At 45.4% G+C, this 144,179-nt stretch overlaps 1 protein-coding gene across 1 annotated transcript; it reads left to right on the top strand.

Moving 5' to 3' along the window:
- The first annotated feature begins 63,115 nt into the window (after positions 1–63,115).
- LOC309555430 (GSK-3-binding protein-like) lies at positions 63,116–63,809 on the top strand. The gene has a single exon (XM_082257452.1). The coding sequence runs from the start codon at positions 63,183–63,185 to the stop codon at positions 63,789–63,791; it is 609 nt and encodes a 202-aa protein (XP_082113578.1). The 5' UTR covers positions 63,116–63,182; the 3' UTR covers positions 63,792–63,809.
- Positions 63,810–144,179: the final 80,370 nt, after the last annotated feature.

Genomic DNA, 144,179 nt, shown 5'->3' with positions numbered 1-144,179 from the left:
GTACATCCTGTGCTGGGTGAGCTGTCAGTCATCGGAAGGAAAGCACAGCATTAACAACTGTCAGTTAGAGAAGAATAGACATAAATAAATCTGTTTTTTTGTTCGTTTTTTCACATATACCAAGAGCAAACAGTTTGGATGAGAAACACATTATCCTTTCAATTTATCGTTCGGTCGGCAGAAAATTTTCAAACTTGGCTTTCATTTTTTTTTTGGCTCAAAAATGTCACAACCGATTACCGATTTTTACCCATTGCCTGGCCAAAAAATGGACAAACTGTCCAAATGACCGAATTTCAGCCGATCTTTAGTGTAAGGCCACAATAAATACACCATTTTTGTTAGTTGAGTTCATGACAAGCATAATTCCATAAATAAATAAAATCCCCCATAAATAAAAGAATAAGACGTACTGTATATGGAGACCATAGCAGAAATCGATTTTTATTTTACTATATTTTCCACAATGCTCTCAAATGAGGTCTAACAAAGAAAGAACACAGCACATGTAAAACCCCAGAACATTACAGTCACAAACTATTGACTGATAAGGTGGTTTGCTTCACAAAACATCTTAAAATAAACCAAGTCTGACCACGGAAAAACCTTTGCAGACGAGGAAAGTGGGGATTTTGATGTGCTAAAAAATCTAAAAAAAAGAATTTATAAAGAACAATTTATAAAAAACATACATCAATTTTATTGAAAACAGAATAGTAAAAACATCACATGAACCTACAGCATATAAAGGGTGTATCACATAACAAAACATATCCTACAGTGCAGTGGATTGACACGTTTCGCCCGTGATCTGGGCTTCCTCAGGATCCGGATGTGTAATAAATGGTTCAAGAAATATATATATATATATATATATATATATATATATATATAAATATATATACAGTGTAAATAAATAAATAAATATATATATATATATATATATATATATATATATATATATATATATATATATATATATATACACACAAAACAAATAAGATCACCATAAATAATTAATTAATCCAACAATATATGTGCGCATGTTCCCTTATCTACACAATCAAATAATGTACATATCACATTTTCAAATATACTAGCAGAAAGGGGAGCAATCCGGGAGCAAATACGAACCAATGCATAAGAGAGAGAAAAAAAATTGAAATTATACTATATAAATGTACATATGTATACTGTAAAAGTGTGGGGGACCAAGGATTGGAAACGACCATTAAGGGCTCTCATGTGTTTGTTGTCACTTTTTTGTGTTCTTCAGTTGATGTTTTTGCATATTGGATTCAGGGTGGGATAAGCACAGGATTTTTTGGATTATATTTTATTACAATACAATACTACTTAATAATTACTTCCGAAGTTGTATTCTGTCATACAATATTTTCATTATGTGTATGAGGCTTTACATGTTTGGAGATATTCACATTTATACAAGCTGGTGACGTCACCAGCACGCTGCACTCTGAATGGGCGGGAGAGATATCATCACGGCTCGGCCATTCAAACAGCCAGAGCCCGTGAACCTGGAATGCAGACCAGGTGAAGATGGTCAGTGGTGACAGCGAGCTGTTGCAGGGCTTTGTTTAACTGCCGGTTCACACTGTTCCGACTTGTCAGGCGACTTGGTCGCCTGACAAGTAGCGGTCCATGCTGTGCAATGGTTCCTGTTCTAATAGGACGACTCAATTCGCTCTGACTTAGAAAAAGGTTCCTGCACCTTTTTTTTGCAAAGTCGGAGCGACTTGCATTGACTTCCATTATGTGAAGTCGTTGCAAGCCACGCCGAAGTCGCGGTGCACGGGGGACAGCATTAGTCACCTGAAGTCGGGTCGGATCAGTGTGAACCGACACTTAGGGTAATGTTGGCCATGCACTATACAAAAAATCGGGCGAAATTTGGTCTTTGGTCAGTTTTTAGTTTTTTCGCCAGGTAATGGGCATGAATCGGTAATCGGTTGTGACGTTTTTGAGCCGAAAAAATGAAGGACAAGTTTGGAAATTTTCTGCCGAACGAACGACAAATTGAAAGGTTATTGTGTTTCTCATCCAAACTGTTTGCACTAGGTATATGTGAACAAACCAACAAAAAGTTGGTTATGTCCATTGAACGATTTATCGGTCATTATATGGTGGTACGATCATTTGCTCTCACGGCCGAGTGTTTGTTTTTCGAAAATGAGTTTGAACGATTTTTCGTATAGTGTATGGCCAGTGTCAGTCAGCCAATCAGGAGAGGGGGGGGCGGGCCGAACGGCAGCTCCTTGTCTGAAAAGACAGACAGAGCTGCAGCTCAGTTCAGGTGCCCCCATAGCAAGCTGCTTGCTGTGGGGGCACTCGACAGGAGGGAGGGGCCAGGAGCAGCAACAAGGGACCCGTGAAGAGGAGGATCCGGGCTGCTCTGTGCAAATCAATTGCAACAGAGTAGGTAAGTATAACATGTTGTTTGAAAAAAAAAAACAAGACTTTACAATCACTTTAAGACTCTGTTCACACTATGTCGGATCCGACTTAGGGGCGACCTGTGAAGTCGCGTGCAGCGCGACTTCGGCACGACTTGCACGGACTTCATAAAATGAATGTCTATGCAAGTCGCTCCAGGTCGCCCCGAAGTAGTACAGGACCCTTTTTCTAAGTCTGAGCGACTTGTGTCGCTCCTATTAGAGCCGTTCCTGTACTACACTATGGGACGCGACGGACGGCGACTTGTCAGGCTGACCAAGTCGCAGTCCAAGTCGGGTCAGTGTGAATGGGCTGTAACTTGCAGGGGGGAAGTATTTTTTTTTTTTTATAGACTTCACTTCTGCTTTAAGAACTGGTAAACTGAAAAATATTACATTTTTGTTTTTAAAAAAGAAATACATTGCATCTTTTTAGATCTGCTTGGAGTTTGTCTGGGATGCACCTGTAAGATTATCTTGTTTGGTTACACTCTATAAGCATTAGAACTGTGCGCTATGATTGATGTTGTTGTTCTCTGCACATGGTAATGGAAAAACACAGAGTAATAGTGGAGTGTGAGAGCAATCCTTCTCCCAGGTGGCAGTTATGGTGGTGAGTAATCTCAAGAGGAAACCTGAGTGCTGTTTACTTATCCCTATCCTTCTTCTGACTCATCAGAGGGTTCCAGTAACCGTGTTCCACGTCTCCCCGTCAGTTTCATTTCTATATGTATGACAAAGTTCATGTTACATTATTAAAGTGTAGATCCGCCTTTCTCAGAAACAGGATACAGTAAGACAGAGCACGGAAATAATCACTACGCCAAATAGTAATATGTTACCTAGGTCAGATAGGTTTAGAGGAGGCGCTTAGAGGAGTTTAGAGGCAGGAAAAAAAAAGCTCACAGCCAGCGTGTCCAGGAGCGGCGGCGTTTAGACAGAAAAAACGCTTGACGTGTTTAACTACTTAAAGACCGCCCGACGTACATTTACTGCATCAGGGTGGTCCTTAGGCGCAAAATCGCGTACCTGTACGTGACATTTTAGAGAACTCACCCCCCCTCCCCCCCCCCCCCCCCCCCGGAGCTGCGCTCCTGCTGTGATCAGGGCCAGAGTGGGACTCATTTTCAGCCCTGGAGTTTCATGCCTTAGACCGGCCCACTTTAGTTTACGACTGACTATAGTAAAATAATGTATTAAAACCTCAGAATATAAGTTTGCAATGGTGCACTGTTTATGCTTATTGCGATTTTTTTATTTACAAAAATATGTAACAGAAAACAAATTGGCCTAAAATGTTAAAAAATTTAGATTTTTAAATTTTTATTTGGGAATGTCATATAGGAGAATGTGAAAAATATTTTTCAAAATTGTCGTATTTTTTTTGTATATAGCACAAAAAATATAAATCGCACAGGTGATCAAATACCATCAAAAGAAAGCTCTGTTTGTGGGAAAAAAAGGACATCGATTTTATTTGGGTACAGCATCGCACGACCGCACAATTGTCCATTAAAGTAACACAGTGCCGAATCGCAAAATATGGCCTGGTCATTAAGGGGGGAAATCTTCTGATCCAGAATTGGTTAACTGATGTAGTTTTACTAAAATGGGTCTTATTACACTTATATTCTTATAAGCCATGCTGCGCCTGTTTTTATATAAATGTATGGCTCAACGACAATCGACAAAGCCTCTATTTGAAATCCAGCTCCAGTCAATAGTTTCTCCTCTGAGGAATAATGTGTACATTTGCATTATCCCACAAAATTTTTCGAAAAATATATGAATCATATATTTTTCATATATTTTTATTAAAATTTTGCGGGATAATGCAAATGTACACATTATTCCTCAGAGGAGAGATCATTGAGTATTTAAATAGAGGGCGAGGCTATATGAATATAACACACAAAAACTACTCACAAGAAACAGGGCATCTGAAGAGTGGAGAAGGGAACAAGCAGGAACTTGTCTCCGTTGCGGTGAGGTGAGGACCGTCCATTACGGTTACCCGCGGCGTATGGAGGCGGGGCACTTCGACGTCACGTCAGTATGCAATGCCGACACGCTCCCGCTCACAGGACACCATAGCCATAGAAAGAAACCCAGCACTGAGCCCCTCCTCGCACCTAAGCATCCCTGCCACTAATCGCCGGCCACCCGGGACTCACTCCCCTCCTCCCACCTACGCATCACCGGCCGCCGGGCCCTGCTCCCCTCCTCCCACCTACGTATCCCTGGCCCAGACAGCATCCATATTTCAACCCAGTGCCATGACAACGGCCCTCGCGGCCACCAGCCCACCGGGAATTCTCCCGGTGTTCCCGATTAGCCAATCCGGGGCCTGGCTGTGATTGGACACAACGGGAGCAAATCAGCTGGCCACCCGCAATCGTTCAGGAGAAAGTAAGGCCCTGAGTAAGGAAAAGAAACCTAGATGGAGGGCCGACATGACAGGGTTAAAAGGGGGTTTGGAGTAGTAGTTTCAGGAGGGTTTAAAGTAAATAGTAAGGGGACACTTACTGGATTGGTGGAGTGGAGGGAACAGGTGGGGCTTTAGGGGTCGACCTGTAGGAGGATCCTGGTGAGGTCTTCAATCAGGAGAGAGTTGATGTCGGAACAACTTCCCACCCTCCCCCTTTTTGGTGGTTATGTTCTTGTGTAATTTTGGGCTATTTCCCTTGGTGGCATGTCATGGCAGCTGGCGGGGTACAAGGTCCTTGTATGTGCTTTATTTGATAAATGTAAATTTGTAGGGACCCGTCTTGGGTACGGCTCCCTTTGGTCTGGGTTGTATCTGCTAATAGTGGTGTTGTCTCCAAGTCAGTGTTTTGTGGCTGGAGGCCTAAGTTTGGTTAAGCAGGTACGTGAAGTAGTGGTGCTTACAAGGACCTTGGGGCTCCAAATTTCAGAATGTACTGACTGTTGCTTGTATAACTTATATATGTTATTTATACAATTTGGTTTAATAAAAGGCTGCTTTGGCCATTAAACTCCAGTTATGGTGTCTGGTATTTTACTTGGGTAAAGAAATAAGTGTTGGTCAAGCAGTTACAGAGACAAAATCATCTTTAAAGCAAAAGTATTGTCGCTTTTTTACCTACAGGTAAGCCTATAATAAGGCTTACCTGTAGGTAAAAGTAATATCTCCTAAACCTGCACTACCCTGCATGCAGCCGCTGAAACCAGCGGCGCATGCGCTCTGAAGGTCCGGCGGACCTTCAGAGCTATTTGCCGGCTCCTAGCCGGAAAGTGACTCCCGCGCGCATGCGGGTGCATTCGGAGCCGCTGAACCCGGAAGAGACGCAGAGGGAACATGACAGCTCCCTCAGCTGTGTCTGAGCGACCGTGTTGGAGCTTCATTTTAAGGTAAGTATTTCATAATGAGCTAGTATGGGATGCATACTAGCTCATTTTGCCTTTGTCCTGCAGGGTTTTTTTTTTTTTTCGGTGAGGATACAACCGCTTTAATACCCTAGTCATGACAGAAAGGTCTTGGGCAGCCGAGAAACTTCTGCAACATCGCTGGATTGAGATGGGCTCAGGTATTGAGGGGGCTGAGGGGGGCTGCTGCACAGAAGGTTTTTTTAGAATGGATTAAGATAAAAAAAAACCTTCTGACTTTACAATCACTTTAAAAACCAATGCACATCCCATGAATCAGGAATATACCCTGAATCTGTGTCTAATATATGGAGTCAAATGATTTTTAATATTTTTTAATTCTGCTGTTACTCAAAGATTTTCCTTTTTCTTGATTTTCCTATTAGATTGGTTGGGGCAGAGTTCCTAGGCCAGGCAATCCAGGTGTAAAGCTGGTCATACACAAAGGAAATTTCGGATGGTTCCTGATTAACCACTTTACCACTGAGTACTGGAATAGTACTGCGGCAAAGTGGCACGATCCCGTCTGACGACGTAGACCTACGTCGCCAGACTTCTCCCCTGTAGGCGGCACTCGCGCGCCGCCGGAGGCGCGCTCCCGCTGTTTTCATTCACAGCGGGAGTCGGGCCAGGGGAGGAGCAGCGGCGATTACTCGTTAAAAAAAAAAAACACCAAAAATGGTGGGAAATTAGGGAAAAAGAAAAACAGGCTCCGGATGGTGCAGTACCATTAAAAATATTTATTTATTTATTTAAAAACTATAATATTTTTAATGGTACTGCACCATCCGGAGCCTGTTTTTCTTTTTCCCTAATCCGAATTGGAGGACCTCGAGGACCCTATCCATTTAACGTGGGGGATTCCAGTCTAGGGGGATCAGAGCCCAGCAGTCACCATTTCTCTGACCTGGAGGGTCATAAAGCACTATTGGTCTCTTTGTCATATGGCATTTGAGACCCACCATATCTGGTGAGTTTACACCTTATCTTTCTTCTGAAAGTCACCTTTGTGATTGGATTTCCTGGAACATTGGAGGATCCTGCACCAAGCACTTGCACCTTTTCTGGCACTTTTTTTGGGCTATTTATCACAGAGTCACTTATGAACTATTTTGGACTTCACTTGGCATTATTACTACACCTATTTATTTATATTGTCATTTATTTATATATACTGTCTCCCTGTGCATTTTTAAGGGCTTAGATTTAGTTATTTATGATATTAGCTTTTTAATTGATATTTTATCCTTATTTGCACCTGTTCTTACTAGCAAGCGCTATATTATCCCATCTAGTTTGGGGTTTTTTTATTCAAAGGTACAACAGTGCTGCAGTACAAAGAATAGTGTGCAGTCTGGAAAAGGTAGAAACCTAGAGTTTTTTTTTCCTAAAATACAGCTAAAAAAAATCCTGTTTGTTTGAGGCCTAGTGATCAGAGCCGACCCTACCATGGGTCCCGCTGGGTCCATTGGACCCAGGCGGCACTTTGAGAGGGGCAGCAAATTGACACCCAAGAGTTTTTTCCAGCAGTTTTGTGTATCATTTTGCCGCGCATTACGGGCAGCATTTCCCAATCTCATACAGCCGCCCGTAGTGCAAACTGATGAGTATGAGGAGGTGGAGCATCTCCTTCAGAGAACGCCCCTCACGTTATTGTGATGTGCACAATGACGTCAGACATCAGCGCACTCCATCTCACGCAGGACAGCCTGGATCTTCAAGGGCAGCGGACACAGGAGTGATAGGACAGACAGTGGGTGTTTGGTGGACCGGTCCGGTGGTGAGGTATGGAAGAGGATAACAGTATATTTAATATTTTTTACATTTTATATTTATTAAAGTTATCACTGTATTTTTTTGTTTGTTTTTTTGTCCCTATACCCCACAAAGCAGCCCCTTACCCCCCCCCCCCCCCCCACCACCACCACCACAATGCAGCCCCTAAAAAATTCTGCATATAGACAGGGTGCCGTTGCATGTAAATCTGACTTCCTGATATATTTTATTTTTCTTTTAATTACAATGATATTAAATAGTGGATGTGGGGGCCTTTCATTCTTGGACCCAGGCAGCACAATGTCTTGGGTCAGCCCTGCTAGTGATAACCACAGACGTAGGTTGAACAAAATTAAAATGATTGGGAATCTATATCTTTAGGACACTCCTGTGCAGATACTGTAATTTCAACCGATCAAAGGGGAAGGACAGTTTGCTAATCTTCCTGTAAGATAAGACCAGTGCTGGCTGCCTCTATGCAATGACTGTACATTGCATAACTTTGCTTGCTCAGCATGGTGCCAGCATGTTGTGTTCCTCCATTACCATCTCTCCTTCCAATCTGCCACCGTCTGTCCATCTCCTGGTCTCTTTCTGTCTGGTTCATCTGTTCCTGTGACCCCTGACCTTGCTTTAAACCTAAATATTTAACCTGCTGCTGGGAAATATACATCATGTCTCCAGCATGTTTTCCTTGTCCAGTACTTAGTTAAGTTTAGTAACCCCACCAGGACAAACAACTGCAATCACACTATTTATTCCTACAATGGTAGCAAACCCAGTACTATACAGATTCGGAATAACCAGCGTTAGCAAGCCAGATACAGGTAAATCCAAAGATGCTGACAGCATGGAACAGAGGTATGGAAAATAGGGTACAAATTCAGTATAAAAAGAAATTTCACTTTTCCAGCATGCAGGCATCCAGATCTGAAACATAGTTGGTCATTCATGGTAAAGTCCATATTTGACCCATGATGGATGCTAAACACTAATATTGTGTGGAAAAAGCAGACATGAACTTACAAGAACCATTTACAATCAAATCATTAATGAGACCCTCATACAACCATTTTTTCCAACCTGGCCATGCAATATATAAGCCATTTGCTTCCACTACTATTATTATATTTTTTTAAATGATATATTATTTTAGATAATCCAGGGAAGGCCTAAAAAAACCTTACTTGTCTAGTTAACAGCCTGATTATGCATGGATGCCAACTTTCAAGGATTTGTTGGAACAGTCCCGCATTGATGTGTTTGATAATGCTATGTCCCAGGCTGCATCCCGAGACCACAGCATTGCCATTTTTTGAGTTATTGAACATGCACAGCAATTCAAGAAAGGGAATCACTATGGGGATCACTGGCACAAAAGGGCAATTCCTGCATAATTAGGGCAGGACCACCCAGAAAACAGGCATGATCTGGTTGAGACCACCCAAACAATAGCATGATTTGGGCAGGGCTGCCAGGAAGGAGAGCAATACATGTGCCTGCATTGACACTATTGATCAGCCGATTTAGTTTTTTTCTAAATATACCAATATTTTGGTCATCGGATATCGGTATCGGCCAGTATTGGCCGATATTTTCGGACATTAAAAAAAAAAATTATTTTATTTTTTTAATGTCTACAGGTACTGTACTGTGGTGGAGGGATCTGGGGGTCTAAAAGACCCCAAAAACCTCCTCTGCACTTAAAGGCATTCAAAACGCCAAGTTTGGCTGTTTTGAATGCTGTACGTTTTTGGAATTCGGCGCCGCCAGTACCCGGAAGTGATGTCATGTCATGACATCACTTCCGGGTACTCAGCCGTGCCAAATTCAAAGAAATGGAGACCCGGTCAGACGGCGGCGGTGCAGATGGAGACCCGGTCAGACAGCAGCGGTTAAAGTAGGATGCCCAGGTTTCCCTTTGGGACAGGAGGCCCGGGCGAGCCGCGGAAGGCGGCAGGAGGGGGGGGCGTCCCCTCTCTCTCCTTGGAATGACAGCCAAGCGGCTTCTCAGCCGAATCGGTTTTCATTACAAGACAGCTGACCGTCGGCTATGGACACCGGTACCGGGGTGATGCCTCTAGCTGCCGGTACAAGCACTTTCCCGAAATATCGGCAATATCGGTAAATCAAAAGGCGGATTCCGATATATCGGGCAAAGTGCATATCGGCCTTCGATATATCACTAATTGACACCTGAAGAATGTAAGCAGAGCATATTCCTGGTCATTTTGAAATGGTTTGTTCAGGTGTTATACAGATGTTTTTGCTTTTGCATCAAGCTTCAGGCATTTGTTTTGAGGACTGATCAAGGAGAGGGGAGAAGTTCTAGAGGGGACAAGTTCTAGAGATGCTCTTCCTGCAAAAAATATGCACACAAAAATTTGCAAAAACACGCATTTATGGGTGCTCCCATTGAAGTCTAAAAGGCCAAAAACATCTGAATCTACTAATAAAAAAAAATAACAATAAAAACCCTCAAAAGCTCATACATGTGAACAGGCACAATTAGAATAGGATTCTGCATGTTGAGCATGGTCAGGCCAAGGGAAACAAAATGAGGCTCCAGAGGTAGAAATACAGGGTGCTGGGTGTTCCAAACGCACATGGCCAGGGCTGGATCTCCATCACTCTTGCCTGTGGGCTCATAATCCTTGCCTGCCCCCCAGCTAAGAGGTAGTTTTTGAAAAGTGTTAATACTTTTCTTAACTTGGCTTACTAAAATGTAACAATGTGTAAATAAATTTATAGGAGATGGCATTAATTCTATAACTATTGGGGAAAAAAGGTGCAGCCATTATACAGGAAAAAGCAGACTTTTCCTGTCACCTATAGCTACATCAATGCAGAGTGACCAGTGCCCCCATCAATGCAGTGACCAGTGCCCCCATCAATGCAGAATGGCCAGTGCCCCCATCAATGTAGAGTGACCAGTGTCCCCATCAATGCAGAGTGACCAGTGCCCCCATCAATGCAGAGTGACCAGTGCCCCCATCAACGCAGAGTGACCAGTGCCCCCATCAATGCAGAGTGATTGGTGCCCCCATAAAATGCAGAGTGACCAGTGCCCCCAACAATGCAGAGTGACCAGTGCCCCAATCAATGCAGAGTGACCAATGCCCCCATCAATGTAGAGTGACCAGTGCCCCCATCAATGCAGAGTGACCAGTGTCCCCATCAATATAGAGTGCCCAGTGCCCCCATCAATGCAGAGTGACCAGTGCCCCCATCAATATAGAGTGTGCAGTGCCCCCATCAATGTAGAGTGACCAGTGCCCCCATCAATGCAGAGTGACCAGTGCCCCCATCAATATAGAGTGCCCAGTGCCCCCATCCAATGCAGAGTGACCAGTGCCCCCCAACAATGCAGAGTGACCAGTGCCCCCATGAATGCAGAGTGACCAGTGCATGGGGATTAAAGCGCTGCCTGATAACACAAAAAGCAGGGTTCTTCTGCTTACCCAATGCTGTTAAACTAAGTCCCACCTCCTGGACTGGCTCCTATGATAGACGTCATCAATGTGCTGTCTATCATAAGTAGGAGCCGATCCAGGAGGCGGGACTTCGTATGACGGCGCCTGCGCCGGGTAGGCAGAAGAACCCAGCTTTTTGTGTTATCAGGCGGCGCTCCAATTCCCCCTTCCCCTCCGGAGGCAGAAATATTGGTCATATCGGCCAAGTCTGTGGCCAATACCGATACTTGCAAAAAAGTGAATATCGGCCAAACCGATAATCTGTCGATCCCTACTATACATACACTTAAAGGTGATATATTCTTGTAGGAAAAGTTGGCATAGTTTTCACATTCGCTGACACGAGTCAATTACTCACCAGAACTGGCTCACCATAAACAGATGGATTACAGTGTTACTAAAACCAGGAGCCTGCATTCACTATATCTAGTCTCCCACAGTACACAGAACATGGAAATGCAATTATTTTAGTAAATATAAACTACTAAATACCTTTTTTTTATCAGCAGTTAGAGCAGTCTTGTGACTTCTATCAGTGTCTGGTTAAAGCTTGTAGGAGGAGTTTTCATTCTACTTTGACTGTCCTATGAGGCTGCAGGACCCCTGACCCCCTGTCTGGACAGTGCTGATTGGCCCTGTGCTGATTACATGCACTCTCCCAAGAAAAAAAAAAAACAACTCTTTAGCAATACACACAAAACTGAGCATGTGCAGCTTGTCCCCTAGCCTCTGTTCTATCAGGAGATGGTTTGGAGACAGTGGAAGAAGGGGAGGAACAGAGAAGACAGGATCAAACAACCTTTTTACACAACGCCGAGAATTAACCCCTTAGGTTCCACAGTGAGTATAACAAGCTTGCTTTACTGCATATACACACTGATTTTACTGTTGTGGGTTTAGTAAAACTTTAAATCAACTGATGCTCCTGAAATCAAGCATTGATTGTCAAGACGTCTTTATGCTTAAGGACAATAATAAGCACACATTATGAATTAGGAAGATGCTTAAACCTTTTTTTCTAGCACAACCCCCCCCCCCCCACACCTAAAAAAAAAAAAATGAGCACACATTATGAATTAAGAAGATGCTTAAACCTTTTTTTCTAGCAGAAATCCCCCTCCCCAATCCTCTATTCTACAACCCCCCCCCCCACCTGAAAAAAAAAATTCCCTCCTAGCACAAATGTCCCCCCAACATCTCTGCTAGCACAACCCCCCCCCCACCCCCCTCCACCATTTTACCTTTTCTAGCACAAACCCTCCAAATCCCCCCTTCTAGCACAAATCCTCTTCCCCCATCTCTCCTCTCAACACAAAACCCCCCAAATCATCACTCTAAGCACACCTACACAAATTTCCCCTCCTAGAATAATTCTTACCTCCTGCTGCTCCCCCCCCCCCCCAAATTCCCCCTCTCAACACAAATTCCCTCCCCCTAGTCCTGCCCCCGTACCTCACATGATACCGCAGTGCCCAGGGCAGCCGTCCCTCCTGCCCACCCCTTGTCTTGGCCCTGTACGTATGTATCAAGGATATGATACTCTCCATGAGGGTAGGATTTCTTGGAATCCGTATCTATAATCATTGTAGCATACTGTATCTCACAGCACACTCTGTATCTATAGTGAGTTACTAGGAATCTCTTTATTCATACTGAAACAAGCAGAAAACCAGTAAATGTCAAACCTCAGAAGAAATTCAGTTTATTTCCATCATTCATTCCTGGAACACACACTAAAAAACAACAACAATATCCAATCCCCAGTGCGCAATATATTGTTTGCGTAGAGTCAGGAGAGCTGATATGATCTCATCTACTTGTATCAGACACAACACACAGCTGTGGTTGGAGTCATGTCATGTCCTGTGAGATAACATCTCTTTCCTGTTGTCCAGCATGTGATAGGTGGCAGTGGCAGTGGCAGGCCTAAAGGGATTATACAGAAAGTGCTGATACTATCTGAGAACACACAGTGTTATACAAACCTGCAAAACAACGTAACAGCAATAAACAAGTATCCATGCTCAAGGGTGTAATCCTATTTTTAAGAAAATAAGATTGATGCAGCGGATGTAGTTATGATGGACAGATATTAATATTAACCAATTCTGGACCAGAAGATTTTCCCCCTTAACCACTTAAGCCCCGGAGGATTTGGCTGCTAAAGGACCAGGGGTTTTTTTTGCGATTTTTTACTGCGTGACTTTAACGGACAATTGCGCGGTCGTGCGACGCTGTACCTAAACGAATTTGACGTCCTTTGTTTCCCACAAACAGAGCTTTCTTTTGGTGGTATTTGATCACCTGTGCGATTTTTTGATCACGCGCTATAAACAAAAAAAGAGCGTAAATTTTGCAAAAATAACAATATTTTTCACATTTTTTTATATGAAATTCCCCAAAAAAAAAAGTAAAAATCAAAATTTTTTAATATTTTTCGGCCAATTTGTTTTATGCTACCTATGTTTGGTAAAAAAAATCGCAAAAAGCATATTTTGATTGGTTTGCGCAAAAGTTATCGCGTTTACTAACAAAGAGAAAGATTTTTGTCATTTTTGGTGTTTTTTTTTTTAACGCGTAATGGCGGAGATCTGCGATTTTTTTTTCGGTACTGTGACATTGCGGCGGACAGATCGGACCCTTGACTGACATTTTTGACACTTTTGGGGTTACCAGTGACATTACTGCAGTAATCAGTGCTATACATATGCACTGTTACTGCAAAAATGACACTGGCAGGGAAGGGGTTAACTTTATTGGACAGGGAGGGGTTAAGTGTGTCCTAGGGGCGTGCTTTCTACTGTGTAGGGACATTCCTATTGGTGTAAAAGCAAAGATCAACCGTTCTACGTAGTAGAACGGACAGATCTTCACTTTTACACAGGGAGAACTGACAGGCAGCTTGTTTACACAAGCTGCTCTGTCTTTCTCCCTTCACAGGAGCGATCGCAGTGTGACTGGCGGACATCGAGTCCGCCGGTCACACGCACTGACTTGCCTGTGAACGAGCCGTGGCGGGCGCGCGCCTCGGCGGGCGCGCGCCCGCCCGCGATAGGCTCGCAAGTCAGTGACAGGCGAGTGACGTACCGATACGTCACTCTGCCTGGCCGGGGCTGACCGCCGCAGTATATAGTCGTGCGGCGGTCGGCAACCGGTTAATGACCAGGCCATTTTTGGTGATTCAACGCTGCGTTATTTTAACTGACAATTGCGCGGTCGTGCGACGCTGTACCCAAATAAAATTGATGCCTTTTTTCCCCGCAAATAGTACTTTCTTTTGGTGGTATTTGATCACCTCTGTGATTCTTAATTGTTGCGCTATAAACAAAAAAAGAACAATTGAACAATTCTGAAAAAAAAAAAATATATATATATATATATATATATATATATATATATATATATATTTTTTTTTTTTTTTTTTTTTTTTCACTTTCTGCTATATAACATTCCCAATAAAAAAAAAATATAAAAATCACATTTTTTTCATTATTTTAGGCCCATTTGTATTCTGCCACATATTTTTGGTAAAAAAAAAATCCCAATAAGTGTATTTCGATTTGTTTGCGCAAAAGTCATCGCGTCTAAAAATTAGGGGAAAGATTTATGTCATTTTATTTATTTATTTATTTGCTAGTAATGGTGGCAATCAGCGATTTTTAGCGGGACTGTGACATTGCGGCGGACAGATCGAACCCCTAACTGACATTTTTGACACTTTTGGGGGGACCAGTGACATTACTACAGTAATCAGTGCTAAAAATATGCACTGTTACTGTAATAATGACACTGGCAGGGAGGGGGTTAACACCAGGGGCGATGAAAGGGTTAAATGTATGCCTAGGGGGTGTTTTCTAATTGTGGGGGGGATGGGCTTATGGAATCAACACAAGGACCTGTGTTCCTAAATAGGAGTAACACAGGAGCCCTTTGGTGATTGAATACAGAACAATGGTCTGCTGTGTTTACAACAGCAGAACGCCGTTCTGTCTCCACGGGGAGTGATCGCGGGTGCCCACCGACCCCGCAGATTAGCTTCCCCGCACACACACCCCTACGATCACTCCCGCGAAGCGACGTACAGATACGCCATTTCGCAGGAACCTGCCGACGTATATCTGCGGCAGCTGGTCAGCAAATGGTTAAAGGCGTGCATAGTATAAAGAAAAAACAAAAGCATTTTATATTAAAGCTAACCATACACTCGTAGAAATTTGCTAAAAAAATTTAATTTTAAGAACACTTCTTTAATTTTTTTAAATTGTTAGTGGGGTCACATTGACTTTTGCTTTCAGTTGCAGTAACAAACGAACAAATTTCCAACTATTTATTTCAAAATTGAAAATCTAAAGTGGTTGTAAAGTCGAAGGTTTTTTTTTTTTTTTGCCTCCATGCATTCTATGATAAAAAACCTGGGTACAGCCCTCCCCCACAGCCCCCTAAGGCCACTTTCACACATGGTAGTCCATCGGCGGACTCAGTTTTTCTCAGTGGGGGATCGATCCGCCGATCCCCCGCTGAGCAGGAGGATGGCAGCTCCGTCTCCACGCTGTGTGCAGAGACAGAGCTGTCAGGTCCCCATTCTTCTCTATGGGGGAAATGGATGGGAATGGACCGTCTGTCCGTTCTCATTTGATCCGATCCACCAGACGGATGGAAAATAGGGTTTCCATCCATCCGGATTTGACGGATCGGATGTCAGCGGACATGTCTCCGCTGATATCCGATGCCCCATAGAGATGCATGGGGCATCCGTTCAGATCCGCCTGAAAAACGGACAGGTGGATCTGAACCGTCCACTTGTGTGAAAGGGGCCTAATACTCACCTGAGCCCCCTGCTGTCAATCACAGCCAGTGAGCCAATAAGGAGAGAGTGGGGTGGGGGGGACGCCAAGTCGCGGCTCTATGTGTCTTATGGATGCATAGAGCAGGGGCTTGGGAGTGAGCACACACCAGGACCAGTGCCTCCATAGCATGCGGCTTGATATTGGGGGCATTGGTCAAGGTGGAGGAGCCAGGAGTGCTGGTGGGGGGGCTCAAGAAGAAGAGGAATGGGGCTGCTCTGTGCAAAACCACTGCACAGAGCAGGTGAGTATAACATACATGGGATTGTATGGTTGTTTGTTTTTCTTTTTTTTTTGTTTTTGTTTTTGTTTTTATTGGTTGACATCATCTGTGACATAAGGGGCGTGGTCTCCTGATGACGTCACCAGGAGACCACACCCCCGATGGCTATATGATAAGCTGCATACACCGGAGCCGGCATAATCACCGGAGACAGCATCGGAGGAGGACCGGAGGAAGAAGAATAGTGGAGGAGAGAAGAGCAGAAGGCAAAAGAGCAGAAGAGCGGAAGGCAAAAGAGCAGAAGAGCGGAAGGCAAAAGAGCAGAAGAGCAGAGGGGAGAAGACCAGAGTGGAGGGGAGAAGACCAGAGCGGAGGGGAGAAGACCAGAGTGAAGGGGAGAAGACCAGAGCGGAGGGGAGAAGACCAGAGGGAAGGGGAGAAGACCAGAGCGGAGGGGAGAAGACCAGAGTGAAGGGGAGAAGACCAGAGCAGAGGGGAGAAGACCAGAGCGGAGGGGAGAAGACCAGAGCGGAGGAGAGAAGACCAGAGCAGAGGAGAGAAGACCAGAGCAGAGGGGAGAAGACCAGAGCGGAGGGGAGAAGACCAGAGCGAAGGGGAGAAGACCAGAGCGGAGGGGAGAAGACCAGAGCGGAGGGGAGAAGACCAGAGTGAAGGGGAGAAGACCAGAGCGGAGGGGAGAAGACCAGAGTGAAGGGGAGAAGACCAGAGCGGATGGGAGAAGACCAGAGGGAAGGGGAGAAGACCAGAGCGGAGGGGAGAAGACCAGAGTGAAGGGGAGAAGACCAGAGCAGAGGGGAGAAGACCAGAGCGGAGGGGAGAAGACCAGAGCGGAGGAGAGAAGACCAGAGCAGAGGAGAGAAGACCAGAGCAGAGGGGAGAAGACCAGAGCGGAGGGGAGAAGACCAGAGCGAAGGGGAGAAGACCAGAGCGGAGGGGAGAAGACCAGAGCGGAGGGGAGAAGACCAGAGTGAAGGGGAGAAGACCAGAGCGGAGGGGAGAAGACCAGAGTGAAGGGGAGAAGACCAGAGCGGATGGGAGAAGACCAGAGCGGAGGGGAGAAGACCAGAGTGAAGGGGAGAAGACCAGAGCGGAGGGGAGAAGACCAGAGCGGAGGGGAGAAGACCAGAGCGGATAAAGATTTTAAATAAACTTTTCAAAACGTCTCCTGTCATTATTTACATACACTGCCTTTTATGGGGTGAATGGGTAGGGGTACAATGTACCCTATACCCATTCACACAGGGAGGGGGTCCGGGATCTGGGGGGCCCCCTCCACATATTCTATGACCTGCCTTAGGAACCTTAGATTGTAAGCTCCTTTAGGCAGGGACTGATGTGAATGTACAATGTATGTGTAAAGCGCTGCATACATTTACAGTGCTAGATAAGTACCTGTAATAAATAATAATCATTTATTGTAAGGCAAAAACTTCTAAACATTATTCATTCTGCTAAGTAAAGTTTATTTCTTGAAGTTTGAATTTTTTTTTAAAAATCAATGCCTTTCACTTTAGTAATTACAACAAAATCCCTTTTCAAAAAATGCACAGACGTCTGATTCACTAACAATGAAAACAGCTCTAATCCTATGAGAACAGCTTTGTATTCAACATCTGAAACTGAATTCTCATGGTGACACAGGCATGCGGCGTGTAAAAACCGTTGGCTGCCACACCTCTGATACACGTGACCATAGTAAATGTGCACACAGCCTTTGACTTGTTTACCTGTGAAATGGAGATAAGGATATGCTGGCCTTCTACTTTCAGGAAATGGTTCTAGGTAGAAATAGCTTTCCTGGAACTCGTGCTATGCGTTCAGTGTACTGGACTGAAATACACACAACTGCTTTCATCAGATCGCCATGTAATGACTGGATACATTTAAATAACCAGGGCTCTAGTTAGCCACAGAGGTTTTTTTGTTGTTTTTTTGCTGGCTTTTGTCTAAATTTAATTGCTCTTGTATAAGGTTAGAGGTTCACACTTGTGCATCTGAATTTTCATGCTTTTTTAATGCATTTTCTCTGCAATTTTTTATGCATTTTTCCTATGTTTTTCATTTAATTATTATGTTTATCATGCGTTTTTTTATGTGTTTTTTTATGCATTTTTCATGTACTCCCATTAAGTCTATGGGGCAAAATGCACCTTCTTCCAAGTTGCATGGTAGCGCATTGCATAGGTGTAAATGGACCCCAGAGACCAGTGATGGAGAACCTTGGCACCCCAGATGCTCAGCTACACTGCAGAGTGCATGAGCATCATAGGAAATGTAGTTCCAAAACAGCTGGGGTGCCAAGGTTCCCCATCACTGCCATAGACAATAATGGGATATGTGTTGTGGTCCATTGTCGCAGGGCGACTGAAGCATGACAAATCGCAGAAGTATGAATGAGGACTTAAAGTGTAAAGCTGAGCATACCAGCAGGGCTGCTGTTAGAAGTCACAAGGCCCCATACAGCCTACCTGACAGCCCCCCCAACCATAAATGACTGAGGACATTGGTTTATCAGTCCCTTTCTCTGCAGCCTTAGCTGCACAAATGAATGAATGAGAAACGCTCTCATTCACAAACTGAATCATAGTAAACACAGTGCTTCAGTGATGAATGGGCACAGGAGTGATTGGTACCAATTGCTCACTGTGTTCATTCAGGAAAGGAAGGGCCTAGTTAATGACATATTTGCCGACCCCTTCCCCCTGCTTTCCATCCTGAAAACATCCCCCTGTGTGCCTGTAGCAGCTACGGGATAGGAGGGTAACCAGCAGTGCTGTGGGGGAAAGGGGCACATGAAGGCCCGGGACAGCAGATGGAAGGGGTACATGTGCTAGGACCAAACCCCCTGCAGTGTAGCCAGTGGGAGATAGAGGAGGAGAAGCTGGCCACGCTGCAGGGGGAAGCAGACGAGGATTGGTGTCTGCAATAGGACAGTACAGCCGGTTCTCCTGCTCAGCAGGTACCCAGGCCCCCCATTTCAACTAATAGGGCCCGGGCTTGGTACAGGAGGGCTGGCTGTACTGCCCTATCAGCGGCCCTGCATACACATGTTGAAATGCAGCTGGCTCAGTAGGAACTGGTCAAATTTCGGTCTGTGTGTAGCCCTCTCTGTAGGTAGGTTGAAATATGTCTAGATTGTCCAGCAGCCAGCCCAGGCTCAGAAAGGGGTTAAACACGCAGTTAAGTTCCCGGGCTTTTGGCGGGCCCACCTGTTATATGAAGAGGGGGACCGCTAAGACTGAAGCAGAGAATTGGAGTGTAGTACATAGAGCCGAGGGTATGGAGACACGCTAAGATGGCGCTGAAGATACCGGGAGTCACAGACAGCATCTAAGTCATGGACAATGCCTATATGGGCTCTCACCTCTGAAGGTTAAGTGCAAGCATGGAGTCTGTGCTAGGTTCACGGTGGTAACCCATACCATTACTGTGAGTGAGGTAGCCGGTGACACCCTGGACAGGTGGAGAGGGCAAAAGCTCTGTGTGTCCCTTCTAAATGCATAAGTGACCGTAGTGATGTACAGTAACATCAAGGGAGTTTATTAGAGATCAGTCGGTTGTTCCAGTAAAAGTACCCCCCCCCCCCCGTGTATGGCAGTGCCCCTATTCAAAGTACCTGGGGTAGCCCAGAAGAGCCCACCCCAGGTTCTCATGTCACCCTTGCTTGGCACCCAACGAGGAGGGAAACATGGAGGACGTGATGACCAACTACACCCCACCTACCCTACAAGCTTGTACATTGTAGGCATATTTTGTAATATCTGTCAGTCTTGCATTGTTTTCCTATGATTGTAATAGTTTGTATGTGCAGCATTATCATTTAGTACAAGCACATTATTACAGTACAGAGGTTTTAATTGCTTCCTTGCTTAGGCTCCATGCACACTACCTTAATAAACGCTCCTAGCAGCAGCTTTTGAACGTTTTTTTTTTTTTATGCTCTTAGAAGCAAATAGTGTTACCCTATGTATCCATGCACAGTATTTTAGTCTAGAGGGGTTTTAAGCTTCAGCTTTTAGAAGCAGAAAAAATCCTCTTTTTGGGAGCGATTTGCCAGCAGAAAACAAACCTGGCATCCTTAACAATCAGTGTATAGCGGGTTAAGGAGCTGGCTGGCAAGCCAGCCGCCACGTCCTTAACAATGGATGACTTATCAGCTGTCAGTAGGGTTCCCCGCTGACAGCTTAATGTAAACAAAACAATTGTTGGAAACAAAAACTGAGAAAAAATTTGTCTTTCACTGCAGTGATGAGAAAATTTGAAGGAGCAGGATGGAAAATCTTTCACAAATGATTTTCCAACAGTGGATGTAGTTTTCATTCAGGAAGGTCTATTCATTCCAAAACCCAAAGTTTAAAGCAAACATTTTTTTCAAAGTATTTTTAAACATGTTCCGCCATGTCATTGAATACACTGATGTTCGTTCAAATGTCATTGAATACACTGATGTTCGTTCAAATGTTTAGAAATCTACTGGTATATGGCCAGCTTTAGCTGACACCTGTGTTGCGATGGATCGCTTTTCAGAGAGCTTTACATATGTGACTGACAGGCTTTTGGGAGACGATCCTATTGCCTGTTTTTCTTTGTGACAGCTGACTGGGGGGTTTTCAATAGGAATACGCCACAACCTTGAGTCTAATGTTTGGCTCACAACCCCACTAAATTAGAGGAGGTATACCGTATATACTCGAGTATAAGCCGAGTTTTTCAGCACATTTTTTTGTGCTGAAAACGTCCCCCTCGGCTTATACTCGAGTCAAGGAAAAAAAAAAAATTTCCTGTCCGCTCCGACGGGTTTAAGGTTTAAAAATGGCGCCGCCCGTCGCATACATGTCACCGCGCACGCGCCGCCGCCGCTCGTGTAATTTCGGCTATTCCTGGCGCTGCTCGGGAGAGGCCGGGAATAGCCGAAAGTATACGAGCGGCGGCGGCGCGTGCGCAATGACGTGTCGGCGCCGGGCGGCGCCATTTTTAAAATGAAGGCGCCTCTGGAACAGATAAGTGAAACAGCTTCACTACCTGCCATTATGCAGGGCTGCGGGCACACTCCACATGTACCAGGCCCACAGCACTGCATCTCCTGTAGTATGCCCACAGCACTGCATCTCCTGTAGTATGCCCACAACCCCGGATCCTCTTGTACCATGCCAGTACCCTGCATTCTCCTGCACCATGCCAGTACCCTGCATTCTCCTGTACCATGCCAGTACCCTGCATTCTCCTGTACCATGCCAGTACCCTGCATTCTCCTGCACCATGCCAGTACCCTGCATTCTCCTGCACCATGCCAGTACCCTGCATTCTCCTGCACCATGCCAGTACCCTGCATTCTCCTGTACCATGCCATTACCCTGCATTCTCCTGCACCATGCCAGTCACCCTGCATTCTCCTGTACCATGCCAGTACCTTGCATTCTCCTGTACCATGCCAGTACCCTGCATTCTCCTGTACCATGCCAGTACCCTGCATTCTCCTGCACCATGCCAGTACCCTGCATTCTCCTGCACCATGCCAGTCACCCTGCATTCTCCTGTACCATGCCCGCCGCCCTGCATTCTCACCCTAGGCTTATACTCAAGTCAATGATTTTTCCCATCTTTTTGTGGTAAAAGTAGGGGTCTCGGCTTATACTCGGGTCGGCTTATACTCGAGTATATACGGTAAATATTGCCGTGCTGTGAAGCAAAGCATCACCCCCCAAGCATGTGCACAACTCCGTCCGGCTAAATTGCAGCTTGAGGGGCAATTGGGGAGCTGTAAAATCGGAGGCCAACTGCTTACCTTTACCATCCCCCCACCACAAGTGTAGATAGGAGTATATGGAGAGGTTGCTTGTGCAGGAATATGGGCTTTCTGGGTGCTGATTAGCCCATATGCTCCCTTATACCAAAATTTCTGGGTATTTTTTTCAGGTCCTGGCACTGATGAGTAAACAAAGGTTAAACTGATTGTAAACCTCATACATGTAATATGAACAAATCCTTCTATAGTATGTACTTGCCTCAAATAAGAGCACTAAAAGGTGGATTTACTAGAGGCAAATAGACTGTGCACCTTGCAAATGCAGTTGCTCCAGAGCTCAGTAAATGAGGGAGAGCGCTTCTGACTTCCATCATCCAATCATGTGCAAGCAAAAATGCTTTTTCATTTTTTTCCTTGCACGTGATTGGGCATTCTTTGCGAAGTGAAGCTTTACCTCATTTACAAAGCTTTGGAGCAACTGCATTTATAGAGTGCAACTGCACTTTGCAAAGTGCATCGTCTATGTACCTTTAGTAAGTGTAATTTCTGGCTGATTCTGTGCAGAGTGGCCGCCCTGTAGCAGTAAAGCTATATGGACCGGCCGGGAAGAGCATACTGTGGGGGTGTATGGAGGAATAAGAGAAACCTGTTTATTTGCCTTGAATGAGCATGGCATGGGTTTGTTTTGAGGTTTAAATGAAACCAAGCAAAAGTTTTTTCCAGGTGTTTATATTGTTTCTCTCTCTCTTATCTCCCACATTATCTAGGACATAAATTACTCCTGACTCTTTTAGTACTAGGAGCCCCTAATATTACCCTCAGGGTGTTACCAGACTTGAATGTAAGTGGGTAGGCAAGATTTTCCTGTAGCACATCTTTTCTGCAATGAAAACCAAAACAACGTTGTGCCGGACTTTCGTTTCCAGCTTCTAGCAACACCGGAGCTGAGTAGCTGTGACAGTCTCACTTAACAAAACCTAAACGGGAGAATAGAGTGTGTGCTGTGTGTCACTGCTTCTCTTCTGCTGCCACTGATGATTTGTAGGTCACACAGAAATGAAAAGCCATTGGTTTATTCCATAAATGTTTTATTGTATTTTCACAAGCACAACAGATTAAATCTTGTAAAGAACAATTTATAAAAGGGTATTCAGCTGGGATAAACAGGTCGAGATGTCATCCCTGGACCCTGGTAATGTGTTTGAGAGGAAGGTATGTGTTCATCTAAGAAGATGGAGGGCATAATGGAAAGGAATAAGTTCAATCAATATGCATGCATTGGCCCCATTTGCCTTCAGTAGGTTGGCGAGGTGCATACCATATTGATAGCTTATGCTAGTTGAGGTACAGTATTTGAGTAGAAGGTCTTGTGTAGGTGTTTGGGGACTTCATCTGTGGCCTCTAGTGGGGTTGGGTTGGACAGGGAATGATAAGTGTTATAAAGGAGAGGGGGGGTATAAAGGGTGGATGGTAGGAACCTACTGGTTGATTACCACATTTACTCCAAGTTCACATCTGTGCAGGTGGTTCACATCTGTGTGTTCCCACAGCTGCAGCCACCCACACCTACTGGGCACATCTCCCCAGGGATTAGCTGAGGTTCCATAAATATTTAGACAGAGACAATGTGGGCTATGTGGGACTTTAAGTGAGACACCGGCAGGTATGCCCAGCGTCTCCATCCCTATATCGGAAAAAACAAATTGAAAAGGATTAAAAGAGGTGCATGGAAGCCAGCCAGCCCCAGTCTGATGTACTCACCCTCCAGTCTGCCACCAACCAAGTAGACCTGTCTCGATATAAATAAAGAACAGGGGTTTAGTTGACACGCATTTGCAAACGCATGTGTAAGCTGCAGAGCCAGGACACGGCACCCTGTTTTATCTGCAGTCCCTAACACTTTTAAATTTGAGTGTCTCCACTCTGGGAGCACATGGCTGCTATTGGGTGGATAGGAGGCAGGTGGGAGGGAGCAGCCCAAACCTCCCCCCAACCCACCTCCATCCACGACTGGCATAGTATCTCAATGCTCTAATAGCAATGTTCTTAAGATGGTACAAACATTGTCTACATAAAGGAGATTTTACCCCACTTCCTGTTTTGAACAGAGTGAGAAATGGTAAATCTCTCTCATAGGGATGCAAAACTCAATACAGTCCTGATAGACAGTCTATCCCTTCCTCAATCTGCTAGCAGACATTTTGTTATGGATCTCCCTTCACTTCCTGGATTGTCTGACCTGTCAAATATTCTCTCTATACAGAGAGCTTAGAGAATTAATTTTACTGTACTGGTAAGTAAAAGGTTGTTTTAAATCTTTTTAAATCCGCAACTTTTTTTAAATAAAGAATCCTGATTCAAGTACTTCCTCTGATGGGGAGACAACTTGTAGGTAGGTTGCCTACTGTGTCATGTTAGCCAGATTAGTGTGACTTCTCAGGTTATGGGGAAAGCAGTTAACTCTGCTTTGCTTTCCTACTCACATTCACAGGCCTTTTGGGTCCAGCCTCCTGTCCTGTGAGATATAAAAAGGCAGGGCAGCCATCAGGGGGGGACAGCCCATACACATGTAAGGGGCCCAGGCGTTCCGAGGGGCCCGGCCACCCAGGCCCCAACCAAGGAGACGAGTAGTTGCAGCTGCAGCAACTAGCAATTGCTAAAGCATAGTGGCTGCAGAGTAAGCCGATGCAGCTGAAGGGATGTCTCTTTGCTGGATTGCGTTGTCTCTTTGCTGAAAATATGAGGCTGTCTCTTTGCTGGATTGGGATATCTCTTTGCTGAATATATGAAGCAGTCACTTTACTTGATTGGGATGTCTCTTTGCTGAATATATGAGGCTGTCTCTTTGTTGGATTGGGATATCTCTTTGCTAAATATATGGGGATGTCTCTTTGATGGACTGGATTCATTTTCATTTATTAAGTTTTAAGAGTGTTAAATAGAAGTGGGTGCACTGAAGGACTCGGTGGGATGGCCAGTGGGCGGATTCGGTGGGACGGCCAGAGGGCAGGCCCTACGGAATGTTGGTGGTCAGGCCGGTTGGGCCCAGGCCTTAAGCTGTGTAAGGGGCCCCAAAATTTCTGATGGCTGCCCTGTAAAAAGGCATAGGTTCGGGTCTCAAAAAAGTGCGTGTCAGCAGGCTAAAGAACAGGAACCTGACAGGACATGCTAAGACTAGTAGTTCATCTACGGCAGAGAACCAGCCTTCAGAATACACCCAAGTCATGAACTTCTCTCATCGAGTCATACCAGTTATGGACTTCACCCACAAGGACTCGGGGGCAGCCACTGTTAGCATTAGTTAGGGAAAGGATGTTCTGCCATGTTGTGTTTATGATGCTAAGCTTTTAGTAAAAGTTGTTAACTGCACAAAGCCTGGTCTGAAGTTACTGCATATAGGGTCCTGGTGCACACACAAGTGTCATACACAAGAGTCTACTACAGCACATACAAGGTTCTAGTAACATCATAGCAACAAAAGGATAACTGCAACCAGTCATTGGCGTGGTACCTGGCAGGGCTGGCCCAAGACGTTGTGCTGCCTGGGTTTGAGAATGAAATGCTGCCCACCTCCTCAAAAAAAAAAAGAAATCACGCCCACCAAAAGGCCCCCACATCCGTTTTTTTATATAAATATAAAATTTTGAAAATATGATATACAGTATACTGTTATCTTCTTCCATAACTCACCACCAAACATCCGCTGTCTGTCCTCAGTCCTCCTGGCACTCCTGTGTCTGCTGCGGCCACCACCCTAGAAGATCCGGCCTGTCCTGCATATGATGGAGTGCGCTGGTGTTTGACGTCATTGCGCACACCACAATCACGTGAGGGACGTTCCTCAGAGGAGACTCTCCGCCTCCTCATACTGATCAGTTTGCACTACAGACAGCAGTATGAGACGGGGAAATGCCGCCCGTAAAATAATGGCACACAAAACTGTTTGGAAAAAAAATCTTGAGCGTCATTTTGTTGCCCCTCTCAAAGTGCTGCCTGGCTCCAATGGACCCAGCGAGACCCATGGTAGGGCCAGCCCTGGTACCTGGTTAGGTGACATGTTCTCCTGTAGCAGGGGGGTCTGGTGTTACAGCTCCCTCTATAGCTGTCTGTCTCTGTGAGCTGATTAGCATGGCAGAGAGATATGGCCTGACCACTGGGTACGGAGAAACAAGAGTTAAGTGGGCATGTATAAAGTCTACGCTATGTGCTCGGCGAGACCCCATTCTGTTACCAGGAGAGAAGTAGCAGAGGTATGCGAAGTGGTGGAGTGAGCGGGCCTAGGCTCTGCGTGTTCATCCTAATGTGACACAAGCACCTGTTCAAATATGTAGAATATGAAACTTAGGAAGAACTTTACATCACACTACACACAAGTTTCTTATCTCTGAGTTTAAGGACTGCCTTAATGTTTGACTTTCACATGACCGCAGTCCCGGCACTGATGAGCATGCCTTTCGGGCAAGGTGTAATCCTTGAGATATAACAACTGACCCTTCTTACCCTCTGGCATAGCCCAGAAGAACCCACCCCGGGGTAGGTCTCCTGTGTGGGTTAACGAGTTAATGGGGAACATATGGAGCAGATGTCATCTGTCTACCATCACACACACCCTACCCTTACAAACTGTCTCCCAATTGTACTGCTGCATTGCCACTTTGATATGTTTGGTTCTGGTGGAGGCTACAAGTGGCCATTGTGGAGACATGATCCATCATTGTCACCAACAGGAAGCGATTTCAGAGCAAAGATGTGCAGCCAATGCTGGAGTTAGTGCATGTAGATAGAAAGTGGAAGAAAAAGATCGGAGGGGTTTAGAAACTCGAGACACAAAAAAGGATGAAAAAAGGCAAAAATTGTTTTTTTATTACAAAAAATGGCAGCTGTTTATGATATGCCGTGCTTTTACAAACTAAGGCAAGGTTTACACTGGAAAAAGCTTTGAAAAGGGAGACATGGTGGATCGCTTTTCAGAGCTGGGCTGACTGTCCTTTATTTCATTCCTTCCGAACAGCAGTTTATAATGCAGCTAGCCAAGGATTTGGCTCGCAGTTGAGGTGTGGCCCTATTGACTTAATGGGCGAGTTTTATAGTCCGTGTTGCCTGTCAACTCAGCACGTCACATTAAAATTGCTGTGACGCAAAGAAATACGACCACAGCATGTGAACAGCCTCCTCCAGCTGCCGTTTAGCCTTTAGGTGGGCGGACAGGGAGCAGTAAAACCACAGCTGGACCACCTGTTATATAACCACAGCTGCCAGTGTTAATGAGGCCTAGGTGTCATCCAGTTGGGGGATACATTTACTTTAATTGTATGATGTATTCTAAGGCCAGCCATAGACAGAGCGAATTTCTTTTCTGCAACAACAGGTTGCAGTAAAGAAATTTGCTTGATTTTCCCATCAACACAGTCAGTGTTGACAGGCGAATCCCTCCCATTGAGCCACTGTGTTCTCCCAGTGGAAAGCTGTCCCCGCCGGGAAAACGTGATTATTGCTAAAGGCTATAACAGCCTCTAGCAATAATCGCATGTAAAATCCGGCAAGTTAATTGTACCCAAGTTGACTGATCAATTGATCAGCTTGGGTACATTCAGCCTGCCCATACGGGATTCGAATCTCGGCCGGTTCCTGCTCAACCTGCCGAGATTCGAACCATCTATGGCTGGTTTAAATGTATGTAAACCTCATACAACCTCTCCGCTCTTTCTAATACAGGCAATGCATTTTTCATAAGCGCACGTACTGCACAGTTTAAAATGATGTGATGATCTGTTTATATCAGAGATGTTCTGTGTACTCACTTAGCTATGAAGAGTTGGATTTCAACATTAGCGGCAGGATCTGTATCCCATAATTCACAAGCCCCACCGCAGTGTGCCAGCATGCTGCTACAGCTGTGCATTTATAGTTTATATTTTGTTTTGTAGCTTGAAATAGCTTTTATAGGATACAGCCTGGCCTGAGCAAAGCATATGTGTTTGGATTTCAGTTTTAAGAAAACCTTTGAAATTCTTTTTAAACATAATGCCTGTATTTACTGCCGTAACCCTTTTTGTGTTTTTTGCACATGTTTACAAAATCATTTTAGGCCTGAAGATTACTTAAAACCCCCAAAACATTATATATTTTCTGAGAGCAGACACCTTGGAGAATAAACTGTTGGTAGTACTAATTTTATAAGTCACATGACATTAGCGCAATGGTTTATCAAGTGCAGAATATTAGAAAAAAATACACTATAGGTATTATTAGGCAGCACAAATGCAATATAAAAGATAAGGTTGTGTAGAGTAAATAGATACTAAACACGCCAAACCTTAAATTTGAATGCACCTGTGAAACGGTGGCAAACATTGGAACCCTATGCTTTAAAAGCCATCAGTTTAGAGTTAAAGTAGAAGTTCACCATAATACTAAAATCTGTAAATCTACAGGCATCCACAATCTAAGACTAACCTATCTAGCCCTGTAAAGAAGAAATCGCTATACTTACCTTTTCTGAAGCTGCTCCGGTCCCACGCTGAGCTGTCAGCGGCACCTTCGCTGTGGAGGCGGGTGCAGAGGAGGCAGCCGAAAACAGAAGCCTCATAGTAACTCTATGGGTGACATCACTTCCCATTCATTTCACAGCCGTTGTCAATTCTCTTCTGCAGAGCTTCTGCCGCTGGAGACCGGACCAGATCGGCCTCAGAAAAGGTATGTATAGCAATTTCTTCTTTACAGGGCTAAATAGGTTAGTCTTAGATTGTGAATGCAAGTAAATTTAGAGTCTTTAGTACTAGGGTGAACTTCCACTTTAACCTTAAATAATGGGCCCAAAATGATTGCTCAAATTTCAGAGTGTGCAGCGCCATAGAACATGAGTAGCGCAAGCAATGTTTTTATATGTAGGAGTCCCCCTTTAGTTATCAGAGCATTCCTATCTCTTCAGAATTGTATTTCCCGGCAGCCTCCGGGTGACAGGCATGGACCACCTTGACGGTGACAATGCACTGGTACAGGAGCCATCTCCCGATAGCCCTGGTGTATAGTAGGGTCAGCAAATTATATTGCAGATATGTATTAATCTCTTCTGCTTCAGCTACCAAACGCTGTCCCCCATCCCACTAAATACATTTCACCAATCCTCAAGATAGAGTAGCCTACGAAATGTTTCCATCAGGGTACTTGGTGACACATTTACCCGTATATGTAGCTATTCCTGCCTACCCTTATTTACACCTACTTATACTCACATCCTTACTCATATACATACATGCCAACACATAAACATTACCCCCCCCTCCATAGTGAGTCTATTCTCCTTCATAGGTAGAGGAGCAAGGGGAGTAGAAAGGAGAGGGAGGAAGGATACAAAGGGAGATACCCCCTTGGAGAATAGCTAATGAATGCGATGCAGGAAACATTGCGATTCAGTGTTGGCTCCCGCACTGAACCTGAATCTCACACTGGTTCACGCCAACATCCTTGAAACCCTGGAGGCGCCAATGTAAAGTTAATGACACCCTCAGATCAGCTGGCAGCCTGCAGTCTTGTAAATTGGTTAAGGAACTGGACTGCAAAGGTGTGAACACTCATGTGATCTGACTCCAGTGCTACGAATGTGATGCGACTTCTGCCACACAATTTGCATGACCGAACTCGCATTGCACAGACATTGCATACGGTCTGCACAGCAATGTGGTGCGAGCCAGAATTGTATTCCAAAACAGTGGCGGCTGGTACTCTATTTTTTACTGGGGGGCCCCAAACAAACCCCCCTGCCCCCCCCCCCCCCAACCACTACTTACCCTTTTCCCAGCTTCTCCTCATGGCTAATCCGGTTAAAAGACCCTCTTCCTTTCCTGATTGGCCAGGAGGAGAAGCAGGAGAAGACAATAGGGAATGTTGATTCGCTAATGTCACAAGTGGGTGGGCTCTGAATCTAATCATGTGCTAGAAAAAAAAAAATAGCGGGGGCCGCTTATGGACTAGCCGCCGCTGATTCCAAAAGGTTTTGTTACTTTATATTGACTAGGCCTGGCAATTAAGTAATTTCCAAGGCTTGCATGTTCCATCTATCTGCTTCCTTCTAAGCATGATACATGGTAAATTCTATGATTACACACATATTAAAATGACAGAACCACATATCAACCAAGAGATAATATTTGCACATGGTAAGCAAAAGCATACTGAATTCCTTGCAGGGTAATTTGGAAGATTTTTGATATCATAAGGATTCAATTGGGATTGGCCATACAGTTAAAACCTGTGCACAGTGCACAGTAATGGCATCTAGAGAATGTGTCATCAATGTGAGGGATTAAGTCATTTGGAATTTTTCATCCAAGGTTATATTCATACCTACTGATAAAGTTAGGATGAATAGATGTAGCACCCTCCTAGGTAGGTGCTAGGGAAACCATAAGGGAGGCCCTTTCTGCTTTTCAGGGGGGGGGGGTGATTGTTTAGCTAGGCTGTCATGTGTTCCCAGGTGTGCCTGTTGAGCTTGGGGAGTCCCCCCACTGTGTCCAATGAGGGCTCTCATTGGACAGTGGAGGAAACCTGGCCAATAGCACACCAGGGTTTGTATCTTCCCCAGAGGGCAGAATTTGCCGCAGTGCATCCTGGGAGGGGATATAAGTCTGAGGGGAGCACATGACAGGGTGTCTTTGACGGGAAGCAGAGTCCCAGGAGGAGGGTGACGGCTGTCTCTCCTCCTGTCAGCATCAGGAAAGGTGTCCTTGGTGGTCGGCCTAGAGGACAGAAGGTTGAGCTGAGCTGCAGAGAGGGATCCAGTGTGCTGTGGACCGAGTGGAGCTGCTGGGGCAGAAGTTTCCAGGAAAGCAGTGTCGTGAGTACTGTAAACTGCCCAGCGGTCTGCCTAGGATAGGGGACCACTCCAGAAGGTCAGAGGGATCCAGGAGCCAGCTAACCAGGAGGAAGCTTAGAAAGGGGGTGCCAGAGTCTAAGCCCTGAAGAGAAATGTATGTGTAAAGAGGGAGCCGGTGTGGGCCCTGAAGTGTTAAGCGTTGCAGCAGATGTACCAGTAGCTAACTCACAGGAAAGCGTTAAGGGAGGTTCTACAAGGACTTTGTGCCACAAGAAAGTGACAGGAGTCAGTTCAGTGCTAACAGACCGCAAGTCAGCGTTCATTAGTGCCAACCGGCGTTGACCGGCATTCAGCCAGCGTCAAGTCAGCGTTAGCAGGCATTTTTCCAGTTATCCCCCTAATATTGTGCATAGTTGAACCAGAAGATTCTGAAACTGATTCTTGTCTCAGTGCTCACACTTTGAGAATATACCCAACTGTGCTGCTGTTGCTAGCGGGAACTCTCGCGGACCCATATCCAGCAAAACGGCTGGGAATCCTGCTACATAGAGATATCTCTGGAATCTTCTGATTTCTTATAGGCAATATTTATGGACTGTCTTCAGATTTGGTAGTAAATTCTTTTGCATTTGCGCGCTATTCTTTTTTAATATACATGTCTTTTGGTTCATAGCTGCAGCAGCTTTGGAAATACATGGGTATGCTCCCCCAAATTTTTTGCCTGTTTATTATGTATTCGGTCTGACCAGACCACCGAGGTTGAGCAACCCTCCCCACCCCCCACACACACCTGTACTCAACCAGTGTCCACCATCAAGTGGATATAGGAGGAGTCCCCTGTAGTGCATTTGCACATCTTTCCCAGCAAGGAGTATTATCTCCAAGGGTTAGAAAGGCTGGATTCATCTCTTTTTTATGGATAGCGTAGGACCCACTGATAATGGGGTACTTTGACGCAGTAGTGGGCTTGAGCACGATATGGCCATATGGTGGGACCAAACCCCCATTTTTATTTATGGACTCTCTTCAGATTTGGTAGTAATTTCTTTTGCATTTGCGCGCTATTCTTTTTTAATAACAATGGGGAGGGATCCCTACAATTATTGAATAATAACAGTTGAGAATTTTGAGGGAATGGCGGGTCACTGGAGGTTCTGATTTTGAGGTTATTTCCAAATAATCAGACTTGTCTGTGTAGGACCAGCTACTGAAATTGTTAACTAGGGTATCTAAAAAAAATGAAGATTTGGTAAAATAAATAATAATTGTTTTTGTATTATTTATTTGCAAAGTAGGGGTATGACCTTACCAAGGCCATTTTGCTACTTAAGAAAACAAGTGTGCTTAGTGTTTCTTTGGTTCAGGGTCCCCCGAAACAAGCAAACTCTCGTTTATTTTCATGAATAGAAGAAACAAAATGCTGGAAGGAGGCCATGACCTCTCAAAGTCATTTGACCAGTATGAATTACACAAAAATGTTGCAATGGCTTTAAAGAGTAAGTTCTCCTTTATATATTTTACTAAAAAGGCCCTCATGCACCACAGTGTTCCCATATATTATTGTGCTCTGCTCCATTCCGCAAACAAATGCTCACCTCTTCAGTGGATGACACCATTGTCCTCCCTAATCCATCCTGCAGATGGCTGGACACATTTGCGCTGGATGAACAGCCCCGGAAATCTACAAATGAGCACTTCTGGCCTCCCTTCCCACCAACGCATGCGCAGCCCAGGATCCCTTACAGCTCATCATTTTGGTAGCATGCTTAAATTGCATTGAAGTTTTTTTGTTTTGTTTTTTTGCATTGAATTTTACAGAAAATTAAAAAAACTTCAGTTTGAAAAGATAATCCTTAAAGTGTATGTATCCCTAAAAAAAATGATCCTGCTTATTTAAAGCAGGATATACAGCAAAGTGTTTGTGCTGTGTAATTTGTCCCCTTCCTATGCTGTAAAATACCTGGTTGATCCTGCCTGTTCCTCTGTTAGTGTGCTGGCCACGGTAATTATGGCTGCTGAACCATGATACCTGCCTGTCAGCTCAGGAGTCTGTGTGTGAGAGCCATCTCCTCCCTGCCCCTTCCCTCCTGCCACTATTTCAATGTGACTGTAAAAAAATATCCCTAATCACAAATCCTGGAATCCCCCTCGTTTGCATTGTCTGTTTTTTTTTTTTTTTTTAATTATGCAGCAAAATACTTTATTTCAGAGCGCCGCTGTGCACTCATGTGACCTCCTGCCACTCTCCTCCCGGCTGACGTCATAGGGGAATCTCAGCCCCTCCCACTGTAGTCCTCGAATCGGGGAAGGAGAGCACTTGGCGGTCACGTGACAACACAGCGGTGCTCTTAAATAGGTATTTAGCTGAATAATTTTTAAAAAACACGTACACTGCACAGTAACAGAGGGGATTCCAGGATTTGTGATTGGTGATTTTACAACCACTTTATTTACAAGCAATTGTAACATGGTTTGTGTAGCAATTATGTATGCTATATGATTTTTTTTATTTGATATATTTCTTTTCAACTAAGGTGGAATTACCCTTTAATTAATTACTTTAGATGATATAAGTGCTGAGATATAATATGACAGGACATTCCTTGAAAAAAAAGAAATCACTGACGCAATGATTCTTATAAAACAGTCCGGAGCTGTATAATAGCCAGAATGTAATCCAAACCCTTGCAGGAGATTGATGTTTGTCATCTGCTCCTCGGCAACAGAATTCAATCAAGTAAGTACCATGAAGTTTACAGGTTGTGACTAATAAATCTCTGACTTGTCTGGAGCTGAGGATAGCTTTTCCAAGAAAACATTACTGAGCGTGTTCTACTGTATATGCAGAACATTCAACGCAGCACATGTTTACACACATGTAAGAGAATTATATCACACCGGAGAATGTTCCAAGACTTATACAATGACTTTGGATAGCATGTATTTGTTTCAATGAACCCCTTCTGGACCGGAAGGATTTTCCCCCTTAATGACCAGGCCATTTTTTGCGATTTGGCACTGCATTACTTTAACATACAATTGCGTGGTTGTAATTTTTATTTTTTGCGCTATAAACAAAAAAAAAACAATATATTTCACTTTCTGCTATATAACATTCCCCCCAAAAAAATAAAAAATTTAATTTTTTCATCATTTTAGGCCAATTTGTATTCTGCTGCATATTTTTGGTAAAAAAAATCCCAATATGCGTATTTTGATTGGTTTGCACAAAAGTTATCGCGTCTACAAACTAGGGGAAATATTTATGTAATTTTTATTTATTTTTAGTTTTTTACTAGTAATGGTGGCAATCAGCGATTTTTAGCGGGACTTCGACATTGCGGCGGACAGATCTGACCCCTAACTGACATTTGAAATCAGTGCTAAAAATATGCATTGTTACTGTAATAATGACACTGGCAGGGAAGGGGCTAACCCAGGGGCGCTCAAAGGATTAAATGTATGCCTAGAGGGTGTTTTCTAACTATGAGGGGGATGGGCTTGTGGAATCAACACAGAGACCTGTGTTCCTAAATAAGAGGTATTGATTCCAGAGAGAACAATGGTCTGCTGTTCTCTCTCCACGGGGAGCGATCGCGGGTGCCCGGTGGCAATCGCGGCCACGGGCCTCGTGAATTTAACTTCCCTGCTTGCTAATGGGCGCACGCCCCCAGGATCGCTGTACGGCGATTCACGCAGCTGAGCCAGCCTACCGCAGTATATATGCAGCTGGCGGTCGGTAAGCGGTTAAAGCGCAAAGAAAAAAGGATGAAAAAAGGATGAAAAAAGTCTGTACAGTATTCTGCAAGGGATATAAGTTGCCAGTTTCTCTTTTAAAACCTATATATGGTATTAAAATTTACAATATATTAGGGAAAAGCTTCCAGAGCATAATTTAAATAAAGACCTGCCCAGGGTTATTAGGAACAGGGATTGTAGTCAGGGCCATGTTGGGGACAGATGCAAGCAGCCATTTTTGCTGCCCCCCGGGCCCCTGGGCTGCACAGTGGCATTGGTTGCTAGGAAGCAAGTGACCAGGCTGCCAATCAAAAGCGGCCAAAGCAGTGTAAATGTGCTGCTGTTTGGGGGGGGGGGGGGGGGATGCCTCAGCTGCTTTTGATTGGCACAGTGCAGATGAATGCATCCTGTTGGGGTCACTCAGGTGGCTTCAGACTATTCAAACACACCTAAGCTCATCCCTAATGGTGACATGGGGGGCACTATCACAGCACCAAGCAGGGGGCAAGTTATTGTAATCCAGTGTTTCTTAACCTTTTTGTAGTCAAGGCACCCTTTAAATATTATGGACAGTCTCAAGGCGCCTCTTAAAAATTATGGACAGTCTCAGGGCAGCCCATTCTAAAATGTAAAAGCTATTCTAATAGATGTACATAATGCAGCAACATTCACACGTCCAAGTAGGCCACCCAACGTTGGAGGTGATTTAGTATTCCAAAGAAAATACACTTTTGCACACTGGTACTGACTAGTATTCCAATGTTTCTTTTCTGCCTCAGTTTTTCTCCATCACTCAGCTAATGTGACCCCAAAACTGATGGAGAGGGGCAGGGGAAAAACAAACAAGGATGCTGTGCAGGTGACTGACATCCTCCTTATCAACTGATGATGTCATTGGTTGTTAGGATACCAGCAGCTTGAAGGTTGTAATGGTGCACAGTGAAAACCTGTGGCTCAGTGTAACTAAAAGGCAGGTTTCATCCACACATCGGCTTGTATGCAATTATTGGGCAATTATTGGGCATTTTGCCAAGGCACCCCTGAAGAAACCTCAAGACACCCCAGAGTGCCTGGGCACCCTGGTTGAAAAAGGCTGTTCTAATCAACCAGGAGTGTCATAGCAGCAGTGTTCAGAGCTCATCGAAATAATAAAAAAAAATTGCCTACCAAAAGATAAGCAGAAAACTTTTTTTATGGGGTGCCTTTGTTTAATTTTATTTCTGTTGCAAAAGGGGTGCTTTAAAGCGGAACGCCTGGAATGAGATTAATAACTGGAGGGTTACTGGAGATGCTGTAGTAGGCTATGTGTAGACAGGTGCCTACTTGGGATGAATGCTGGCTATGCTCTAACTCATTTAGCTATTGCTGTATGGTCTTTTACTGGTTAAATATGTTTTATTAAGTATTTTGCTGCCAGGCTGCCCAAAAGTTAGAAAAGGGTTAATGCTGTCGGCTCCTGGATATTCACAGCAGTGCCCCCGTATGGCGGGCAATAAATACAAGGAGAGGAAACTTGGCTGGGTCCTTAGAGGATTCCTGCAAAATGTAAAGCTGCTTTTTCTGTTGGCCTCCACCTTGGTGGGTACCCAGTTGCGGTACCGAAGTCGGACTTTCCAGAGATGGACTTTATTCTATGGGTATGCACTATTTATAAGGTATGATCTGGGGCAGCCTTAGAATAAACTAGAGCAAAGTATGGAGGAAATATGTGGAAGACTGTTTTGTATTAAAACTGAATTTTACTCAAAAGGGGACATTCCACTCCCCCCACCTCCTCCCCCTCCAATATTTGGGATGTTTTTCTTCTATAAGGGGGGAAGCAGGTATCTGATTTTGACAGGAGGTACCCGATCCAACTTCTGGTCAGATCGCCATGGCAATCTGAGCGGAAGTTTGAACCCCCCTTCTTCCCCCTGCAGCCTCTTGGGACATGTCACAAGTCCCAAGAGACTGCAGGACCAACCACAGCGTGCAGTGTGGCTCATGCATGTGCAGTGGGCACCCAGCTGGGAAGCCACAAGGAGCCACAGGCTGCCCACAGTTAGAATGCTGGCGCCTGCACCTGAAGACCATCAAAGACCCGGGTTGGGTGAAGACAACGTTGGATCCTGGGACGGCTAAGGGTGTTTTTTAAGTAAGCAGCTACAGTATTTGTAGCTGCTGACTTTTACATTACAAGTCTTTTACAAACCTCTTTACCATGTGATTGAATGTTTTCAAGTAAATGTTCCGAAGTTCTAAAATGTGCCTGGTCTGAGGTCACTTAAAAAGGGGCGCATGCATGGCGTATTAAGGAACAGAGCTTAGAAGGGGGATAAAGAGAAGTCAGTGTGGATACATTACAATGGTCTAACCTGCAGTTGATAGAGAAAGGGCTTTATTGTATTGCCATTGCTAGGGGCAACCGGAGTAATGTTGGTTGCTTAAACGGCCAGCCAGCGGAGATCAGATGACCTGGCATGGGCGACGGAAGGACCTGGTAGTAAGTAGGCTTGCGAGCTTGGACCCCTCCCTAGCGACCAGTGCCCCATGAACGGGGACCGATATAGCAGCATTGGGCTTACCATTGTAAGATTCTGGTACCTTCGGTACCCTTATAGGTCATTTCCTTCTTCATATTGCGTCCCACCTTTTCAGCTAGGTGGAACGCATATACCTTTAAGCCGCATGACATCATCACTAAGCGCCGCTCTGAGCGGCTATTTCAATCGCCGGCTTCTCTCTCACAAATTGTTCGTTCAAACCGCATGGTATACAGCCTTGTCTTACGCTGCCGGAGCCTCCAGCTATTGCCATACCTGGATAGACCGGAACCTCGCTATTGATCCCGTATCTCGCTACCCGATCATTCACTCATTACCGGACCCTTCAGCTTACTAATCTAACTAGTGATAAGTACCCCACGGGGGATTCCTTCCTATCAAACTTACAATATCTACTTCTGCATACTAAGGACTGTTACTATCTATGCATTACTATTTCTATCATCTGCACTGTTACATAGATTGCTAGCTCTTGAGTGTACTACCATCTATATCCTTGCACTAAGTTAGCCTCTCTTGTACACTCCATCTGCTGTCTCCTACCACCTGTTATTGCACATGATTGCTAACCTATCTACCATCATCTACTACTCTCCTGAACATTACTATTGAGTACTCATCATTGCTATCACAACTCACGCCTGTCCTTTCAGCATATCACCTCTATACTATCATATACAACCTATCACTCCAGGAACATCTTATTGAGTGTTTGTATATTGTATGCTGAAGCAGGCTGGCCACAATGATGAGTCTGGAGAGTTGGACATGGTGATTCAACACATCTCTACATGACTACTGAGTGGAGATTCTGCAGCTGCAAATCCAACTCTCTAAACAAACGCTAGAGCGTTACAGATTGAACGAACCTTTAAAAAATGGATTCAGCAGAATTAGCCACTCAAGTGATACAATTAACACAAAAGGTAGATGCAATAATCCTTGCTCTTGCTGAAGTAAAAAATGAAAATCAGACTTTAAGACAGCAGATAGCCCGTGTTTCACAACTCACTGCTGCTCAACCTTGTGAGCCTAAAATAAACCCTCCTCTAGTGTTTACAGGTGATCGGAAAAAATTTTGTGAATTTAAAAACGCATGTCAATTGCTTTTTAATTTAAAACCTGGTACTTATACTACAGACCAAACTAAAGTCTGTACTACTATTTCATATTTATCGGGTGATCCACGGGCTTGGGCAGACTCTCTCTTTGAGAAAGAGGACCCTCTTCTCAACTCCTATCCTTTGTTCATAGCGGAACTCGCTAGCTTATATGAAGACCCCAATAGGCAGAGTACTGCTGATAGCCAATTGAGGGCTTTAAAACAAGGAAGGAGACCTGTTGAAGACTTCATAGCAGAGTTCAAAAGATGGACCCTTGATTCTGGGTGGAATGATGCATCTCTGCGAACTCAGTTCAGACTCGGGTTATCAGAAGCCGTTAAAGACGAGCTCGCCCGAGCGGATTTACCTGGCACTTTGGATGCCTTAATACAGCTCAACATCAATATTGACAGGCGACTGCGAGAAAGAAAGACTGAGAAGATGGGAATGCCATTGTCCAGTCCTTCTCGGGTTTCGCCCGTTGACCCTACTCCTATGGAGGTAGGAACGATACACCCACCTTTATCGACTACTGAACGAGCCAGGAGAAGATCCGAAAACCTCTGCATGTACTGCGCCTCCTCGGATCATTTGATAAGCATCTGTCCCCTTGTCCGCAAAAAAGACGGTGAGGGTTCACATGTCTTGCTGGGGGGTTTAACGACTTCCTTTTCTAATCCCTATCTCTTTATTCATTTGACACTACAGTGGGACCAAATTAGGATCACCACCAAGGCTATGATCGACACAGGATCTTGTGGGAACTACATCGATACTCGTTTTGTTACCTTAAATAAAATACCTATTATTTTTTTTTTTTTAAATATTAGCCCGTGGTGTGTGAAACACACTCCAAAAACTTAACACCCAGTGCATAAAAAAGTGCACACACGCAAACGTGGACACACAAAAAGTGCACAAGGCGTACACATGGCCCTCCTCCGAAGAGGAAGGGCCCTGACCCTGATCCCCCGAGGCGCGAAGCTCCTGACAGGGACTGAGGTACTCACTTTGGTCCACCCAGCCGAAGCCGGGCAGACCCCATTCTTCAGGGGGACTGCCGAAACAGCCCACCCTGAGTACTAGGTGGGACTCCCCCGAAGGGAGACCCCATGGGAGAGGGCGAACTAAGCCAAAAGGCCATATCCACCCCCTCCCAAGACTTACAGGGCAGGCCCGAGGACCTACGCCATCAAAGTCGTGCAAAAGTGCTCAACCAAAAGGGACAAACGTGACACACAACAAAGAAAAACAGAGTGAGGAAAAGGGAAGTGAAGAAGTGCAGGGTAGTGCCAAAGTGCAAGACCTTGGCAGGCCCCCCCGGCCAGGAAAATACCTATTATTTCAAAACCTAAACCTATCTCTGTTAGTTTCATTAACGGTATCCCGTTATCTTCTGGTCCAATCACCAATCAGACACAAGCACTACTTGTTACTGCTAACGAGTCTCATGCGGAGACAACCACTTTTGATGTATTACCTTCACCACATTTTCCCATTATTTTGGGACTTCCCTGGTTACACATACATCAACCAACCATTGATTGGAAGACACGGACTTTAACCTTCCCTTCTCACTATTGCGAGATCACGTGTAACCTCCAATCATATAAAAAAATCCTGTCTATGGTGTCAGATGAAATTACACCACCACCATGCTACCAGGATCTGTCAGAAGTCTTCCTTGAGAAAAACGCTCAAGTGTTGCCTCCCCATAGGGACTATGATTGTTCTATTGATCTACTCCCTAATAGCAAATTACCTTTCGGTCATGTTTATCCTCTTTCTCAGGATGAACTTTCTCATCTGAAGGAATACTTGGATGAGAATTTAGCGAAAGGGTTCATCAGACCCTCTACTTCTTCCACAGCTGCAGGACTTTTCTTTGTCCGCAATAAGGATTCAAGTCTTAGGCCTATTATTGACTATAGGCAATTAAATACCATTACGATAAAGGATCGCTATCCTTTACCTCTCATTCCTGAACTCATTGAAAAAGTGCGCGGAGCTACCTACTTCTCTAAATTGGACCTAAAAGGGGCATACAACCTAATCCGAATCCGTGACGGGATGAGTGGAAAACAGCATTCAGAACCAGATACGGATTATTCGAATATCTTGTGATGCCTTTCGGGTTGTGTAATGCTCCCGCAGCTTTTCAGTGATTCATAAATGACATCTTCAGAGACTTACTTGATGTTTGTGTTGTGGTATATCTGGATGATATACTCATTTATTCTCAATCTTTGTCTGAACATATAAAACATGTAAGACTTGTGTTGTCCAGATTACTCGCACACAATTTATACGTAAAATTAAAAAAATGCCTATTTCATAAAGAAGAAGTACTATTCCTAGGATACATCATATCTAAGAACGGAATCAAAATGGATATGAGCAAGATATCGTGTATTCTGGATTGGCCTGTACCAATAACTCATAAGGCATTACAACGATTCCTTGGATTCTCAAACTTCTATAGGAAGTTCATCAAGAACTTCTCTGCTATTGTGAGACCTCTCACACAACTTACAAGTGTAAAGAAACCATTTAAATGGTCTGAAGAAGCCAATGGAGCTTTCCGCTTGTTAAAATCAAGCTTCACTTCCGCTCCCATACTACGCCATCCAGACCCATCCCTCCAATATATACTGGAGGTAGATGCGTCAAATATGGCAGTAGGAGCAGTTCTCTCCCAACGACCAACAAATACTTCACCACTTCACCCAGTTGCTTTCTTCTCTAAATCATTAAGCAACCCAGAGATGAATTACCCAGTGGGTGAAAAAGAGATGCTTGCCATAAAACTGGCACTAGAGAATTGGCGACATCTACTTGAAGGTACTCGATTGCCAATACTCAAATATACAGATCATAAAAATCTCCAATACCTTCAGACTAACAAGACCCTTTCCCACCGGCAGGTACGTTGGTCCCTATTCTTCCTAAGATTCAACTTCCTAGTGACCTACACGCCTGCAGACAAAAACAAAAAAGCGGATGCGCTATCACGATTAACCGAAGATAACTGCGCCGAAATCCCTTCATTTTCTATAATACCCTATGATCGTATTGTTGGTGTTGTTCGCTCCCTGAAGGAAGAGATTCTGCACAGTATAGGACTGGATTCACCTCCACCACAACTAACTGCTGATGCAGAAGGCTTCCTCTACTTTAACGACAAACTCTACATACCTTCTAGTATGCGTACCAAGATCTTGGAATTATCACATGACGTACCTATGGCAGGACATATGGGTATGACTAAGACATTTAATTTGCTCACCAGGCAGTTTTGGTGGCCTGATATGAAAACGTCTGTACAAAAGTTTGTTTCCTCATGTGACATCTGTGCAAGGTCCAAAATTGACACTACAAAACCATCTGGTCTACTTTGCAGTCTACCAATACCCCAGGTTCCATGGGAAGTTGTATCCTTGGACTTTATAGTAGAATTACCACCTTCCAGGGGATTTAATACCATTCTAGTGTCAGTGGACCATCTGACAAAGATGGCACATTTCATTTCTATTCGCAGACTACCTTCATCTAAACAAACAGCGGAATTACTAGTGAAACATGTGTTCAAGCTACATGGAATTCCAAAGACTCTTCTATCTGACCGAGGTTCACAGTTCATCTCCAAGTTCTGGCAAGCTCTATGTCATATACTACGTATTGAGCGAAAACTCACTTCTCCTTACCATCCTCAGACCAACGGACAAACTGAAAGAGTCAACCAGTGCATTGAACAATACCTACGTTGCTACACCTCATACCTACAGGATGATTGGGTGGACCTCCTCCCTCTGGCAGAATTTGCTTATAACAATGCAACCCACAGTACTACTAAGCAGAGTCCGTTCTACTTAAACTATGGGTTTCATCCAACAATTCTTCCACCACGCATCCTTCCATCAAGTAACCCAGTAGCCTCAGATTATCTTACCCAAATAAAAGACTCTCTGGGTTTACTTAACACCACCATCTCACATGCTCATAGCCAACAGAAAAGGTATTACGACCTTCGAAGAAAACCTTCTCCTCAATACGCTATTGGGGATCTCGTTTGGCTATCTACAAAAAATTTGAGGTTAAAGATACCCAGTAAAAAGCTTGGACCTCTATTTCTCGGACCTTTTCCAATTAAAAAGCTCATTGGAAGAGCTGCAGTGCAACTCACTTTACCGGCAGATCTTAGAATACATCCCATCTTTCATGTGTCGTTACTGAAACCACATGTTCCCAACCAAGGAATAAGGCCTACCATCTTGCCTCCACCTCCAGTACAAGTTGAAGGCGGAGAGGAATTTGAGATTAGGGAGATTTTGGATTCTCGTATCCACAGAGGAAAACTCCAATATCTCATAAGATGGAAGAACTATGGACCCCAAGACGACACCTGGTTGGATACTTCTGACGTTCACGCACCCAGGCTTATACGAAGGTTTCACTCCAAATACCCGGAGAGACCAGTGCTATAGGCCTTCCGGAGCCGGCCTTAAGGGGGGGGTACTGTAAGATTCTGGTACCTTCGGTACCCTTATAGGTCATTTCCTTCTTCATATTGCGTCCCACCTTTTCAGCTAGGTGGAACGCATATACCTTTAAGCCGTATGACGTCATCACTAAGCGCCGCTCTGAGCGGCTATTTCAATCGCCGGCTTCTCTCTCACAAATTGTTCGTTCAAACCGCATGGTATACAGCCTTGTCTTACGCTGCCGGAGCCTCCAGCTATTGCCATACCTGGATAGACCAGAACCTCGCTATTGATCCCGTATCTCGCTACCCGATCATTCACTCATTACCGGACCCTTCAGCTTACTAATCTAACTAGTGATAAGTACCCCACAGGGGATTCCTTCCTATCAAACTTACACTATCTACTTCTGCATACTAAGGACTGTTACTATCTATGCATTACTATTTCTATCATCTGCACTGTTACATAGATTGCTAGCTCTTGAGTGTACTACCATCTATATCCTTGCACTAAGTTAGCCTCTCTTGTACACTCCATCTGCTGTCCCCTACCACCTGTTATTGCACGTGATTGCTAACCTATGTACCATCATCTACTACTCTCCTGAACATTACTATTGAGTACTCATCATTGCTATCACAACTCACGCCTGTCCTTTCAGCACATCACCTCTATACTATCATATACAACCTATCACTCCAGGAACATCTTATTGAGTGTTTGTATATTGTATGCTGAAGCAGGCTGGCCACAATGATGAGTCTGGAGAGTTGGACATGGTGATTCAACACATCTCTACATGACTACTGAGTGGAGATTCTGCAGCTGCAAATCCAACTCTCTAAACAAACGCTAGAGCGTTACAACCATGTACCTAGCCTGAGGTGTCACGGAAGTGGAGTAGAGAGAGTGAGAGGCCTCGGGGTGAAGAAACTGGGGAGGAAGAGACTTCTTTGTGTCCAGGAGAAGTCTTGTGATGTCACTGGGAGTGAAGTGATATGTCAGGCTGTGCTAGTGGAGTGTGTTACAGGCTCCGTGGTACCCACTTGAAATTGCTGCATCCACTGGTGGAAGTTAAAGAGAAACCGAATATGAGGAGTGCACAATGAAAAAGGGAACATACAGAAAGGGTTAACTTTGTAAGTGGAACATGCTCGCTTCTAAGATGGAGTGCTGCTTTAATGATGAATTCACATGATGGCAGCCTCTGCCTGTAAGTCCAGACATTAGCAAGCGCGCTACTTGCGAGTCCCCACCGGGGCACATTAAGCTCCGCCCACATGCGCTACATATGAGAACCATGATCTTCTAGGTTCTGTGCAAGTGGCTTCCCCTCTTCACACTGACCACAGGAGATTGCTCACTCGACAATGCCGCCATCTATAGAACAGCTTGTATTTTTTCAATGAATACAAAGCATCCTCTTATTGGATAAAGGGGTGATCATGACATCACGGTTCCCTTTCCTCCACATTATCCAAACAGAGATTACCTTGCATTCATAAAAAAAAAAAAAAAACACAAACTGCTCTATGAATGGTGGAGGTGCCAAGAGGGCTTTTATCCGGCCCTTGGGACATTATTCCCCCTCTGTCAGCAAACAATGATAGGATACTATTCCTCCTACTGACACCAACGATGGGATACTGTTACTGACACCAACAATGGAGCACTATTACTACAACTGACACCAACAATGGGGCACTATTCCTCCCATTGATACCAACAATGGGGCACTATTCCTCCCATTGATACCAACAATGGGGCACTATTACTATCACTGACACTAATGATGGGGCACTATTCCTCCCATTGATACCAACAATGGGGCACTATTACTATCACTGACACTAATGATGGGGCACTATTCCTCCCATTGATACCAACAATGGAGCACTATTCCTCCCATTGATACCAACAATGGGGCACTATTACTACCACTGACACTAATGATGGGGCACTATTCCTGCCATTGATACCAACAATGGGGCACTATTCCTCCCACTGACACCAATGATGGGACACTATTACTACCACTGATACCAATAATAGGGCTCTATTCCTTCCATTGATACCAATAATGGGGCACTATGACTCCCCCTAATATTACTTGTGGGGCATTGTTTACTCCTACTGACTCCAGGACATTTTCTACTCCCACTGTCCACAGTCCGGCCCTCCTAAAGTTTGAAGGACAGAAAACTGGCTTTTTGTTTAGAACGTTTGGAGACCCCTGCTTTACAGCACCCCCCTAGGGATATCAGATATGCATACTTACAACTCCAGCCAAGGTAGACCAATGTAAGTGTGGGAAAACATAAAATTCCTGGAGCTCAGCTTTAACCATATATATTTAAATATTTTATTTTTGCAATATATTTCTGATTTAGACTATTGCAGGTATCTGTAAATATATGAAAATATATGTTTTAATAGATCTTAACTGTGTGTTTCATGGAACTGAAATAGAGGGAAATATATGTGAGGGTGTGCCGAGGGTGTGTTTTTCTACCCAAATAATTCACGGATAAACAATGCTACAATTTCCCTTTTGAGGAGTTTGGGAAGTACGGAAAAAAACAATCTTCTTGGCATGAGAAAAGCATTTCGTTGGCAATAACTTGTTCTAAGCTCTGTGCATACATTTATAGGTGCATTACAGGTACATTTTCTTGTGTAATCAATATGCTAAGTGGGTTTACAATAGACGGAGTCCAATTCTCCAGAACAAAGAAGATCACATTACAAACACTCACATGGTTATTAGGTCAGTCGAACATCTTGACCCAATGTGTGTATTTGTACCCAGGATTTCATTGCCCACATGATCACCCAGTAGTTATACAGTTCTGCACAGAGTGTATCTAACAAATAGGTCTATGGATTATGTCATGAAAAAGAAGTCTCCTTCCACTCCAAAACTTAGACTGGGTTGTACATGACCCTTGCACCGATTAAGGCCTGTTCATAAACCCACCTCTTTAGGCATGTAAAACAACAAATTAAAAATGCACATTATTGTCCAATGTCACCAGAATCAAATGTTTGTTTTTTTAAATCCCACCAGACCCAAGCTTAGCCTTGTCACTATCAGTATTAATTTCAGGTTCCCATGTTTGTTTCCCTTTTCTTCTGCTTCAAGACATTGCGCTGTAATGGTTCCTGTTGATGGAACTTTGATACAAAGACCATAGTCATCATACATCTTTGTATTCTGTCCAGTTCTGGTTGGCAATCCTCAGAAGGGATGTGCTGGAACTGGAGAGAGTCAAAAGAAGGGAAACTAAACTAATAAAGGGATTGGAGAGCCTTAATTATGAGGAGTGATTACAAGCGCTTAATTTATTCTCCCTGGAGAGGAGACGCCTGAAAGGGGACATGATAGCGATTTGCAAATACCTCAATGGTGATCCCAGCAAAGGAAAAAAACTATTTGGAGTGTAAGAGTACACATGGCCACACAATAAGATTAGAGCAGAGGTGGTTTAACCTTAAGGGCTCTTTCACACAGGCGGACCGTTCAAATCCGCCTGTCCATTTTTTTGGCGGATCTGAACGGTTCCCCCATACATCCCTATGGGGCATCGGATGTCAGCGGAGACATGTCCGCTGACATCCGATCCGTCAAATCTGGACGGATGGAAACCCTATTTTCCATCCGTCCAGCGGATCGGATCGGATGAGAACGGACCGACGGTCCGTTCCCATCTAATTCCCCCATAGAGATGTATGGGGAACTGACAGCTGTGTCTCCGCACACAGCGCTGAAACACAGCTGTCATCCGCCCGCTCAGTGGGGGATCGGCGGATCGATGCCCCGCTGAGATAAACGGAGTCCGTCCGACGGACGGACAGTGTGAAAGGGGCCTAAGCTGTTAAGAGGTTTTTCACTGTAAGGGCGGTGAGATTGTGGAACTCTCTTCCACAATTGGTGGTAACTGTGGGGAGTATGGCTACTTTTAAAAGACTCTTGGACGTGCATCTCACAGATCACAACATTCAGGGTTATGGGAAATGATCACGTCACTGACACACACACAGGTTGAACCGGATGGACTGTTGTCTTTATTCAACCTCAGCTACTATATGTAACTATGTAACATTGTGGGCAATTTTAAGCACGCAGTGGGCAAAGGACAGATTCCTGCTATGGGCCTTATTACACAGACCACAAAGGTCTGATATGCAAAATAAAAATAGGCTAAACCAGACAAGTGCTCTTTTTTAACCTCAATGTTTCCTATATATTAGCTTTTGAAAATAACACATAGTAATAGAGAGGTAAGATAAAAGGTTTAGGCTCCATTCACATATATGCGAATTGGATGCGGGTTTCCTGGCATCCAATTCACTTGACAGGAGAGTGTGACCAGCTCTCAATGGAGCCAGTTCACACAGCATTGGGGAGGCCGCGGTCCGCATTGAAAAAGGGTCCTGGGCGTGTTCTGGTCCAGTTCAGGTGAAAACCTGGAACTGATTCGCACCTGAATCTGTGAACGGGGACGTACTGGGTCCCATGCTGTGAGCTGTGGCCGTAGCATGTGTGAATGGAGCCTTAGTGCAGCGTAACACTTTTATTAGTACATTTTGTATAGAGATGTATATATCAGACCAAAAAGAGGGACAACTGAGGCTGCATGAGGGGCAGAAGGATTTGGTCTCAAAAGAGGGACAGTCCCTCCAAATGAGAGGATTTTGGGAAATTGTATTTCTTTTTTACTTAGGTAGATATGAAATATTGTGTATCATATACATGGCCGTTTTATGTCAGCAGGAGGAGATTTGGTATTTTTTTAGGATGTCCTCCACTTTCTACTTACCCCTTGTTAATGAAGTTTGTTGTGTACAGAGTTGAATAGCTTAAGTTGAGATTTTCACATACAAGTGAATGAGTGAGACCCTTTCCTTTGTAGAACTCTGCAGGTTTTACTAAGAGACACAACATGCCCGAATGGAGACAACTACTGCTGTGCACTTCACATCTGCTACCGGATCTACTGACCTGGATCTTGTATAGACACCCATGCCACTCTGTGCCCTGTCATACTCTGTCATCATTCCCAGGGAAAACAGGACCAGAGGTGTAAGGGCAGCCCTCTCGTCAACTAAGCCTCAATCAGGTACGTGAGAGCAGAAGAGTGGGTTTAATAATAAAATGGTCAGTGCCTGCACCTAGGACAGAACCTCTGTGAACAGAAGGGATTCAGTTCCGGGAAATATGCTAGTAATCTATTAAAAGTAATCAGGAGCAGAGGAACTACTGTAACCAGCATGCCAGAATATAACATTAACCATGAGTATATAGAAACACAACAGTATGGAAATAAAGCAAGCTTTATATAAGAGAGGAATACATACATCCAATGTACAAACAGGTATTATCAGCAAAGGGCCTGCTAGAAGTCCTGGTGGAATTGTGCACATATATCTGGGTGTATATAGTTATTAACAAAGATACACCTCCAGATGAATGTTGCAGCAAAAGTTGCAGGGGCCCCTTAGGATGGTGTGGCATCTGTCTTTGTGTTGGAGACCTGAAGACATGATCAGCAGTAAAGGGGGATTCCTTCAACTGTTGTCCAATGTTCCTGGAACAGATCTTCTCACTGGCAGGAACTGTGGTGTGGCACTGGAACTAAAGAGGAATTGATCTTTCCATATTCCTCCTGCGCCCACTGAATGCCTGATTCTCCTCCTCTCCCTCCTGCAGGCATTCAGCGGGCGCAGGAGGAATATGGAAAGATCAATTCCTCTTTATGCAGCTGCCCTACCGCCCCTCCTATCCAACTTCTTTTGCTGGCCCCCCAGTGCTTTCCAGCCCCCCCTTTCCAGCACCCCGTGCACTTCAGCCCCCCCTCTCCAGCCCCCCCCCCCCAGTGCTCCTTAGCCCCCTCTCCTCCCAGTTCTCTTCAGCTCTCCACAGTGCTTTTCAGCTCCCCCCATGCTTTCTGGCTCCCCCAGTGCTCTCCACCCTCCTGTGCACCCTGGCTCCCCCCCCTCAGGGATCTCCAGTCCCCACCCCCCCCAATGCTCTCCAGTTCCCCCCCCCCCCCATGCTCTCCAGTTCCCTCTCCAGTCTCTGACCATGCCCTGTATCATGTCCGCAGTCTCTGACCATCTCTTGCATCATGTCCACAGTCTCTGACCATGCCCTGTATCATGTCTGCAATCTCTGACCAAGCCCTATATCATGTCTGCAGTATTTGGCCATCTTTTGTATCACGTCCGCAGTCTCTAACTATCTCCTGTATCATGTCTGTAGTCTCTGACTATCTCCTGTATTATGTCTGCAGTCTCTTGCCATCTCTTGTATCATGTTTGCAGTCTCTGACCATCTCTTGTATCATGTCTGCATTCTCTGACCATCTCGTGTATCATGTCCTCAGTCTCTGACCATCTCCTGTATCATGTCCTCAGTCTTTGACCATCTCCTGTATCATGTTTCCAGTCTCTGACCATCTCCTGTATCATGTCCTCATTCTCTGACCATCTCTTGTATCATGTCTGCAGTCTCTGACTATCTCTTGTATCATGTCTGCATTCTCTGACCATCTCTTGTATCATGTCCTCAGTCTCTGACCATCTCTTGTATCATGTCCTCAGGCTCTGACCATCTCCTGTATCATGTCCTCAGTCTTTGACCATCTCCTGTATCATGTTTACAATCACTGACCATCTCTTGTATCATGTCCTCAGTCTCTGACCATCTCCTTTATCATGTCCTCAGTCTCTGACCATCTCTTGTATCATGTCTGCAGTCTCTGACTATCTCTTGTATCATGTCTGCATTCTCTGACCATCTCTTGTATCATGTCCTCAGTCTCTGTCCATCTCTTGTATCATGTCCTCAGGCTCTGACCATCTCCTGTATCATGTCTGCAGTCTCTGGCCATCTCTTGTATTATGTCTGCGGTCTTTGACCATCTCTTGTCTCATGTCTGCAGTCTCTGACCATCTCTTGTATCATGTCTGCAGTCTGACCATCTCTTGTATCATGTCTGCAGTCTCTGACCATCTCTTGTATCATGTCTGCAGTCTCTGACCATCTCTTGTATTATGTCTGCAGAGGCTCTAATAGGGCGATGCAAAGGGTGGACCCGGGGCTCAGAGCAGTGCATCCCGAGCCCACCCATTGTGTGACAATAGCAAATGAAAATTCGCTATTGTCACACCGATCCTCCTCCTGGCCAATCAGGAAGCACGTCCGATACGCACTTCCTGATTGCCCACAAGGCAAACCCCATGCCATTGGCCGAGGAGGAGGCGGGACCGGAAGGACTGGAGGAGACGCGCTTGGACCGAGGAGAAGAAGCTGTTCGGGGGACTGAGGAGAAGCCAATTGACGCCGCTGCTGCTGCAGGTAAGTAAGGGGGCACGCACGCTGATCTCTGCATTGGGGGAACGCACGCTGATCTCTGCATTGGGGGCATGTACTCTGCATTGGGGGCATGTACTCTGCATTGGGGCATGTATGCTGGTCACTACATTGGGGGCACGCACGCTGATCTCTGCATTGGGGGCATGTATGCTGGTCACTACATTGGGGGCATGTATGCTGGTCACTACATTGGGGGCAAGTATGCTGGTCACTACATTGGGGGCACGTATGCTGGTCACTGCATTGGGGACATGTATGCTGGTCACTACATTGGGGGCATGTACGCTGGTCACCACATTGGGGGCATATACGCTGGTCACTACATTGGGGGCAAGTATGCTGGTCACTACATTGAGGGCATGTATGCTGGTCACTACATTGGGGGCATGTATGCTGGTCATTACATTGGGGGCATGTATGCTGGTCACTGCATTGAAGGGGGCACGCACGCTGATCACTGCATTGGGGGCATGTATGCTGGTCACTGCATTGGGGGCATGTATGCTGGTCACTGCATTGGGGGCATGTATGCTGGTCATTGCATTGGGGGCATGTACGCTGGTCACTGCATTGGGGGCATGTACGCTGATCTCTGCATTGGGGGAATGGTATGCTGGTCACTGCATTGAAGGGGGCATTTATGCTGGTCTCTGCATTGGGGGCATGTACACTGATCTCTGCATTGAAGGGGGCATGTACGCTGGTCACTGCATTGAAGGGGGCATGTACGCTGGTCATTGCATTGAAGGGGGCATGTACACTGGTCACTGCATTGAAAGGGGGCACGCTGGTCACTGTGCATTAATAGGGGGCACGCTGGTCACTGTGCATTGAAAGGGGGCACGCTGGTCTCTCTGCATTGAAAGGGGGCACGCTGGTCACTGTGCATTAATAGGGGGCACGCTGGTCACTGTGCATTGAAAGGGGGCACGCTGGTCTCTCTGCATTGAAAGGGGGCACACTATACCTTAATTACTGAAGGCCCCTTTCACACTTTTGCGACCTCAAAGTCACACAATTTTTTTACAGCGTTTTTTGCCACAAAGCAATGCCTAGTACATTTTTCTGTTTGTGCCCCCCCAAAAATGTTGAGCACCAGCCGCCACTGAATCTGACCATCTCTTGCATCATGTCTGCAGTCTGCAGTGGGGGGAGACTGCAAGGGGCACTGTGATGGGGGGCTGTGAAATATGTGCTATAAATATTCTTGAAAGCATTACAAATTTTTGTGGGTGTTTTTACCTTTTGAATTTTTTTTTCGGGGGGGGGGGGGGTGCCAGATATAGGATCCGCCCCGGTTGCCAACTGCTGTAGTGCAGGCCTAGTTATCTGGCAGTGTGCTTGTGAAATAATAACAATAGGACAGAGATACTCTGTCGGTCATAAGGCTTCAGATGTCCACTTAGGAAGCTATGGGGAGCTTTTGGAACATAGGAATTTTGCATAATAGTCACAACTTCAGGTCTGGGTAAAAATACAACAGCAGCAGCTCCCCTGGACATGACATGTAGCTGAGCCTTTATCCCTCTCACTTCTGGGGTTTTCAAAGCCCTTCCTGAGACAGGACGTGGTAATACTAGGGTTGCACCAATATTGTTTTTTTACTGGCAAATACAAGTACCGATACTTTTGAGTACAAATCGAATGGGCTCAAATTGCACTGCAAAGAATCACCCGCAATTTAAACAGAAATATGGTGCGATTCCTGTTCAAATTGCAAAATGAAATGGACTTTAATACAAAATATACAAAATTAATGTGCTTAAATAGCACTGCAAAGAATCGCATGGGATTTGAACAGGAATGCGGTGCGATTCCTGTCCAAATCACATGCGGTTTCCTGCACTGCTTTTGTGTGAACCTGAGATTGTCATGGTGACTTAATCCTGAGTTCACACAGGACTGGTGCCGGAAACCGCATGTGATTTGGACAGGAATCACACCGCATTCCTGTTCAAATCCCATGCGATTCTTTGCAGTGCTATTCATTCATTTTGTATGGGCTCAAATCACACCTCAAAGTTACCCGTTTCAGGTATCTGAGCATTTTTACGAATACTCGCGCAAATACTCGGTGTCGGCACCGATATCGGTATTGGTGCAACCCTAGGTAATAAATGATTATAAAGAACGCTGTGATTTTTGCAACTAACAATAGAGCGCTACATAAATATGCACGATTCATACCTGTGGAATCTAAAAATAGAGCCTTCTCTGAATGGACAAGGCGGAAATCGTACCTTCATTGCCCTGCCTTTCTCCCCATCCAATCAGAGGATGCTTTGTATGTATTAAGAAAATGCAAAGTGTTCTCAGCAATGAGACCGGTGCTGAGTGACCGATCTCCTGTGATCACATTGTAGAGGGGCAGCTGCTCAACACGGGCCCCAGAAGCTTGTGGACATCATGGCATGGCTAGTTTGACAGCTGGTGGGTCCAGCTGTAAAAATAAAATAAGCACATAATAAACCTTAGAAAAAGGCTCAAAGGGGTTGGGGTAACCATTAAAAGGGCATGACTGGGTAGTCCTGGCTTCAGTATGACCACATCTGCAGTAGGTTGGGCAGATTGGAGGTATGTCCTTTTCTGTCCCATAATTCAGTCTAGGCCCGTCTTGAGAGCGCAGTGCATTCCTGGCATACATTGGTACAGGACTTATATCTTCTTTAGAGTCTTCCCTTGGAAGGCCTCATTTCTGGGAACCCTAGGAACATTGTACTGATCACCACAGCACAATGTTCTTAAACGTCTTTCCCAGAGGCTGCAATGATCTGTCTAGCTGATTTTCTGCAAATCCCCCAGAACATACCTCGATTGCAAGTGTTTTTCTCAGCTTAGCAGACATGAGTACTTGTAGTATACTGTAGGTGCTCCTAAAGATACAGTATATGTATTCCATTTCAGCTAATAGGCCTTGCTTTTCCTTGTCACTATCAGGCAGTTGCATCAGAAAGCCGGATTATTGCACAGAGCAGCCAGCATGCTCTGATAAACATTGAGCAACTGCTATTTACCTAAATATACTTCCCCTGTGCCACACATCCTGCTCTCAGATTTCTGGAGATAAGCAACTCCCAGCCTCCCAACTGATTGAGATGGCAAAGAAGGACATAGCATGGTGATGTAAGCGCAGTACATACCCCTGCCATGTGGACAGCTGGGCTCATTCAGAGTGGGTGCACAGGTCTGAATGCAGATACTGTGTGTACCTATCTGTGCACCTACTCCTGCCCGCATGTCAAAATGCATCCGCTTCTATGGTCTACCTGCATGCAACTCCGAGGTGGATGCAGGTGCAGAAAAAGGGCTCAGCACGAAGGACGGGTATCAGCGCACCTCTGAATGAGCCCTTTAACCACTTGCCTACAGTGCACTTTCACCCCCTTCCTGCCCAGACCGATTTTCAGCTTTCAGCGCTCTCACACTTTGAATGACAATTACTCAGTCATGCAACACTGTACCCATAAAAAAATTGTGTCCCTTTTTCACACAAATAGAGCTTTCTTTTGATGGTATTTAATCACTACTGGGTTTTTTATTTTTTGTGCTATAAATAAAAAAAGACTGAAAATATTGTGAAAAAACGCATTTTTCTTTGTTTCTGTCATAAAATTTAGCAAATTAGTCATTTTTCTTCACAAATTTTGGCCAAAATTTATACTGCTACTTATCTTTGGTAAAAATACCCCCAAATAAGTGTATATTATTTGGTCTTTGTGAAAGTTCTAGAGTCCACAAGTTATGGCGCTATTCATTAAAAATTGATCACACTTGATCACACCTGATGTACTGAAGGCCTATCTCATTTCTTGAGACACTAAAAAGTCAGGAAAGTACAAATACCCCCCAAATGACCCCTTTTTGGAAAGTAGACATTCCAATGTATATAATAAGGGGCATGGTGAGTTTTTTGAAGTTGTAATTTTTTCCCCCAATTCTTTGCAAAATGAATATTTTTTTTTTTTTTTTTTACAAATTGACGTATTAACAGGTTATTTCTCTCACACAGCATATATATATTTGCAACTACACCCCAAAACACATTCTACTACTCCTCCTGAGTATGGCGATACCACATGTGTGAGACTTTTTCACAGCCTGGCCACATACAGAGGCCTAACATCCAAGTAGCACCGTCCGGCATTCTAGGAGCATAAATTACACATATAATTTCCTGACAACCTATTGCACTTTTGAAGGCCCTGGAGCACCAGGACAATGGAAACCCCCATAAAATGACCCCATTTTGGAAAGCAAACACCCCAATGTATAATTTTTTTAGGCATGAGTCTTTTGAACGTGTCATTTTTTTCCACAAGTTTCTGGAAACTGTGGAAAGAAAATGAAAATGCATTTTTTTTACACAAAGTTGTCCATTTATGAAATATTTCCAGCACATAGCATGTACATAGCAAAAATTGCACCCCAAAATACATTCTGCTATTCCTCCTGAGTATGGCAATACCACATGTGTAACACTTTTACACAGCCTAGCCACATACAGAGACCTAACATCCAAGTAGCACTTTACACAAAGTTGTCCATTTATCCACTTTAAGACTGGGCCTATTTTTGACACTTGGTGTTTACAAGCTAAAATCATTTTTTTTTCTAGAAAACTACTTAGAACCCCAAACATTATATATTTTTTTTTAGCAGAGACCCTAGAGAATAAAATGGAGATCTTTGCAATATTTTTTTATCACACCATATCTGTGCAGCAGTCTTCCAAATGCAATTTTTTTTTTTAAAAAATCACTTTTTTTAATTAAAAAATAAGAAAACAGTAAATTTAGCCCAATTGTTTTCCATAATGTGAAAGATAATGTTACGCCGAGTAATTAGATACCCAACATGTCATGCCTCAAAATTGCGCACGCTCACAGAATGGCGCCAAACATTGGTACTTAAAAATCCCCATAGGCAACATTTTAAAAATTTCTACAGGTTACCAGCTTAGAGTTACAGAGGAGGTCTAGGGCTCAAATTATTGCTCTCGCTCTAACGATCGCGGCGATACCTCATATGTGTGGTTTGAACACTGTTTACATATGTGGGCGGGACTTGCGTATGCGTTCGCTTCTGCGCGCGAGCTAACGGGGACAGGGCACTTTAATTTTTTTTTTTCCTATTTATTTTATTTATTCTTTTTTTATTTTTACACAGTTTTAAAAGAAAAAATGTTTTGATCATTTTTATTCCTATTACAAGGAATGTAAACATCCCTTGTAATAGAAATAGGCATGACAGGTCCTCTTTATTGTGAGATCTGGGGTCAAAAAGACCTCAGACCTCACAACTACACTAAAAAATAAAAAAATAAAAAAAAATTGTTGAAAAAAAAAAATAAAAATAAATAAAAAGCGGCCCTTTAAACCGGTTGCTAGGCAACAACTTTTGACGTAGCTCCGGTCCTTCAAGACCATAGAGCCGAGTGAGGGCCATCTTGCCCTCACTCGACTTCCTGTCTCTGAGGATCCGGGACCGGATAGTTTTCCCCGCTGCCGGCGGGTTCGGTAAGCTGGGAAAACGTCTGGGACGCGGCGGGAGGGGCACCTCTTCATCTGCACCGTAAGGGTAATTCCGCGGCGAATCCGCCACTGGGACCACCCTTATCTGAAAGCCGACCGCTCACCGTTTAAAAAAATACTGGGGTTATGGGGGCTATCTGCTGCCATAACCCCAGTATTTAGCTTTTAATGGCCGACGTATATAGTCGTTAGGCGGTCGGTAAGTTGTTGCATGTATATAGCAAAAATTGCACCCCAAAACACATTGTATAAAGGAAAGTGTACAGGAATAGTCCGAGTCCATCTCCGATCCGCTACTGTTAGCGATTTCAAATTCCGAATCGGATTCGGTATTTGATTCGGATACTGATGAGAGCTCCCCAGTGCTCTCATCAGTCATGGAGAGGACCTGAAGGGCCTCCTTGTTGCTGTACATCCTTTTTGACATGCTGGCTGTGATGGGCTGTGCGACGGATGACGGTTGACTGCGGATGATCACTGATGGGTGGCAGGTGACTGATAGGTGGCAGGTGACGGTCACTGATGGGGTGACAGATGACGATGACTGATGGGTTGACAGATGACGATGAGTGGTGGGGTGACAGGTGACGATGATTGATGGGGTGACAGATGACAATGACTGATGGGGTAACGATGACTGATGGGGTGACAGATGACAATGACTGATGGGGTGACAGGTGACGATGATTGATGGGGTGACAGGTGACGATGATTGATGGGGTGACAGATGACTATGATTGATGGGGTGACAGATGACGATCACTGATGGGTGACAGCCAGGTGACGATGATTGATGGGGTGACAGATGACGATCACTGATGGGGTGACAAGTGACAATGATTGATGGGGTGACAAGTGACGATCACTGATGGGGTGACAGGTGACGATGATTGATTGGGTGACAGGTGACGATGACTGATGGGGTGACAGGTGACGGTGATTGATGTGGTGACAGGTGACGGGCGATGGTCACCGATGGGTGACAGGTGATGGGCGATGGTGCACGGCGGTACTGATGGCAATGTCTGGTGACAGGTGCACTTTAGGCTACGTTCACATGTGGGCGGCTGTGCGTTGCCCGTGATTTGCAATAGCACCCCAAACGCTGTGCGATGTTGCCGCGATTTCCGCCTGCCGAATCGCGGTAACATGGCGCAAACAACGCATGACGCCCCAAAGTACCTTTTTTGGGCGTCATGCGTTGTTTGCGCGATGTTACTGCGATTCGGCAGGCGGAAATTGCGGCAACATCGCACAGCGTTTGGGGTGCTATTGCAAATCATGGGCAACGCACAGGAGTCCCGCGATTTGCAATGATTTCCAGATCGCGGGCAGAATTGCGGTGATTCTGCCCGCGATCGCTACGCTCACATGTGAACGTTATGGGTGTCAATTTCTGGGCACTGATGAGGTGACTGTTGGGTGACAGGTGACATTGGGGGGGGCTGAGGACTGTGTGGGGACCTTTATTGCTGTGCTTTTACATTGTGACAGGTGTACAGAGCAGTAACTCACTGTTTCTGGCTCTGCTCTCCTCACACTGGAAACTGTGTGAGGAGAGCAGAGCAGTAACAGTGAGTTACTGCTCTGTGTTTACATTTTGTGATCGGCTGTGAATGGATTCACAGACGATCACATAGTAAACAGTCACTGTCGGTGACTGTTTACTACTGCCGGTGACTAGCTGTGTTCCTAGGGAACACAGAGCCACCGACATGACCGCGCTGCGCGCTCCCGATCGCGCATGCGCGGTCATCTTCTGGGCTTTCCTATTGTGATCGGCTGTGTCTTTGGAACACAGCCGATCACGTGGGAAACAGCCACGCCCATTGGCTGTTTCCCCCCTGCCGGTGACGGGCTATGTCCCGGGGACACGCCGACACCGGCAGTGCAGGGCGGCGCGCACACGATCGCGCGCCTGCCCTGCTGAATGGGATCACATCATATGACGTCCGCCCAGAACAATGGCGGGCGGCAAGTGGTTAAGGATAGGTTCACTTTTAGTAACATATTACATGTTAAACCCATATTATGGTATAACATGTTACTAAATCACCTGCCACCAGTGCGCAGGGGATCCTTTCCCTCCACCTGCTGTCACAATTTGAAAAATACCAAAGCCAGGCAGGGCTCTGCCCACAGGGCCACGTCATTCATTCAGAGTTCTGTGAATGAATGAACTACAGCTGCTCTCCTAAATTGCAGCTGACAGCTTGTAGTTCTCAGTGACCTCTGAGGGCGCTGTTGAGCACTCTAGTAGTTCATTGACATTCCTGCAATGCAGTATATGCCTGCCCGTATCAGAGGTATGAACAGACAGCTCCACTGACAGCCTGCAGGAGCCTGACACTGCACACGCAATCTGCTGATCACATGTCCAATGCTTTACAGTCTCCTAAGAAAAAACATTTTACCTGCAAAAAAATGTGCATTTATTTCCTTTTTAACCACTTGGTGTCAGTGCCTTCCAGCCCTTGGAGCGGTTTATGATTTCCGGAAGGTGGGGGAGATAATCACAGCAGTCACATAATCTGAAAGCTCCCGAACGTAAGTAGTGATCAGGAAATTTTGGTTAGCCACCGGTAACTGTCCTGAGAGCGCGTAGGGGGCGCGCTCTCGGCATAGCTGTATTTACACCAATTTATGCAAATATGCGGCCATTCGGTGCCAAGTCCACTCCCCTAGAGGTCGCATATTTGCGTGCGGCCAACGCCAAAGGGTTAAAGGTGCAACTATCCTTTCAAATGGAGTATGGCAGAAATGACCAATTAAACCTACTAGCACTATTCTTCACCAATGCTCTTCCTAGACATTGACTCTTCAAAAAAACAAATGAAATAATTTAGAGGTTAGATAAATGGCTTAGGCAGGCTAAACACAGAGCGAATTTCTTTCCTGCAACCACAGTGTTGATGGGGGAATCCCTCCTGCGGAGTCATTGTATTCTCCCACCAGGGGGGCAGGGGAAACCATCCTCACTGGGAGAGGACAGTGATTATTGCTATACCAGCCGATAGCGATAATTGCATGTAAAATCTGTCAGGCTGATTGATCGATCGATCAATTTGGGTACAATTAGCCTGCCGATACATGGTTCCTGCTGAACTGGCCAAGATTTGAACCATCTTGGTGTAGTGAAGAGAAACTCCACTCTCTGCAACTACATTTTAATTTCTAACCCCCAGTTCCTGTATGTAGACTAAAGATGATGTACTTTCTATTCCACAGAGTCCAGCATAGTCCTTATAGCTCAAAGTTCATCTTTGCTCCCACGCCGCCATCTTGAAAGAATGTCCCGGCAGAGAACTTGGTACTTCTGTATGGGCACTAAATCCTCTGAATCCCCCATGCATGTCCAGAAAGCAGCAGGTTTCTTCCAGTCATTGGGATTGGGAGAGACACTATGGTCTGCCTGTGCATACGCAGGGGGGTGATGGCATTTAGCACATGTGCAAACATGTGGAGGGTCTCTGCCAGGTCCTGTAGACTCTTGGAGTATCTGTGCATGCCTGGGATATGTTGAGACATCAGAATGGATCTTTCCCGTGATTTCTAAAGGTCTGGAGTCAAGGAGTGAAAACATTTTTTTTAAGACAAAATGCTATTGTTTAAGAGGGAGGAGACAAAGGCAAGGATGTCTTGTTTATGGATGAAGGTCCACATTAAATAATATGTTTTAGGTCCATTCACATTTGGTGATTTGGAATCTTAGGCAGAATAGGGATAAATCTGCCTACATTTCCAAACCATGCTAAAATCATGGCAAAAGGTGCAACGGCACTTTGAGTGCCCTTCATTCCTATTAGGGCCAAATTTGGTCCTTGAGCTTCTTTTCCTCGACAAACATGCAAGTGAATAGGTTGCTTTATGTGTGACAAACACAGGAAATTTGTTAAAATTGCGCTAAAAAAATCGCGAGCAGGAACATGCTATATGGTACGTGAATGAGGCCTTATATGCTGGGCCCTGTCTGTGCACCAGATTAAAAATAGGGACAACTGAGGAGGAACAAGAGACAGGAGAATATCTGACTCCTTTGTCACCCCCTCTCATGTTTGCCTCCAGGACTTCTCTGGATCCTCCTCTATCCTCTGGAACTCCCTAACCCATTGGGTGTAATGCATGCAGTTGTGGTATTGTGTTGTGGGCTTTCAAGGGTTAAAACAGTTGTTCAGGGGGCAAAATGTCATCAACTGCCTCATGGATGTAATCCGCTGTGGATTGCTTTTCCGAGGAGGGCAATGACAGCAGCAGATGTAAACCAGATGGAGGAATCTCCAGATTTCCCTTATACAGCCCATAGAATGAGCAAGAGAAATCTCTGTTTATGGGCAGCTTTACAATCGCTGACAGTAGTGGATGAAAGCCTTCCTCTCTCATGTCTGCTCCCCTCTATTATCAGTGCTGCTCCCCTCTATTATCAGTCCGCTCCCCTCTATTATCAGTCCCCTCCCCTCTATTATCAGTGCTGCTCCCCTCTATTATCAGTCTGCTCCCCTCTATTATCAGTCTTCTCCTCTCTATTACCAGTGCTGCTCCCCTCTATCAAGCTCTATTATCAGTCCCCTCCCCTCTATTATCAGTCTGCTCCTCTCTTTTATCAGTCTGCTCCCCTCTATTATCAGTCTGCTCCCCTCTATTATCAGTTCTGCTCCCTCTATTATCAGTCTGCTCCCCTCTATTATCAGTCTGCTCCCCTCTATTATCAGTGCTGCTCCCCTCTATTATCAGTCTGCTCCCCTCTATTATCAGTGCTGCCCCCTCTATTATCAGTCTGCTCCCCTCTATTATCAGTCTGCTCCCCTCTATTATCAGTGCTGCCCCCTCTATTATCAGTCTGCTCCCCTCTATTATCAGTGCTGCTCCCCTCTATTATCAGTCTGCTCCCCTCTATTATCAGTCTGCTCCCCTCTATTATCAGAGCTGCCCCCTCTATTATCAGTCTGCTCCCCTCTATTACCAGTGCTGCTCCCCTCTATCAGGCTCTATTATCAGTCCACTCCCTTCTATTATCAGTCTGCTCCTCTCTATCAGGCTCTATTATCAGTGCTGCCCCCTCTATTATCAGTCTGCTCCCCTCTATTATCAGTGCTTCCCCCTCTATTATCAGTGCTTCCCCCTCTATTATCAGTCTGCTCCCCTCTATTATCAGTCTGCCCCCCTCTATTATCAGTGCTGCCCCCTCTATTATCAGTCTGCTCCCCTCTATTATCAGTCTGCCCCCCTCTATTATCAGTCTGCTCCCCTCTATTATCAGTCTGCTCCCCTCTATTATCAGTCTGCTCCTCTCTATTATCAGTCTGCCCCCCTCTATTATCAGTCTGCTCCCCTCTATCAGAGCTGCCCCCTCTATTATCAGTGCTGCCCCCTCTATTATCAGCGCTGCCCCCTCTATTATCAGTCTGCTCCCCTCTATTTTCAGTCTGCTCCCCTCTATTATCAGTCTGCCCCCCTCTATTATCAGTCTGCTCCCCTCTATTATCAGTCTGCTCCCCTCTATTATCAGTGCTGCCCCCTCTATTATCAGTCTGCTCCCCTCTTTTATCAGTCTGCTCCCCTCTATTATCAGTCTGCTCCTCTCTATTATCAGTCTGCCCCCCTCTATTATCAGTCTGCTCCCCTCTATTATCAGAGCTTCCCCCTCTATTATCAGTGCTTCCCCCTCTATTATCAGCGCTGCCCCCTCTATTTTCAGTCTGCTCCCCTCTATTATCAGTCTGCCCCCCTCTATTATCAGTCTGCTCCCCTCTATTATCAGTCTGCTCCCCTCTATTATCAGTGCTGCCCCCTCTATTATCAGTCTGCTCCCCTTTTTTATCAGTCTGCTCCCCTCTATTATCAGTCTGCCCCCCCTCTATTATCAGTCTGCCCCCCCTCTATTATCAGTCTGCCCCCCTCTATTATCAGTGCTGCCCCCTCTATTATCAGTCTGCTCCTCTCTATTATCAGCGCTGCCCCCTCTATTATCAGTCTGCTCCCCTCTATTATCAGTCTGTCCCCCTCTATTATCAGTGCTGCTCCCCTCTATTATCAGTCTGTCCCCCTCTATTAGCAGTGCTGCCCCCTCTATTATCAGTCTGCTCCCCTCTATTATCAGTCTGCTCCCCTCTATTAGCAGTGCTGCCCCCTCTATTATCAGTCTGCTCCCCTCTATTATCAGTCTGCTCCCCTCTATTATCAGTGCTGCTCCCCTCTATTAGCAGTGCTGCCCCCTCTATTATCAGTCTGCTCCCCTCTATTATCAGTCTGCTCCTCTCTATTATCAGTCTGCTCCCCTCTATTATCAGTGCTGCCCCCTCTATTATCAGTCTGCTCCTCTCTATTATCAGTGCTGCTCCCCTCTATTATCAGTCTGTCCCCCTCTATTATCAGTGCTGTCCCCCTCTATTATCAGTGCTGCTCTCCTCTATTATCAGTCTGTCCCCCTCTATTATCAGTGCTGTCCCCCTCTATTATCAGTCTGCTCCCCTCTATTATCAGTCTGCTCCTCTCTATTATCAGTCTGCTCCCCTCTATTATCAGTGCTGCCCCCTCTATTATCAGTCTGCTCCTCTCTATTATCAGTGCTGCTCCCCTCTATTATCAGTCTGTCCCCCTCTATTATCAGTGCTGTCCCCCTCTATTATCAGTGCTGCTCCCCTCTATTATCAGTGCTGCCCCCTCTATTATCAGTCTGCTCCCCTTTTTTATCAGTCTGCTCCCCTCTATTATCAGTCTGCCCCCCCTCTATTATCAGTCTGCCCCCCCTCTATTATCAGTCTGCCCCCCTCTATTATCAGTGCTGCCCCCTCTATTATCAGTCTGCTCCTCTCTATTATCAGCGCTGCCCCCTCTATTATCAGTCTGCTCCCCTCTATTATCAGTCTGTCCCCCTCTATTATCAGTGCTGCTCCCCTCTATTATCAGTCTGTCCCCCTCTATTAGCAGTGCTGCCCCCTCTATTATCAGTCTGCTCCCCTCTATTATCAGTCTGCTCCCCTCTATTATCAGTGCTGCTCCCCTCTATTAGCAGTGCTGCCCCCTCTATTATCAGTCTGCTCCCCTCTATTATCAGTCTGCTCCTCTCTATTATCAGTCTGCTCCCCTCTATTATCAGTGCTGCCCCCTCTATTATCAGTCTGCTCCTCTCTATTATCAGTGCTGCTCCCCTCTATTATCAGTCTGTCCCCCTCTATTATCAGTGCTGTCCCCCTCTATTATCAGTGCTGCTCTCCTCTATTATTAGTCTTCTCCCCTCTCTATCGGGCTCTATCATTAGTGCTCCCCCCCCTGGCTGTACACAATCTATCCCCAGGTTACAGGCAGGTCACACACAGCCCCTCCCCTCCTCCCATGCACTCCGCTTTGTGTCTCCAATCCGAGCCCCGCCCCCTCTCCAGGCTCACGCTGACTGACAGACACACCACAACAAGGTGACGTCACCAACGTACGAGCCGCTTCAAAAAACCGAAGGGGCGGGGACAAATCCTGAGAAAGACAAAGGGGGGGGACCGGGAATGGTACGGTCTGCTTGTTTTAGTAATTCCATCTTCCATTATATGAGACATTGAACGTTTAAACAGACGGTGTATGATATATGGAGTGTATTATACATGCAGAGTGTGTTACAGCAGAGGAGGAGAGGAATTAGCGGTGTGTCGGAAATTCTTCCCCCCCGCGATATTAGAATGGCACGGTCGGAGCACTCTCTACGTCACCCATTGTTTACAAACCAGCAGCAGCAGCGGTTTGGTCGGGTCCGGTGTACGCCGGGCGGAGTGTGTCACACGGTGCTGCCTCTGCTTGGTGTGAACATGCCGTGCCGGAAGGAAAGTTTCCTGCTGCTGGAGCAGTCGGTGACGGTGGGATCCCAGGAGGTGGACTCCCTGGTGGCTCGGATCGGGGAAGCCCTGCAGCTGAACGCCCACAGAGCTCCGAGCTCATGCGGCATCAAACCCGCCGCCCTCCCCCGGCCCCCCTCCATGTGCTCGTGTGTCAGGGGAAGGACTACGCCGTACCCGGTGTGCACCCCCAGAGCGGCGGCACGATGTCATCACCACCAGCCGGCTGGGGCCAGGCACTGTCCGGGGGGAAGCAAGCAGCTGTGTGGCCGGGGATGGGTGAGGAGGAGACAGGAGGAGGAGGACGATGAGGACCCCCATCAGCTGCTACAGGAGCTCCTCCTGTCCGGGAACCTCATCAAGGAGGCTGTCAGGAGGCTACACCTGGCCGGGGAGGCTGATGTCCCTACGGGGGGCTGCAATGTCACCGAGCCTAGAGAGACCACCGTACAGTGATTGGAGGACTCCACCAATCAATGATTGCGATCAGAGGACTCCACCAATCAATGATTGCGATCAGAGGACTCCACCAATCAATGATTGCGATCAGAGGACTCCATCAATCAATGATTGCGATCATAGGACTCCACCAATGAACGATTGCGATCAGAGGACTCCACCAATGAACGATTGCGATCAGAGGACTCCACCAATCAATGATTGCGATCGCTGTGCAATGATCAGAGGACTCCACCAATGAATGATTGTGATCAGAGGACTCCACCAATGAATGATTGTGATCAGAGGACTCCACCAATCAATGATTGCGATCAGAGGACTCCACCAATCAATGATTGCGATCGCTGTGCAATGATCAGAGGACTCCACCAATGAATGATTGTGATCAGAGGACTCCACCAATCAATGATTGCGATCAAAGGACTCCACCAATCAATGACCGCACAGCGATCGCCCTGCAATTATCAGAGGACTCCACCAATGAATGATTGCGATCAGAGGACTCCACCAATGAATGATTGCGATCAGAGGACTCCACCAATGAATGATTGCGATCAGAGGACTCCACCAATCAATGATTGCTATCAAAGGACTCCACCAATGAATGACCGCACAGCGATCGCCCTGCAATGGTCAGAGGACTCCACCAATGAATGACCGCACAGCGATCGCCCTGCAATGATCAGAGGATTCCACCAATGAATGACCGCACAGCGATCGCCTTGAAATGATCAGAGGATTCCACCAATGAATGACCGCACAGAGATCGCTGCACAATGTTCAGAGGACTCCACCAATGAATGACCACTGTGCAATGATCAGAGGACTCCACCAATGAATGACCACTGTGCAATGATCAGAGGACTCCACCAATGAATGACCGCACAGACATCGCTGCTCAATGATCAGACGACTCCACCTTTAAATGACCGCACAGCAACTGCCGTGCAGTGATCAGATGAATGAGACTCCTGTACCGTGAATAGAGGGGACAATCATACAATGACTGCCAGGAACCCCACCATTGAATGATCACACAGAGACCACTGTGCAATGACCAGTGATTGGAGGAACCCACCATTCATCCACAGTGGAGGGCTGTACTGTTCAATGAATAATGGACTCCAGCATTCATTGATCAGAGAACTCTGCCATTCACTGATAGCGTTCATCAGACATCACTGTGCAGAGAGAGCCATCATCATGGGGCTTCACCATTTACTAGCAGCCTCCAGCAGATATAATCAGTGATATAACCATGATCACCCTTGCCTGACACCATTTCAGCAGATCTCCCTGTCGCAGTGGATCCCAGTGCAGTAATCTGGTGTATCAAGGGGTCCCAGTGCAGCTGCAGTATTTGAGCTCTGCTGTGATATGACAGCCTGCACCAGCCCCCCTCCCCCCCCCCCACAATACTGTGCAGTGGAAGGGACCACCATACAGTCTATCAGCAGAGCCTGTTACTGGACTGAGAATCTCAATCAGTGACAACCCTGTGTGCCATCACTACTGAAAACAAAGAAGGTGACACTAACCGTCCTTAGTTTACATCCCACATGCAGCTTTGCCTTTGTTCAAGCAATAATGGGGTGTTGGTTAAAGCTTATGAGCATTACATGGCGTTCCTGTGCGCTCAGGAAAGAGCACATGATACATGATCTACACACATGATACATGATCTACACACATGATACATGATCTACACACATGATACATGATCTACACACATGATACATGATCTACACGGTGGATGAACCCGGTGGTGGTGACTCCTCTCCTGTCAGCACTCATATTGTGAGCTGACCTCCCTTCCTCTCTTGTTTTGTAATGAACTGCCAGTGATCATTCATTGAGTGGCCAGGTCCAGCCATGCACTTGGTTCTGATGACTGCAGAGAGGAGCCTTGTATGGTGACTGCTTATTAAAGAGACTTTGTCATATATCTTCAACCAAAATAACTCCACATACAGACCCTAATGATTTTGAGCCAAGAGGATCATGTTTTGTTTTGGCGTCCATCAACCTCATGAAATGGATGATCATTTAAAGCTAGTGATCGCTTTTCACTTTTCCCTGCCAGCCACAAAGAAATGTTTTCTATCTAATCTGTGTTCTGGACCACCCTACCCCCAACAGTGCGCATTGTCCACTCACTCTTCTCATCCAGCTTTTGGAGGTGACAAGGCTGTGAAACCTCAGGGACAAATCATGGCAAATCTACAACTAACCAGATACAATTCTTATTTTTTATTGTACTTGAAGAGGGACATTTAGCTCAAACCTTCTAGGGCCTCCAGTTTGAACAACGGGCATGCACTGTTTTCTAATCCTTTTTATTTTTTTACATATTTTTTTTTTTTTTTTTTTTTTGTAATATTGAAAGACACCAAGTTTGTTGCATTTCATTTTGCAGTACGCACAGACTACATGCACCACTGAACAATTGTGTTGAATGATCCCAAAGGATTCTGGGTAGGGGCATGTAAATGAGCACCTGATGGGGTTTTTTTTTTCCTTATTTGGTATTACGTAATTGTTCTCGGCTTCTTGTTTACATGGTGCAAGAGGAGACCGACTTGTGGTGTTATTGTTTTGCTTGGCACAGCTTGCCAGCTTTACTCACTGAAGGTCAAGCCTTGCTGGTTCAGTTGCACAGCCCAGGAAACCCATTTCTCATATTATTATTATTTTTTATTTAGTAGCTAATGTGAAACGCACCACACATTTTTGTGTGCTGCAGCCAAATAGGATCATTTAGTATTTAATTAGATTTTTTTTTTTGTTAGAAATTTACGATAAAATGATTTATGGAATTCCTACATTAATGGGGCTTTTGGGTTCTTTACACTACCTTGCATCCAGAAGGAGCCATGTCTGGTTTATATTTTGCAGTATGTGGATGATCAGTAATATGAAAAGCTTCACTCCGTGGTAAACTACAGAAATCGCTGTGGGGGCGATTTACTAAAACCGGAGAGTGCAAAATCTGGTGCAGCACTGCATAGCAACCAATCAGCTTCCAGGTTTTTTTTTGTTATATATATTTTAAAAAAAAAAATATATATATATATATATATATATATATATATATATATATATATTATTTTTTTTTTTTTTTTTTTTTGTGCAGTCAAAGCTTAATTGAACAAGCTGATTGGCTTGATCATGCACAGCTGCACCAGATTTTGCACTCTCCAGTTTTGGTAATGTATAAATATGTTTAAACAGGGCATGTGGCAGATTTAGGACTACAAATTATTTTAATGCCAGAGCAATGCAGTCTGCAGGGCAAATACCCTGATAGGGTTTTTTTTTTTTTTTTAATGCATTTTCAACTCTGTTTATAATGTTTGCTATTCTGATTCAGTTTATGTGCCGGGTCACACTTGTGCGATGCGGGAAGGCTGCGAATTCGCAGCCTGTTCCCGCATCGCAAACGCACCCCTGGCAGTTCACACTGCCATATGCGATACGCAGGGGGTGTCAATTAAATGTTAACGACACCCCCAGTTTGATCGCATATCGCAGTGCGATCTGACAGTTCGCACAGGATCGGATCGCACAAGTGTGAACCACTGTGCGATCCGATCCTGATGCAGCTGAAACAAAGGGTCATGTGCGTCTTTTGTGCGGGTGCAGTGCGAATTTCAGCCATACAAAGTGTATGGCTGAATTCGCACTGCACATCCGATCGCATGTAATGAAGGAGCAGTGCGCTCAGATATTACATGCGATCGCCGCACATGCTATAGTGTGAACCGGCACTTAGGGTAGTAAAGCTGGCCATATGCAGAGTGAATTCTGTCCGGTTCCCAATGAACCAAACAGAATTTGATCCATGGGTGGTCCTTTTGTCATCCTCCTGTCTGATATCCTGCAATCTGAAAATCAAAGGAGCTGGGCAGAAAATGGTGTTGCAGCCACTGATGGGGTATTTTGACAGCTGCAGGCGCTGGCTTTCAGAATATAATAGCTGGCATTGCAGAATTGTCTATCCATGCTGTTTTAAGCTAGACATGCATGGATCGAAATGCGACGGTTCAGCAGGGACTGTCTGATTTTCGATACGTGTATTGGCAGGCTGATTGTACCCAAGTCTAGCATGCGATTGATATAGCCGCTAGCAGTAATCCTTGTGTTCTGCCGGCCAGGAAGGCCCCCCGTGCCTCATTGACAGCAGAACACAATAGCAAAGCTTTCCCCCATAAGCCTCAAATGTGTTGATGGGGGAATTGAGCAATTTTCTTTTTTTTTTTTTTTCCACGTGTGCTGGAAGGAAAAAGAATAAAACTTATCTATGCGCAGTGTTTCTCAACTCCTGTCCTCAGGGCACACTAACAGGCCAGGTTTGCAAGAAAACTGAAATACATCACAGGTGAGATCATCTGCTGCTCAGTGATTGCAGTACTCTAGTCTGCATCCCCCCAAGGTAATACTTAAAATCTGGCCTGTTAGTGTGCCCTGAGGACCGGAGTTGAGAAACGCTCATCTATGGGCTGTGTGGATGGAGGAAACAAATGGTTTCTTTCTTTCAGCTTGCAGGGCTAAATGAGAGAAATCTTCCGGTGTATGACCAGCTTTAGATGGGTTTCAATGCAAAAATCTCCCCATTCCTACCACAGTTTACATTATGCAACACAAGACTGGTTCTATATTTTAGGGCTTGTTTACACTAGTAGAAAGGACTGCCGCTCTTCTGAAAAGCAATCCACACTCAGAATGTGTTTCAGAGGCATTTAGCGGATGGCGAGGATGCATTAAGTCTCCTCTTCACTGTCTGGTTTAACCCCTTAAATGCAGCACTACTGCACCACAACAGCATGTGTCTGCAGCACAGGCCCTGTTCACTTGAATGGGTCGCGTTCAACGGATAGTAGTCCTTTGCAGCTAAAGGGGGAGTGGCAGTAAAAACATGGCTCAACCATGTAATTTTACCACCTCCCCCACCCGACTCTAGTGTAAACAAGCCCTTAAAGGATTAACTGGCCTAAGAATTTTTAACTTCACCTATTGCACAGATCACAGGCTGTTCAACCCCCGGTGCCAGATTTCTTTGAAAGGAATGCAACTAGAGCCATCCGGTGACAGCGTTTAAATGTGCTGGCAATCATCAATGCAGAGTGCTGAGGCTGTTACTGCAGAAGAGCTGTGTACTTTCACACAATAGGATCCATGACTGTGAAAAAAGTGGATTACTTTTTCTCTGTATTGATTTCTAAAGTAAGAGGTCTAATGTACATGTGAGCGACTGTACTCCTAAATATTGGTGCTGTACTCCTGGTCCTTAAATGATGGGTCAAGGCTATTCATACATGGCTTATTTTATGCTGGAGAGTGTTTCTGATTTAGACTTGGTGAGGCAGATTTATCGAGATCTGTGCAAGGTTGGGAGCTTTTCCTTATAGCAACCAGACTCCTTTTAGTCACCGATCAATTAGGAAATCTGGTTGTCATGGCAAACTATTCTTACTTTTTTTTTTTTTTTTTTTTTGTCCCTTTGCTCCCTTTTTGATAAATCTGCCTTATTTAGATTGATTTCCGAAAAATTACATATAGGTGGAGTTGTTGCATATAGCAACTAATGGGATCTAGAAGATTGTTTACTAAAGAAGTTAAGAATCTGCACTCAGTAAATTGTGTGAATATTCACTTCAATTATCTAATATATGAAAAGCTAATTCCTGTTCACTTTAAACACCCAATCATGTGCAAGATGAGATGAGTAAACAGAAGTTTTGTATTTCACAATTGGATAATTGAAGCAATTATTCACCCAATTTATTTTGTTTATTTATTAACTTCTTTAGTAAATCATACTCTATCTTCTTAGATTGCTATGGGCAGCAAACCCCCCACTCACGCTGCTTCTGAAGAGCAGTTTTTTTTCTCTGGTCATTTAACATGAATAATTTTTTTTGATTGTTCTGTACAGTTATGGGCCATGCAGTTAAGCTAAAAAAGTAAAAAAACTTGAACCAATGGTCAGTTTGTTAGTGTTGGCCATTGGAAAGTGTACCCTTCGTACCGAAGTGATAATGACTTGTGTTCCTGGAGTTTCAGGATTTATAAATGTGTACAATAAATCTTTTTTTTCTTAATACTTTTATGGTTTATTGAGACTTTTTTTTTTCCATCAAGACTTTAGCAAAGACCCTTTTACCACTTCTGTTCCAGTCTGGAATATCCCTACATTAACAGACCATTTTTCAGTGCTGTGATAGTTTGATGGACAATTAGTCATACAACACTGTAGCTAGATGACTTTTTTTTTTTTTGTTTCAGGCCCCGTTCACACTGGGGCGATCCGACTTAGGGGGGCGACCTCCGAGGTCGCGGTGCGAGAAGCGCGCCGTGACCTCGGAGTGGCCGGCACGAACTTCATAACATTGAAGTCTATGACGGTCGCTCCTGGTCGCCCCAAAGAAGCTCCGGACCCTTTTTCTAAGTCGGAGCGACTTGTGTCGCTCCTATTAGAACGGGTCCGCAGCTTCCCTATGGAAGGCGACCTGTCAGGTGACCAGGTCGCCTCACAGGTCGCCCCAGTGTGAACGGGGACTCAATGTTTTTATTAAATAAGGTTCATAAAAATACATAAACAGTTGCAGCAACATTGGTTTATCATTACATTCACTGTTCGCATGCAAATCGAAACCTGAGTCTAAATGCGAATGGTAAACAGGTAACGAAATAGGGCCAGCTGCCGATTGCTATAATTCTAGCCACAGTCGTGCGACTAATTTATTTTGGTTGCCGTACGTCCTGGTTCACACTTGTGCGATGCGGGAAGGCTCCGAATTCGCAGCCTGTTCCCGCATCGCAAACGCACATCTGGCAGTTCACACTGCCATATGCAATATGCAGGGGGTGTCAATTAAATTTTAATGACACCCCCAGTTTGATCGCATATCGCAGTGCGATCTGACAGTTCGCACAGGATCGGATCGCACAAGTGTGAACCACTGTGCGATCCGATCCTGATGCGGCTGGAAAAAAGGGTCCTGTGCGTCTTTTGTGCGGGTGCAGTGCGAATTTCAGCCATACAAAGTGTATGGCTGAATTCGCACCGCACATCCGGTCGCATGTAATGAAGGAGTAGTGTGCTCCGATATTACATGCGATCGCCGCACTCGCAAGAGTGTGAACCGGCCCTACATCCTATATGTATGGAGAAAAAGAATATAACAAAAAAGAAAACAAGCGTACTATTATATAAATAAATGGGCATATTGCCCCATTATGAAGCAAGAGGTGACTACGACTACTCAAGATATATCCAGACGTGCTCAACCTGTGGCCCTCCAGCTGTTGCAAAACTACAAGTCCCATGAGGCATTGCAAGGCTCACAGTTACAAGCATGACTCCTAAAGGCAGAGGCATGATGGGACTTGGAAGTTCCACAGCAGCTGGAGGACCACAGGTTGAGCACCCATATATTACACCTTTCCAAGGGTAAAGGTGATTCATCAATTGCAAACATTCAGTGTAATCAGTTAAACCTGCAGGGGTGCAACACAAAAAAAGTGTAGCAAAGGGGAGGGGGAGAGCGACAGAGAGAAACAAGTAAAGAAAGTGTATCCACTCAACCCAACTACCACACATATTACAAAGAGGAGCCACAGGAGAAGGAGGGGAAAGTCTGCATGCCATGTCCCAGAGACGAAGAGAGTGCCATAATGTGGGGCTTAAAATGGCCCAACGGTCTTTAGGAGTAAGCCATAAAAGATTGATCGGCTGTGAGGTGCCTGGTGATCCAGTCAGGTTGGTAAATGTTAGGAAAGATTTGGGTGAGCTGAGTCAGTTGGGCAGCCTTATAGTATCTTTGGAGGTGAGAAACTCCCAGGCCTCCCTGTAACATAGAAGTGTACATGGCCGAGCGGGCAACCCTACCCCCTCTGGAACCCCAGATACATTTAAAGATCATTGAAGTTTCTTCATATAGGGATCATGGTAGGTATTGGAATTGGTAGTAAACGAAAACCGTATAATATTCTCGAGAGAACATTTTTATTGCAGCTATCCTACCCATCCAGGAAAGGGTGGTAAGCCTAGTACACACTACTAGTTTTTTTGGTAAGGAGATGAGCGAGTAGGTGGGTCAGCTCAGGTTGGAGCCGCTGTACTAACAATCCAATGTTAGTACAGCAATCTCCCCTGCTGAGCTATTGTATTCTGACCGGGGCGGCCCCTCCCTACCAGTACACTCTGGGGCAGTGCTCTCAGCCACTGGGAGCTGGTTGGCAGACCTTTTACGGTCATGAGCCTTCGACAGAAGCCTGCCAAACGGCCAGCTCCTGTCAGACCAGCTGCAGTACAGACGGGCCGAATGTCGGACGGTTTCTATTGAACTGATCAATGTCGGCCATCATTCAGCCTGTGTGTACTAGGCCTAAGTGTGCCAAGTTTTCAGTTTCTATAGAGGAGTAGAGGGGGATATAGTTTGCCCAATGGAGCAGTGGTATGTCTGGGGTAAGGGAATATGTAAACCAAAAGGAAGGAAGGAGTTCTTGATAGACTCCACAGTCTGAGTGGGGAGATTAATATCTAAGACCTCTCATTTAGTCTGATTCACCTTCAGGCCTGAGATGGCTCCAAAGTCAAGGTCGTAACCGCTTGCCGACCGCCGCACTACTATTTACTGCGGCGGTCATCCCCTCACAGGGAAAGCGACGTAGGGCTACGTCGCTAGCCTGTGAGGCTCTAGGGAGCAAGCGCGCGCGCCGCCGGCGGCGCGCCCCCGCTCGGTCACGGACGATGTCTGCCGGGCACTCGCGATCGTCCGTTACACCGGAAGAAAGGCAGGCAGCTAATGTAAACAAAGCCGCCTGTCATTCTCCCCTGTGTAAGAATGGAGATCACACGGTTCTGCTATGTAGGACCGTTGATCTCTGTTCTTACACATCAAGCCACATCCAATCACAGTTAGAAACACGCCCCTAGGGACAAGCTTAACCCCTCCCTCTCAAATAAAGTTAACCCCTTCACTGCCAGTGTCATTTTTACAGTAACAGTGCATATGTATAGCACTGATTACTGTAGTAATGTCACTGGTAACCCCAAAAATGTCAGTCAAGGGTTCGATCTGTCCGCCGCAATGTCGCAGTCCCGCAAAAAAAAATCGCAGATCACCGCCATTACTCGTTAAAAAAAAAAAAACAACAAAAATGACAAAAATCTTTCCCTTGGTTAGTAAACGCAATAACTTTTGCGCAAACCAATCAAAATACGCTTTTTGCAATTTTTTTTTACCAAACATATGTAGCATAAAACAAATTGGCCGAAAATGTTAAAAAATTTGGTAGCTGCTGAGTTTTAATAAACAGACACTCATCCAAGCCGTTTTCCCCCACCTGTCTTTAGTCCCCGGCATCTTAACTGTGGGCACCCGGCTTCACAGCCAGGTGCCCATTGCACATGCATGAGCTGTGCTACGCATTGTGAATGGTCCCACAGTCTTCTGGGACCTGTGATTAGTCCGAGAAGACAGCAGGGAAGTAGGGGTGAAGGAGGACTTCCGCTCGGATCGCCTTTCAAGACCAGGTACCCATCCCCCACCCCCAAAAAAGTGACATTTTCCAAAGAGGAGCGGGGAAGGAAGTCCTAAAGTGGAACTTACCCTATTGGGTGAAGCTCTGCTTTAAGTAAGTTAGGCTCCATCAGTTCTGTGATAAACTGTAACCAATCATTGGCACCTAAATGCATTTTATATAATTTTTCAGACAGAGACTTCTTTTGGTGGTATTTAATAACCACCCGCCTTTTTTATTTTTAACTATGTGAAGGAAACAATACCAAAAATTTTGAAATAAAAACAGTATCCCTTTCTTTCTCAAATGACCCCTTTTAGGAAAGTATACTACACCCCAAAATACTTTAAAGAGATTGTAAACCCCTTTTGTTTACATATGCCTATAGGTAAACCTACATTAACCACTTAAGCCCCGGAGGATTTTCCTGCTAAACGACCAGAGGGTATTTTGCGATTCGGCACTGCGTGACTTTAACAGACAATTGCGCGGTCATGCGACGCTGTATCTAAACAAATTTGGCGTCCTTTTTTTCCCACAAACAGAGCTTTCTTTTGGTGGTATTTGATCACCCGTGCGATTTTTACTTTTTGCGCTATAAACAAAAAAAGAGCGTACATTTTGCAAAAATAACAATATTTTTCACATTTTTTTATATGAAATTCCCCCCAAAAAAAATGTAAAAATCAAAATTTTTTTAAATTTTCGGCCAATTTGTTTTATGCTACCTATGTTTGGTAAAAAAAATCGCAAAAAGCGTATTTTGATTGGTTTGCGCAAAAGTTATCGCGTTTACTAACAAAGGGAAAGATTTCTGTCATTTTTGGTGTTTTTTTTTTAACGTGTAATGGCGGCGATCTGCGATTTTTTTTGCGGTACTGCGACATTGGGGCGGACAGATCGGACCCTTGACTGACATTTTTGACACTTTTGGGGTTACCAGTGACATTTCTACAGTATTCAGTGCTATATATATATGCACTGTTACTGTAAAAATGCACTGGTAGTGAAGGGGTTAACTTTATTTGGGAGGGAGGGGCTGTGTGTGTCCCTAGGGGCGTGATTCTTACTGTGATTGGCTGTGGCTCTAGCTGTAAGGACACTGATCAACGGATCTACATACTAGATCCGAGTGATCAGTGTTTTTACAGCGAGGAGAATGACAGATGGCTTGTTTACACAAGCTGCCTGACATTCTCCTTCTCCCCCGCCGATCGCCGAGTGACCGGCGGACATCGGGTCCGCTGGTCACACGCGCGGGGGGGTCCTTGACCGCGCGGGAGCGGGAGCGCGCCTCCGCGGGCGCGCGCTCGCTCCCCAGAGCCTCACAGGCGAGCGACGTAGACCTACGTCACTCTGCCTGTGAGGGGCCGACTGCCGCAGTAAATATACTGTGAGCAGTCGGCAAGCGGTTAAGGCTTACCTATAGGTGCTATAAATATCTCCTAAACATGCACCGTTTAGGAGATATTTACAGTGCATGCAGCTGATGACGTCATCGGCGCATGCGCTCTGGAGGAACGACCACCCGCGCCGTTCCTTCAGATCCCAGTGCCATGAACGGCGGCTCCCGCGCGCATGCGCGGGAGTGATGTAATCGTGCCCCTGGCCAATCAGATGGCCGGAGGACGAGATCCAGGAAGCAGGACGACCGGACATGTCAGCCATCCTGTCGGCACTGAGGGGGCTTCGTTTTTAGGTAGGTAATTCATAATGAGCTAGTATGTGATGCATACTAGCTCATTATGCCTTTGTCTTTACAGGTTTTTTGTTTTTTTTTCACATTTTTTAAACGGGTTTACTTCCTCTTTAATTGTTTGACACAATTTTTTTGAAATAAAAGCAGATGCTAAACTTGAGGGGGGAGGGGGTAAAACATGGAACTTGGTAATGGTTTACTAGATACAATAAATGTACAGGTCGTACAAAGATAGAGGAGGAGGTGAAAGGGTTAAAGCGGATGTATCGGTACTTCTTTATTTTTTTCTTAAAATAACAAGCATGGTATACTTACCTGCAAAAACATTGCACTGAGCGGCCCTGAACCTTCTCTTCTGAGGTCACTCACTAGCAATCCAGGCTGCTCCCCTATGTCTGCCTGCATAGCAAGTGCTTTCTATGGGGGCAGACGTGTGGGCCTGGTCCTGAGCCAGGCTGTGTGCGTCTATTGACACAACCTTGAATATCTGCTGCCACTGATCCAGAGCTGATGAATGATTCATTCTTTAGTTCCTCCATTGTGAGTAGGGCAGGTTCTCCAATGTACATTATATATGGCTTACCTTTGTAAAAGCTGTGATTGGTTATCACATTGATCTCGCTGTACAGAGCCACTCAGATCGACTCTGTGCACTGTGTCTGTGAACTGATCCAACCAATGACAGTTCACCTCACAGCGATTAACGGGCACACTGGCCATTCGTGCTGTCACTGCAGAAATGGCAGATCGTCACTTCACTGTTCATAAATGAATTGCAGTAGATACGGTATGTAGGTAAAGATAGCTGAGAGGGCAGTGATTTGCATTAATCCGTTTAAAATGACCTCTTATTTATTATTATAGCCAAAAAAATGTGATTTCTGCAGGTAACAGTAACTTATCTGTTAATTTGCAAAACATGTGCTCTGCTCTTAAAGTAGAACTAAACCCTCCTATCATTTTTAGCCAAGGAAGCTGCCATCTTGGCCTCTGTTTGCCATGATGACCTCTTCAATTGCCATGATGCTGCACATGTGATCAGCTATGACACCAGCTATACAATGGTTTGACAGTTCAGTTGAGAACACAACTAATGTGACCGTTACATTCCCGCCACATGCTGAAATTTGAAACTGTCAAATTGATGGGTTTAGTTCCACTTTAATTCCCTATGGTGGGCTGACAACTCATGGCATTGTTGCAGAGTGTTGTCAGCCCAGCCCAGTTTCTATTGACAAACTACTACAGACGCACCTACTCTCTCATCTCTTTACCATAAAGGCTTATCATTCTGTAGCCCCAAGATGAAGATTGGAATAACAGGAAGTGGGCAGTGGGCACAGGACTGCTCTGAATTTATGTCTAGGGGAGGGAAAAGCAGTTTTACTCACCAGATCCTCTGCTTCCATGGCAGACGACGCTTCACTACAGCTGTGAACTATTCCTCTGTGACTTCCTGTCCAATGCAGGGCTATGGTAAAGATGATGTCAAAGGTTACATAGTTGATAAGGTTGAAAAAGACACCAATCCATCCAGTTCAACATGTGGGGTGTGTATGTGTTTATGTCAATACTACATTGTGTACCCCTGTATGTTGTGCTATCTGCTGACACCACTGCTTGTGGAAGAGTATTCCTCAACCTTACCGCTCTGACAGTAAAGAACCCTCTACGCAGTTTACAGTTAAACCGCTTCTCTTCCAATTTCAGTGAGTTCAAACCTGTGGTGTGTGTATGTGCTTATATCAATATGCCAATAGTACATTGTATACCCCTGTACCCTGTATGTTGTGATTGTTAAGATGCCCATCTAATAGTTTTTTTGAAACTATTGATGCTCCCTGCTGATACCACTGCTTGTGCAAGAGAATTCCACATCCTTACCGCTCTGACAGTAAAGAACTCTCTATGTAGTTTATGGTTAAACCGCTTCTCTTCCAATTTCAATGAGTTCAAATCTGTGCTGTGAGTGTGTGTGTTTATGTCAATATGTCAATAGTACCATGTATACCTCTGTATGTTGTGATTGTTAGGATGCCCATCTAATAGTTTTTTTAAACTATCGATGCTCCCTGCTGATACCACTGCTTGTGGAAGAGAATTCCACATCCTTACTGCTCTGACAGTAAAGAACCCTCTTCGCAGTTTACGTTTAAACTGCTTCTCTTCCAATTTCAATGAATGGCTGCGTGTCTATTTAAAATCCTACCCACTGAAAAGTCTTTCCCCTATGCTAGGGTCACCAGTAAGGTCATTAGACTGCTGAAGTGTAGGGGATAAAAGGCTGCAAAGACAAGATGAGTCTAGCAGGACAAAGTAGCCTACAGCAGGGGAGGATCGGGTAAGTAAAGGTTCCCAAAGGTCCCTTAGACATAAATAAACCGTTAACCCTTGCAGTGCGGTGAGCAGCCCCACTGCTAGGGAGGGTTTTCAGATTTCCTGGAGTCCGGCTTTAGCTGCAGCTGAACTGCCTGCTTTTTACATCCACCGCTCTGTGCTCTAGAGCTCTCTAAGGTGGTTACTAAGAATCTTTTGTTATTGTAAATCTCAGTGTTTCACTGACCCGTGCCTTTTATGTGTTGTTCCCTCTGCACAGGAAGACTTTTGTCCTGCTTGCCTTCAGCACTGAGCTTTACAGTCAACATTTCTAACAAGGATGAAGCCATTCATTTGCTGCTGGTTGACACTGAGCAGCCTGAGGCATCAGCCCATACAATGCATTTGGCGGTGGAGAGGCCGTGCATGCTGTCACGTCCTCCACACAGGCTGGGATGGGAACATCTGGCTTTCTTGATTGGAGGGGGTGAAAGTCAGATGATCTTGTCATTTTCAGCTCCTGGGGATGGCCTTACTGACACATTCTGTTTACATTCTGTAAAAGGCTCCTGCACACGGGTGAACAAACACTGCATCCAGATCTGTACAGCGTATAGCTTTTATAGTCCTGAATCTGCGCAGCATTATTATATATTATGGGCCCATGCATACAGCCAGGGCTGCTGTTAGAAATGACGAGGCCCCCCAATTTATCAAGACAATATTTTCACCCAAAAAAAAAACACTAAAATCAAAAACACAAACATAACAGAACATGTGTGAATTAGCCCTTTTTTAATTGTTTTTTACATTTAAAAAAAAAAAAAATGTATAACTTTTTTTTTTTAAATGTTACATTTTTTTTTTACAATTTTTCTATTTTACATTTTTTTTCAATAATTTATTATAATGTTTAATTATTATTATTATTATTATTTTTTTACAGGACTGCAGCTCTGCAGGAGGGGGGGGGGGAGCGTCACAGTGAAAATGGGGGGCACACGGGAAGGGGGGTGTCAGAAGCAGGCAGAACAGGGAGGGGGATCGGTGTCGGAGAAGCAATTACAGAAATGATACAAAAATGCTGAGCTGATATGTATGGATCCAGGTGTGTCTCCAATAAAGTACACAAAGACAGAAAATGAAGGCCCATGGGACTTTAACAAGACACACAACAGATATAAAAATACATTAGTTTATTACATAAAAAATATATAAATACATAAAGATACTTCAAAAACAACCAAAGTGATCATCAATAAAAAAAAAAGAAAACACCAAATATATACAAATAGTCACTTCATCTATTTCTGACATTTCAGAAGTAATAATTAATCTGTGCTGAGTGGATCTCAAGGCGTTTCACTAAAAAAAAATAGTTCGCTTAATCACGAGAATACACAGATATGAATATTTTCAGCCATAGTCAAAATCCTCTAATGTAATCACTACTGTTCCTCTACGTCCATTCCAATAAATAACACAACAGAAGAAAAAATCGTTCCTCCTCTCAAAAAAACGGTATGTGCTACCCTTCCCACCGGGAGTTGGGGAGAGAGGGGACACCAGGCCAGAGAGACATACAAAGGCGAGGCCTCCAGATACAAAGGCCAGAAGATGAAATCCTAAAACTCAAAGGTCTGGAACTGAGGAGATCTGGCAACAGGACTTATTGCAGTTCTGACCTACTTTACTGAAATTATAGAAATGATGCCCTGTGTCTGTGTCTCTCCCTGCAGCAGGTGAAAGCTGGTAGGAGGGGGAGAAACTGACTTTCAGCTGCTACAGAGAGCCACACAGGGCTTCCTTCTGTAATTGCCCCTCCCCCCTGTGCTGTTGGGCCCCCCCTGTGTGCCCGGGCCCCCTACAGGAGGACTGGTGGTCCCCCCCTATCATACAGCTGTGTTGCGCTCCATGATCTTGTGCTGCCTTCAGCTGCATAAAATCAAAGTAGAAAATTCTGTGTCTGCAGACAGTATTTCTGCATGGACGCATGTAAATGCCTGTATATACTGTATGTACATGCTGGAATTAAAAATTGAGCTGGAGCGACTTGAGATCCTACACCTTAAAAAACTGATCAGGACTGACTGGAATGAGGACTGTCATTGTCCTGGGCTTCACTAGCCATGAATAACTCACTCTATGGTGACGACATGCATCAGTGTATAGAAATCCAGAAATCAACAGAGTCTGAAAATTCAGTGCATCCTAAGATGACTATCATGTTAACCACTTCAATACCGGCACTTTCAACCTCTTCCTGCCCAGGCCAATTTTCAGCTTTCATGGCCAGTTCACAACACATGCAGTCCAGTGCATTTTTTTTTCTGCATTTAAAACGCATGAAAAGTAGGTTATGTGGTTTCCAATGGCATAGTTCACATCAGTGCTTGACGTTCCAATGTTTTCAAGTTCCAGAAAAAAAAAATATAACATGCTGCATTTTTCCTGCCCTGGAACGCTGTAAAACGCATCACAAATGCACTGGAATGCATCTAATCGCACCAAAAATGCACTGGAATACACATGTCCTTATTTAAGGTAAAGAAAAATAGGGGGACTGCATCAAAAATGCTTTCAAAACGCACTGGAACGCATCAAAAACACGCATGCAGAAAAGCATCTGGAACGCATCTGGACAGTGTTTCTATGGCGTGAACTGGCCCTCAGTGCTGTCTTTGAATGACAATTGTGCGGTCATGCAACACTGTAGCCATATATTTTTTTTTTTGACAGATAGAGCTTTCTTTTGGTGGTATTTAATCATCACTGGGGTTTTTATTTTTTGCTAAATAAACAAAAAAAGACTGAAAATTTTGAAAAAAAAAATGTTTTTTTTAGTTACTGTTATGGTATAAAATTTTGCAAATAAGTGAAATACCGTCCTCAACAGAATAGCTGTGTGATGACGTCTTTGGCCTCCCCTGGTTACCTTGCAGAAAGTCACTAGAGGATTTTTTTCACACATCCCTCCTTACTCCCAATGGCTCGTTACTCAATAAACAGTCCAGGGGATTTGCTTTTGTATTTATTGTGGAACTTGGATGGGAGAAGGGAATAGTGGGATACTCCAACAGTTCACAGTTCACAGTTCACAGATTCACAGTAGAAAAGGACAATTCTCACTTGGCCTCCCCCGGTTATTTGTGGAAGCAGTCACACTGCTTTAACCATACTGCCACTTGTATGGAAGAATTGCGTCTTCTTGCTCTCTTTAGAAACAGACTTGTTGCAGTTACTTTATCTTCAGTACACTCTCTAGCACCTCTGACTGACACCCGTCCACTGACTCTTCCACCTGAAGGGATGGCCCTCACAGGACAGACCCCATGACACAGATCAGTACTCACTGTAGGCAGAACCAGACCCTTTCCAGTGTCTCCCTTCCAGTCAGCTCTGCAGGACTTCTGGGTTCAGCTCCTATGTGACTTTCAGGCCCTCATATCAACTACCCAAGGCTGCATGGCAGCTTCTACAGAGGAGGGGCAGCCGCCCCCTCCCCCTGGGAACACCTCTCTCTAGCTGAAGACCCCGAGCACATGTGCCCCTGGCATTTATACAGTATCCCAGCATGCAAAGAGGCACTTTCCCCTGCCAATGCCTGTGCCCTCGTTTGTCAGGTTTCTTCCGACTGTCCAATATGCCTCCCTATTGGACCAGTATGAAACATTCAGACAAGCTGAGCTGCACCTGAGCACCATGAGCAGACACTCTCAAAAGATCCTGCTCCCTGGTAGGCAGAGAGCACTATAGATTTACCTGGAAATCTCTCTGGTAAGCAGAAAGATCCAAAAACTATACTCTCTTCTAGCACCTACCTAGGAGGGTGCTACATAAAGTCATTTTTCTTCTTCGCTGATGTGCGCTGATCAGATTGGGCAGCACTAATGGGCACTGATGAGGCTGCACTGATTAGGCAGCACTAATGGGCACGGATGAGGCTGCACTGATTAGGCAGCACTAATGGGCATTGATGAGGCTGCACTGATTAGGCAGCACTAATGTGCACTGATTAGGCAGCACTAATCGGCACTGATGAGGCTGCACTGATTAGGCAGCACTAATGGGCACTGATGAGGCTGCACTAATGGGCACTGATGAGGCTGTACAGACGGCACTGATAGTCACTGATGAGACTGCACTAATCAGGGCACTGATTTATCAGATTTAAACAATGTACTCACTGTCAGACTTATCGGCTTTCCTTTCCTTACACAATCAGCATGTGAGGAAAGGAATGCCCAAGCAAGTTTGTTTACATGTGACCAGCTGTGATTGGGCACAGTTGATCACATGGTAAAAGGATGCTGTGATTGGCCCTTTACCCCGATCTGTGACCAGCTATGTCCAAAAGACACAGCGGTCATAGAGCGCGCACATGGGAAGACGTCTTTCAAGAACAGCACAGGCAGAAACAGGTTAGGAAAACCTGTAGAGAGAATGATGTTGGTTGAGAGATCTTTGATGCTCAGGCAGGGGGGGTTCAATGCTTTCTGAGTCACAGGCCCATACGATTTTGGATTCTGGCTTCACTTGCAGTATGCTTGTTCTAGGTCAGTGAATCAAAGTATTAAATTCAGTGACAGCCATGGCAACTAGCATTTTTGGTTGTCAACAGTGGCATTGCCTATTCTTAGACTGCCTCTTTTGCTCTTTTGTGGTCCAAATTAACTGCAAAGTCTTTGAGACACTCTATTGGCAAGCGAGGGAGTCTGTCTCCCATTGATCGCTGGGTTCCTGACGGACATCGCCTCCGCCAGACCGGCTAATGGACTCCCGCTATGTCCAATCACAGCAGTAGCGGGCTCCGGCTGTAAGCGCGCGTGCCCCAGAGCTGAAGCGGAAAATTCCGTACAGGGAAAAATGGTTTTGTGCTTAATGGCCGCCTTCAGTATTGTCACAAGAAAAGATATAATAAAATATTTACAAAAATGTGAGGGGTGTACTCACTTTTGTGAGATACTGTATGTACATGGGGCAGTCCTTAACCACTTAAGCCCCGGAGGATTTGGCTGCTAAAAGACCAGGTGGTATTTTGCGATTCGGCACTGCGTGACTTTAACGGACAATTGCGCGGTCGTGCGATGCTGTACCTAAACGAATTTGACGTCCTTTTTTTCCCACCAACAGAGCTTTCTTTTGGTGGTATTTGATCACCTGTGCGATTTTTTGATCATGCGCTATAAACAAAAAAAGAGCGTAAATTTTGCAAAAATAACAATATTTTTCACATTTTTTTATATGAAATTCCCCCAAAAAAAAAAAGTAAAAATCAAAATTTTTTAACATTTTCGGCCAATTTGGTTTATGCTACATATGTTTGGTAAAAAAAAATCACAAAAAGCGTATTTTGATTGGTCTGCGCAAAAGTTATCGCGTTTACTATCAAAGGGAAAGATTTTTGTCATTTTTGTTGTTTTTTTTAACGCGTAATGGCGGCGATCTGCGATTTTTTTTGCGGTACTGCGACATTGGGGCGGACAGATCGGACCCTTGATTGACATTTTTGACACTTTTGGGGTTACCAGTGACATTTCTACAGTAATCAGTGCTATACATATGCACTGTTACTGTAAAATTACACTGGCAGTGAAGGGGTTAACTTTATTTGAGAGGGAGGGGCTGTGTGTGTCCCTAGGGGCGTGATTCTAACTGTGATTGGCTGTGGCTTGAGCTGTAGGAACAATGATCAACGGTCCTACATAGTAGAACCGTATGATCAGTGTTTCTACACAGGGAGAACTGACAGGCAGCTTGTTTACACTAGCCGCCTGCCTTTCTCCCTCTCCCCCGACGATCGCAGAGTGACTGGCGGACATCGGGTCCGTGACCGCGCGGGAGCGGGAGCGTGCCGCCGCCGGCGCGCGCTCGCTCCCCAGAGCCTCACAGGCTAGTGACGTACCGATACGTCACTCTGCCTGTGAGGGGCTGACCGCCGCAGTATATGTACTTGCAAGAGGTTAAGCAGTTAGGGATACACCATTGACCCTAGCTGCCCCCTGGACGAAGACCTAAATCCATAGCTTGGATACACCTTCTGTGAAAGGTAGGTATAAATTAGGGCACTTACCATTTTGGATTATTTCCTCTCACTTCCTGTTGTGTTTATTGGACAGGAAGTGAGGTGAAATCTCCCTAAAATGTGCAGATGGCAAAAAAATATATATAAATAAATGGACAGGGGTTGTATTTCTCCCTTATTATGTTTAAAATGATTGGTTGTACTTTAAATTTTAATTTGGAAAGGCTCTAATGTGCTAAACATTTCTTATATTGTAAGCAGCCTATATCAGACTTGCCATGTTTGGGACGAATGTACATGAAGGTCAGTGGAGAAATAACCAAAAGCCCGGTCTGGGTTGCTCTGTGTATAGAGTGGCCCTATCAGTGGAGTAAATGACCTCAGAGTCACCTTAAAGCCAAGGCACACTTAGCTCATTGTAAACTTCCATGCTGACTGTTAATTGTCTGATAATGAACTATCCTACATGATTAAGTGAACACATTTAGCCAGCAGTGTTTGCTTTGTATACTTGCCTCTGCCCTGCACATTATTATAGCCAGTGTTTTCCAATCCCCCATTAGATTCTAATTTATGGCCTTCATTAAAACTCATTGTACTGAGTCTGCAGCAGATGGGGTGATGATGCTCAAACTGTTTTATATCAGCTCAGGCAATAATGCCTCTGATACCAAGGTATTCCAATCAGGTTTTCCTCCTAAATGTTAAATAGAAACCCCACACAGAGTGGTTATTTATGTAGCACCCTCTAGCTAGTGTATATAGTTAGCTGTTAGTGCAGGTAAATTGATTTGGCTGAGAACCAGGCCTGGGTTGAAACTGGTTTAGTGACTCAGGGAGGCTGGATGACTCAGCAGACAGCTCTTTTGATGCCCCCCCCCCTATTTTCTAGAACCTTGGAGAAGGATCTAGATGTAGTGGGTGGAAGCTAGGAGGGGCTGTTTGGTATATTTATGAGGTCCCCGACAAATCCCCAGCAGAGGGGCTGGAAGGAGGTAGGTGTAGTATGGTAAGCAACGGGTTAAGTTGCTGTCTGCAAAATGTTACAATTATGTATATGTCTGGGAGCTGGGTGTGGCTGAAGTTAGTTGCATGCTGATGTGCAGTGAATAAAGAAGCAACCTGTACAGCTTGTCTGTGTTAATACACTACATTTTGGCGACGAGGATGGCTAGCTTTCTGGATTTACCGGCTATCGGACCGTTTGATGTGTCTGGAGACCACACTAGTCTCTCACAGTGCTGGGACAAGTGGAAGAAGGGATTTCAGTTCTATGTTATAGCCACAGGAGTGACTGCACCTGCTCAGAAGAGAGCCATGCTGCTGCATCTAGCTGGACCTCAAGTTCAGGACATTTTTGAAACCCTGGGAGCAACAGGGGAAGATTCAGACTATGAGACAGCCATGAATAGACTGAGTGAGTACTTTGAGCCAAAGAAAAATATTCCCTATGAAAGATATAAGTTTAGACAGGCTGTGCAAGAACTGGGAGAAACCACAGACAGTTATGTGACTAGGCTGAAATATCTGGCAAAGTCTTGTGATTTTGGGACTGTAACTGAGGAGATAATCAGAGATCAGGTCATAGAGAAATGCACATCTGTGCACCTCAGGAGGAGATTATTGAGAGAACCTAGTCTCACACTTACTAGTCTGCAGAAGATTGCAAGAGCCATTGAACTCTCTGAGCTCCAGGCTCTGCATATTGAAACCAAGAACACTGCATCTGTCAATACAGTCTCCAAACCTACCTATAATAATAGGAATATCTGGAGTAGGAAAGAGAGTTTTCCAAAGAGGACTTTACATATCACCTGCAATAAATGTGGCAGGGCGGGACACACAAGTCAGGACTGCACTGTGGTACAGAATAAAATGTGCTATGCTTGTGGAAAGACAGGTCATTTTGCAGCTGTGTGTAGAAGTACAACCAGAGATAACAAAACCAAAGGACAATCTGCACAAGTAAATGTTATAGCTGAGGATAAAGAGAGTGCTCCTGACTGTGAATTTATATTCTCCCTGTGTTCTCTGCAAGCTGGGACATTAACCATTAAGATTGGAAATACAGATGTGTCAGTGTTGATTGACTCTGGAGCTACATGCAATGTTATGGACTTGGCTTCTTGGCACAGTCTTAATGGCAGAGAAAATCACCTTAAATTGTGTAACACCACTAAACAGATTTATACTTATGGCTCCAGTACACCACTGCAACTTAAAGGCAAATTTTATACCTCTGTTCAAACACATGAGACTGGTCCTCCATTGCAGACCGAATTCTATGTTGTAGATGGCACAGGGTCGCCTCTGCTTGGTCGTCAAACCGCAATGGCACTAGGGGTGTTACAGATTGGCCGTGATGTAGGCAGCGCAAGAGTGAATATGGTGTCTCCTGCTATTTCTGCATTGAAAGAGGAATTTAAAGATTGCTTCTCTGGGTTTGGAAAATTAAAGGATTTTCAGTTGGAGCTTCACATTGATCCACATGTAAAGCCTATTGCACAGCCAGTACGCAGACTTCCTTATAGCCTGAGATCACCTGTTGAGCACAAACTGGCAGAGCTGCTAGACCTTGACATTATTGAACCTGTGGAAGGGCCCACTCCGTGGGTATCGCCGTTAGTTGTTGTACCAAAGGGCACAGATATTCGGATTTGTGTGGACATGAGATGTGCTAACCAAGCTGTGCAGAGAGAGAGACATCCAATTCCCACTATTGAAGATGTTCTACATGCAATGAATGGGGCAAGTGTCTTCAGTAAACTGGATTTGAAATGGGGTTATCATCAGATTGAATTGACCCCAGCATCTAGAGTCATCACTACATTTGCAAGCCATAAAGGTCTTTTTAGATACAAGAGGTTGATGTTTGGCGTATCGTCCGCACCGGAGACCTATCAACATGTGATTCAGCAAGTGCTACATGGTTGTGAAGGCACGCATAACATTTCTGATGATATAATTGTGTGGGGAACAAACATACAGGAGCACGACGAACGTCTCCGTGCAGGGCTAAATCGCTTGAAGGAGAAAGGGTTAACATTAAATGAGAAGAAATGCACATTTCAAATGAATAAAATGACTTTTATGGGCCATGTGCTGTCTGACAGGGGCATTGGTCCGGAGGACTGTAAAATTAAAGCTGTGTCTGATGCCAGAAATCCTGAAAACCCTGCAGAAGTACGCAGTTTTCTTGGGCTAGTGAATTACTGTGCCAAGTTTATTCCAGATATGGCGACTGTCAGTGAACCTTTGAGAGTGTTGACTCGCAAAGCAGTCCCGTGGAAGTGGGGCTTTTTGGAACAAGGTGCATTTGATGAACTTAAGAGACGGCTGACTTGCGCCACAACTTTGGCTTATTTCAATCCTACTGCACACACCCAAGTTATTGTCGATGCTAGCCCTGTGGGGTTAGGCGCCATCTTGGTTCAGAGACAATGCACAGGCGATTACAGGCCTATTCAGTATGCAAGCAGATCCCTCACTGATGTAGAGAGACGTTATTCTCAGACCGAGAAAGAAGCTTTGGCTGTTGTTTGGGGATGTGAAAGGTTTCACACCTATCTCTACGGCCTTGATTTTGAAATCATCACAGACCACAAGCCTCTGGAAGTGATATATTCGCCACGCTCAAAACCATCCGCCAGAATTGAGAGATGGGTTCTCAGATTGTTACCATATCGCTTTACAGTGCGGTACAGACCTGGACCGACTAATGCGGCAGATGCACTTTCCAGATTGCCTCAGTCTTCTGCACCTGTTCATAACCTGGCAGAAGAGTACATTCGTTTTGTGGCTACTAACGCCATGCCTCAGGCATTGACACCGCGGGAGGTTGAAGAATTGTCATCTGTGGATCCGGAAATTGCTCGGTTGAGAAAATGTGTAAGACAAGGGGTTTGGGTGGATTGTGACCCAAGCTATCACAGAATCAAACAAGAGCTGAGTATTGCAGGACAACTAGTTCTACGTGGCAATCGTATTGTGATGCCTAAAGATTTACGGAAACGTACATTACATTTAGCCCATGAGGGCCATCAAGGCATTGTACGCACCAAACAAAGATTACGTGAGAAAGTCTGGTGGCCAGGAATTGACAAGGATGTGGAACGTTTGGTTTCTTCGTGTCGAGCATGTCAGTTGGTGGGCAGCAAACCTAAACCAGAACCAGTAACTCACACTGTTCTACCTGAGGGACCATGGGAAGATTTAGCCATTGATCTGTGCGACATTCCATCTGGACACCATCTTTTAGTTGTTGTGGACTATTATTCAAGGTGGCAAGAGGTGGTAGTTCTCACTAAAGCTACATCATCAACTGTAATTGAGGGGTTGGAGAGCATTTTTGCATCTCATGGGTTGCCTAAACGGATTGTGAGTGATAATGGTGCCCAATTTACTTCTCAGGAATTTCAGGATTATCTGAAATCAAATGCTATTGAACATCATCGTACAACTCCATACTGGCCACAGGCTAACGGGGAAGTGGAACGCCAGAATCGAACCTTGCTGAAAGCTTTGCGGATTGCTCATTTAGAGAGAAGAGACTGGAAAAAGGAACTGTGGCGTTTTCTTTTGGCTTATCGCACAACTCCGCATACTGTCACTGGCGTTAGTCCTGCGGAACTTCTTTGTGGTCGCAAATTCAGGACAAAATTGCCAGACATTGGGGGTCCTCCTACAAGTCAGAAACCTTTTCGGCATATTGATGAGGAAAGGAAGATCCGGGCTGAACAGTATGCAAACCACCGCCGCCATTGTCAACCTAGTGGCCTTCAACAGGGTGATAAGGTGTTGCTTCAAAGTGATCGGTTTAACAAACTGGCTCCGTCCTTTGAACCTGAGCCTTATGTTGTAAAGGAGAAAAGAGGTACTCAAGTGGTTTTAGAGGATTTAGATGGACACACAAAAGTGCGTAATTCCTCATTTGTGAAGAAATTTATTGAGTCAGAAGGTCAAGTATCGGAAGATGGCGAACAGGCAAAGAGTAGTGATGATACTGCCAGTGATCCAGACTTCAATCCACAACCATCCACATCGGAACGGCCAAGAGAAAAACGAGCAACAAATCCACCGGCCTACCTTAAGGACTATGTGTATAGTCAGGAGTTTATAGGTTAAATTTTTAGTTGTTCATCCATGCATTTTGTTAATCTTATTAATACGTTGTGCATGTTATGTTTTATTCAAAGAGAGGAGGGAATGTAGTATGGTAAGCAACGGGTTAAGTTGCTGTCTGCAAAATGTTACAATTATGTATATGTCTGGGAGCTGGGTGTGGCTGAAGTTAGTTGCATGCTGATGTGCAGTGAATAAAGAAGCAACCTGTACAGCTTGTCTGTGTTAATACACTACAGTAGGCACCTCATAAATAGGCATTAATCATGCCAGCAGGGGCAGTTGGGTAGAAGATGGAGTGCTGAGGAGGCTGTCGGTGGCCCTTGAGGGTGCCCCCTAGTCTGAGGGGGTGACCTTGGGCCTGGTGCTCGGGTGCTGGAGGGACACATGGAGGAATCCTTTCCTGGAGGCACGGGAGCGAGGGGATGACAATAGGAGCTGATCAGCGTGTTCGGGAGATTTCTGAGAGTTAGCCCGGTGGGCTGGTGAGTGTGCAGTCTGGGAGGACTGTGGATAGAGTGCCAGTCTGGAGAACTGTGAAGAAGTAGCCGGGAGGGCTAGAGAGAGGGGCAGCTGCAGCCAGGTGGGCTGGCAAGGCCTGAAGAGGTGGTGCGGGACTCAGTGACAACAGAGAGGAAGTCCTGGGAAAGTGTAAGCTGTGTCATCCCAACTGCTTTCAAGTATAGGGGCTGCGAGTCCCTGTCTGTAATGGGTCTTTGCTGCACAAATTACTAGCGGGTGACATAACTGTGTCCTGCAATCAAGTGAGTGCTGGAGGAAGAAGCTAAAGTTGTGTATAGACTGATAGGAAGGATAGAGATAGGAGAAGTGTTTCTAAAGATGTTTGCAAAGTTTTGCTGAAGTCAAGTGGGCATCCCATAATACCCCTATCCCCTATTTTCATGAAAGTGTATTTAAAAAAAAAAAAACTGCGGTTGCAAACCGCTGCGCAAATACCATGTGTCATAAAAAATTTCAATGATCGCATTCCTTAGGGTCTCTGCCAAAAAAAAAATGTACAATGTTTGGGCATAATAAGTAATTTTCAAGCAACCATATTAGGTTCAACGCGGTTTTGCGCACGAGAAAACAAGCTGCGTTTACCGATGCATGGGGGTGTCAATAAGAATAAGGCTCCATTTACACTTGTGCGACTTGTCATGCAAGTTTGGACATCAAAGTTGCATGACAAGTCATTACCATGTTTTCCAACGATACCCATTCATATATGCGCAACTTCAGAGTAGTTCATGCACTACTTTGGTCCGACTTTCATGCAACTTGAGGGCCATAGACTTCAATGTTAACCCTCAGAAGTTGCATGATAGTCGTACCTTAGGCCCGGCTCACACTGGTGTGACATATGCTCCAACTTTAAGAGCACATGTCACATGACGTGTATAAATCATTTGGTTCCCTATGAGAGTGTCCTAAAGCAGAGTTCCACCCACATTTCCATGTTTGCACCACCCGCTTCATAGCAGCAAGTTAACCACTTCCGCACTGCTCACTAGAGCTGTACTGCGGCAAAGTGGCTCGATAACGTCTGGCGACGTAGTACTACATCACCAGACATTCCCCTCGCGCCGCCGGAGGCTCGCTCCCGCTGTATTCAGTCACAGCGGGAGTCGGGCCAGGGGAAGAGCGGCGGCGATCGCCGCTGCTCTTCCCCCGTTCGTCGGGGAATCGAGTGAGGAGATCCACCTGCTTGTGTAAACAGAGCGGCGGATCTCCTAAGTGACAGGCAGGGTCAGATTGCAGGGCTCAGCATAGCTGAACCTGCGATCTGTCCTTGTGTCACACAGTCACCTCCCCCCACACACGTCAGTAAGCACCAGGCATACATTAACCCCTTGATCACCAATAAAAATTAACCCCTTCCCTGCCAGGGTCATTTTTACAGTAACAGTGCATATTTATGGCACTGATTACTGTAGTAATGTCACTGGTACCCCCAAAAGTGTCAAAAATGTCAGTCAGGGGTCCGATCTGTCCGCCGCAATGTCGCAGTCCCGCAAAAAAAATCGCAGATCGCCGCCATTACTCGTTAAAAAAAACCCACCAAAAATGACATAAATCTTTCCCTTAGTTAGTAAACGCAATAACTTTTGCGCAAACCGATCAAAATACGCTTATTGCGATTTTTTTTACCAAACATAGGTAGCAGAAAACAAATTGGCCAAAAATTTTAAAAAATTTAGATTTTTACATTTTTTTGGGGAATTTCATATAAAAAAATGTGAAAAATATTGTTATTTTTTCAAAATTTACGCTCTTTTTTTGTTTATAGCGCAAAAAGTAAAAATCGCACAGGTGATCAAATGCCACCAAAAGAAAGCTCTATTTGTGGGAAAAAAAGGACGTCAATTTAATTTGGGTACGGCATCGCACGACCGCGCAGTTGTCAGTTAAAGTCGCACAGTGCCAAATCGCAAAAAGTGGCCCAGACGTAAGACAGCAAAATCCTCTGGTGGTAAAGTGGTTAAAATCACATTGGACTTTTTTTTTTTTTGGCTTGATTACTTGATTGGATTGATTACTTGTTACTATGGGGTAATCTGTTTTCTTCCTGTTTAGCACCGCCGCGGTGAGGTGCATCATTTCCGCGATCAGATCGTGCTTTCCTCCTCCCCCCTGCTGCCTTCTGGGATCCTAATCCACACACATACTTGGAATTGTTTTACTTTTGTAAGTGTATTGCTTCTTAATTTTCAATAAATCATACAGTATTACTCTATGGAAATCTTTCTCTTATTGGATTTTATACCACAACCTTGTTAAGAGCCCTACAATCAAAGGAGAGGAAAGGAGCCATATCTACAGACTTTGCCTAAGGATATATTCCCTGCCATATTGAATGCTATTGTTGGTGATTGGGAATACAGGAGGAGAGCGTGGAGTGGCACCTTGGATCTCATTAGAAGAATTCATTAACACTGGCACATAGTTTGCACTGATGGACTATATTTAATGCGCTGGCACTATACATATGATTTATTTTATGTGATTGATGTGTGGAAGTAGCGCTTAGTTTAACATTTTTGTTGTTAGCATATGAGGTCATTTCACCTTTCACTATAGCAGCAGTTTCAAACACATTTAATCTATTTTTTTATATATATATTTTTTTTTTAGTTCAATAATTTTTATTAGAAAGTTTCATAATAAAATACAACAATACAAGTAGAAAAGAGGAAGAAAAAACAAAAGAAAAAACAAAAAAGGGGGGGGGGGATCATGGGAGAGGGCGAGGAAAAGGCCCAAGTACAGAGTACATCAGAGGTGGGTGACTTGAGTCACATGACTTGACTTAAGGCAAACTTAAGTCACCAGTTTGAGGACTTGAGACTTGCTTGACTAAAATTAATAAAAGACTCGACTTGACATTGACTTGGTATTCATGACTTGAGACTTGACTTTGACTTGAGACTAGGGTTGAGCGAACACCTAGATGTCCGTGTTCGACGGGTTCGGCCGAACTTTAAAAAAAAGTCCGGGTCCGTGTCCCGGACTTTTACCGAACTTTTCCCGGACACCGAACCCCATTGAAGTCAATGGGGACCCGAACTTTAAGGCACTAAAATGGCTCTAAAACACCAAAGGAAAGGGCTAGAGTGCTGCAAATGGCAGCAAAACGTAATTAAGAGCATGGCAAGTGCTCTGCAAACAAATGTGGATAGGGAAATAACTTAAAACAACAAAAAAAAACAGAAAAATAAAACAATGTTCTTCTTCATCTCTGAAGGACGAGGCCCATATGGAGTAGGAGGGAGGTTGAGGTGGTGGTGGATGTGGCGGTGACTAGACATATGCCGGTTTTCGGTAATTCGATATATCGCGGTATTGCATAGCCACGGTATTGTTATTGTGGCATTTTTAAAATACCGAGTTTCTCTGTCAAGTCTGCCTGACTTGTGAATTGATACATTTCAGTGAGCTGGATGACTCATTCACTCACTCAGCTAACACCTTTCAGCATTAAGTCTCCTAACTATAAACAAAAATGATTACATTTGTATCTTTTCCTTCCCTCTGCCAGGGAGAAAGGAAGTTTAACCTCTTAAAGACTGGATCTTTTTCTGACACTTGCTGCTTGCAAGTTAAAATCAGTTTTTTTTTTGCTAGAAAAGTACTTAGAACCCCCAAACATTTTATATATTTTTTTAGCAGAGACCCTACAGAATAAAATGGCGATTGTTGTAATATTTTATGTCACACTGTATTTGCGCAGCAGTCTTTCAAACGCAATGATTAGACTTTAATGAATAAAAAAAAAAAAAAAAACGTAACAGTAAAGTTATCCCAATTTTTTTTTTTTTTGTTACACAGAGAATCGTGAGAGAATCGTGATCTTTATTCCAAGCTAAAAAATCGTGATTCTCATTTTGGCCAGAATCGTGCAGCTCTAATAAATATATATATACACACACACACGCCTAGCAGCCCACATTACATTATTATATAGCCATCAAGCAGTGTCTGGCCTACCTGGTGATGACTGGTCCTGGCGCTCTGATCCGATGGCCTGGTCTTTAAAGGGGCAAATCCTTGCGATCCAGAAGTGGTTAAACCTGCAGGAGGACCGGTGTTTTTATCTATTAATGACTTTACTATTGCTTTAGGCCTGGTTCACATGTATGCGGGTTGGGGGCCCACATTTGCACAGGCATAGCAGCCCATTGATGTGAATGGGCTTGAGCTGCTATGCCTGCGTTTTCAGCTGAAAAAAGGTGCATGCAGAATTTAAAAAAATGCAGTGGCCATGAAATCCATCCTTCTTTTGCACCATGCGACTTACCTGCCGTTGCTGCACACGCAAACTGTTTATTTTTAAATGCCGTGCCCACGTATACAAAAAATGCAGAAAGCTTGCCAGAGCAGGAACTGCAGGTTAGTCGCATGGTGCAAAAGCAGGATGGATTTCAAGGCCACTGAATTTTAAAAAAATGCTGCATGCACCTTTTTTCTGCGGAAAATGAGGGCATAGCAGCCCATTCAAATCAATGGGCTGCTATGCCTGTGCAAATGTGAACCACCAACCCGCATACATGTGAACCAGGCCTAAAGCAATAGTAAAGTAATTTATAAACAACACCTCCTTCAGGTTTAACCACTTCTTGACCACAAGGATTTGCCCTCTTAATGACCAGGCCATCGGATCGGAGCCGAGCGCCAGAACCAGTTATCACCAGTTAGGCCAGACACTGCTTGATGACCTATTTTAGGCCTGGTTCACAGAGTCTGTACTGACTGACTATATAATAATGTGCATAAGTGAACCAAAGCCCCTAAATTCAGCAATGAAATTGAAGTGAGGTGGAAATTTAATAATTTAAATTTAATAATAGAATACCGTGATAATACCGTATACCGTGGCAAAACCTTAATCAATTAATCGCAGCATGAAAATCTGATACCGTCACAAGCCTAGCGGTGACATAGGCGTGCGCACAGGGTGTGCTGGGTGTGCCTGGGCACACCCTAATCACCTAGGGCACATAGCATTGCCAGTGAGGAGATGGGAAAGATCTCCCTGGGACCTGCTCTGCTCTATTTCTCCTTGCCTACAGGTACATGGCCCCGATACATTACTCTCCCTGCTGGCAAACACATGCATGTGTATTTCAACTTTGGGGTGCACACCTTAATGCAATAGGCTGCGCACACCTATGGGCGGTGTAGGTGGAAGCGGCGGTGGAGGAGGACCAGGGCCGGATTAACAGCATCATGGGCTTGGTGCTGAGGATTTTGAAGGGCCTTAAGGGCCGTGCCTTGCCATGCACCCAGAGGAGGAAGGGTGCAGCCATGCATGCCTAATTCAACATGGGATGCTGTCTCTGAAGCCCATAAACACATCCATGCATCGCCAACTGTCCCTCCTTGTCCGGCCTTCACGCTGTGTGGGGAGGTTCTGAGGGTGCTGCCTGGGGAAGCGAGCATAGAAGCCAGACTTCTGTGTTTACAAGTGACAGAAGAGCGGTAACAGTGAATATGGCCAACCCGGGGCCTATATAAAAGGTAGGGGCCTGGAGCTGCAGCTCCAATAGCCCCTACATTAATCTGGCCCTGAGGAGGAGGACGAGGTAGCCAACACTGCTTCTTTTCAAAAATTTTAAATGAGGGTACACCCCAAAAGAGTGAGAAAGAGCAAAAATGGAACAATGGGTGGGTAAGGTCGGTATCCATTGCTATTCTGCATAAGGTACGGAAAAGTCCCGTGGGATCCATGCCTGGTTCATTTTAATGAACGTGAGCTTGTCCACATTGTCTCTGGACAGGCGGCTGCGCTTGTCTGTTATAACGCCCCCAGCCGTGCTAAATACCCGTTCAGATAATACACTGGCTGCAGGGCACGCCAGCACCTCCAAGGCGTAAAGGGCAAGCTCAAGCCATGTGCCCAATTTGGAGACCCAGAAGTTGAAGGGGGCAGACCCGTCATTCACTACATGTAGGCGTGTGCACACATACTGCTCCACCATGTTGGTAAAATGCTGCCTCCTGCTAAGACGTTCCATCTGAGCTGCTGGTGCTGCTGTTTGTTGTGGCGTGCTGACAAAGCTTTTCCACATTTCGGCCATGCTAACCCTGCCTTCTGAGGTGCTGGCGGTGCCCTGGTTGCGTTGGCGACCTCCTCCTCCTCCTCCTCTGCCTTGTGCTTCCACTGTGGCCCCGCTGTCAGATGGGAATGCCAGCAGCATGGCGTCTACCAGCGTGCGCTTGTACTCGCGCATCTTGCGATCGCGCTCCAGTGAGTGAATTAAGGACGGTACGTTGTCCTTGTAACGGGGATCCAGCAGCGTGGCCACCCAGTAATCAGCACAAGTTAGAATGTGGGCAACTCGGCGGTCGTTGTGGAGACACTGCAGCATGTAATCGCTCATGTGTGCCAGGCTGCCCAGAGGCAACGAAAGGCTGTCCTCTGTGGGAGGTGTATCGTCCGTGTCCTCTGTATCCCCCCAGCCACGCACCAGTGATGGCCATGAGCTGGCCTGGGTGCCACCCTGCTGTGAACATGGTTCCATCTCCTCCTCCAGCTCCTCCTCCTCCTCATCCTCCTCATCCTCCAGAACAGTGCCCCTGCTGGACAATTGCGTCCCTGGCGTTTGCGTGTGCAGGAACCCACCCTCGGAGCCCCTTGCGAATGACTGCCCTGAAAGCCTTGGAAATGTTACCTCTTCATCCTCCTCCTCCTCCTCATCCTGTGCCACATCCTCTTCCATCATCGCCCGAATTGTTTTTTCAAGGAGGCATAGAAGTGGGATAGTTAAGCTGAGAACGGCGTCATTGCCACTGGCCATGTTGGTGGAGTACTCAAAACAGCGCAACAAGGCACACAGGTCTCGCATGGAGGCCCAGTTAAATTAAATAGCGGAATAGAAAATATGATCCAAAAAAAGTGTATGTATATCACACGTACACAACCACACTGGGCCCCAATTACTATTGTTTGTACCCCTAAAAGGCTAGATGAGGAGTAGGGGGAGTATGGAACAGGCAGCACCCTCAAACCTTCAGAAGTATGAGATGAACCCCAACAACTTGGAAAGGTGGATCTCTCTCACACGTACCGACACAGACTATCCCGCAATTCAATTGATCCTCAAAGGTTTTTATTGAATAGCGGAATAGGAAATATGATCAAAAAAAGTGTATGTATCTCGCACGTACACAACCACACTAGGCCCCAATTACTATTGTTTGTACCCCTAAAAGGCTAGATGAGGAGTAGGGGGGGTATGGAACAGGCAGCACCCTCAAACCTTCAGAAGTATGAGATGAACCCCAACAACTTGGAAAGGTGGATCTCTCTCACACGTACCGACACAGACTATCCCCCAATTTAACTGATCCCCAAAGGTTTTTGATTAAATAGCGGAATAGAAAATATGATCCAAAAAAAGTGTATGTATATCACACGTACACAACCACACTAGGCCCCAATTACTATTGTTTGTACCCCTAAAAGGCTAGGAGTAGGGGGAGTATGGAACAGGCAGCACCCTCAAACCTTCAGAAGTATGAGATGAACCCCAACAACTTGGAAAGGTGGATCTCTCTCACACGTACCAACACAGACTATCCCCCAATTTAACTGATCCCCAAAGGTTTTTGATTAAATAGCGGAATAGAAAATATGATCCCAAAAAAGTGTATGTATATCACACGTACACAACCACACTAGGCCCCAATTACTATTGTTTGTACCCCTAAAAGGCTAGGAGTAGGGGGAGTATGGAACAGGCAGCACCCTCAAACCTTCAGAAGTATGAGATTGTGTTCACTGTACCCCACAAAGATTGAGTTCACTGCACCCCACAATGATTGTGTTCACTGCACCCCACAAAGATTGTGTTCACTGCACCTCACAAAGATTGTGTTCACTGTACCCCCCAAAGATTGTGTTCACTGCACCCCACAAAGATTCTGTTCACTGTACCCCACAAAGATTGTGTTCACTGCACCCCAAAAAGATTGTGTTCACTGCACCCCAAAAAGGATGTTGTTCACTGCACCCCAAAAAGGATGTTGTTCACTCCACCCCAAAAAGATTGTGTTCACTGCACCCCACAAAGATTGTGTTCACTGCACCCCAAAAAGATTGTGTTCACTGCACCCCAAAAATGATTTTGTTCACTGCACCCCAAAAAGGATTTTGTTCACTGCACCCCAAAAAGGATGTTGTTCACTCCACCCCAAAAAGATTGTGTTCACTGCACCCCAAAAAGATTGTGTTCACTGCACCCCACAAAGGATTTTGTTCACTGCACCCCAAAAAGATTGTGTTCACTGCACCCCAAAAAGGATGTTGTTCACTGCACCCCAAAAAGGATTTTGTTCACTGCACCCCAAAAAGATTGTGTTCACTGCACCCCACAAAGGATTTTGTTCACTGCACCCCACAAAGATTGTGTTCACTGCACACCAAAAAGGATTGTGTTCACTGCACCCCAAAAAGATTTTGTTCACTGCACCCCAAAAAGATTGTGTTCACTGCAGCCCAAAAAGATTGTGTTCACTGCAGCCCAAAAAGATTGTGTTCACTGCAGCCCAAAAAGATTGTGTTCACTGCAGCCCAAAAAGATTGTGTTCACTGCAGCTCACACACAGAAAAATGGATGTGGATCACTGACACCTGCCTATCTCCAATCCCACACCACACAGCAATATCGATTGTAGTTTGTAGAACACAGTTTCCCTAAAATTCAGCAGACTCTGTCCCTAACAGGATTGAGAAGAGATCGTAGATCAGGATTGAGTGCAGACCCCACCCCCCACACAGCAATATCGATTGTAGTTTGTAGAAGACACTGACCCTATAATTCAGCAGACTCTATCCCTAAAATGCCTACAACTCGCCCTGCCTAAACACTCCGACCTGTCCCTCAATTCTATCCGGACACAAATGGTTTTTTCCTGCCTATCTTTCCCTAATCAGCAGCCAGCACGTTGATGTGTGCTCTGTCCCTGAATCTAAGCAGCATAATGACGCCGCTGCGGCTGCCTCGAACTTATAAAGACTTGGTCACATGCTTCAGACGGCCAATCACAGCTACTGAGACATTTGCAGGCATGGCTGGGATGGCTTAAGGCACACCAGTTAAACGATTGTTGATTGGCTGTTGAAAGCCCGCCATGAAAAGAGCGCCAAAGCATGCAAAACCCGGAAATAAAACGACCGAACACGGATTTTTACCCGAACATACAGTAAAGTGTCCGTGTCCGTGTTCGGGTACAAAAAATCCAATTATTCGGTACGAACACGAATAATACAGTCCGTGTTCGCTCAACACTACTTGAGACATATGACTCGAAATGTCTTTACTTTTTTTTAAGTTATTAAATATTTGCATTTTCTCAAGATGTGTTTAAGCAAAATTAATGTGCCTGTTATGTTTCTGACACCACAGTCACTTACCCCTCAGTGTGTTCTGATTTTTAGGACACTGGCTGTTTAACAATGCAAATACTTAACATGTTTTTAGTGACTGTAGTGTTGAAACATGACCGGACCAAGGATTTTGAACTGTTTGGGCATTTAAAGTGTTTCTTTAATATGCCAAGAAAAAAGCACTAAGCAGTTTTGTTAATGTTGAAAATAAAACAAAACCTTTCCTGACCACTGACTTTTAACTGATTTAAAGGTGAAAATTGGGGTAGATCGGTATTTTGACTTGATTTGTGACTTGACCAAAATAAATGACTTGACTTGCTTGACTTCTAGCAGGGACTCGACTTGACTTGCTTGCTTTTCGCCACAGTAACTTGGGACTTGCTTGAGACTTGAAGGTTAAGACTTGAGACTTGCTTGTGACTTGCACATGTGTGACTTACTCCCATGTCTGGAGAACAGCATTATAAACTGACAGTATCAAAAAGGTCCATGGTGACAGGGGCTGTCAGCCGCTGGAAACACAATAATGCAATGTGGGGATATGGGTAAGCATGGTAAATATTTTTTTTTATTTTTTCATATTTTCTTAATTTTTCTTCATTTTCTGTATATTTTTGATTCACGTAATCACACGTCTAACAGGTATCTATAATGCGCAACCATAGTGCGGTTATAACTATAACCTTTTAACAGTTGTCCATTATCACTGGTCAAAGCCAAAGTCGTATCCAAGTTGCACCCAGGGCCACTGATAGGAGGGGACCACCAGTCCTCCTGTAGGGGGCTCACTAGTCCTCTTGTAGGGGGCCCAGGCACACAGGGGGGCCCCAACAGCGTGGGGAATCGGTGCGGTCGGGCAGAGGGGTAATTACAGAAGGAAGCCCTATGCGGCTCTCCGCAGCAGCTGAAAGCCAGTTTCTCCCACTCCTGCCAGCTTTCTGCTACTGTAGGGAGAGACACAGACACAGGTCATCATTCCTATAATTGCTTCTCTGACACCGATCCCCCTCCCTGTTTTGCCTTCTCCTGATCCCCCCCCTCCCCGTGTGCCCCCCTTTCACAGTGCTGCCCCCTCCCGCAGTGGCGCAGGCTTCCCTGTCCTGTAAAAAAATAAATTGTAAAAAAAAATAATAATAATAACAATTAAACATTGTAATAAATTAATTTAAAAAAATTGTAAAATAAAATAATTGTAAACATTTTTAAAATAAATTATTTTTTTAATTATTATTATAAATTTTTTTTTAAATGTAAAAAACAATTATAAAGGGCTAATTCACACAAGTTCACTTTTACGTTTGTGTCCGCTAATAATGATTTTAGTGTATTTGTAGGGAAAATATTGTCTTGACATATTCGGGGGGAGGGGGGAGCCCTGCCAGGTAGGCTGTACGGGGCCCCATGATTTCTAACAGCAGCCCTGGTTGCACCCATTAAAAGTTGCGTCAAGTTTGCACCAAAGTTGCACTCCAAAATTGGCACAACTTTGGAGTCGTACAAAAGTGAATGGAGCCTAAATGCCCCCGCCCCCCGCCCCCACACCTCTGTTTACCTGCAGGTCTGGAATGCGCATGATTATGATCCCAACCTGCAGTGTGAACCTACAGTCAGTTCAAGGCTTGTGTAATAAGAGGAATATTTTTTTACATAGAAGAAATAATAATCTGTGTTTAATTAGTGACCACATCTAATCTGCCTAGTAAATATTTATGTGATGGTGCCCTTTAGTTAATGATTATTTTAGAGTCACGATTTTAAGAAAACTTGTTTTGCTCACACTAGGTGAAAGTCAAACTGTTCTTGATGGTCTGCCAGGCTAGCGATTCCCAAACAGCATGTGTCAGAACACGTGCCAGGATTGTGGGTGGATGAAACATAAGAAGGCAACTTCACAAGTGTACTTATAGAAATCATCCCAACAGCACATTTAGACGTCATGCCGATCAGATGAATGAAGTGAACAGCAAGCATTAAAGGGTAACTCCACTTTCATGGGGAAAAAAAATAGCAAATAAAGAAAAAATAATATAGCGTATAAAATTGCAACACAAATCATATTGTAATTGAATGTTATTAAAAAATTCACTTTCCTTTTCAACCTGCAGCTGTTGTATTTTTCTGAAAATGCAATGCAATATGGCTACCTGGAGCTGTTCAATACACAGAATGTACTGACCACACCCCAGAAACATCATTTCCTGCTTGTGTGATTGGCTCACCAATTCTCCCAGAAGTCTGCCAAACATATAAGTCAGATTTCAGGCATCCCCTGCAACAAAAATATAATTTTTGGTGAAATACTTCCAATAAGAACACATCTAAAGGGATGCAGGCCCAGCAGATTTCCTCACTAGTGCTCTGCAACTGCCACAGCTGACAGATAATTATGAAATCACTCCCATTAGACCAAATCAGCATGGAGGCACAGAGGAACAAGCAGGGATTTCTTAAAAATAACAAAAAGTAGGAATCTGCAACAAAGGTTGTTATAATCTTTGCAATGTACAGAGATCACCCAGGGGGGAATGATTGTTTTCTCAACAAAAGTGGACTTTAAAGCAAACCTACGAACAAATATGCGTGCTGCCATTTGCAGCTCCTTCTGAAAATGCTAGCTCTCAAGACAAGAAGTATTATACAGAGAAAACAGTGCGCTTATTTATAATAATCCCTCTATGTGCTTAAAACAATTATTCCAATATAACAAGCAATCGTGCAATAAACCACTCATATTATTAGACATGCAGTTAGAATGGTGTAACCATACATTTTTAATAATAGGAAAAAAAGAAAAAACAAAAGTCCAAAAAATCAAAAAATGTGCTCATAGGTCCAATATCAACGTGCGTGTGTTTAATCCACAAAGTGCCATTTGTAATCATTGAATCAACAATGTGTAAAAACCCTTGGAAAAATATGTCGATAGGATGGGACCACCACTAGCAGGTGAAATGGTCAAAATACGCTTTTAAAGCCCCGGAAGATTTTACCCCCTTCCTGACCAGGGCCTATTTCGCGATTCGGCACTGCGTGAATTTAACAGACAATTGCGCGGTCGTGCGATGCTGTACCTAAACGAATTTGGCGTCCTTTTTTTTCCCACAAACAGAGCTTTCTTTTGGTGGTATTTGATCACCTGTGCAATTTTTTGATCATGCGCTATAAACAAAAAAAGAGCGTAAATTTTGCAAAAATAACAATATTTTTCAAATTTTTTTATATGAAATTCCCCAAAAAAAAATGTAAAAATCAATTTTTTTTAACATTTTAGGCCAATTTTTTTTTTACCATATGTTTGGTAAAAAAAATCGCAAAAAAGCGTATTTGGATTGGTTTGCGCAAAAGTTATTGCGTTTACTAACAAAGGGAAAGATTTTTTGACATTTTTGTTGTTTTTTTTTTTTAAACGCGGCGATCTGCGATTTCTTTTGCCGTACTGCGACATTGTAGCGGACAGATTGGACCCTTGACTGACATTTTTGACACTTTTGGGGTTACCAGTGACATTACTGCAGTAATCAGTGCTATAAATATGCACTGTTACTGTAAAAATGACACTGGCAGTGAAGGAGTTAACTGTATTGGAGAGGGAGGGGTTAAGTGTGTCCTAGGGGCGTGCTTCTAACTGTGATTGGCTGTGGCTGTATGTGTAAGAACAGTGATCAACGGTTCTACATAGTAGAACCGTTTGATCATCATTCTTACACAGGGGAGACTGACAGGCGGCTTAGGATCCTCACTTCCAATTTGATAAATCACTCAGAATAAAGGAAAAAATACATAGTGCAATATTTTCCACCAAATTGTATTAAAACATCCAAAATGCTTTAGACCTCGTCAACTTTATTTTACCTTCAAGTCCTCACTTCACTCCCTCCCCCCCCCCCCCCCCCCCTTACTGCCTCCACCCACCAGCTTCCTTACTGCCCAAGAGATTGCCAATAATTTCAAAAGCAAAATCGACAAAATTCGTGATGAGATATCCAGCATCCAGCTTCCTACCCCAACCAACATATCAGGTCCAACAATGCACTCAATACTTTCCTCCTTCAGCCCTGTCACCACAGAGGAAGTTGCCAAACTCCTCTCCATGATGACTACCTATAGCGCTTGCTTTGAAATAATTTATATTAAAAGTGAGTAAAGTGAATTTCATAAAATTAATAGTGATCAATAAATGTGATAATAATCAAATCTTATTTCATATAAAATGTCCAAGATAAAAAAAATCCAATAAATATGCAATATAAAATAAGTCCTTTGTGCAAACTTCCAAGCAAAAAAGTGCAATATTGTGCAAAATAAAATGAATCCTTTGTGCAAAAGTTCCAAACGAAAAGGTGCAAATGCTCAGCGCGATGATTACTCAATCCACTTGGTCGTGGTGCTATAAGGCACACATGACCCCCAACATCTGGTAAGTGATTTAATCTTACCTCTGTCATGATGATATTTTAAACGGAAGGATTATTACTAAGTGGATTGAGTAATCATCGCGCTGAGCATTTGCACCTTTTCGTTTGGAACTTTTGCACAAAGGATTCATTTTATTTTGCACAATATTGCACTTTTTTGCTTGGAAGTTTGCACAAAGGACTTATTTTATATTGCATATTTATTGGATTTTTTTATCTTGGACATTTTATATGAAATAAGATTTGATTATTATCACATTTATTGATCACTATTAATTTTATGAAATTCACTTTACTCACTTTTATTATAAATAATTTCAAAGCAAGCGCTATAGGTAGTCATCTAGACTACTTACCTGCAAACAACTTTTATCTTCTATAGCAGCTGCTACGAATATACACCAGTTTTATAAAAAATATTTTATGCACAAAATTAATTGTTACACACAGGATTTTTTATTATTTATTCACATATTTATAATATAATAAACACGTGGCGCGGGGCATATACACTAGTATATTCCTTACACAAACTCCTCTCCATGACCCACCTCCCCACACTTATTGTCAGTGCCGGGACAAAGTCATCCAGTGCCCAGGGCAAGGATGCCAAACTGTGCCCCCCCCCCTTCCCTTAGGGTTAGGGTCAAGGTGCCCCCCCATCCCTAAAATAAACAATTGCTCCCAGGGCAACCGTCCCTCCTGCCCACCCCTTGTCTCAGCCCTGCATATTGTGACCACCTTCCTGCTCTATCCTAAACTCTCTAACCCACATCTTCAACCTTTCCCTCCCTGCTCAAACACGCATTGGTTACCCTAATACATAAAAAACCCTCACTGGACCCCACCTATTTGAATAACTTAAGACATATCTCCCTGCTCCTGTTTGCCTCCAAGCTCCTTGAACGCCTTGACCACGACCGTATGAGTTGCTACTTCACTGACATCAACCTTCTCGATCCCCTACAGCTTCCGCCCACAAAATTCCCCTGAAACTGCACTACTAAAACTCACCAATGACCTTTAACTGGCAAAACCAACGGCCAGTACTCCATACTCATACTCTTGGACCTTTCTGCTGTCTTTGACACAGTTGATCACCGGCCCCATCTCAACAAACTCCACTCCCTTGGCTCCTGTTATTCTGCTTTTTCCTGGTTCTCTTCCTACCTATCTCAGCGCACTTTCAGTTTCACATACTAAACCATCTCCTCGGCCCCTCTTCCTCTGTCTGTTGGGATACCCCAAGGCTCTGTCCTTGGGCCCCTCCTATCCTCTCTCTATCCCTTTTCCTTGGGCCAGTTGATAACCTCCCATGACTTCCAATACCACCTCTATGCTGACGACACCCCGATCTATCTCTCCACTCTTCAACTCACCCCCTCCATCTCCTCATGTATCACAAACCTACTAAATGACATCAGTATGGATGTCACACCACTTTTTCTAAAATTGAGCTTGTAAAATCCCCCCCCCCCCGATCCCCTCCCCATGACTTTACCATTAGGATAAACGGCACAACCATTGGTCCCTCCACACATGCCAGAGTACTGGTTCAGTGTTGGGGTAGTTACTCAAAAAATGTAACTAGTTACTAGTTACTTCTGTAAATTGTAATGAGATTACTTTACTAGTTACTGCATTTGAAAAGTAACTTCACTACTTATTACTTTACTTTCCTCTTTCTTAATTGACCGTGTAGAAGAAGATACGTGACACTCTTTCTGCATAGAGTTTATTGTATAAACACAGGCTTTGGGAAACATGAGAACAAAACCTGAAAAAACAGAATAAAACATAAAGTGCAACAAAAAGTCATAAACTTCATCCCTCTCTATTCTTCGAAATAACGATTGTATCGCACGGCTTGGGTAACGCAGGAAAGCGCGTTCCTATAGCCTAGTAAAGTAGTGTAGTTACCTCCTATAGCCTAGTAAAGTAGTGTAGTTACCTCCTATAGCCTAGTAAAGTAGTGTAGTTACTTCCTATAGCCTAGTAAAGTAGTGTAGTTACCTCCTATAGCCTAGTAAAGTAGTGTAGTTACTTCCTATAGCCTAGTAAAGTAGTGTAGTTACTTCCTATAGCCTAGTAAAGTAGTGTAGTTACCAATATTAGTATTGTAACTAGTTACGTTACTTCGTTACCAAAAAAAGTAATCCGTTACTTTGTAACTCGTTACCCCCAACACTGTACTGGTTGTAATCCTAGACTCTGACCTCTCCTTCAGCGCCCACATCCAATCACTGGCTACATCTTGCCACCTTAACCTCCGCAACTTTTCCAAAATTTGCCCCTTCCTGACTAACGACACCACAAAACAACTTATTCACTCCTTGGTTATTTCCCCCCTTGACTACTGCAATTCTCTCCTCACTGGCCTACCCTTACACAGGCTACAACCCCCCCCCCTTCAGTTTATTATAAAGGCTGCTGCCAGACTCATAAACCAACCTCATCTGCAGATATCGCCCAAATCGTCCTCTCCGCTCGTCCCAGGACCTCCTGCTCTCTAGTTCCCTTGTTACCTCCTCCCATGCTTGACTCCAGGACTTCTCCAGAACCTCTCCCATCCTCTGGAACTCCCTGCTCATTATATCCGGTCAACCCCTACCCTGTCCGCCTTTAGGCAATCCCTAAAAACTCGTTTATTCAGCGAAGCCTATCCCACATCTACCCAAGAACTGTACTTAAGCCACCTCCATCAGATCATCCCCCACAGATATTACCTTTTGTGCCCCCTCCCCTTCCCTTTAGATTGTAAGCTCCATGAGCAGGGCCCTCCTGTCCCTTCTGTACTGAACCGTATTGTAACTGTATTGTCCCCCCTCTACATTGTAAAGCTCTGTGCAAACTGTTGGCACTATATAAATCTTGTATAATAATAATTTGTCCCTTTTTTTGGTTTGATCTATATAGTTGTATATAAAATGCACTTTTTACCTTTCACAAAGTGTTTCCCAGTGCTAAACATTTCATCCAAATTCTAAATTGCTTCATTTTGTTAATTTCAAAAGCCAAAACAAAGAAATAGTAGTGGTAAAAAAAAAGCACTTGTGAGTTTAACAAATCTTTTTTTATATATAATTCTCCTTTAAGGGGACGTGGCAGGGGGTGTGTCCTATGCCTGTATACTTTTGCTAATAGGTGTCCCTCGTTCCCATCTCAAAAAGTTGGGAAGTATGTATATATTAGATTTATGTCTTTGGATTTAGGTACACTTTGGGCTATGTCACACCACAAACCCCACATTCAGTGTGTGTTCCCACATGCGTGTTTCCGTGCATTTTTTAAAAATATATTTCTGTTTAATATTTAATGCAACAATATAGACAGCGTCTTGAACCCCCCCCCTCCCATTCCTCCCCTGTCCAGGCTCACCACCCTGCAGGCAATTCCACCTACCCAGATGTAAGTCCCGCTGAGGGGGTAAGAATAACCATAGCAATAATACATACAGCCAAACACTTTGCAGCATCTGAGATAATAATGTGACTAGTCACACATTTATGTGCCTGTTATATAATAATCAGGTCTAAATAAATCCCCAATCAGGGGAGGACTGGGCCAGGGAGCAGGGGGGCAATTGCCCCCCCCCCCCCCGAGCTGCTCTGATGCCCTGTAATAAGGCTGCACCGCTTTTGCCACAGACATGCCTAAAGGATTCTTGGTGAAAAGAAGAAAAAAGTCCCCAGTCCCCACTGCTGACTTACTGAGTGTGGGATGAAGACAAGGACAGAGCGCAGGCCTCCCCCCAGCATGGATGGTGTAAACTGTGTCTGAGTAGAGGCCGGTTCTATGCCCCACTGGAGACTCTTCTTTGCCAGGCAGTTCCGACCGAGTGTCAAAACAAAGTTAATGACACCCCCAGATTAGGCCGATCGCTACTGAATTGGCTTGAGTTTAGATCAGTGTATGGCCAATGCCATGCTTGTGTTTTCTGCTACTTCTGAAGTTTCTGCTTTTCTATTTATCTTTATCACCCAGTCTCTGAATCCTTGGCCCTGATTTACATTGTAAGGGTGGCTGCTTGACTTGCAGGTTCCCATGGAGTTCCACCAGAGGCACCCTTATGTGTGTACCTACAGAATACCAGGGGCCTAACTACAGGGGTTGCAATTGCAACCGGGCCCCATGCTCAAGGGGGGGCTGTGCAGCTCCCCTGTACACCTGGATAGGAGGGGTGGCGGAGGCAGCATGTAGAGAAATCACTGTCCTCCTTTTTCCTCCTGTAGCTGCAGGAGGAAAATGGAGGAGATTAATTCCTCTGTAAGCTGCCCCCGCCACTCCTCCTATCCAGTTCACTTGTGTTCTGCTGTCTCTGGGCCCCTGTGTGCTCCCCTGGTCCCCCCCTTCTGTGCTCCCCCCCCCCCTCTACTGTGCTCCCTTCCCTCTCCTGCCAGCTGCTGCATGGGATGTGTCACAATAGAGAACCAGGAAGGGGTCATTAAATATGTAATTTACCAGCTCCTTCCTTTTCTGAATGGACAGAGTCATAGTCAGTGACATTGTAAAAAAATTAAATAAAATAATAAAAAATAATACAATTAAAAATCCAAACAAAAAAACTACTGACACCAGTGGGAGAACTTCCAGAATCACAAAGGTCACACTTGCAACCGGGCCCTGGCATTCCACCACCGTGGGGAGGCCCCAAGATGACAGGAAGGGGGCCCACTGCAGAACTTGTGAAAGGGTCCCGCTGCAGGACCATAATAAAGGGCCCCACAACGAGGGTAAAGGGCCCCAGGATCAGTGGGAAGAGCCCCAGGCTTGAAGGGAAAGTCAGGGGTCCGTAGGGCCCTTCATGGTTTCTTGCACCGGGACCCTGAAGGTTCTAGTTACCCCTCTGCAGAATAGTGAAGGCTCTGGAAAGGCACACACAGCAAGACGGAAGAAGAAGAATAAAATGTGAGTGCTTAGGGGCATTGTTGTACATAATCATCTGTGCAGGGATTAACATGTCAAAAGGGATGTATTTGTAATAAAAATAGGCAAACCTGTTTCTTTGTTCCGCATGCTGAAATCACAGGCTTGTTTTAATTAGTCACTGACCGGCAGCGCACCGATTTCTTTCTTGACAAGAAACTTTATACGCTCATTCACATTTTGTGTTTGTGTTTAGGCGGATTGCATTAAGGCATCTCAGAAATGTTAAATTGTCTGGCAGCACACCTCAATGCACAAAAACTGCATGTGCAATATTCTTGTCAGCGCGCACCCATGCGCCCATGCAGGTAGGTACATTGTGCCATGCTGTAGCTCAGGTGTGTTGGCAGCTACTGTATGTGTGCATGCAAATAGTACTATGAGCTACAATGTATTGCAGTAACACACAGTAAACTGTTTGTTTTCCAATGGATGACCACAGTGCACAAGTCTGAATCCAGAAAATTGAACTTCATTTTATGTGAAAGCATTTTTTTTTATCAAGGACCAATCAAGTAGGCAGCGCATGCAAGAATTAATGGTATACAGATTTGTCCTCAGGCCCGGTCTACCAATGTTCTTTTGAACTTTAGAACAGAAACATACAAACCCCAGTTAGATCATTTCCTTGATGGGAATTTAAAGGGTAACTCCACTTTCATTTGTTAAAAAAAAGCAAATAAGGAAAAAACAATATAGCATATACAACTGCGACACAAATCATATTGTAATTGAATGTTATTAAAAATCACCTTTCCTTTTCAATCTGCAGCTGTTGTAATTTTCTGAAAATGCAATGCAATATGGCTACCTGGAGCTGTTCTGTACACAGAATGTACTGACCACATCCCAGAAACATTTCCTGCTTGTGTGATTGGCTCACCAATTTTACCAGAAGTCTGCCTAAGATACAAATCAGATTTCTGGCGGCACCCCCTGCAACAAAAATGTTGTTTTTGGTAAGATACTCCCAATAGTAACACATCTAAAGGGATGCAGGCCCAGCAGATTTCCTCATAAGAGCAATGCAGCTGCACAGCTGATAGATAATTATGAAACCACTCCCATTAGACCCACTCAGCACAGAGGAACAAACAATGATTTCTTCAGAATAACAAAAGGTAGAAATCTGCATCAAAGTTTGTTACAACCCTTGTAATGTACAGAGATCACTCAGAGGGGAATGTTTTTTTCTCAACAAAAGTGGAGTTACGCTTTAAGACAGAAATCCAATGCTGTACACTCAGTGCTGTCCACAAAGATAATTCCCTTCATACCTATTGACATTGAGGTCAGTCTCACACATGCCCAAACTCTTTAAAGCTAACTATTTGGAATTTTTTTAATGACTAGGTACAATATTTTACCATTTTCTATCATTAGGTAGTGTCTATTCATCTATTGTCAATTCTATTATCCCAAAAGACTGCACAGAAGGAAATCACATTCATTATCCCCATAAGTGCCAGTTCACATTAGGTCGCTCCGACTTAGGGGGCGACCTGTGAGTGCGACTTTGGCGCAACTTGCACGGACTTCATAAAATGAACGTCAATGCAAGTCGCCTCCAGGTCGCCCCGAAGTAGTACAGGACCCTTTTTCTAAGTCGGAGCGACTTGTGTCGCTCCTATTAGAACCGGTCCTGTACTAATCAATGACCGTGACCGTGCATAACTTGCCAGGCTGACCAAGTCGCCTGACAAGTCGTATTAGTGTGAACCGGCATGAAGGCCCCGTTCACACTGGGGCGATCCGACTTTGGTGGGCGACCTCCGAGGTCGCGGTGCGAGCAGCGCGCCGCGACCTCGGAGCGGCCGGCATGGACTTCATAACATTGAAGTCTATGACGGTCGCTCCGGGTCGCCCCAAAGAAGCTCCGGACCCTTTTTCTAAGTCGGAGCGACTTGTGTCGCTCCTATTAGAACGGGTCCGCAGCTTCCCTATGGAAGGCGACCTACGGCGACCTGTGAGGCGACCAGGTTGTCTCACAGGTCGCCTTAGTGTGAATGGGGACTTAGGAGGTCCCTATAAAAATACAATAACAATAATAATAAACAGCAGATCTTTATGCTGAGCTGTAGTAGGGTGACAACATGAGTAAAAGCTACTTGGACTAGGCCCACCATCTGATGATATGGCACAGACTCATAAGGTGTAGAAAGCCTCACCCACCAGTGTAAAGAAAGACCTCTGCAAACTACATTCACCGGCCACCCAATAAGGTACACCTGTTCATTTGCTTGGTGACATAAATTGCTAATCAGCCAATCACATGGCAGCAACATTTAGGCATCTAGAGGAGGCAAAGATAACTTTCTGAAGTTCATGACATCAGAAAGGGGAAGAAAGGGGATTTAAGTGACTTTGAACATGGCGTGGTGGTTGGTGCCAGACGGGTTGGTCTGAGTATTTCCAAAAACTGCTGATATACTGGGATTTTCATGTACAACCACCTCTTGGGTTTACAGCGAATGGTCCGAAAAAGAGAAAATATCCAGTGAGCGGCAGTTGTGTGGATGAAAAAAGCCTTGTTGAGGTCAGAGGAGCATGGGCAGACTATTTCAAGATGATAGAAAGGCAACAGTAACTCAAAAACCCACTCATTACAACCAAGGTATGCAGAATACCATCTCTGAATGCACAACACATCGAACCTTGAAGCAGATGGGCTACAGCAGCATAAGACCAAAGTGGGTGCCACTCCTGTCAGCTAAGAACAGGAAACTGAGGGTATAAAATTGGATAATAGAAGAGTGGAAAAAGGTTGCCTGGTCTGATGAGTCTCGATTTCAGCTGCGACATTCCGATGGTAGGGTCAGAATTGGCGTAAACATAAAAGCATGGATCCATCCTGCCTTGTAAAAGTGGTTCTGGCTGGTGGTGTAATGGTGTGGGGGATATTTTTTTGGCACACTTTTGGCCCCTTAGTATCAATTGAGCATCGTTTACACCAAAGGCCTACCTGAGTATTGTTGCTGACCATGTCCATCCCTTTATGACTACAGTGTCCCCATCTTCTGATGGCTCCTTCCAGCAGGATAATGCACCATGTCACAAAGATCAAATCATCTCACCACTGGTTTCTTCAACATGAAAACGAGGTCCCTGTACTCCAATGGCCTCCACACTCACCACATCTCATCCAATAGAGAACCTTTGTGATGTGGTGGAATCATGGATGTGCAGCCAAGAAATCTGCAGCAACTGTGTGATGCCATCATGTCAATATGGACCAAAATCTCTGAGGAAAGTTTCCAACACCTTGTTGAATCCATGCCACGAAGAATTAGGGCAGTTCTGAAGGCAAAAGGGGGTCCAACCCTGTACTAGCGAAGTGTGCCTAATAAAGTGGCCAGTGAGTGCATATGGCTGACTTACCCAGTCTAATGAGGTTCGGTAAAACACATGCATACTGTTGTGCATTAACATATATTGCAGTAAGGCACCCAACTCACTTGAACTGACTGTCAGTGCACCACAATAGACCTAAAATTGAATTGGTGCCATTTCTGTTGGATGCGGTTCACTACAAAGTTTAGTAAGGAGTTACTGTGTGTTGGAAATGCACGTGTCTGTATGTGTGTGTGTGTGTGTGTGTGTATGTGTGTGTGTGTGTGTATGTGTGTGTGTGTGTGTGTGTGTCTGTGTGTGTCTGTATGTATGTGTGTGTGTGTGTGTATGTGTGTGTGTGTGTGTGTGTGTGTGTCTGTGTGTGTGTCTGTGTGTGTCTGTATGTATGTGTATGTGTGTGTGTGTATGTGTGTGTGTGTGTCTGTATGTATGTGTGTGTGTGTGTGTGTGTGTGTGTGTATGTTTGTGTGTGTGTGTGTCTGTATGTGTGTATGTGTATATATGTGTGTGTGTGTGTGTGTGTGTGTGTGTGTGTATGTGTATGTGTGTGTATGTGTGTGTGTGTGTGTGTGTATGTGTGTGTGTGTGTGTGTGTGTGTGTGTGTCTGTATGTATGTGTATGTGTATGTGTGTGTTTGTGTCTGTATGTATGTATGTGTGTGTATGTGTGTGTGTGTGTCTGTATGTATGTGTGTGTGTGTGTCTGTATGTGTGTGTGTGTGTGTGTGTATGTGTATATATGTGTATATATGTGTGTGTCTGTGTGTGTGTGTGTGTCTGTGTGTGTCTGTATGTATGTGTGTGTGTATGTGTCTGTATGTGTGTATGTGTGTGTATGTGTGTGTGTATGTGTGTGTGTGTGTGTGTGTGTGTGTGTGTGTGTGTGTGCACTGATTTTGTGTGTTGGGGTGCACTTTCGAATGAATAGAACTCTAACATACCACACTGAGGTATGTGTGTTGTGCCTGAATTGACTCTAAAGGAAGCCACCCACAATGTATATAAGGAATCCCGGTGGCCACAATCACAAAAGCTTTTCCTGATTGCAGTTGGACACACATATTGGGAAGAAAAGTGTAATCCAGTTGTGGTAGTGGGATGCACATAGATGGGGAGATTTAACTACCAGACCAGGACGGTGGGGACTTGAATGTGCCTAATAAACATTAAAAGTATATATTCACATACAATGTAAAATTTTAAACATTTTTATTGTGCAAACAGTCTACTAAAATAGATACAATCAGGACTGATGATACATATGCATGACAGGTCTGAAGGCCTGAATGTAAAGGGTACAATCTGTTGATGGATCAACGCGTTTCGCGGAAATAGCTTCTTCAGAATCCAGCCAATATATATATTTATGTCAGACAGGTTTGCAAAGTATCATAGTATCATAGTAACCAGCAACAAAAAGTCAACTGATAGACTGCAAAATATGGTAACAGGTGACATCGCCTTAAAGCGGTAGTATACTCAGCACTTCGATCTCTGTAATTCCGATCAAAGCCAGTAACATGTAATTTGCAATCAAATATCATGTAAACAATCTATTATAGGTTTTCCTTACAATTCTGATTTCTTCCGTTCTGGTCTGTATTTTGTCGTGTTGTGCGCCGCCATCCTTGCTGTGGTTTCCGTCTGCTGAGCATTGCGGTATTTCCGCCCACATTATGTCTAGCGTTCGGAAATCCCGCGCATGCGCAGTAGACGCCGAAACCAAGCCTCGTTTTGGGTTCATAACCATTTTGACAGCCAATAGGAGGCTGTCCACTATCGCCCTTCTGCACAATTGCTCAACTCCCTCGGAGTCTCGCGTGAGCATGGGGCTGACGTCCAGCAGAGGAAATGACGCAGCCCCGGCATAGACCCTGCATTATTCCGGCAGCATCATTAGCTTGCCGGAAAATCAGGGTAAAATGAGCATGCGTGGGTGACGTCATTGACTCCAACGAACTAAATAGAAAGAGAACGGCAGAAGTGACAGGCAGGAGAAAGGGTTAGTCATGTCATACGGACAAATATGATTTATATTGTGCAAAGTACCAAAAATGAGTATACTACCGCTTTAACACCCACTGTATCCAAGAAGGATGGGAAAGGAGGATGCCTCCCTTTGTGAAGAAAACAGTCCCCAAAATGGTCAGCGGGCTCACAGGAGGGAGGGGATGCACCCTACCAGGGGCCCAGAAATGAAGAGCAGAAAAGAGATGGGAAAACTCCAACAAGCCACCAGGTTAAGGAGATGGGCAGGATAAATGCCAACACACCAGTATATCCTTCAAAAACACAGCCAGGAGTATTGCAATGTCTGATTTTTACTTGTATAACACATGCCATCTAAGCACCTACATTTTAGGATTTCCATCGAAGAATAGGAAATTCAGTTGTGCACCAAATGGTGGGAAAATCAAATCAATCTGGTTAATACAACTGGAAAATGCACGTTATAATTGACAGGATCCTAGGAATGATAAAGGGAGGACTGATCAGCTAGCTAATCATTTGCTCATTTATAAATATTTCCGTAGGAGTGGAGATCCTGCTAAAAACAGCTCCCGTTCTATGAGAATGCTGCCAATGTAATGTGAGCACACAGCTGTTAGCTGAGGAGCAGGAGAGGTTATGGCTGGGCCTCCTTGACCTCTTCAGCCCAGGGCAGGGGTGCTTTCTTTATCCCTGGCGTTGGGCTACAGCTTGAGTATGGTAGCTTGGAATCCTGAATTTATGGCCCAACAGCTTGCCATGCTCGCCCACTCTAGAGGCCATATTTAACGATTAGGTCTTCAGAAAGTGCTTAGTTGAGCATGAACGTTGCCCCTTTGCTGACTTCCTCGTGAGCAGAAGGATACAAATCTGTGTGACACCTATATTTATGAATCATTATTTTATCTACACAACTTAACCATGGTGATTATTATATGTCACGGTATGCATCAATAGCAACCATATATTTTTATTAGACCTCCAGTGTGGCTATTGTTTCCCCAGGTAGATCACCCCCTGGTTACATGACGGGATTACAGACTCCTCTATAATCTGGGTTTTAGTTTCTGCTGAACAAAGATTTGTACATTTTGCATGCCACCAGGGGTGAAGTCACACACATTTATACTTTACATGCTTCCTTCTTCTACAATTTAGCCACATAAGACAAATAATGATACTTTTGGCAAATCCTACTCCTTTTGGGGGTACAAAATTAGAAAAATCCTCCTAAAATCTGGGCTGCCTGAAAATATTCTGTCACTGTGACAGAGTCGCTTTAAAGTCCAACCCACCTATACTTATCTTCACTGATACCCATTCTTTTGTAGCTAGTGCTTTTGGGCAGTGGTGGCCCCGTCCATTGGGGGCGCAGGGGCGCTGCCCCCTATCCATGTGGGGGCGCAAGGGCGCCGCCCCCCAATCCATGCGTCCAGCCCCCTAATCTACATGCAGAGTGCTGGACGCATGGGTTCCAATGGGGTTTTTCTTTTGAAGCAGGTGATTAGAGCCAGAGGTTCTAATAGGCTTCAAAAAAGGGTGGGCTCGGGGCGCAGAGCATTGCACCCTGAGCCCACCCAGTTGTGTGACAATAGCAAATGAATATTCGCTATTATCACACTGATTCTCCTCCCAGCCAATCAGGAAGCCGAAAGGAGGAAGGAGACGCAGGGGAAGCCACCGCCGCCGATGCCTGCCCTCCACATCAGTCCAGGGTGAGTGAGCCAGCGACGGGGATGGGGGGGTGTGGTATGGTGTGCGGGCTGGAGCTGGTGTGGTCCGGGGGGGGAGTTATGGTGTGGTCCATCTAACCACTTTTTTGCCACGATTTTGCAGTGATTGCGTTTTTTGCCAAAATGCTTCTCTCCTGAATGCGATTCTTCTGTGTTCAGGAGAGGGACGCTTGACTGCTCCTAAACTCTGCAGCTCCTAATCTCTGATAAAAGCCTATGGGATTGATTTACTAAAGGCCAATTAACTGTGCACTTTGCAAAGTGCAGTTGCATTCTATAAGAACAGGTGCTCCAGAGCTTAGTAAATGAGCAGAAACTCTGCTGACTTCCATCATCCAATCATGTGCTGTTTTTTCATTTTCCTTGCATGTGATTGGGTATTTTTTGCAAAGGGAGCCATCATCTCATTTACCAAGCTCTGGAGCAATTGCACTTGCAGAGCGCAGCTGCACTTTGCAAAGTGCACAGTCTTTTTGCCTTTAGTAAATCAACCCCTCTGTGTACATTGACACATATGGGTTGATTTACTAAAGGCAAATAGACTGTGCACTTTGCAAGAGCAGTTGCTCCAGAGCTCAGTAAATCAGCAGAAGCTCTGCTGACTTCCATCATCCAATCATGTGCAAGCAAAAATGCTGTTTTTTCTTTTTTCTTTTCCTTGCATGTGATTGGGTATTTTTTGCAAAGTGAAGCTTTGCCTCATTTACTAAGCTCTGGAGCAACTAATCTTTGGAAAGTACACATTCTATTTTCCTTTAGTAAATCAACCCCATAGGCTTTTATGGAGTTGAGTTTAGGAACGTTGGCAAAAAATAAACAGGAGCTGCCAGTGTAGGCTAGTGTACATGAGGCCTTAGAATTTTGCAGTGGAGGAGATAGCTGTGGGGTATTGCTGTGATGGTAAATATTCCAGTATATGGTCCGGGGGTTGGGCATTAGAGAAACCCTGTAATTTTGCATGCCTAGACAAGATGACAGGGTCACTTTAAAACCCAACTCTAGGCTCCGTATCCCGGTTACTACACATTTTCTGTAGCTGGTTTCTTTCACATGTAGACCTAACATTCCAAACGTTATACGGTAGTTACTTTGTTACTATGCTAAACTGATACTATATTATACTGATACAATACTATTCTACGCTATACTATACTTACCCAAACTGAATGTTTGAGCAATGAAATAGTTAATTTGCACATAAACTAAGTGGATCTAATTGTTTGCAGCATAGGGCCATTTTCAGTTATTCCCATGGACATGATAAATAGATTGACCTATCCATATATGTCTTCTCCAATGTCTTCTACATGAAATGCCTGGTAATGTAATAGCACCCAATGCACGCTGATCTTGACAAGCATGTAGATTCCTAGAGAGGAAAGGAGGGGGCTGGTGGGTGGAATCCTGGGGTGGGTTGTAAATTTGCTACTGTCTCTGGGCAGAACACTGAGAGCTGGATGTAAATTATTGACTGGGAGATACAGAACATGCATTGTCCCCCAGACATTCATAGGGAAACCATCACAAATTTTACTAACCAAACAGATAATGTTCATTAATAATTTATTTTTTGCAGTTGGGTTTACATAAGATGCAAATTTGTCTTAATAGATTTATTAATTTAAATTGTTTTTAGGCCCCCTTCACGCTTGTGCGTCTTGTCATGCGACTTTGGAATCCAAAGTTGCATGACAAGTCGCACTCCATGTTTCCTAATGAGTACTGTTCATATTTGTGCAACTTAAAATCGCAGCGACTTTAAAGTAGATCCTGCACTACTTTGGTCCGACTTTCATGCGACTTGAGGATTATAGACTTTAGTGTTAACCTTTAAAAGTCTCCTGGTACTCACGATACTGTTTTCCCCAAGATAATTCTGCCAGCAGCTCCACTTGTCAGCACTCTGGGTCCTCTGCAGCTCAGCTTCACACCTGGTTCACTAGGCCTGAACCACCTTCCTCACACTTGCAGGGGGAGAGACAGCCATCCACCTCCTCCTGGGACTTTGCTTCCGCCAAAAGACACCCTGTCACATGGCCCTTCAAGATTTATTGCCCCTCCCTGGGACAGCCTGATGTGCTACTGGTCAGGTTTCCTCCACTGTCCAACAAGCTCCTTTATTGGATCCCTTAGACCCAATAAATCACACCTGGAAACATATGACAGACCAAACTAACAGATCAGGCTCTCCTGATAAGCAGAAAAGAGCCACCAAATGTGTTTTCCTAGCACCTACCTAGGAGGGTGCTACATCTATCTATCTATCTATCTATCTATCTATCTATCTATCTATCTATCTATCTATCTATCTATCTATCTATCTATCTATCTATCTATCTATCTATCTATCTATCTATCTATCTATCTATCTATCTATCTATCTATCTATCTCCAGGGGCGTAACTACAGGGGTTGCAGGGGGTGCAATTGCAACCGGGCCCCATGCTTCAGGGGGCCTGCGCAGCTCCCTTGTACACCTAGGAGGGTGCTACATCTATCTATCTATCTATCTATCTATCTATCTATCTATCTATCTATCTATCTATCTATCTATCTATCTATCTATCTATCTATCTATCTATCTATCTATCTATCTATCTATCTGTCTATCTATCTATCTCCAGGGGCGTAACTACAGGGGTTGCAGGGGGTGCAATTGCAACCGGGCCCCATGCTTCAGGGGGCCTGCGCAGCTCCCTTGTACACCTGGATAGGAGGGTCAGCGGGGGGAGCATGTAGAGAAATCACTGTCCTCCTTTTTCCTCCTGTAGCTGCAGGAGGAAAATTAAGGAGATTGGTTCTTCTGTATGCTGCCCCCGCCACTCCTCCTATCCAGTTCACTTGTGTTCTGCTGTCTTTGCAGGACTTGTGAAAGGGTCCCGCTGCGGGACCGTAATAAAGGGCCCGCAACGAGAGTAAAGGGTCCAAAGATCAGTGGGAAGAGCCCCAGGCTTGAAGGGAAGGGCCCCGGCCAGGGGTCCAGGGGGCCCTTCATGGTTTCTTGCACAGGGGCCCTGAAGGTTCTAGTTACACCTCTGTCTATATCTATAGATATATATATATATATATATATATATATATACAGTGTTGGGGGTAACGAGTTAAAATGTAACGCGTTACGTTAACTACGTTACTTTTTTTGGTAACGTAGTAACGTAACGCGCTACATTCATAACATCGGTAACTAAATTACTTTACTCGGCTTGAGGAATGCGCTTTCCTGCGTTACCCAAGCCATTGACATCTTGCGCGGGCTGAGGAGGAGGCGGGAGGACGAGGAGACGCGGGGGATCGTGTGGCTGAGGAGGAGGTGGGAGGACAAGGAGACGCGGGGGATCGTGTGGCAGAGGAGGAGGCGGGAGGACGAGGAGACACGGGGGATTGTGTGGCCGAGGAGGAGAGCGGGAGGACTGAGGAGAAGACGCCCAACACTGCAGGTAAGTGCACTGGTCTCTCTGGCGTGGTCACTCTGGCATTGAAAGGGGGCACACTGTGGTCAATCTGGGGGCACGCTGTGGTCACTCTGGGGGCACACTGTGGTCACTGTGGGGACACGCTGTGGTCAATCTGGGGGCGTGATGTGGTCACTCTGTCGGCACACTGTGGTCAATCTGGGGGCACACTGTGGTCAATCTGGGGGCACGCTGTGGTCAATTTGGGGGCACACTGTGGTCAATCTGGGGGCACGCTGTGGTCAATCTGGGGGCAAGCTGTGGTCAATCTGGGGGCATGCTGTGGTCACAATCTGGGAAACACTGTGGTCAATCTGGGGGCACACTGTGGTCACTCTGGCATTGAAAGGGGGCACGCTGTGGTCACTCTGGCAATGAAAGGGGGCACGCTGTGGTGGTCACTCTGGCATTGAAAGGGGGCACGCTGTGGTCATATATATATAAATAAAACAATAAATATTGTATTGTTTTTTTGTGCACTACAAATAAATATGCGCATTGGAATTTGTTCATATTTTTTTTCAAAAGTAAAGTAATAAGTAGTGAAGTTAATTTTCAAATGCAGTAACTAGTAAAGTAATCTCATTACAATTTACAGAAGTAACTAGTAACTAGTTATATTTTTTGAGTAACTACCCCAACACTGTATATGTATATATATATATATATATATATATATATATATATATATATATAATGTTTGGTGGTTCTAAGTAATTTTCTAACAAAAAATACAAAGTGTTTTATAAATACTGTCAACTGCCTATTCAGAGCAAAGGTACGGTGCCACCTAATGTACCATCCCACAGAAGGGTATATACTCCAATATGCACACCCGCACCACCTCCCTGCTGCAGGAGTAAAACCTAAGTAAGCTCTGAGGTCAAATTATGTCATAGATTACCTGGATGCATAGTTCTACTGCCCCTCCTTGTAACAGTATTCCTGCCTAGAGACCAGCTACTGTAAAAAGGTCACATGTACCGCCATACCCTGTGGCCCTGCTCTGTTACAACAATGCAGGAAGAGCCTAGATGGAGAAGGGAGGTGGCAAAGCATCAGAGATTGGTGCGTTTACCTTCTGGAATATCGGGCTTTTAGGAGGCACTGTCACTTTGCCCAGAATTCTCTCTGAGGATTTGAAAAAAAGAATTGTTGCTCTACATAAAGATGGCCTAGGCTATAAGAAGATTGTCAAGACCCTAAAACTGAGCTGCAGGACGGTGGCCAAGACCATACAGCGGTTTAACAAGACGGGTTCCACTCAGAACAGGCCTCGCCATGGTCAACCAAAGAAGTTGAGTGCACGTGCTGCAGAGGTTGAAGGGGTGGGGGGTCAGCCTGTCAGTGCTCAGACCATACGCCGCAAACTGTATTAAATTGGTCTGCACGGCTGTCATCCCAGAAGGAAGCCTCTTCTAAAGATGATGCACAAGAAAGCCTGCAAACAGTTTGCTGAAGACAAGCAGACTAAAGACATGGATTCCTGGAACCATGTCCTGTGGTCTGATTAGACCAAGGTAAACGTATTTGGTTCAGATTGTGTCAAGCGCGTGTGGCGGCAACCAGATTAGGAGTACTAAGACAAGTGTGTCTTGCCTACAGTCAAGCATGGTGGTGGGAGTGTCATGGTCTGGGGCTACACGAGTGCTGCCGACACTGGGAAGCTACATTTCATTAGGGGAACCACGAATTCCAACATGTACTGTGACACTGTGTACTGAAGCAGAGCATCATCCCCTCCCTTCGGAGACTGGGCCGCAGGGCAGTATTCCATGTCTCCAGCCCTAAACCCTATAGAGCATCCGTGGGGCATCCTCAAACAGAAGGTGGAGGAGCGCAAGGTCTCTAACGTCCACCAGCTCCATGATCTCAATATGGAGGAGTGGAAGAGGACTCCAGTGGCAACATGTGATGCTCTGGTGAACTCCAAGCCCAAGAAGGTTAAGGCAGTGCTGGAAAATAAACAGGCAAAAAATTTGGGGGAGCATACCCATGTATTTCCAAAGCTGCTGCAGCTATGAACCAAAAGACATGTATATTAAAAAAGAATAGCGCGCAAATGCAAAAGAAATTACTACCAAATCTGAAGAGAGTCCATAAATAAAAATGAAAATAGGGGTTTATTATGTATTCGGTCTGACCAGACTATCGAGGTTGAGCAGCCCTCCCCACCCCCCACACACACCTGTACTCAATCAGTGTCCACCATCAAATGGATATAGGAGGAGTCCCCTGTAGTGCATTTGCACATCTCTCCCAGCAAGGAGTATTATCTCCAAGGGTTAGAAAGGCTGGATTCATCTCTTTTTCATGGATAGTGTAGGACCCACTGATAATGGGGTACTTTGACGCAGTAGTGGGCTTGAGCACTAGTGCTGGAAAATAATGGTGGCCACACAGAAAATTGACACTTTGGGCCCAATTTGGACATTTTGACTTAGAGGGGACAGCAAATGTACACTGTTAGGGCTCTTTCACACAGGCGTTCAGTTTTTTTTGCCCGATCAGTTCCTTTTTTTTTTTTTTTTTTGAAACAGACACGTCCGTATGTCCGTTTTTCATCCCATCCGTTTGCGGATGAAAAACGGACATAATGTATCTCTATGTAAATACGGATGTCAGCGGATGACACCACTGACATCCGTTTTTGCATCCGTTCCGTTTTTTGAACGGAAGAAAAAATAGGGTTCTCTTCCGTTCAAAAAAACTGAACTGAACTGAAAGGACGAAAAACGGATGTCAGCGGATGGTCATCCGCTGACATCCGTATTTACATAGAGATACATTATGTCCGTTTTTCATCCGCAAACGGATGGGATGAAAAACGGACATACGGACCGCCCGTGTGAAAGAGCCCTTATACAAGCTGTACACTCACTACTTTACATTGTAGCAAAGTGTCATTTCTTCAGTGTTGTCACATCAAAAGATATAATAAAAGGTTTACAAAAATGTGAGGGGTGTACTCACTTTTGTGAGTTACTGTATAACATTGCTTTGCAGGACCATATTTTTTTTTTTTTTCTTCAACTTAAACTCTTAAAGAGTTTACTACCTCTTTAATTAAGGGCAAATTATTAATGTAGCATTTACTGCCTGGAATCCATCTGTCCTTAGCTCAAGCATGCAGGCAGTAGAGTGTGCTTGGATGAGAATTACCCTCCTCCTCTCCTCCCCTACTGAAGACTCCTGGGATGTATGACATCATTTGCCTAGGCAAGAATCCAAGAAGTAACTGAGGAAGTGTAAAAAAATAAAAATAAATAAATAAAAATAAATAAATATGATATATTTTCCTATTTCCTAATGCTAGCAGCATGAGGATTCAGAATAATCAATGTTGATTGGGAGAGTGAAGTTCCACTTTAAATACAATGGGCAGCTATGGGATATAGTTTTCATAACTATTATATATCTTACAAGCTAGCCTATCACTGAGATTGTGGCGATGAGCTAAAGATAAGCAGCTACACTCTTATCTGGTGTAGAGATTTTAATAGTGACTTTTCTGAGTAATACGTATGACAGCTGGAACAAACCCTGAGCTAAACTAATCCTTGCCATTGCTCTAATGTACCTCCCTGGTTCTAAGTTCAGCTGTTCTCTCCACACATCTGCTCTCTATCTGAGACACATCTGATGTTTTCTTTCTGTATAATCTGCCTGCATGTGCTAAATTAATGGTGAAATATAAAAACAAATGCAGACAACAAAATCCCTTGCAAATCCTATAACAAACTGCAATAACTGGCTTGGTATACATTCAATAATTTACAGTACATTACATACAACAGATACATCCTAGCTATTTTGTAGCACAGAAATAAAGAAAATAATATTATTTATTATTGATGCAACCTAAATTTCTTACACTGTGCACCCTAAAAGAATGCATTTTTAAATAAATTTCTCTCATCTTTTGCATGGACACATGCTGAGCATTGTATAGCTATTTGCTCCCTGTTTAAACTTGCAATCCCAGCATAGGCGCGCGCACAGGGTGTCTGGTGTGCACCCCATATTCACCGCATGTGACGCAGATTCCCCCTGCTGCCCCCCCTCTCCTCCCCGCAGTGCTGCCAGCACCCTCCTGTTTCAGGGTGGAGAGCTAGGAAACGGGGCTGGTTAATATGCAATTTACTGACCCCTTCCTTTTCTAAATGAACACAGTGAGTGATCAGTACTGATCACTCACTGTGTTCATTCATAACTAAAGCATAGTTACTAGGCTTCAGTTTTTGAATGAACAGGAAGCCACTCAGCACAGAGCACTTCCCATTCATTCACTGTCCAGTGCAGCTGATGTTGCAGAGAAAGGGACTGGGGAATCTCTGTTCTCAGTCCCCATTTCTCTTTCTAAAAAGTGAGACATCAGGGGTCTGTATAGACCAGAGCCTTCCAATGGGGCTCCTAAACGAATTGTTAAAAAATATTGTACAATATACAGTAACTGAAAAAAAAATAATATTGTAAAACATTATAAAAAAAGTAAAATGAAATGAAAAAATATTTAAACTACTGACAATGTCCACTTCCCTGCTGACACCATCTGCTGCTCTACTCACTAGGTACAAGATATTAACTCTGCAGGGTGCCCATACTTTTGCAGACGCCATTTTTTTGTGTTATTTTGAAAGTGTAAATGATGGAAATAAAATCTAACTTTTGTTGACATATTATAAGAATGTCTAATCTGTAATTTGATGCCTTTTGGAGATTTTTCCATCTTTCCTTGGCTTCTTTATGCACATTAATACAAATTTTTACCTGGGGTGCCCAAACTTTCGATCCCCACTGTACATTTTTGTACTCGAAGTGCGAATTGTTGCTGTAGGACTTACCAGACATGAGGACCTTTGCCATGTAGATCAGTGTTGCCAATCTCCTGCAGAATTTTTTACTGACTTTCTGGTTTAGCACATTATTTACTGACAACCTGAAAAAATGACAGCAATCCTATTAAAAACGAAAACAACTGATATTAAAACAGTATAAACACAATATAGAAACACTGACAGTACCCCTTACAAGTAAATTGCCTGGTTTACACTTAAAAACTCAACACAGCATGACAAATTATCAGCCCCTGATATTAACAGACAGTTGTAAAAAAAAATCACTGATTTTGTAAATATACTGACGGTTGGCAACGTAGATGTTCACTTTACATATTTTTGGCAAAAAAATTGGAAGCAAGTGAACATTTACATTTAAAATGTATACCAATACAAAGGTAGCACATTGTTACATTTTTGCAGCAGCCTGGAGTTAGGCCTTAAAGCGAGCCAGCTTTAAAACAAGCTTTCATTGGCCTCTGTAGCTGCTGGCACTGTGGAGTAAATCATCCTCAAAATTCAAAGCAGAAGCACTAAGGTTATTAAAGTCTTTCTCTAGCAGCTCACCTCACCCTGCTTTATCCTTTATTTTCACCCATGCTGAAAGATTTCCATAGATAACTATGACTGAATATCTGCTGCTTTGAGTTGCTTCTTACCAAATACATACTTCTGATACATTACTTGTAGTATGGGACAGGTACCAAAAGCTCATTTAGTGACTACATTGTGTATTGCTGGGGATCTTAAATATGCACACGACAAACCTTCTCCATGGACACAACAGCAGTAGTAATTTGTTGCTAGTGTGTGAGAAATAACATCATAGTCAAGTTTCTAGAAGGGAGTTTTTCTAGTTTAACTTTCTTGAACATAAGATGGGGTGCTTAGCTTAGGGGAGTGGAATTGTACAATGCAGAAGTTCGGTCTTCCTTTTTTAGGGGGGTCTAGAATGAATTTGATAAATATATGGGTAAAGCTGTAAGCACAGTGCCCTGTGCTTCCGCTGGCTTCTTGGAAATGTAAGCAATACAATAGAATAGTTACACAAAAGATAAATTACTGTGTGCATAGTAACTTATAGGAAGTTATCTATCTATCTATCTATCTATCTATCTATCTATCTATCTATCTATCTATCTATCTATCTATCTATCTATCTATCTATCTATCTATCTATCTATCTATCTATCTATCTATCTATCTATCTATCTATCTATCTATATCTATTTTTTTTTTTGGTTTACAGAAGGAACAGCAGAATGCATTGAAAGAAGAAGGCTGGCAGAATATTTAGTGTCATTAGAGGTAGCCATTTAAGTACATCTTCTGCACGTGTGTTGTTGTTAAGAGGCTCGAACAAAATCCTGACAGTAAAGGGCTTGTGATGTCACTTAGATTTACTGTACAGTTACCTAAAGCCCTTCCTTCCCATGGTCACATCTTCTTAATGCATCAAAAGAGCCTTTATTTAATGCCACTCTGCTGTGACCACTCACATGCCCGAAGTCTGACCTGCTACAGCTGAAGAACCAACTATTGTTCAGTATAGTTATGTGCTATATTTAGCTTATCATCTGACCTAGGATGTGATTTTGTTCAGTATAACTCTCTAACTTACAATTTAACTAAGAAAATTAGGCATTTCCCACATAGAATATAGTCCTAAAATCCAGTTTTCTGGAACTCTCAATCAATAGTTCAGCTAATCCTGGCAGGTTTTACCTATGGGTGGATGCAATGAGGGCTAATGACTAGGTTCAACTTGTTTAAAGTTGAACTTTAGATATGGCAATTTTTACATAGTTACAGTACATTGTTCGAATTTGGATCAATTTATGTATGTGCCATACCTGCGGGATCCCTGTAGAAACTTAAAATAACTGTAGTAGGTACCCCTACTACAGTGATCTCCACTTGCTTGCAGGACCCATACAGAAGTAGAGTGTCCCCTTACATTAGTAATAAGTCCAAAAGTGTCCCCTTACATTGGTGATCAATGTAGACATGAACCCTTAGATTGGTAAAAGTGTCAACTTACATTAGTGGTGACCGCCTGTCCGCTGTCATCCGATCCCATCCAATTCGATGCACTGGACGGATGGAAAATAGGGTTTCCATTCGTCCGGATTTCACAGACAGGATCGAACGCGGATGGCAGCGGATGGCAGCGGACAAGACAGGCCCGAAGCAAAAAAAAAAAAAAAATAAGCGCAGGGCCTCATGAGGGGGTTTACTGGGCCACGGGCAGTTAGGGGTTAATGGCAATAGGTCCATGTTGAGGTCAAGGTCAGGGATTGGGCAGTGATAGGTAGGTGGGGTTTTCAGCACATTCTTTGTGGCAGCTAAGAAGAAAGGATCTGCGTTTTCCTCTGCTATCTTCCACCTGTTGGGATCGCTTCTTCCATGGGTGATTTGGAGGCCGTCATCGCTCGGCTGCGGGAGGCGGCTGCTTCCCGTGGGACACTGTGGCTGGAGCGGCACCTGGATGCGGCCATGGCGGTGGACGATTCGGAGAGGGGGGAGCGGCATTCCCGCGCTCGGTGGTCCCGGCCACCAGAGCGTTACAGCCCCGCATTATCCCCCGGAGCTCAGCGCCACAATGGGAGCCCCTGTGTGGACCCTCCAGGGTCGCCGTCCCAGCGCTCGCTTGCTGGGCTCGGCGGGCCTCTGGGAGGAATCCCCGACGCCATACTCCTGCTGCGCCTCCGGCCCCGCCCGCTCGTCTAGATGCAAGAAGCACTGCGGCTGCCCGTGGCGGTGAGGACCGGCTGCCCGGGTCAGCTCGGCGCGGGAGAGGAGCGAGCAGGCGCCCTGGCCAGTTGGGGAGAGCGGCCGGCGCTGCTGCACAGCGCATGCCCAGTGCGGCGGTGTCCCCGGAAGAGGATGTGTTGGACAGGCCCGGCAGGAATCGGCAGCGGAGGTCGGTGGAGGACGCCAGTTCCGGTCATTGGCGGGGGGGGGGAGGCCGAGCGGAGCGCCCCCCCTGTGCTTTCCGGTTCCAGGTCGGTTGGAGAGGCTGAAGATCCGGAGGTCCGGTCGGAGGGGGAGCTGTCCAGTTCCGAGGAGGGGAGTGCTCCGGGACCATTGTCAGCTGTGGCTGCGGGACCCGCGGCCGCAGGGTCCCAGTCAGGTGAGCCTTTGTCTGTACATCCTTTGTCTGTCCGGTCTGCTTTGTCTGCGTTGGTTGGGGCGTTGGGGGTGGATCAGAACCGGGGGGGCCCGCTGAGGTTGTGGGGGCTCCGGGGGGGGTTGGCTCTCCGCCGGTCGCGGAGGTGAGGGTCCCCGGGCCTGCTGCGCCGGTGGTGGCGGGGGGGCCTGGGGGACTTGCTGGCGGGACTGCGGTCCTTGGTCCAGTGTTTTGATGGTAGCGTGGTGGGTCAGGCGCCGGGGGCAGTGTGGGGTCCGGTTGGGGTTCCGGCCGCGGCGGCGTCCGGCACGGTGCCTTCGGGGGCTGGTTCGGCCCCTGCTGCTTCGGGGGACAAGGTGGTGACGCCGGGGGAGCCGTCTCCTGCGGCACCCGCGGTGGACAAGGTTGCGGAGCCCAAGGAGGCAGGTAAGGATGATGCGATTCGTTTAGCGGATTCAGCGAAGTGTGAGGTGTACGTCTGTTTTGAGGGCCCCTTGGGGGCACACCTCAAGACGGAGGTCCGGGAGAAGATATGGAAGGACGAGTACGTAGAGATATTTACTTTACTTCCGTTGGAGAAGTTTAACCTGGATAGGGTGAAGCCGGAGGAATCGAAGAAGGAGGACAAGGAACGGCGGCGTTTTCGTTTGATTCCGCGCACGTTCAGCAATTGGCTTCAAGCCTTTGCTATCTTTGCGAGTGTGGTGGGGAAGAAAGATCCGGAGCATTGCTCCGCTTTGTTTTGTTATTTGGACACGATCGGGGAGGCCCACAGGGTTTATGGGGGGGTGGCGTGGCTCCGTTATGACGAGCAATTCCGTCAGCGCAAGGCGGTTCGCCCGTCGTTGCGGTGGGACCACAAGGACATCAGTTTGTGGATGCGCCTTATGACGTCGGCCCGGGCGGCACCGTCTTCCTTTCTGAGCGGGGTCGGTGGTCCGTCTACCCCCGGACAGCCGGCCGCGAAGCGTCTGGGTTTCTGTTGGCAGTTTAACGAAGGGACGTGCCGCTTCGGGACTGCCTGTAGGTTCAAGCATGAGTGCTCCAGTTGCGGGGGCTCTCACCCCTTCTCCCGTTGTTTCAAGCAGGGTAAGCTCCGTGCCGGGGACGCTCAGAACAAAAGGGACGACGCCGGTGATGGTGGAAAGGATGCGGCCTTTCCTAAGTAAGTATCCGGATCGGGCGGCGGCTCACTTGTTGGAGGAGGGGTTTTCGGTCGGTTTCCGTATTCCATGTTCCCTTGACCGTGTTCCCCCCATGGTGGACAATTTGCGTTCGACGAGGCTGAACCCCGGGGTGGTGTCCGACAAGTTGGCGAAGGAGGTGGCATTGGGCCGCATGGCTGGTCCTTTTGCTGAACCCCCCTTGGCTGATTTGGTGGTTTCCCCATTGGGTTTGGTTCCGAAGAAGGAGCCGAATAAGTTTCGAATGATCCACCATCTGTCCTTTCCTAAAGGGGGTTCGGTCAACGATGGCATTGATCCGGGAGCCTATGCGGTGTCGTACATGTCCTTTGATGCTGCTATTTGTTGGGTTCGCCGTTATGGGCAGGATGCTTTGCTGGCCAAAACGGATGTGGAAGTCGCATTTCGATTGTTGCCGGTGCATCCGGGCAGTTTTCGCTTGCTGGGCTGTAGGTGGTTGGATGCTTTCTATGTCGATCGCTGCCTGCCCATGGGTTGCTCTATCTCCTGTGCATTTTTTGAGACCTTCAGTTCGTTCGTGGAGTGGGTGGTTCGGGAGGTGTCGGGGGTCAATTCGGTTATCCATTACCTGGATGATTTTCTGTGTATTGGCCCCTCGTCTTCCCCCTTGTGCGGTATTTTGTTGGCCACCATGCAACATGTGGCGGAGCGTTTCGGCATTCCCTTGGCAGCGGATAAAACGGAGGGTCGAACGACCACGATCAGTTTTTTGGGCATTGTTATTGACTCGGTGGCTATGGAATGTCGCTTGCCGGACGACAAGTTACGCGACATTAAGGCGGAGATCTGCCTGTTGGTGGGCAAGCGCAAGGTGCAACTTCGGAGGTTGCAGTCGCTTCTTGGCAAGTTGGTATTTGCATGTCGGATCATGCCTATGGGTCGAGTCATTATCCGCCGCCTGTCGGCTGCTACAGCAGGGATCCGATCTCCGCATCATTATGTCACGCTGTCTGCGGAGCTGGTTGACGACTTGCGGGTCTGGCACGTATTCCTGTCGGAGTACAACCGTCGTTCGCTTTGGCTGGGGGGTCCTGTTAGCAATTGGGATATTGACCTGTTCACGGATGCTGCGGGTTCCACGGGTTATGGTGCTTACTTGGGGGGCCGTTGGAGCGCCGAGCAATGGCCGTCGGCATGGCGGGCGGAAGGTTTCTTGCGGAACTTGGTTCTGTTGGAGCTATTCCCCGTTATAGTCGCAGTGGAATTGTGGGGGGGGGGGTCTTCAGTGACAAGAAGGTGCGTTTGCACTGCGATAACATGGGGGTGGTGCAGGTCATCAACAGGTTGTCGGGTTCTTCTCCGCCGGTGATTCGGCTGTTGCGCCATCTTGTTTTGCGTTGCTTGCAATTAAATGTTTTCTTGTATGCAGTACATGTGCCAGGTGTGACCAACTCGGTGGCAGATTCTTTGTCTCGTTTTCAGATGGACAGGTTTCGGGAGTTGGCGCCGGCTGCGGAGCAACGGGGGGAGCCTTGTCCATCGGAGCTCTGGACGATTGCTTTGGGATTGCCGCCGACTTGGTCAGACGGTCCTTGAGTGTCGGGACTTGGGCGGCGTATTCTAAGGTATGGGGGGAATGGCGGGCCTTGTTGGCTCTGACCGGTGTGGACGGGGTGAGTATGGGCTCTCATTCACTTTTATTGTACTTTGTATGCTTGAATTTTGAACAAGGGGTGTCGGCGGCGGCCATCACTCGGAAGTTGGCTGTCTTAGCGTTCTTGTTCATAATGTCCGGGTCTGTGGATTTTACCAAGGACTTCATGGTGCGGCAGGCTTTGAAGGGGTACAGGAGGGGAGTTAGGCGACCGGATGTGCGCAGACCGGTCTCCTTTCGGCTGCTGGGTGAGTTGGTGGGTAAATTGAGGAGAACATGCTCTTCGGAATATGAGTCGCTCTTGTTTACAGCGGCTTTCGTTTTGGCCTTCTATGGGGCGTTTCGCATTGGGGAGTTGGTTAGCCCTTCAAGGAGTGTGCACGGCGGACTGCAAGATGGGGAGGTGAGTTGTTCTGACTCGGCTGTTGTGATCTTTCTTGGGCGCTCCAAGACGGATCAAGAGGGCAGAGGTGTGTATGTGCGCCTGTACCGGGTGTGGGGTTCATCTATTTGCCCGGTTGCCGTGGTGGAGGAGTTTAGGCGGGTGCGTCCGTCTTTGGTGGGCTCCTTTCTGCTGCACAGAGACGGTTCAGCTCTGTCCAAGTTTCAGTTTATAGCAGTGTTCCGGAAGTGCTTGTCAGAGCTGGGTTATGATGCCCGCAGTTACGCTTCTCACTCCTTCCGCATCGGGGCGGCCACTGAGGCGGCCAGGTGGGGTGTGGATGAAGCGACGTTGAGACGGATAGGCAGGTGGGAATCTTTTCATTTTCGTTTGTATGTTCGTCCTCATTTGGTTTAGATGCATGTGTGGTTCGGGGGTGGTGGCTGGTTGTTTAAATGTTATCATTGCCGTGGTGCTGTCTTTTCTTTACAGGGGGAGCTGCCTGCCTCATGTGGATCTTAGGACACTCGTATGTGTATTGGGGGGCCAGGAGGGCGGAAGTGAGGCATGATGGGCGGCAGTTGGGTTTCACCAGGGAGGAGGCCACTATCCGGTGGATTGGAATTCCGGGGTTACTTTGGTGCAGGGTTCTGCCGGAGGTCGATCGATTTGCGCATTTGGACAGAGCCCCGGGTATCCTGGTGTTGCATGCGGGGGGCAATGACTTGGGGGTCCGGTCCATGCGCCACCTCATCCGGGACATTAAATACGATTTTCTCCGGCTGCGCATGTCCTTTCCCGGGATGGTTGTGATCTGGTCGGAGATTGTCGGCCGCACATCCTGGCGTTTTGCCAGGTCGGTAGCAAAATTGAATAAGGCCCGTATTAAGGTCAATTCGGCGGTCAGCCATTTTGTCATTAGGAACGGGGGGGTTGGTGGTCAGGCATCGGGAGCTGGAGGTGGATACCTGGCGGTATCTGCGTGGTGATGGCATGCACCTGAATGCGGTGGGCACGGATTTGTGGTTTCTCGGCATTCAGGATGGCATACAGCGGGCTTTGCGTTTGTGGAGGGGCTCGCAGGTGTAAGGTTTCACGCCTGCGTGCTGTGGCGGTTGGGGGTCTTTGAAGGCGGTAAACAGTGTTGGTAACAAAGTGCATAGGATGACCCATCTAAGGTATGGGGCCCTCTAGTGTATCTCGGTTAATAAGTGGATTAACGGGAAGTGGTAACAAGGAGGTATCAGTGGTCAAGTGGGTTGTCCCCGAGCTGGTGTTGCGCGGCTGGGGACCGTTTAACGAATTACGCTGATACATAGTTAATTGGAATTTTGTGCCTCCCAAGACCAACAACTTATTTCATGGTATACTGGAATATTTATGGTTATGTTAAGAAATAATGTGTTTTGGTTATTTTGTTAATAAATGGCCCACCGGGCCAATTTTCTCCAAAGCTGGTGTCACTGGTAATTTGTTCAGGTTAGCATAATGGTTGAGGTTAACTGGGAGTAAGCATCAGTAATACCCTAATCATGTCTCCGCTGACATCCGCTGCCCCATAGGGATGCATGGAGGATCCGATCAGATCCGCCTAAAAAACTGACAGGTGGATCTGATCGGAGCGGTCGTGTGAAAGGACCCTTAGGAAATCTCCCCCTATCGCTTTCTACTATACTTGTATGTTATAATTCAGCAATGAAGCAATGATAATTCCACAATTTTCATCTAAGGCTGGCCATAGACAGTTTAAATCTCAGCTGTTTCAGCTGGAACTGGCTGAGATTCTAACTGTGTATGGTCAGCCTGAATGTACCAATCGATCGATTAACTTGGGAACAAACAGCCTGCTAGACTTTACTTGCGATTATCTTGAGCAACTGCTATAGCTGCTAGCAATAATGATTGTCTTCTCCCGGAAGGGACGGCTTACCTCGCCCATAGAATACAATGCCTTGGCAGGAGGGATTCCCCTGTCAGCCCTGTCTGTGTTAATGGGGGAATCGTGCAAATTTCTTTCCTGCAATCTGTGGTTGCAGGATAGACATTTGTACCGTCTATGGCCTGCCTAAGCTTGAAGATTACTGATCTTGAAAGCAAACCAGAAGAGTTTATTTTTTCATGTCAGTTACAATCTGCCTGTTTGTTTCCCCAGAAAAATGTCTCCTTCAAGATGTGCTGTCAGTTCTTATCCTGCTTACATCCTGAAAACTGAACAATGAACCTCCAAAAACAAATACGCTTCTTTCATTTAAGCCTGTCATGGTATGAAAGTTTGTACACAATCAAATTCTTCCACTTGTCTTAAAAGCCAACCAGACTATGACTGCAGCTGCCCTAATACTGCAGATCAGTCATTGGACTAGGGCAGTGTCACCTGAGCGTTTTAGGGCCAAAAGTCCTTCCACATTAACCCGTGGATATCCTTTACCATATTATGATTACTATTACTCCTCTGACATGGCCGTGGTCAGATTAGGTATTTATAGGTGTCAGGAAGAAGAAACCTGTGATTTGTCCGATGGATATGGAAGACTGGAGCGTCAAATGTAAGAAGAAGCAAGGCACCTCTAAGTGCAGTAACTTCACATTTTATTTGAAGGTAAAGGATTAAAAACACTCACAGAATTGCAAGGTATAGCAGGTAAAAGAAGAGCTGAAGTGTTCCAAGAAGCCTTCCGGGATCTGCAGAGCCACAGCTCAGATGAGCGGACATCCGGGGCTCTGCTTCCTGTGTGGGCGTTCTCTATGCAGCATAGGACTCCAAGCAACTATGCAGAGACGCAGGCGGCCGGTGTCCAATGATGCGGGTGGATGGCAGGTTACATGTTTCGGAGCATGCGGGGCTCCTTTTTCAGACCTATGCCGCATAGAGAATGCCCACACAGGAAGCAGAGCCCCCGATGTCCGCTCATCTGAGCTATGGCTCTGCAGATCCCGGCAAGGCTTCTTGGAACTCTTCAGCTCTTCTTTTACCTGCTATACCTTGCAATTCTGTGAGTGTTTTTAATCCTTTACCTGCAAATAAACGTAAAGTTACTGCACTTAGAGGCGCCTTGCTTCTTCTTACATTTACCATAGAGCTGCTTCTCCTCAAAAGCGCTGCCCAGGTGCAGAGACCTACATGCCGTTTGCCTAGATCCACGGAAGTGCCCATACATCTACTCTCTGTCAAGACTGGAGCATCGCATGCCATGCTTAGCTAGTTGAGGATAGCTCCACACACTGTATGGAAACGTGTAGCTCTGAACTATTACATTGGTATGGAGGGAGGACTGGTACCTTTACAGAGAAGTCACAGAGAAGTCAGGTCATACAGAAAGTCACTATAATAATGGTGCTTGACAGAGTAATACGCTTCAACCAACATGAACAAGTGTGTGACCACTGCTGTAATACAAGGTGTCCTGCTGTTCAGGGTAGTCTGTCCCCTATGTCTGCTCTTCCTGCACTGTCATACAGCCACCTTCTTCTCCTAGGTCCAGTGGGTGGGAATTACCACCTGTCCGCCAATTACAGTCCTGTTTTTTATCCCTCTCCTAGTGGGATGTCCATCAAAGGCAGAGAGAGTAAAGGCAGTGATTGACTGGACAGATCCTGCTGTTTAAAAGGGACCCAGATATGACTACGACCATTAATGGAGGAGCATGTGATTAATGGAGGAGCATGTGATTAATGGAGGAGCATGTGATTAATGGAGGAGCATGTGATTAATGGAGGAGCATGTGACTCATTCCTCTTCCACCAAGGCTGAGACAGCTCCGGTGATTGGTAGCTCAGGTGTCTAGAGCTGGAGAAATTCCTCAGCCTCGTGTGAGCTCCAAGTTGCAACCGTTAATATATATTCAAATGTATAAACAGTAATAAGAGTAAATTGTATAATTTGCTGTTTTAGTGTACACTGTCGCTGCCATTTTAGGTCCCATTCATAAACCCACTCTTTACTCTGATACCCCTAACTAAAATCTAGTGAAAACAATTGCCTTCAGAAGTCACCTAATTAATAAATAGAGTCTACCTGTGTGTATGTTAATCTCAGTATAAATTCAGCTGTTCTGTGAAGCCCTCAGAGATTTCTTAGAGAAGCTTAGTGAACAAATAGCATCATGAAGGCCAAGGAACACACCAGACAGGTCAGGGATAAAGTTGTGGAGAATTTTAAAGCAGGGTTAGGTTATAAAAAACAAAATCCCAAGCTTTGAACATCTCACGGAGCACTGTTCAATCCATCATCCGAAAATGAAAACAGTACAGCACAACTGCAAACCTACCAAGACATGGCCGTCCACCTAAACTTACAGGCCGGGCAAGGAGAGCATTAATCAGAGAAGCAGCCAAGAGGCAACTCTGGAGGAGCTGCAGAGATTCACAGCTCAGGTGGGAGAATTTGTCCACAGGACAACAAATCTGGCCTTTATGAAAGAGTGACAAGAAGAAAGCCATTGTTAAAAGAAAGCCATAAGAAATCCCGTTTGCAGTTTGGGGGACACAACAAACATGTGGAAGAAGGTTCTTTGGTCAGATGAGACCAAAATTTAACTTTTTGGCCTAAAAGCGAAACGCTATGTGTGGTGAAAAACGAACAATGCACATCACCCTGAACACACCATCCCTACCGTGAAACATGGTGGTGGCAGCATCATGTTGTGGGGATGCTTTTATTTAGCAGGGACAGGAAAGCTGGTCATAGTTGATGGGAAGATAAATGGAGCCAAATACAGGGCAATCTTAAAAGAAAACCTGTTAGAGTCTGCAAAATTCTTGAGACTGGGGCAGAGGTTCACATTTCAGCAGGACAACGACCCTAAACATACAGCCAGAGCTAGAATGGAATGATTTAGATTAAAGCATATTCATGTATTAGAATGGCCCAGTTATAGTTTAGACCTAAATCCAATTGAGAATCTGTGGCAAAAGTTGAATATTAATAAAAAGGTGTGTACATCTAATGTTAATTACATGTATACACTAACAGCGCTAATGATCACATAGTCCATAATGTGTCAGAAAGTGTGAAGTGTCCAGCCAGCATCAGCGTCTCTGGTGTTAATATCCTTCAGCCAATTTTCCAAACACTTAGTGTGTGTGTTCATGCACCTTCACCACACCAGCATGCCCCCCAAGCAGTGTCCACATACCTCACTGAGGGGTAAAAAAGGCCAAAAAAGCTGTATAAGACAGGAGGATTTCTCTCTCAAGTGCAGCTCAGGGACTCCACCAAACCAATAGCTGGATCACTCCACTTGGTTTGGTGGAGTCCCTGAGCTGCACTTGAGAGAGAAATCCTCCTGTCTTATACAACTTTTTTGGCCTTTTTTACCCCTCAGTGAGGTATGTGGGCACTGCTTGGGGGGCATGCTGGTGTGGTGAAGGTGCATGAACACACACACTAAGTGTTTGGAAAATTGGCTGAAGGATATTAACACCAGAGACCAGGGGCGTACCTAGAGCATTTGGCACCCGGGGCGGATCCTATATCTGCCCCCCCCCCCCCAGGCGACGCAAACTGCTCATTGACATGTCACGTGTAAAATGTATGGAGACCCCCTTTTACAATACACAGCCCCTGTACCCCTGGACCCCTTTACATTACACAGCCCCCTTACCCCTGGACACCTTTACATTACACAGCCCCCGTACCCCTGGACCTCTTTACATTACACAGCCCCCTTACCCCTGGACACCTTTACATTACACAGCCCCCGTACCCCTGGACCCCTTTACATTACACAGCCCCCTTAACCATGGACCCCTTTACATTACACAGCCCCCGTACCCCTTGACCCCTTTACATTACACAGCCCCCTTACCCCTGGAACTCTTTACATTACACAGTCCCCTTACCCCTGGACCCCTTTACATTACACAGCCCCCCATTGGAACCCTTTACATTAGACAGCCCCCATCCTCCCATGGAACCCTTTACATTACACAGCTCCCACCCCCCCATGGAACCCTTTACATTACACAGCCCCCCAATAGAACCCATTACATTACACAGCCCCACCCCCCATACAACCCTTTACATTACACAGCCCCCCAATATAACCCCTTTACAATACAAAGCCCCCACCAATAGAACCCCTCTACAATAAATCCCCCCATAGAACCCCTATACAATACAAAGCCCCCCCATAGAACCCCTATACAATACAAAGCCACCCCCCCCCCCAAAAAAAAAGAACCCCTTTACAATACAAAGCCTCCCCGCAAAGAACCCCTTTACAATACAAAGCCACCCTCCCCAGAAGAACCCCTTTACAATACAAAGCCACCCCCCCCAAAGAACCCCTTTACAATACAAAGCCCTCCCCCCTCCAAATGACCCCTTTACAATACAAAGCCACCCCCCCCCTCAAAATGACCCCTTTACAATACAAAGCCACCCCCCCCCCCCCTCAAAATAACCCTACATGGCCTCAGCCGAAACACAGAGGTATTCTTGTGGCATTTTACTGATCAATACATATTTCCCTCCTGGCAGAGATCAATGACCCTGAGGGACAATACCTTATTTTGATCGGCCATTTGTTTGAATGCAAGGTCACTGTATATTCCTACTACACTCCTAGAAAAGATCAGACCACTTTTCTCTCCCATTTACTGCACTATTTAGTGGATGAATCACACAAAAGGAGCATCCCACTGATCTGCGGGGTTCTCTACCTATTTCTACATAAATCTCCTGCTTCTGCCCCTCTAGCCCGGTACACTTTCTTTCCAACTGTTACACCAACATTTCTTGCTAGATTCGTGGTGAGAGCACAACTCAGCCAGCCAAAGTGGATCATACTCCTAAGCCTATTCACCTGAAGCTCACTAAAGACTCTTATTCCACCCTTTACAATACAACCCCCCCCTACCTTTTTAGGAGGAGAGCGGGGGAGGAGGAACTGTTTAAAGCAGAGGATGTGAGAGAGACTCACTGTCACTCCCGAGCCCTGAATACACAGCGGTCGGCGCCTCGGCGGGAACTGCAGAAGTTACTGTGCTAGTTAACGAGCAGGTGATTGGTTGATAGGCGGTCCTAGCAACCAATCGCCTTCTCATTAACAAGCACAGTAACTTCTGCAGTTCCCGCCGAGGCGCCGACCGCTGTGTATTCAGGGCTCGGGAGTGACAGTGAGTCTCTCTCACATCCTCTGCTTTAAACAGTTCCTCCTCCTCCGCGGCGGAAGCAGTCTTGCGGCCGGCCCCGGGTGTCACCCTGGTCTTCCCTGACACCCCCCTAATGTGTGGCACCCGGGGCGGACCGCCCCGCCCGCCCCCCCCTATTGGTACGCCACTGCCAGAGACGCTGATGCTGGCTGGACACTTCACACTTTCTGACACATTATGGACTATGTGATCATTAGCGCTGTTAGTGTATACATGTAATTGCCATTAGATGTACACACCTTTTTATTATTGTTTTATTTATTTATAACAGCTGCTGAAATCCGAAAGGTCTTTTAGATGGAGGCTTGATTTTATATCAGTTTATATCCTGTAATACCTGTAATCGGATTTTGATAGTTTTGAGATTTTATACATACTATCGTATTCTTTGGAGCTATTTTATTTATTTATTACAGCATTGAGCACCTTAGCGCCGAGTGGGTGAGATAGACAGGCATCCCAGGGTGGTGTGTATGCCAGTTTCCTTACTCCTTTTTTAGTAAAAGTTGAAAATTACTGTTCACAGACGCTTTCCATCCAATCTGAAAGAGCTTGAACTATTTTCCAAAGAAGAATTGGCAAAATGTCACACTCTAAATGTGAAAAGCTGGTAGAGACATCCCCAAAAAGACTTGCAGCTGTAATTGCAGAGGTGTTTCCACAAAGTATTGACTCCGGGGGGCTGAATACAAATGCACGCCACACTTTTTAGATATTTATTTGTAAAACGTTTTGAAAATCATTTATCATTATCATTTTTCTTCCACTTCACAATTATGGGCCACTTTGTGTTGATCTATCACATAAATCCCAATAAATACATTTACATTTTTGATTGTAACATGACAAAATGTGGAAAATTTCAAGGGGTATGATTACTTTTAGAATGCACTGTATCTTATTTTGTCTGCATAGACACTTCGTGATGCCCTTGCACTATGATTCTTGGCATTTGTTCCTATTAGCTGTCCATGTACTCTGTACAACTTTCTATATGTATTTAAATGCTCCTATTTCATTGTGCACTCACTGAAACGCACCCAGTGTTCAACACAAGGCAAGGGCCTATAGCTTATCACCTACAACTGTTCTCCCAGGTTGACATGTCTGTAAATGTGAAAATTAACCACTTGCCATCTGCTCACTAGAGCTCTACTGCGGCAAAGTGGCTCGATAACGTCTGGCGACGTAGACCTACGTCGCCAGACATTCCCCTTTCTCTGCTGCGCGCGCGCCGCCGGAGGCTCGCTCCCGCTGTATTCAGTCATAGCGGGAGTCGGGCCAGGGGAGGAGCAGCGGCGATCGCCGCTGCTCTTCCCCGATTGTCGGGGAATCGAGTCTGGAGATCCGCCCGCTTGTGTAAACACAAGCGGGCGGATCTCCTAAGTGACAGGCAGGGTCAGATTGCAGGGTTCAGCATAGCTGAACCTGTGATCTGTCCTTGTGTCACTCAGTCACCTCCCCACACACACGTCAGTAAGCACCAGGCATACATTAACCCTTCCCTCTCCAATAAAATTAACCCCTTCCCTGCCAGTGTCATTTTTACAGTAACAGTGCATATATATATAGCACTGATTACTGCAGTAATGTCATTGGTATCCCCAAGAGTGTCAAAAATGTCAGTCAAGGGTCCGATCTGTCCGCCGCAATGTCGCAGTCCCGCAAAAAAAATCGCAGATCGCCGCCATTACTCGTTAAAAAAAAATAAAAACCAAAAATAACAGAAATCTTTCCCTTAGTTAGTAAACGCAATAACTTTTGCGCAAACCAATCAAAATACGCTTATTGTGATTTTTTTTACCAAACATAGGTAGCAGAAAACAAATTGCCCAAAAATTAAAAAAAAAATTAGATTTTTTACATTTTTATGGGGGGGAATTTCATATAAAAAAATGTGAAAAATATTGTTTACGCTCTTTTTTTGTTTATAGCGCAAAGTGTAAAAATCGCACAGGTGATCAAATACCACCAAAAGAAATCTCTGTTTGTGGGATAAAAAGGACCTAAATTTCGTTTGGGTATGGTGTCGCACGACCGCACAATTGTCAGTTAAAGTCGCAAAGCGCCGAATCGCAAAAAGTGGCCTGGACGTAAGACAGCAAAATCCTTTAGGGGTAAAGTGGTTAAATGCTCCTATTTCATCGTGCACTCACTGAAACGCACCCAGTTTTCAACACAAGGCAAGGGCCTATACCTTATCACCTTCAACTGTTCTCCCAGGTTGACATGTCTGTAAATGTGAAAATTAAGTAAGCTGAACAAACTGTGAATATGATAATAAAAATAAATGTATCAGTAGGAGATAAAAGTCCTTTTGAAATGCTACCTTCTAATTCCTTAGAACAAGGGCCTTTTGCTTTGTTATTCACATATAATTTTACCTCAAATATTTAAGGGTCATGGTTGCAAATGTTGAGACCTCTCAGCACTATCTGTTTTCCTATGGCTTTTATGTGTTGAGTAAATATATCCCAAAGCCAAATTCCACACTCTGAAGGTCATATGACCCCCACCAATGGACATAGTCGCTCGAGTTTGTTCATGCCCTATCATATATCCAAATAGGAATAGCTCTTTTCTTCCACCAAAGTAAAATCTAAAGGTTTATAGGTAATTTTATAGGTAGAAATCTCTCCATAAATTTGGTAAATTGCATAACCTCAGTGTAGCAAGGTTTCCAGGCCTGTGCCTGATGTGGGTCTGCCATTAGTACCGGAATTCTCTCCAGCCCATGTGAGCTGAGTCCCTGGTGTGACAACTGAAGCAACGACAACTCCGACATCTTTGTTTGTGGTTTTTATTATAAGTTAAAGGGGATGGGAGAAGGGAATGAGTGGGATACTCCTTTAGGCTCGAACTAATTACAATTGGGACTTTTACTCCTGAAAATGCCCGTTGGCGCTTCCTTGACGCCAGCCGGCACCAGCCAACGCTCACTGACACTGAGTACACACTGCAACTTGATAGAAGTGCTGAATCCTCGACTGAAAGTCCAGAAGATCCAGGACTGGGAAAGTGTAGAACTCTTGACACTGTTATGCTGTACAATTCACTGAATACTGTCCCCCGCTTTGGCCAGCTTGAGGTAGTATGAAGTAGAACTCTGCAAATCTGTACTTGCAACTGACACACTCTATACAATTCAGGGCCCAGATGCAGATACCCCCTTGACTGTAACTCTTCAGGGCCCACGGACTTTGTACCCCCTTTGTAAATTCAGGGTCCTCAACCTAGGTACCCCCTTTGCAGCTAGCTGACACTGGATTTCAGAACCTCTTCTGGAGTGGTCTCCTCTAACACTTCAGGCAGACCCCCAGGGGCAATCCTCAGTACTCACGACCTGTGTAGGCTTTCCTGGGGCTGGACCCCTCTCACTCTCCGCAGGCTCTCGGCACACCGGATTGTTGGTAGAATGGTGTACTACAAGCTTACAATTTAACCAAATCTCTGTCTTTGTAACTAGAACCAAACTGCTAGAAGTGTAGGAAGACAGTTTTTAGTCACTGGGCCTACATGTACTGATACAGAGGGGCGGATTGTCTGTCTCAGCATTTTTGCCCCCACTTTGGCACCTCTTGTGGGCTATGACAACTGAGCTTGTATACTAACCTCCTGAGATGGGAAAGAAGGACACCTTTTACCCTACAGGGGGAATTCAATAAAGCATTTGTGCCACTTTTCTGGTGGTATGGCTCGTTAAACAGTCCTGTGCCAGATTCAAAAAGTCCTGCTGCCAGTTTTGGTAGCTTTACCAAAATGTGTGTTAGATTTAGATGTTCTTTATAGCGTCACTTTTACAAAGTGGTGCCATGGCTGCACCATATTCGAAAATAATTGTCTCCAGGTTGTAAATAATGAAACTGGAGGTAATTAAAGCAGAACTGCACTTTTTAATCATCAGTGACTGTTTTTTAATCCTTATGCTGCTAGCTTTAGTAAATAGCTAGGAAAGTATATCATTTTTACTTGTTTTAAACTTTTTTTTTTTTTTACATTTTTTGAGTTACTTCCTGGTTACCTGAACAGCCCAGGAAGAGTGGCGTTACTAGGGTTGGTGTCACCTGGTGCGGTATAACATGGTGTCAGCCCCCCCCCCCCCCAACCCCTATATTGTTGGCGTGCATTGCAGCAGTCAATAAGGCCTAGAGGATAGCAGGTTAGGCACTTCCTTATGACTCGGTCCCTAGGTGCAGTAATGGATTAAGGGCCCAAAGGCCCTCTTTCCAGACTAACGAAACAGTAGCAGTGGTCCCTCCTGCTGGATGTTCCTTCACTCTGGGTTGCCCAGGCCGACTCCGGTCTGTAGTGTAGCACGTCTGTACCCTGGCAGTGGTTCAGTCTTTCTTTCCCTGGGAGTGCTGGGCAGCAGTGTAGCCCTCTATCTGGTGGTGCTGGGCAGCATGGCCCTCTCTCTGGTGGTGCTGGGCAGCAGTGTGGTTCTCTCTCCGGTGGTGCTGGGCAGCAGTGTGGCTCTCTCTCTCTCTGGGGGTGCTGGGTAGCGTAGTTCTCTCCCTGGTAGTTCTCTCCCTGGGCAGCAGCGTGGCTCTCCTCTGGTGGTGCAGGTACAGCATGGCTCTCTCCCTGGTGGTGCAGGTACAGAATGGCTCTCTCTCTGGTGGTGTGAGTACAGCGTGGCTCTCTCTCTGGTGGTGCAGGTACAATGTGTCACTATCTCTCTCTAGTCGTGCGGGTACAGCATGGCTCTCTCTCTGGTGGTGCGGGCACAGTGTTGCTCTCTCTCTGGTGGTGCAGGTACAGCATGACTCTCTTTTTGGTGGTGCAGGTACAGCATGGGGCTCTCTGGTGGTGCGGATACAGCATGGCTCTCTCTCTGGTGGTGGGGGTACAGCATGGCACTCTCTCTCTCTCTGGTGGTGTGGGTACAGCGTGGTTCTCTCTCTTTCTGGTGTGGGTACAGTGACGCTCTCTCTCTCTGGTGGTGCAGGTACAGCATGGCTCTCTCTTTGGTGGTGCGGGTACAGCATGACACTCTCTGGTGGTGTGGATAAAACATGGTTTTCTCTCTGGTGTTGTGGGTACAGCGTAGTACTCTTACTCTGGTGGTGTGGGTACAGTGTGGCTCTCTCTCTGGTGGTGTGGGTACAGTGTGGCACTCTCTCTCTCTCTGGTGATGTGGGTACCGCTTGGCTCTCTCTCTGGTGTTGCGGATACAGCGTGGCTCTCTCTCTGGTGGTGCGGATACAGTGTGGCTCTCTCTCTGGTGGTGCTGGTACAATGTGGCTCTCTCGTGTGGTGTGGGTACAGCGTGGCTCTCTCTCTGGTGGTGTGGGTACAGCATGGCTGTCTTCCTCTGGTGGTGTGGGTACAGTGTCGCTCTCTCTCTGGTGGTGCAGGTACAGCATGGCACTCTCTGGTGGTGTGGATAAAATGTGTGTCTCTCTCTCTCTGGTGGTGTGGGTACAGCGTGGTACTCTCTGGTGGTGTGGGTACAGCGTGGCACTCTCTCTCTCTGGTGGTGTGGGTACAGTGTCGCTCTCTCTCTGGTGGTGCAGGTACAGCATGGCACTCTCTGGTGGTGTGGATAAAATGTGTGTCTCTCTCTCTCTGGTGGTGTGGGTACAGCTTGGCTCTCTCTCTGGTGTTGCGGATACAGCGTGGCTCTCTCTCTGGTGGTGCGGATACAGTGTGGCTCTCTCTCTGGTGGTGCAGGTACAGCATGACTCTCTTTTTGGTGGTGCAGGTACAGCATGGGGCTCTCTGGTGGTGCGGATACAGCATGGCTCTCTCTCTGGTGGTGGGGGTACAGCATGGCACTCTCTCTCTCTCTGGTGGTGTGGGTACAGCGTGGTTCTCTCTCTTTCTGGTGTGGGTACAGTGACGCTCTCTCTCTCTGGTGGTGCAGGTACAGCATGGCTCTCTCTTTGGTGGTGCGGGTACAGCATGACACTCTCTGGTGGTGTGGATAAAACATGGTTTTCTCTCTGGTGTTGTGGGTACAGCGTAGTACTCTTACTCTGGTGGTGTGGGTACAGTGTGGCTCTCTCTCTGGTGGTGTGGGTACAGTGTGGCACTCTCTCTCTCTCTGGTGATGTGGGTACCGCTTGGCTCTCTCTCTGGTGTTGCGGATACAGCGTGGCTCTCTCTCTGGTGGTGCGGATACAGTGTGGCTCTCTCTCTGGTGGTGCTGGTACAATGTGGCTCTCTCGTGTGGTGTGGGTACAGCGTGGCTCTCTCTCTGGTGGTGTGGGTACAGCATGGCTGTCTTCCTCTGGTGGTGTGGGTACAGTGTCGCTCTCTCTCTGGTGGTGCAGGTACAGCATGGCACTCTCTGGTGGTGTGGATAAAATGTGTGTCTCTCTCTCTCTGGTGGTGTGGGTACAGCGTGGTACTCTCTGGTGGTGTGGGTACAGCGTGGCACTCTCTCTCTCTGGTGGTGTGGGTACAGTGTCGCTCTCTCTCTGGTGGTGCAGGTACAGCATGGCACTCTCTGGTGGTGTGGATAAAATGTGTGTCTCTCTCTCTCTGGTGGTGTGGGTACAGCGTGGTACTCTCTGGTGGTGTGGGTACAGCGTGGCACTCTCTCTCTCTGGTGATGTGGGTACAGCTTGGCTCTCTCTCTGGTGGTGCGGATACAGTGTGGCTCTCTTTCTGGTGGTGCGGGTACAGTGTGGCTCTCTCACTGGTGGTGCGGGTACAGTGTGTCTCTCTCTCTGGGGGTGTGGGTACAGCGTGGCCCTCTCTCTCTGGTGGTGTGGGTACAGCGTGGCTGTCTTCCTCTGGTGGTGTGGGTACAGTGTCGTTCTCTCTCTGGTGGTGCAGGTACAGCGTGGCTCTCTCTCTGGTGGTGTGGGTACAGCGTGGTACTCTCTGGTGGTGTGGGTACAGCGTGGCACTCTCTCTCTCTGGTGATGTGGGTACAGCTTGGCTCTCTCTCTGGTGGTGCGGATACAGTGTGGCTCTCTTTCTGGTGGTGCGGGTACAGTGTGGCTCTCTCTCTGGTGGTGCGGGTACAGTGTGACTCTCTCTCTGGGGGTGTGGGTACAGCGTGGCTCTCTCTCTCTGGTGGTGTGGGTACAGCGTGGCTGTCTTCCTCTGGTGGTGTGGGTACAGTGTCGCTCTCTCTCTGGTGGTGCAGGTACAGCGTGGCTCTCTCTCTGGTGGTGTGGGTACAGCATGGTACTCTCTCTCTGGTGGTGTGGGTACAGCGTGGCTCTCTCTCTGGTGGTGTGGGTACAGTGTGGCTCTCTCTCTGGTGGTGTGGGTACAGAATGGCACTCTCTCTCTCTGGTGATGTTGGTACAGCTTGGCTCTCTCTCTGGTAGTGCGGATACAGCGTGGCTTTCTCTGGTGGTGCGGATACAGTGTGGCTCTCTTTCTGGTGGTGCGGGCACAGTGTGGCTCTCTCTCTGGTGGTGCGGATACAGTGTGGCTCTCTTTCTGGTGGTGCGGATACAGTGTGGCTCTCTTTCTGGTGGTGCGGATACAGTGTGGCTCTCTCTCTGGCTTTCCCCAGCACAGTCCTCACTTTTTCCTGTAGCACTCACTCCCTCAGCTTTTTCTTGGGTTCCAGGCTCTCAATCTCTCCCCTCAGCAGATTGCATGCTGAATGATGTGGTCTGCTTCCTGTGGACAACAATGGGGCTGCCAATCTTCCAGGTACTACATGTCCG

Source organism: Pelophylax lessonae, assembly GCF_965119305.1.
Source record: "Pelophylax lessonae genome assembly, chromosome: 5".
Taxonomy (NCBI): Eukaryota; Metazoa; Chordata; class Amphibia; order Anura; family Ranidae; genus Pelophylax; species Pelophylax lessonae.
The sequence above is the reverse complement of the archived record's forward strand: the minus strand, read 5'-3'. Positions and strand labels throughout refer to the sequence as shown.

Excerpts from the sequence above, each read along its gene's own strand:
- LOC309555430 (XM_082257452.1), top strand. The coding sequence starts at position 63,183 with ATGGCACGGTCGGAGCACTCTCTACGTCACCCATTGTTTACAAACCAG.